General features: G+C 43.8%; 1 protein-coding gene across 1 annotated transcript; it reads right to left on the reverse strand.

The window, feature by feature from the left end:
• Nucleotides 1-10,430: 10,430 nt before the first annotated feature.
• PTGFRN (prostaglandin F2 receptor inhibitor) lies at nucleotides 10,431-115,702 on the reverse strand. The gene is made up of 9 exons (XM_049879987.1): nucleotides 115,379-115,702; nucleotides 69,891-70,259; nucleotides 66,093-66,506; nucleotides 59,593-59,973; nucleotides 33,892-34,317; nucleotides 28,698-29,117; nucleotides 21,417-21,524; nucleotides 14,689-14,994; nucleotides 10,431-13,134 (listed from the first exon to the last, which is right to left on the reverse strand). Exons 1-9 carry the CDS (start codon nucleotides 115,425-115,427, stop codon nucleotides 12,968-12,970), a joined length of 2,640 nt encoding a protein of 879 aa, XP_049735944.1. The 5' UTR covers nucleotides 115,428-115,702; the 3' UTR covers nucleotides 10,431-12,967.
• Between the last annotated feature and the right edge of the window lie 28,477 nt (nucleotides 115,703-144,179).

Consider the following 144,179-nt stretch of genomic DNA (forward strand, 5'->3'; position numbering starts at 1 on the left):
GGTTGTATGAACAATGATGATGGTTTGAATTAGGGCATTTAAAGTAAAGATGGGGAAAGGGATAGATGAAAAAATAATCAAATATTTACTGAGTATCCTCTAACCAATAGGCATGCTGGCAGGTGCTGAAGATCCATAGGTAATTAAAGTATAGCCTCTGATTTTAAGGAGTTTCTATTTGGGATGGTGGAGTGTGATGGAGGTGAACAGGAAAGAAACCAGGAAACAACTGGCTATCACACCAGGTAGGTGAGGTCTCTGAACAGAAATACATCGAAGGGATATGGATGTTTGAAGGAGAAAGAGAGCAAGTTTAATTTGGGGAGAATGAGAGGCCAGGAAAATCTTCAGAGGAAAGGTGGCATTTTAAAGTTGGATTTATTTTCCTGGTGAGAACTGTAGTGGAGCAAGGTAACATTCACAAGGAGCCCTGGTGGCACAGAGATTTTACGTGCTTGGCTGCTAACTGAAAAGTCAGCGGTTTGAACCCATCAGCTGCTCCACGGGAGAAAGATGTGGCAATCTGCTTCTGTAAAGATTTCTGCCTTGGAAACCCTATGGAGCAGTTCTACTCTGTCCTATGGGGTTGCTATGAGTCAGAATCAACTAGATGTCTATGAGTTGAATCAACTCGACAGCAATGGGTTTTTTTTTGGTTAGGGTAACATTCTATAAACTCAGATCTGGAAGCCTCTTAACTTGCATCCTTTTTTATTTTGTTTCTTTTTCTCTGGTTTTGTCCATTAGCAATGATACTTGTTATGGATTGAATTGTGCCTCCCAAAAATATGTGTTGGAATCCTAACCCCTATATATTTGAATGTATTCTAACCTAGCAAAATGTAATCACTGTCCACAATGCAATCTCATGTAATCACCTGTTGAGGTCATACCAGTGTAGGGTGGATCGTAAACCCAATCACTTGTGAGTTATATAAAAAGCCCAGAGACAGAGCAAGTAAGCACATACTGGGGAATACGGGTGTCACATGAAGGTCACCAAGCAACCAACTAATGAGTGCCGGTGCTACTAACAAGGAGGGAATTGACCCGGCCGTGACCCTGCTTTGGGCTTTTAGCCTCCAGACTGTGAGAAAATGAACTTCTGTTCTTCAAAGCCACCCACCTGCGGTGTTTGTGTTAAAGTAGCACTAGCAAATTAAGACAATACTAATCATAAGCACACCAATGTCAATCAACCTACAAATACTAACGCCCCTAGTGAAGGGTCCTCCGCTTCACTTCCCTTTTCTTTTTTTTTTTTTTATTGTGCTTTATGTGAAAGTTTATAGAGCAAATTTGTTTCTCATTAAACAATTAATACATGCATTGTTTTGTGACACTTGTTGCCAGCCCCACGATAGGTCAACACTCTCCCCTTCTTGAACTTGGGTTCCCCATTTCCATTCATCGAGCTTTCCTGCCCCCTCCTGCCTTCTTGTCCTTGCCCCGGGCTGGTATGCCCACTTAGTCTCATACACATGGTTGAACTATGTGTGTTATTGTTTGTTTTATAGGCCTGTCTAATCTTTGGCTGAAGGATGAGCCTCAGAAGTGACTTCAGTACTGAGTTAAAAAGTGTCCAGGGCATCTAGGTCAGTTGACGTAACAAAACGTATTAAAAAAACGTTCTGCATCCCACTTTGGTGAATGGCTTCTCGGGTCTTAAATGCTAGCAATTGGCTATCTAAGATGCGTCAATTGGTCTCAACGCACCTGGAGCAAAGGAGAGTGAAGAACACCAAAGACTCAAGGAAAATAAGAGCCCAAGAGACAGAAAGGGCCACATAAACCAGAGACTCCATCAGCCTGAGACCGAAGAACTAGACGGTACCCCACTACCACCAATAACTGCCCTGAGGGGGAACACAACAGAGATCCCTGATGCAGCAGGAGAACTGCGGAATGCAGACCTCAAATCCTCATAAAAAGACCAGACTTAATGGTCTGAGACTGGAGGGATCCCAGGGGTCATGGTCCCCAGACCCTCTGTTAGCCCAAGATTGGAACCCTTCCTGAAGCCAACTTTTCAGACAGGGATTGGATTGGACTATAAGACAGAAAATGATACTGGTGAGGAGTGAGCTTCTTGGTTCAAGTAGACACATAAGACTATGTGGGCAGCTCCTGTCTGCAGGGGAGATGAGAAGGCAGAGGGGGACAGAAGCTGGCTGAATGGACAAGGGGAATATAGGGTGGAGAGGAGAAGTGTGCTGTCACATTAGGGGGAGAGCAGCCAGGGTTACACAGGAAGGTGTATATAAGTTTTTGTATGAGAGACTGACTTGACTTGTAAACTTTCACTTAAAGTACAATTAAAAAAAAAAAAGTGTCCGGAGGCCACACTCTCGGGATTTCTCCAGTTTCTGTCAGACCAATAAATCTGGTCTTTTTGTGTGTGTGTGAGTTTGAATTTTGTTTCTACTTCCCTTTTCAAGATACTATGCAAGGCTTAGGGGATAAAAGAAGTGGGTTCTGCCCCTTAGGAACTTGGAATCTTGTTTAATAAACAACAGTACATAAGAAACAGTACAGTTAGTCTCCGACTTAGGACATATTCAAGTGACAATGAATTACACTTACAACCATCCTTTTTTTTTTTTTTTTGTACATCTTACTGTTAGTAATGTGTACTACATAGTGTTGCAGCATGTAATTTGGTGATGTTATGATTCTCAGATGTTCACTCACAGCTGTTCAATGTTAGGATTTAGTGATGGAAACGCTGCCATATAGCCTGGTCTACAATGAAGTCTATGTCGGTTTCAGTAGAGGGAGCCATAACGAAAGTTGGGAATGTTCAATTCTAACAACATATGACAATTCAACTGTGTGCATGCCTGACAGCTGTTACAACCCAACTTCGCTGTTACAACACTGACACCAACAAAGATCAGATTTATAAAGATACTGATAAAAAAAAATGCAATAATAATAAAAACTAAAAAAAAAGAGGTTGTCTGGAACAGAACCCCGTCGTAAGACGGGGACTACCTGTAGTCATATATGGCAGCATGTGGCAGGTAGCCAATTCATGGGTCCAGCAGGATATACCCTAAGAACTGACAGGCAGCCACAGAAAATCATACAGAAGAGGCTGGTTTTAAGTAGGTTCTTGAAGATCTGGTATGATTCAAACAGGCAGGGAGGAGAGGGAAGGATCTTCCAATAGGAAGAAAGGAAGTATAAAGGAGAGAGACATAGATGTGTAGGTTGTATTTAGGGAACAATGAAAGGGTCGTTTACCTAAAACGGAGTCTTCAAACTATTTCTCTACCACTGGGGCTTTAAGTACAAGAATTTGTTCACCACTTTCAGTTGCAGAAGTCATGAGTCCCTTCCAAGTATCATTTTAGGCAAGTGCACTGTATCAGACAGCTACTGCTGTGTAACAAACCACCATAAAACTTCAGTGGCTTACAGTAAACATTTCACTCTGCTCACAAATCTGTGGGTCAGCTGGCCAGTTGTATTCATCTGGGTGGGTTTGCTCGTTTATCTGTGGTCATCTGGTGAGAGATAGATGGTCTAAGATGGCTTTGGTTTGGACAGCTCAGCTCTTCTCCATGTGTCTGTCAACCCCGTTAGCAGACTGGCCTGGGCACATTTTCATGGTGAGGTCAGGGGTCCATAGTAACTAGTGGGAACACACCAGTGCTTTTTAAAGCCTCTACTTGCATCATGATTGCTAATATCCCACAGTCCAAAGAAAGTCATATAGCCATGTCCAAATTAAAGAGATGGGGAAATAAACTTCACCACAGTTCTATTTTGGAGCCCTGGTGGCCCAGTGGTTAAGCAAAAGGTCAGCAGTTTGAATCCACCAGCCACTCCTTGGAAACCCTATGGGGTAGTTCTACTTTGTCCTACAGGGTTACTAGAGTCAGAATGGACTCAATGGCAATGAGTTTGGTTTGGTTTTGGTTTTCTTTAGTGAGGGGAACTGCAAAGTGTCAGAGAAAAGGGAGAGGTAAAGAACTGGGGCTAACAATGCAATTGGTCTATCTTGTGCACCAAAAAGAAAACTATTTTAGAGAAAGCATTGACTGCAGAGACAATCATTGTTAGTAATACAGAGTACCCTGTGTTATGGATTGAATTGTGTGCCCCCAAAAATATGTATCAACTTGACTAGTCCATGATTCCCAGTATTGTATGATTCTCCACCATTTTGTCATCTGATGTGATTTTCCTATGTGTTGTAAATCCTACCTCTATGATGTAAATGAGATGGGATTAGCAGCAGTTATATTAATGAGGCAGGACTCAATCTACAAGATTAGGTTTTGACTTAAGTCAATCTCTTTTGAGATATAAGAGAGGAGCAAGCAGACAGACATGGGGACCTCATATCACCAAGAAACAAGAGCCAGGAGAATAGCGGGTTGAAAAGTTCCTCAACCAGGGAAGGTTAATGACAAGGACCTTTCTCCAGAGCTGAAAGAGAGAGAAGGCCTTCCTCTGGAGCAGGCACCCTGAATTCAGACTTCTAGCCTCCTAGACTGTGAGAGAATAAATTTCTCTTTGTTAAAGCCATCTACTTGTAATATTTCTGTTAAAGCAGCACTAGACAACCAAGACACCCTGTATTCATGAAATCCATACAGCCAAGGACACGATATGTAACTTCTCATTCCTGACTATGGCCAATATATATATTTTTCTCTTTCTATTTTAGTGGTGCCATTTCTGCCAGAATTTAGCATTGGCAAAGTGAGTCACTTCTTTTCTGGAGGGAAAAAAGAAGTTCTCTGTTGTCAAGGGAAAAAAAAAGAAAGAAAGAAAAAAACACAGCCAGCAAGAGAGACAGTTATCCTATCACCTTGGGGATCACTGCATTGCAACTGTATCAGTTGAAAGGAATGCAAAAAATGTAGTTCCTGATTCAAATACAAGGAGAGGGCCAGTACTGGACAAAGCAACACAGATATGTACCAAAGGAAAAAATTTTGCTCCAGTGCTTGGAAAATGGATGAAAAGAGATGCATTTTTCCTCCCCAGGTTTGAATCATAGAAATTGCAGGTATCGTGGCCTCCTGTCCTAAGTATTCAGGCTCCAAAAAGATTTAAACAGGGACCCTATACATATCAGGCTCTGTGCAAGGCACTTTCACTTACACAATTTTGTGGAATTACTCATAATGTTATGTAGTAGGTATTATTAATCCCATTTTACTGATGAGAACATTGAGGCCAGGGGCTCAACTAATCTATCCAAGATCAGTTGGCTAGAAAATAGCTGGATTCTGAGCCTGCCTTCTTATTTTTGGTTCAGTGCCATTTCCACTACACCTTCTGGTTTGCCACTCAGGATTTTCAGAAGATAGAGGGTGTGGGGGATAGTGAATAGCTGGAGGGTGAGGAAAGGGGATGCCCCTTTCCTCATTTAAAAATAATGATCTGCTTCTTGCTGACCTCTTTGGGGTCCCCCCCTGCAGCCATTCCCTTACAATAGGGGTCAAACTCATTGATCTCCTGATACTTACTCCATAGCTCCCGGACTAGTCACCATGTAGAAAGCCCCAGGGCTAAGACTCAGATCCAGGGGTACAAAACGCCAGGCAGTCACACCGCAGAAGGGGATCATGGCAGTCTCAGCCAACTCCCTCACATAACACAGGAAGAAACCGAGGCCCGAGTGGGGAAGCAACTTGGCCCCTTTGATGGAGAATGCCACCCAGGTCTCAAACTCATGGTCTGCACTCTCACTTCCCACTGCCTGGCTTCACCAGCTGACAACTGGTTAACCAAGGCTGAAAGTTTTCGAGGTAGGTGACAGTGCCTCTTACTTGTGGGGAAAAGCATGAATGGATTCCTATAGCCAGAGACAAAGGCCAGGGGGGTTCCTAGGCCACCTCCTATTTTACGTGAGTACTCCCTCGGGAAGGGCTATCCCTTAAATTTCCTTATCAGGGATTAGCTGACAACCAACAGGATAGGCCCTGAAGAGGGGGAGGAAGGAGAAGAGGGAACAGGAAGCTTCCTTTACCTGGGCTCTAGATCCCTGCCGTCCCCTTAGAAACAGGTATCCATTCACTGCTTGCTCAGCCCATAGAAGCTCAAAGGTCTCGTGTCCTATTGAAGGAAACCCAAACCAAACCCACTGCTGCCAAGTTGATTCTGAATCATGGTGAGCCCATGTGTTAAAAACAGAGTGAAAATGCTACAACGTTTTCTTGGCTGTACTCTTTACAGAAGCAGATCACCAGGCCTTTCTTCTGCTGCCCTGCTGGGTAGGTTTGAACCACCACTGTGTAGATTAGTAATCAAGGGCAAACCACCTGTGCTACCCAGGGACCTCTATCCTACTAAATAGCCTCTTTTTACCCTAGTTTCCAACCACCTTTCCTTCCCTCCGCTTCTTAAGCACCTGACAGACAGAGTTCCCTGGTGCTCTGTATTCTGTTTGGTTTCGTAACTGCTCACGAACACTTCAGCCCACTGAAATCTGGGTTGGCTCCAATCTACTCAGACTTCCAAGGTCACAAAGAGGACACTGCTCAGTCCTTACTTGACTTGGCCTGCGGCATCCGGTATGGCTGGACTTTGATGAACTTGTTTGGAATTCTTTTCTTCCTCCTCTGACACCACTCCAGGATTTTCTGTTACCCCATCGGAAGTCCCTTCTCACAGAATCCTCTTCCTCAGCTACAAGTATCCTTCTCTAGGATCTAGACATTCAGCCCTTCTCTCTTCACGCTGCTGCCTCTCACTGCCCATCTACATACTGATAATCACAGCCAGGTCTCCAACCCGACTTCTCCCTGAAGTTCCAGGCCAATTCCACTTGAATGCCCCTCAGGAAACTCAAATTCAAGTTGAAAACCGGTCATTTTTTCTCTTTCACTGGTATTGTCCCTTGAGGTAGAATGCACCAATATCCACCTAGCCCCACGACTGGCCTCCGTGCTCCAGTCCACTTATAAAGTGCTGTCAGTTCTTCCTAAAATCTTTTGTGAGTTCAGTCTATCTGTTGCTGTCAAAATTGGGTGCCTCAATTTTTCACCTGGACTCATGCAGTTCCATTCATCTTCCAGCCTTGTCCCCTACCCCCAAATCTCCTGCCAGAACAATCTAAGATGCAAATATATAGCCATTTGCTGTCCTGATTAAAGTTCTTCAACGGTAACCCAATATTTCTAGAGGATCGAGTCTAAGCTCTATGACATGACCTTTGTGAGCTGGCTCTCCCATCACTCTGCCCCTTGACTTTCACCCTCCAGGAGTACAGAACCACTGTATTTCCTGATGGTTTTTTTTACTATTGCTTCCCTCTTTAACTTTGCAAATGCTAGCCTCTCTACTAGAATCTTGCCCCATTTCCCACCTGGTAAATGCCTTGCCATCTTAAAGCCTTAGGACCCAGGTTTGCCTCTCCTGTGTGAAAGCTTTCCAGACTGAGTTCATCACCCCCTCCTCTGTGCCATGGCAGTACGCTTGAACTGACCACTAAAGTTTTACTTTTAAAGGAATTATTTACCTGCCTCTCCTATAAGATCATACATTTCATAAGGGCAGGGTCCAGTTTTTACGAATCTATGCAACAAATGTTTATTGATGTCTAAAATATCCAAGCACTGTGGCTGATGTAGTGATTTAAACCCTGTCTAGGCTTCAAAGTCAGAAAGATCTGGGTTCAAATCTTGAGCAATTTCTTTATGTCTCAACATCTTCCTCTACAAGAATGAGAACAATAATAGTAGAAACCCTCTTATCTGACATAATTAGGGCTGTTAGTTGATCACTTAATAGAAAATGTCAGGTTAAGTAGGGAATCATAAAAAGCCTCACATGCATCTTACACATTTGATTTACGCTTAAGCCGTATATATGCAACTTCACTCACCAATCTCCTCACCTAGACCCAGGTCTTCCCTTGTGCATGGGTCTGCTGCCAGGAGTCTCCTATCACTTTTCTGATGAACACCAAACCTATAATGTCTTCTTTACAGCTCCCAGGTTTATTTAAAAAGGTACAAGAACTTAAAAACATTTGTAAAGTCAACTGAGTGCAGAATCTGTCCATGTTTTTTAAATTTTTTTTTTCTCCCTTAATCTTTACAGTTGGCTTGTCCGCACCTAAATCGATAACATAAAAAAAAAAGGCCATTTGCCCCCACTGAGTCTTTCTAGAGAATTCATGTTAGTTTTCATCAACGCCTCTTTCTTTGGCATTCATATTTCATTTGTTTACATACTATTCAATTAATTTATGTAAGCCTAGGAACAAGTACTGTTGGCATAAACAGAGTGAAAAATAAACAGAAGAGAGAGGACTCAGGTGAGCACCACCTCCATGGGTAGCACAGAGCCACCGCGGTGTACCAGAGCAGTCAATGAGCCCCAAGCAGTGACTGCCACGCACATTGGTCTGTGAGTTCAAGGAAATGGAGTGGTGTTATTTGGATGGCCCAGTTTGAGACAAGTTCTGCTGTGACTACCTCAGGAGGACGTGAAGTTTGAGATAACATGTATGAGGCACTCACTCAGCATCTGGCCCATTGCAAGAATCCCAATGTTAGTCATTGTCACTATCAGGCATGGGGGCCACAGTGGAGAGTGGTCCCTGCCTTTGTGGCCCTTCCAGACTACCAGGGCATCTCTCAGAGGAGCCTTACCTGGCCTAGAGAACAGATAAGGCTTCCTGGGACCTGAAAGATAAGTATGGTAGGTGGAAAGAGGGCTGGGTGTAAAGAGGTTTCTAGGCAAAGAGTGTGTGCCAAGGCCCACAAGTGAGTAAGTGGCAGCTTCCCCCATGCTTGGCACCGATGCCTGGTATACACAGTCAACGTGCAAACAAGTTTTTGTTTTGTTTTCAATTTAAATTGAGGCAGGGAAGGGGACAGCGATCGGTATGACATTGCTAAAAACCAACTCTGACAATATCCGTGCTTTACGTGAGCAAAATCCTCCTGGTTCACTGAGAAGTATGCGAGGATGGGTCATTTCCAACAGTAGAGCACTAACTGTGCATTCATAACTCCAAGTACCTTCTGGGTGCCAGGAACAGTGCCAATCAGTGGAGGGTATCAGTGACTAGGTCCCAGCCCTTGAAGAACCGTCAACATGAAGTGGTCCCTGCCCAGGACCAACAGGAGAGTCAGGGGGAGGCCAACCAAGGCCCTACAGCTGCTCCAACGGCCAGCAGAGTCAGGCTCCCACTGCTCCCTCCTGCTCAGAGCGGCTGACACAGCGGCCTGGGGAAGAAGACTTGTTTAGATATTACAGGGGTTGGCACCTCTTCGGCTGGTTTGGCTCCAGACCGGGTCATGAGCAGAAAAACTGTTCTGTCCCAGTCATAATCCGGTCACAGCGCTGGGTGTTTGTTTCCTCATCTGCAGAGAGAAACACTATCTAGCTTCTCTCCTTCCTGAGAGGGGACCTAAAAGGTCATGAGAATTCAGCAAAAGAACACAAGACCTTCCAGAAGCAACGGGATCCTAAGACCTCACCTTTCTGTTTGGTGGGCATCCTAACATCCATCCCCATTAAATTCATTTCTTCTTTTATCTTTAGTGATTTTATTGTATTCAGAAAGATCAGAAGGTGTTTATGCTGCAACCAAAATTCAGCCACAGACCCTCGTGCAGAAAAGATGAGAGAAGAGAGGCCAATACCATGTTCCTCACACAACTTCAATTTAAATTAAACTTCCTTTAATGAAATAAAAAAAAACAACAACAAAACAAATGGTGCATTGCATAATATTTGTGGTCACAGTATAAAACAATACAATTAGTTCATATAACATTGGCTATGGACAAAAATACACAAGACCCTTTCTTTGTCTGCGTAAAATTCTGCAGACCCATATGTGCCACGCTAAAATAGGAAGAAAGTCAACTTTTTTTCTCCTAGTGATCTGCACGCCATATTCATCTCTGAGAATTTGGTCAAACAGTGGAGGAGAACTTACCCAAATCCCAGTTCCCTTCTTCCTCTGTTGTCATCGGTGAAGCTTAAAAAAAAAAAAAAAGTTTTCTGAAAGTAGCAAGTTGTGGAGTATTGCTTAGTATTCTTGCCAAAAAGGCTCAGTCTTTGGCTCACAGATGTCAGTGACAGAAATCACGGCTGCAGGCAGTCTGCAAAGCAAGAAGCAAGAGCCACAAGGGAAAACAGACAGGGCTCTGGGCAGGAGACCTCCTTTACCAGGATTGTAGCAAAAGCTGTGTGGCTAGGAGGGAGAAAAGCACACGTATTTCCATAAGCTTCTAAATTAAGATTTAAATCCAGTTGGTGAGTCAGAGTCCCACTGTCCTATGAAAAATCTGAAAAGTCATTAAAAAAAAAAAAAGGCAGAGTTTGCATTTTTCTTTTTAGAAAAGTGAAAATTGTATGTAAACATCATAAAGTAAACAATTTAAAGTAATTTTGAGGCTTCTATGTGAACATAGCTTAGGCTTTTTCTGGGGATGTTTTTTATGATTAGGAAAAAAAAAAAAAAAAAAAACCCCAAACGTTTAGTTTCTTTTTGCTGAGAAGTATAATTTCACCCAGGTGAATCATGTCCAGGCCCTTCTTTCCTTCCCACCAGCGCTTCTGGCACAAACATCTTCCAAGAAGAGCTCTGTGGGAAGCCCTATTTGGTACAATAAAAGGGTGTATCTCACACTTTAAAAAGACACACATTCCAGGCAAGTTGATTTCCCTGCAAAGAACCAGACCCTGGTTGCAACCCCCTGGGACATCTCTCTCGTCCTCCAGGTGACTGGCAGTTTGCCCGGTGCCAGGGATGGGGGGGTGGGGTGGAGGTCATTTCCCTAATTCCAGCTTCGAACCGCAACATCAGTTTGAAAGGAAAAGGTAAACTGTGTAAGTACGTCACCTTTGCCACCATCAAATGTCTGGCGTAACCCAGTCCATGGTTTTACCTACAGCTGGGGCCACCTGGTCCCGTCCAAAGCTAAGTACCCTTTTCTTCTACTGTGAAGGACCTGCAGCACAACAATTCTGAATCTTCTAATAAGACGCACTGGTTGTTGCTAAGCCAGCACCTGCTTACATGTGTTCTCCCTTTAACTCCCATTTGTGCAATAATCTGTGACCCACCTCCTCTGAAATAGCACAGTCAGGAAATGACGTGTGGAAAATACCAAAATCCAGTCCTCCTCGGACTTCCTCCTCTGCCTCTATTGACTCACCTTCTGGTGAGGCACATCTGCTGCCCGTCTCCCCATCACAGACTCTGGGCCTGGAATTTATTGGCACTGCTATCGTCAGCACAGAATCTAGAATTTCTACGACGTGGGTGGTCGCCACAGTGGGCAACACCAAAAGAGAAAACCCGGCGGCCATCTGCCTTATGAGGGTGACTCGGTGATATGTGCAGAACTGACTGTGGGCAGCAGAGTGAGGGGAACAGGGATGAGGATGGTGAACCAGGGGCGTGAGGCTCCTCTGGCCAATGTGACAAAGAGCTGCATATGAATGGCCATCATTTTGCATTACTTTATTGCTCAAAACAAACTAATCTTTTTCCCCTTTGGAAGACAGAGCAGTGTTAGATCCTTCACAGCTAGGACCAAAGCACAGAGGACTGAAATGCAAGGGCGTGAGCCACCAGCGAGTCTCAGAAAACCTCACTGGGATGCTTCCCGGGCCAGTGCTGTGCAGTGGGGGACCATTGTTAAAGCTGGGGCCATGGAAGAGATCCTTCTGCCCACCATCCTACTCCTGATATGAGCAGTTGGGTAGAACAGATCGCTCTCAAATCGACTTTGCAGGCTGGTCACGTGACAATAAATTGCTAGGTTTTATTCATGTCCCTAATAGGAAAGCAAACATATCACAAAATACACCCTTTCTCACTAACCCCCTGCAGGGTGTCTTAAAAATACTTGAAGGACTGAAAAGGTCATAGGAAATGAGTGATTCTTCTATGCAATTTCTGATTCCTTGAAGTCAGTCTTGCAAGCAGCAATTTGCCTTCAAGTTAAGGAGCCCAAGCAGCAGAGGAAGGATGTGGGGTTTCTATGGGAGCTCCCGGAAGTCCCTTGATGAGCTATGCCTTTGCCCTCCAGAAAGGGCAAGAGAGGGGAATGGAGGTGGCTTCTTCGCCCTAACATGCTCCCAACACCAGTGCCCCTCCTGGCATAAGCTGCAAAAATCTAACTTCCTAGGATCCCTGGGGGTCCCTGAGGCACAGGAGCCTCAGAAGTATCAGAGTGAATGTCTGTTCCTTTCCTGGTCCCCGCTGCCTCCTCCTTGCAGACCTTGTCACTGCCCTGGACAGAGGTGGCTGTGTATTTTCTTCGTATTCATTCTTAAGGCTAAGGTGGTAAAATAAGGTGCTCGGTGGAGAGCCAGATTCTAGATTCCAGGGCCGCCATTTCAGCACTCTCGCGTAAACAAACACAAAAGAAATGGGAAGGGGGCAGAGGAGCAAAATAAATGCATTTGGGCTCAAGAAGAAACATACTGCGAGTTTAGATTTCAAATATAGTCTAAACCCCTGAAAATAGGGGTGGGGCAGGGTAGCATAAGCCACAAATTAGCTTTCAACATAGGTCTGGGTTGTCTCTAAGCCCGGGTAGAGGGTCGCATCTAGCAGCTCTCTGAGCATGTGGCTCCCCCCATTCTCACTCCAGACCAAGAACTCTGAAGGCCATCACCCCTCCCTCACCACAACCCCTCACAACACAAAGATACAAACACTCAGAAGTCAGAGGATCTATAAACCAGTAGGAGAAAAAAATTAGACAAAGGTTAACCATTAAAAAGCCGCAGCTGGGAAAACACACACTCGATTGTTACATAAGAAAGTGCCGTGGGAAGAAGAGCTGTGTGCTGGTAAACATGTCCGCGCTCAGTACTTGACATGCAGAAAAGAGAGAGCGCCAGGTCCCACCTGAGATTAGAGAGGGCTGGTTTTGAGTGTAACACACTTCACTTTAAAAGATCACTGTCCTCTTCTTGCCCAAACTGCTCCTAGAACGTCCCTCACTCATTCCGGTTCGCAGGCACCGGCCTAGTCCATCTCCATCGACATGAGACGGCGGCGCTCACGCCTCGTCTCCTGGACTTCCTTCTTACAACACCAGTGGGAGCTGCAGTAGCCGATGAGGCAGGACAGGAGCCCGATGACAGTGGACAGACCGATGCCGATCAGCAGGGGGTACTTGAAGGCATTCAACACTGGGAGGGGGAGATCAAAGGGGAAGCCAGGTCAGTGACATTATGGACATGGCCTCCGGGTAGAGACCACAGCCTCCCGCCCCACTGGATGGGATTTTCCCAGGGACTGGGTCTCATTCACCCTTTTTCTGTGCTTAGGATGGCGCTTGAGATAGGAGCGGCTCATCCACATCTGTTGAAAAATGAGCAAATGTTTCCCTATCCAGTTCTCTGGAGGAGAAAAAAAAAAACAGAAAAGAGATCTCATTTGATGCTTCTGAATGTCAACTTGCTTTTTAGGGTTTTGGCTGCAGATTGATTTTTAAAAGTCAGGATAAGGGCACCACACGTTCAGCGGCAGATGCATCCTTAAAAAAAAAACCTGTGCATAAATCAATTATAGGCATCAAATAACTGAAGTGCACTAGGGGAGCTATTTTAAGTAACACTATAGTAAATTATGGAGCAATGTGTATAATCACTCCCTCACTTGTGTGGTAAATCTGGATTTTCATGAGGAGTGGCTTCAAGCAAGGAATTTCTAAGATGCTAAGATGGTGTAAATGATGAAGTTTTAGAAATTCACTGACACCATTTAGATCCCACAAGCCCAAAATCCCATCTCCCATCCTCCATTAGTACCAGTGTCTCTTGGGTTCATGTCCGGCATTGTGCGAGGTATTTTACATTTAATATGGTTTAATTTTCACAACAGCCCCATGAGAGATTATTATGCTCATTTGATAAGAAAGGAAACTAAGACTCAGAAAGTCTCAGTGAAGATGCAGAAGAGCTGGGGTTCCAATCCAGGCCTCCCCAAAACTGACCTATCGTGAGGGAAGCAAACTGAAGAGGCTTCTAATAATCCTTGGAGGCATCCGGAGTTTATTATTTCCACGGAGTTATTTTAGTTAACATTTACTTTCTGAAGCTTTTTTTGAACAAAGAGTTGTTTCTTATTAGCCAAGGAACCTCTGTCTCCACTCTCTGAAATGCTCACAGAGCAGAAGAGTGGGAGGGGTACCCTCAGATTCTAGTTAGGTTGACTTTGATGGTCTGTGTGGGCCAATAAGGCAGGGGGTTCACCCTCCCATTTGGGGTTCTATGAAATATCTACTCCATTAAAGGATGAGCCTCCCTTTTCCAAGAAGAAAAAACAACAGGAGGGTAAGAGAAGTAGGCACTCATTCTATAGCCTCACCTGAAAACCTGAACCCCCTCTCTCAAGTTTGTCCTCCACTTCTGCCTGGCCAAATCCACACCAACCCTAGGATACAGTAAAGTGTGTCTGCAATAAATTCCCAGAAGAGGTGAGGAGGCATCAACAATCTTTCCAGTAAGTCTTGGCAATCATTTCCCAATGGAGCCAAGAGAACACAACACCAAAGCTGTGAGAACAGCAAGAGCTGCTTGTGCTCTTCCTGGGTACAGGCCCAGGACAGGTCTAGAGAGAAAGGAGGACATGTTGTGGCACAATCCTCAAATGGTGGAAACCTGGGTTCTATCAGCTGCACCACAGCATGGAGAGAAGACATTCTGCAAACACCGACAGAAATATTTGTGTACTGTTCTTACCATCCATCTTCACAGTTATAAAGATGGGCTTGGAGTGGATCTCTGCCTCCTTCTGCCAGGAACCTGTTGGTGACTTCACCCACGGAGTCACGGAACAATAGTAGTTGCCAAAGTCCTGGTCCTCGGAGCCATGCACTTGCAGCAGGAATTCCAGCACACCCACACGCTCTAGGCTGAGGTTGCTCTTCCAGTCCCTCTCAGCTGTGTTCACAATCCCCTTCCGGTCCAGGGAAGACAGGAAGACGGGAGCCTTGTCCAGGCCAAAGGAGTGTACCGCAAACCAGGACACATCAAAGGCCATGTCGTCTGTGAACAACCCAACACAAAACCCTGGTGTCAGCGTAATGGGCGGACATAATAATGGCTAATGTGTACATATCTGTCTTGGAAGAAGTGCATCCAGAATGCTCCTTAGAAGCGACGATGGCGAGACTTCATCTTATGTACTTTGGACATGTTATCAAGGGGGACCAGTCCCTGGAGAAGGACATCATGCTTGGTAAAGCAGAGGGTCAGCGAAACAGAGGAAGACCCTCAACAAGATAGGTTGACAAAGTAGCTGCAACAATGGACGCTGCAACAATTGTGAGGATGGTGCAGGACCAGGCAGTGTCTCATTCTGCTGTACACAGGGTCGCTGTGAGTCAGAACTGACATGACAGCACCTAACGACAACACAGGCTGGCACCGTTCTGCCTGCCTTACCAGTCACCACTCTGTTACTAGTTAACATTCTGACTCATGGTGACCGCATGTGTGTCAGAGTAGAACCTTGTTCCATAGGGTTTTCAATGGCTGATTTTTCAGTAGATTGCCAAGCTTTCTTCTGCAGCATCTCTGGATGGATTCGAACCCCCAACCTTTCAGTTAGTAGCCAAGCACTTAACCATTTGCACCACCCAGGGACTCCTCTACCTCCCTTAAAACAAACATAAAAAACCAAACCCACTGCTGTCTAGTTGATTCCAACTTACAGCTACCTGCCTATGGCAACTCTGGTGGCAAAGTGCTTAAGTGCTACAGCTGCTAACTAAAAGGCTGGCAGTTCAAACCCACCAGGTGCTCCTTGGAAACTCTATGGGGCACTTCTACTCTGTCCTATGATGCTATGAGTCAGAATTGACTCTATGGCAATGGGTTTGCTTTTGGTTTGCCATTATTACAGATAATGCAAAATGCAAAGCTAGTATGTGGTGTCGTTCCATATTCTGTCTCTCAAAGAAAGCAGGGTCCTTTGACATTTCAGGCAGAAGAACTCAAGACTGGAAGGACGCTAAAGTCACAAAGAACATAAAACGGATGGCACAAAATTTGGAGCTGTAAATAGTTTAGATTTTAGTGTTCACCATGATTTTTTCCCCCCTGCAGAAGTGCTTAAGTTCAAAACAAGAGGAAAAAAATGTCAAGCTGAGAAAATTGAACACTGTTTTTAACAGTCCCAGAGAGTAATGCTGCCAAATTGTAAAGTACTCTGCAAAATTAAGGTTCTAACAGACTCAGATAAATTAATATGGGCATTAAGAGAAAGAAGACTTTGGCATGAGTGGTATAATTCTCTTGGAATGTGGAAACAGAGCACAGGTCACAAACCCTTGACCTCTCCTCTTCCCTAGTACCAGCTGATATCAGATTTGTCAGCTCTGAGATACAGCTAGCAGTCAAGAGAGTACTATAAGGCCCAAAGCATTGTTTTATCCTCAATTCACCTGACAAAGCTTTTTATATACACATCAAATAACACGATTTTTATTCAACAAAGACTAACATTTATTCATTTAGGAAAAGTACACTAATAACCCCAGACAGCACATTATAAGGCAAATAAATTATTTTCAGATGCTTACATTCATTAAAAAAGAATGTAAGCAAAACTCAAAAGGAAAAGTTTCTATTCTAGCAAAATTACCCAAAAGCTCCTTTTTCAACTCCTTGTAAAAACGGTAAGGGCCACAGGCAAATTTCACCACCACCTACAAGAGGACCAGGTGTTGCAGAGGTTAACAGCTATGGCTGCTAACCAAAAGGTCAGCAGTTTGAATCCACCAGGCGCTCCGTGGAAACTCTATGGGGCAGTTCTACTTTGTCCTACAGAGTCACTATGAGTCGGGAATCGACTCAGCAGCGATGGGTTTAGTTTTTTTTTTTTTTTTTTTTTTTACCAGAGGACTGCTCTCTACTCTGATGCTCAAAACATCTTTGTTTTCTCCCCATCAACCCCCAGCATACAGCATTTGATTTGTACCACTGTGGCACTTGGCCATAACATTTTATCCTTCCCAGCATGTAAGTCAACTCTTGCTGAGAAAACAAACTTGCTTGAGGGCAGAGGGAGTGAGAGGAGGTACCCAGATGACTCTCATGTAGTCGGTGAAAACTAACTTGGTGCTGCTGTCACCTGTAAGCGTGAGAGGTGGTTAGTGAAAAATCTCAACTGTTCTCCATCACTTGTGCCTAGACACTAACCCCTGATCCCTGCTGTGACTTCGGTGCCATAAAACCTGCTGCCATCGAGTCTATCCCCCACTCATGGGGCCCCAATATGTGTCAGCCCTGTCCCATAGGGTTTTCAATGGCTGATGTTTCAGAAGTAGATCACCAGGCCTTTCCTCCAAGGCACCTCTAGGAACGGTGGCCAGGTCTACTGTAAATGAGCCAAAGATGGCCTCGGGGTATTAGCCCTAAGTTGTTTACTTCTTCATAACAGGCTGGGTCCATTAGCCCAAGAAGCCTCCCAGAGTCAAACTCAAATTTTTACACATTCAGTTGTTTTTTAAAATAGCCCAAATAAGCAGATTTTTTAGCACCTGCCTTCTTTACATGGCATTGGGTTTGGCCTTCTTTACATACTCCGAGAAATTGTACCCAATGTCTGCTAGCCCAAGATAGTTAGAAGGACCCGAAGGTGTGCTGCCTTTTGGAGTTCTCTGGCCCAGAGACTCCCCCTTTGCTGCAGAGGAACATCGCCCAGGAACAGGCAAGTCCCCTCCTTCCTTTCCTCTCCCCTGGGGGCTCCCTTCTGGTGGCTCCCTGCATGGCTTGCCTCTGGAGGGCCTCAATCGGCTGGGGACTGTCCCCTGCATGCAAACTGTTGATGCTTCGGCTCTAATAGCCTGTTGTGTGACACTACTATTTCACGGCCCTATCTTTTTCCCTGATCGGTCCCAAACTCCCTCAGACTCACTACACTAGGTTCCAAAGCCACACTGCTGGGCTAGAATCCCGGCACCACCACCTATTTGCCAGGTGCCTGGGTGAGTCACTGAAGTCCACTGTGTCTTAGTTTCTTCACCTGTAAAATGAAAATAACAACAGTACCCATGATTAAATTAACCACGTTTATAAAATGCTTAGAATAGCAGCTGGGATGTAGTGAGTGCTCAATAAATGTTGGCTGCCCCAGACATCATCATTGCCATAGTTCAATATATAGGCCTTCTACAAGAGCAATCCTGCTAGCAGGATCGGCATCACTTCTTGCAGTAATGTTTGGTGCCCCGCTCTCACAGCTGGTGCACAGAGCCCCCACTGCTGCAGGTGCTGGCTGCTAAGGCTCTCACACCTGTACCCTTCCCTAGAGGATTGTCCTCAGCGACAGAAGCCATCTCCTGGAGGGTCTGAAATACCCTCACTCCCCAGACACTCAGCCTACAGGCAATGATTGACTAATGAGGGGATATGAAATCCCGGGCCCCCTGCCTGAAGGTGGGACATACTCTGTGGTATAATTCATGCTCCTGAGCTCCCTGTGGGGAGTCAGAGTTGCTCTGAACTCACATCTCTGCCTGGCTTCTTCCCTTGGCTTCTCCTGGTTCCCTCACGCCTCACAGTTTTCTCCTGAGAGTACTCACTCAATTAATTACATGCCCACTGTCTCTTGGCTTTGCTTTTGGAGAACCTGACCTAAGACACTCCTTAAAAGGGCCATGATCTGCCTCGCCCCCATCCCACCTTGGCACAGAAGTGCTTTGGCACTCAGCCCACTTATTCAACATGTCCTTTCAAAAAGAGAATTCCCTCACAGCCCACAGGAGGCATGAGGAAAAATGAATTTACAATTTGTGTTTAATTATTCAGCATCTTCCACCCACACAGTCCTAGAGGGCAAAGTTCTAGAAAATTGTGACCCACACGCTAACAGCTACCTATAGCTGCTCCAAATACTCTGGAGGAAAAAACTTTTATATCGAGGGCACGACTGGTGACCCCTTAATTTACTGAGAAAGAGCATTTAAAGGATTTATTTTTATATATATCATAAATGAACTTTAAGCATAAAAATGATATTATATCATCCCAACTTTTGAAAGAGATTTCTTTCCCGTCTCCCTGGCTGTCTCCTTTACATTTACCTTATTTTTACTCCTGAATCCAACTTTGTGTCCTTAATCCTCCACATCTCAGGTACAGTAATGGCAGCTCGTTCAAGACCTGGGTCCTCATTTCTTACCCCCATGAATGGAGCTGACCAACTAAGAGTTTTTGGATTTTTTTTTCTTTTCCTTTTCCTATATCTTCCCACACGCTTTTTTCCTTCTTCCCATCCTTAAAGCTTGTCCTTTTTCTTCCTATTCTTCCTAGTCTGTCTTAGTCTGGCAATTCCACTGAAACTTGTCTACCATGGGTGACCCTGCTGGTTGCTATTAGAAATATTGGTGGCATAGCTTCTAGCATCACAGTAACATGCAAGCCACCACAGTGAGACAAACTGACAGGCTAGGAAGAAAGGCCTGGCAATCTACTTCTAAAAATTAGCCAATAAAAACCCTATGGATCACAACAAAATATTATCTGGTCTAGTGCTGGATGATAAGTCCCCTAGGTTGGAAGGCACCAAAATACACAGTGGCTGCAACAATGGGCTGGAGCACACCAAGGGTTGTGAAGATGACACAGGACCAGGCGACATTCCATCTGTCATACGTGGGGTTGTCATGATTTGAAGCCGACTCAACAGCAGCTAACAGCAACTAAAGCTCATCCATGTTCAGCTCTCTAAGAAAGCCAACGTTGGTACGAATCACCTAGTTCAGGGCTTGGCAAACTACAGGCCGCAGGCCATGTCATGCCCATCGCCTGTTTTGGGAAATAAAGTTTTATTGGAATATACTCACCACTATTCAATTATATGTTATCTACAGCTGCTTTCTCCTCACGATGGCAGAGTTGAGTCGCTGCCACAAAGACCTTATGGCCCACAAAACCAAAAATATTTATTACCTTTACAGAAAAGGTTTGCTGACCCCTGAACTAGCTGCCACCTGAACTTCCCTATACTTGTGACCTTCAGTTAGAGGTCCTATGGGAGCCAGACCTCAGGGGGCGGCCATCCAGGCTTCTGGTCGCAGGACACCAGCTATGCTCAGGTCCCTCCTCACACTGCTTGGTTTTACTACAGGTCACCCCACTTTGCTTCAAAACTTACCTCTTAATACAGAATGAACACTGGTTTCAAGTCTCTTCCCCAAGGCCATATTTCAGTAGTCTTCACACGGAACTTTGTTAACCCTGCACAACTTGGGCATTTCAAGGTGCAAATCCGCGAGAAGCCATTGTTTCCCTTGTAATGGGATGGGGTAGTAAGAGGAAAGTCTGGGGTCAAAGCACTCAGAGGAGAGAAGGGCAGCCCCTAGAGGATGAGTTGAGTTCTCCATGTCTCAGTGGTTAAGAGCTCGGCTGCTAACCAAAAGGTCAGCAGTTTGAATCTACCAGCTGCTCCTTGGAAACTCTATGGGACAGTTCTACACTATCCTACAAGGTCACTATATTGACTGGAAGGCAACAGGTTTTTTTTTTTTATGGGGTCTTTAGGAAAGTGCAGAAGAGAGTCCAGTCCTGCCTAACAGAGGCATGCCAAGTGCACTTAATGTTCTTAAGAATGAAAGAGAGAGACATCAACTGGCACTGAAGGAGGCCGAGCAGGAAAGGTGTAAGACTGATGCCCTCTCCACAGCTCTTACATATCCTGTTGGCAGTGCTAATACTTTCTACAAAGAAATGATTTACAAAGATTTTCTAAGAATTCTAACTACAATAGCACCCTCTGGTCACTTGCTACTCCTTTACTCTGTTCTGTACTTCTTCATAGCGTTTATCACTCTCTAATATTATAAAACCCAAACCAAACCCAGTGCCGTCGAGGCGATTCCGACTCATAGCGACCCTATAGGACAGAGTAGAACTGCCCCTTAGAGTTTCCAAGGAGCGCCTGGCAGATTCGAACTGCCAACCCTTTGTTTGGCAGCCGTAGCACTTAAACACTACGCCACCAGGGTTTCCTCTGATATTATAGTACATAGCAATTTATTTCTTGTCTGTTTCCCTAACTAGCTTGCAAACTCCATGAGGGCAGACTTTAACCACCTTTTCAGTCCTCTCTTCCCAGCATCTAGAATGGCATCTGTACATAGAAAGAGCTCAAATAAATGAAAGACACAAGCGAAGGGGCTGGGCTCTGCCAGTGGGTTTCCAAACAGCTTGAATCAGCCCCAAGGTGATCCACTGATCACCTTGACAACTCAGACTCAAATGTTTGGATGTGTTTCCAAATCATCCAAAAGACAGGTGCATCCATTGAACAAGTGTTTATTAAACCCCCGCTGAGTACAAAGCACTGAACCAGGCCATTTGGGAGATAAACAGACAATTCAATCCCTGTCCTCTACATTTGTGTAACACTGTGGAGATGACAAAAAGCAACATGGGGAAAGAAAAGCGATGGAGAGAAGTACCTGGATCCAGAGCTGCTCCTTCGGTGCTGATGATACAGAAGAGTTTGATCAGATCTCCCCGGATGACTGATGGTGTGGCTGAATGCACAGAGGCATTGAATACAGGACCTGAAAGAAAGCCATGCTGGCCTCACTGTTCTCTTTCACACTTTAGTTCAATATTCCATTCTCGGCACTCTAATAGGCATCTAAATGTGGCTCCTTCTCCTTGGGGCAGGTCTGGAAACCCACAGAATAGAAAGTGTTCTATTTTTTCTTTTATTCAGAGGGACTTACATATTAGGCACACCCAAATGAGCTCCATCTTAAGATTATAACCAAAATAATAACTTTTTAAAGTTATTTTTGCTTCTGGCTTTTCCTTTACCTCTTCTCTGATGATGACCACAGTCTCATTTGAAGTTCCCCCCTCCTCCCACTTCGCAGTACATGTGGGTTATTTCTGGTTTAGTGTGGTTCACTTCTAGTTCAGGGTTGGTTGGAGATTCAGAAGGGTTGGGAATGAACCAGGGATGCCTTTGGTTCTGATGGAGAGAATGGGGACAGGGTCCCTGCTGTTAAGAGGCTGAAGTACAGTAAGGACACAGACATGCTAACGATGACAACTGTTTATATAAAGTATGGTGGGAACGCTGAAGGCACAGCTTGTCTGCCAAGAGAGATCCAGGCATCCTAGATATTCCTTTAAAAAACTACCCAGACATGATTTGTCCTGCACGCCCTGAGAATACCCCACACCCCAATAATCAGTTTACTTTTACATAAGACCCCTTTCCTTTTTCCAAAGGCCAGAAGGCCATGCTAAGTTCTCAGTACCCTCTACTCACTGCAAGGTAGAGGTGCTCCCCTCTAAGTTTTCGAGTTGTAAGATAATGAACATACAAGTGAGCAACAAAACACGAGACATGAAGACTGAATGCATAAAGAGAACTTAGTGCTAGAATTTAAGAGCATTTACCATAGTGTCCATCTGATATATTTGACTACAGGCATAAGTATTATTGTGCTATTTGATTACTAGGCACAAAGGAGTGACTTAATAAAAGAAGTATTCTTTCCATGGAAGGAATTCGTAGCTCCCATCTCCCCTCTAGGCAGAGGAAGGGGCTAGGTACTGCATTCTCCTCTTCCCCCCTTTCCCTCCCGCTCCTTGGCTCTAGCAGTTATGCACTTGATTACTAAATGAAAGGTTGGCAGTTGGAACCCACCCAAAGGAACCTTAGAAGACAGGCCTGGAGATCTGTTTTTGGAAGGTCAAAGCCTTGAAAGCTCCATGCAGCAGTTCTACTCTGCATACGTGGGGTTAACCATGAGTGAGAATCTATCCGATGGCAACTAACAGTAACAACATGATTCCCTTTTAGGTGAGAATGTTATACAGTTTTAAGCCAAGCTGATCCCTAAGAGCTCAGTGTTTACCTTAGCCTAATCCCTACTAGCTAGGAAGGGGTGACCTGAAAGAAGGTTCCAGAATATCAGTGCTATGGGATTTGCTTTGGGTTTCCAGGGAAGAAAAGTTAGATGGTCTTAGATACTGATTCTAAAACTCATAAGATGCTGAGAATACAGGTACTACTACCTCCTTAATCAGATTGCCAGTAAAGAAGAAGTACCCCAAAGCACTTTTTTTTTTTTAACCATCCCGAAGAAATGTCTGGGAGAAAGTGAGTAAAAGGCCCTATAATACAACAAGGCAAAGAACTGAAATGTTTATATTTTCATTTCAACACGATTAGTAACAAGACGGATTCCTCAGATTGCTTTCCTAACACCAAGGATATATGAATAATCGGTATTTTTCTGGGAGAAAAGTGAAGGAGAGCAGTAGAATATGGGACACTAGAGGGATCAGGCAGGCCTGGGTGGGTGCTGCTGTGAGTTCTGATTAGCCAAAGAGCAGCAGGAGGGTTCTTAACTCTAGCAGGATAGAGAATATAACAGAGTGGCAGTCCCAGGAAATGGGGAAAGGATGAAAGCAAAGAGGACAAGGAAACTTAACCTACTTCTAGACATCATGCCCTTCAATTAGCTCAGCTCTCCACCACGGCCCCCTCAGGTTCTTACCAGCTCAGATTTGCTTTTGCCTGTAGCAGTGATGGAAACCCTGGTGGCATAGTGGCTAAGAGCTACGGCTGCTAATCAAGAGGTCTGTAGAGTTTGAATCCATGACGTGCTCTTTGGAAACCCTATGGGGCACTTCTACTCTGTCCTATATGGTCGCTATGAGTTGGAATTGATTCGATGGCAATGGGTTTGGTTGTGGTTTTTATAGCAGTGATTGGAGCCCTGGTGGTGTAGTGGTTAAGAGCTACGGCTGCTAACCAAAAGGTCAGCAGTTCAAATCTACCAGCCGCTCCTTGGAAATCCTATGGGGCAGCTTTACTCTGTCCTATAGGGTCGCTAAGAGTTGGAAGCTACTCAATGGCACCTAACAACAACAACAACAGAGCAGTAATTATGCCAGTTGCTCAGAGATGGCTCTGTGATGATGACTGGGGGTGCTTTATGCCATATATAGCCACCTGTGAGTACACGTCGGAAACCCTGGTACCATAGTAGTTAAAGAGTTTGCCTGCTTACTTACCAAAAGGTCAGCAGTTCAAATCCACCAGGCGCTCCTTGGAAACCCTATGGGGCAGTTCTACTTTGTCCTATAGGGTTGCTATGAGTCAGAATCGACTCAACGGCAAAGGGTTTTTAGGGTGAGTAAAGGTTTTTTTTAAAGGTTAGCAGCAACCATGGTGAGGCAATGGGATCTCCCACCCCCTTTTTTTTTCTCTGCCTAGGAATTTCATGGTTAAAGATAGATCTAGACTAAGAGGGCTTTCTTAAATTGTTCAGGCCCCTTTTAAGAGAACTCAAAATGACAATACAGTACGAAATCCTCACAATGGACTTTTGCTTCTATTCACTTAATTTTTGAAATAGCAAAGAAAGACTTACCTAATTTGGACAAATTTTGCTTTCTTTTCTTTGTATTTCCAAACAAAACCCCAAATGCCTCCTAGGTCACAACTTTTGGTTCTCATTTCCCCTGTTGGCCACGGCTGTGGAGATCAACAGAGCATTTGTGCTATGGCTCACAATGAAGACAAGGTCTGGGGAGAAAGACCTTCATTGTGGCAAACTCTTCAAAATGGTACATTTCCTGCTAATGAAATCAACAGCTCACTCTTAATATGGGCCAGTATCCCAGGCTTAGAAATATTTTCATTATAGTCAATTTTGGGGGTAATGATGCTTTTATAAGGGGATCTGTCTGATTAGCTTCACAGATGACTGATGATGGCATGTAGAATCTAAGCGAACAGCCAGTCACTAGGGGTCCCTTGATTCCTAGTCTGCAGAGAGTACACCACGTTCCACTTAGCTTTTAAATACAAACACGGACACAAACCATGTTCCAACTCCAACCGCTAAAAAAGACTGTTAAGTGCAGTGTTTTGTGAAAGCAAAAATTGCAGGTCATCTACACATCCATCAAAAGGGTAATGGTTCACCAAATTCTAGTACATAGAGTCATTAAAGTTGGTATTTACCTAGAATTTGCTATAACATGGAAAACGCTTATAAACATTCAAGGAGGAAAAGTAGGTCATAGCATCATGTATACAGCCTGATCTCAAAGTCATGGAGAAAACATGTAAGGGAAAAATCCTAGGAAGATGAACAACACAAATTAAGAGTCTCTGCATGGTAAGATTATGGGGGATTCTCTTTTCCATCTTTCTACTTGACTATATTTTCATTTTTTCTTTTTTAAGGAGAAAAAAACTTCATTGTTATTCTTTTAAAATCACATTTTATCACATTCACCGTACTTTCTTCTCTGACACTAAGTCAATAAACCATGACTTAGTGGGGCCCCTTGGGAACACGGTCCTCAATACCAAGAGGAAAGAGCCCTGAAGTCAGGGGACAGGAAGACGGACACCTGGGAGGATCTTTTTGTTTTGTGTTGCCTTAAGGTGTGCTGTTGATTTTTAGGAAGCAAAGGCTCTCCAGTTCTGAGTCAGCGTTTACTGGGGCTACTCAGGGCTATAACATTGTGCTGGCCACTAGGTTTGATAGCAGCGTCACCTAATTAAGGAGCCTTGGTGGCACGGTGGTGAAGAGCTCGGCTGCTAACCAAAAGGTAGGCAGTTTGAATCCACCAGCCACTTTTGGAAATCCTATGGGGCAGTTCTACTCTGTCCTGTAGAGTTGCTATGAGTCAGAATTGACTCAACGGCAGTGGGTTTGGTTCTCCTAATTAATTACAATGTGAACTGGCCATAACAACTTTGTGGATTAAATAAAGTAAAAGCCTTAGGCAGTCTATTCAAGCTGGAAGCTACAGTGATTTTATTTGTTATGCTGAGCCTTAAAGAACTGAGAAATAGATTCAATACCCATTCCTCACCGAGAAATACATACAAAAAAATTTATGTGTCCCTCTTCCACATAACAGTTTAAAGGAGGCATCAAACGACAAATGTAAAACAAGATGGAACTGACTCCTACAGACACCAAAACATACACAAATAAAGGACTAAACCCATATGATCATCTCCATCTCAACAAGCAGAAAAAGCATTTGACAAAACCCAGCACCTCCTTCCGATAAAAACAGTAAACTAGGAATGGAAGGAACCTTCCTTAACCAGATAAAGGACATCAATGAAAAACCCAAAGCTGATATCATATTTAAATGTGAGACACTAAGTGTTTTCCCCCAAAGATCCGGAACAAGTCAAAGATGTCCACTTGCACCACTGGAGATTCTAGCTAGGGCAATTAGGCAAGTAAAACTATTCCTATTAGCAAGCAGATCACATAATCTTTAATTTAAAAAAATTCTAGGGATGCCTTGAGCGTTGTGTTCTTTTAAGAACTGTATGGGATCAAAATGACAATAGCAACTCAAAAGATTAGATAGGAAACTTAGGGGACAGTGAGCTTATGTTAAAGTGGAAGGAAAAATTTGGAAAAGGAGGGTGAGAATGGTTGCAGAACTTGAAGGATATAATGTTACTGAAATGTATTGTACATGCAGAAATCATTCAATTGGTATATGTTTTTCTATGTATATTCTCAACAACAAAAAATAAATTGTATAAAAAAAAACCTAAGGAATCCACAAAAAGCTATTAGAACTAATAAACAAATTCAGCGAAGTTGCAAAATACAAGATCAATAAATAAAAATCAAGTATATTTCTATTCACTACCAATGAACAATCCAAAAAATGAAATTAAGAAAACAATTCCACATAGAATAACATTAAAAGAGTAAAATATTTAGGATAAATTTAACAAGAGAAGTTCAAGATTTGTACAGTGAAAATTACAAAATACCTCTGAAAGAAATTAAAGAAGATTGAAATATACGGAAAGATATCACAAGTTTCTGGATTGGAAGACAACAGTATTAAGATGACCAAAAAAAAAAAAAGGCATTTCTGTCGAGTCAATTTTCACTCATAGCCACTCTATAGGACACAGCAGAACTGCCCCAGAGGGTTTCCAAGGCTGTAATCTTTAGGGAAGCAGACTGTCACATGTTTCTCCCAAAGAGTGGCTGTGGGTTTGAACTGCCAACCTTTTCGGTTAGCAGCCAAGTGCTTAAACACAGTACCACCTGGACTCTTCTCCAAATCGATCTACAGAATCAACACAATTCCTATCAAAGTCTCAGGTGTCTTTTTTGCAGAAATTGATAGGCTGATCCTAAAATTCATATGTAAATGCAAGGGATTTAGAGTAGCCAAAACAATCTGGAAAGCAAAATACAAAATTGGAAGACTCACACTTCCTAATTTCAAAACTTACTACAAAGCTACAGTAATCAAGACAATGTGGTATTGGCATAAGGTGAGAGTCTGGAAATAAACCCTTACATTTATGGTCAAATGATTTTTGACAAGGGTGCCAATACAATTCAATGGCAGAGAGGCTTTCCAATAAGTCATTCTGGGACAACTGGATGAAAAAAAAAAAAAATCTATTGCTATCAAATCAATTCTGACTCACAGCAACCCTACAGGACAGAGTAGAACTGCCCCATAGGGTTTCCAAGAAGTAGCTGGTAGATTCAAACTGTCAACTTTTTTGGTTAGCAGCCAAGCTCTTAACCACTGAGCCACCAGGGCTCTGGGACAGCTTTTTGAGTTAATATTTTGAGTTCATTTTTGCGTATAGTAATGTCATTCTTTTGCATGTGGATATCCAGTCATATCCACATGCAAAAGAATGACTTGGATCCCTTCCTCACCCTATACACAAAAATGAACTCAAAATGGAACATGGCCCTAAATACAGGAGCTAAAAACTCTTAGAAGAAAATATAGGCACAAATCTTCGTAACCTTGGATTAAGCAAGATTTGACATTAAAACACAAGTGACACACACACAAAAAAATAGATAAATTGCATTCATCAAGATTTTAAATTTTGTTTCTTCAAAGGATACCAAGAAAGTGAAAAGACAACCCACAGAATGGGAGAAAACATTTTCAAATCATGTATCTGATAAGGGACTTAAATCCAGACCACATGAAGAAACTTACAACTCAACAATAAAAAGATAAATAACTCATTTTAAAAATGGGCAAAGGATCTGAATGGACATCGCTCCAAAGAAGATAATACAAATGATCAATAAGCCACAAGAGAAGATACTCAACATCATCAGAGAAATAATACATGAAGGAAATGCAAATCAAAACCAAAACGACAGGGAACATCACACAGCATCACACCTACTAGTACAGCTATAATCAAAAAGTAAGTATAACCATTAGTGTTGGTGAGCATGTGGAGAAATCAGACCCTCATTCTTTATTAGTAGGAATGTACAATGGCGCTCTCATTTCAGAAAAGAGTTTAGTGGTTCCTTGAAAAGTTAAACGCAGAGTTTCCATATGAGTGATAAGAAGCTACACTCAAAGGCCCACAGATTGTGATTCCATTTATATGAAAAGCCCAGAATAGGTAAATCTAGAGAGACAATAAGTAGATGAGTGGTTGTCAGGGGCTGGGGGGTAGGGCGAGGAAATGGGAGCTTGGCGGGTAACAACTAAGCGGTGTGGGGATTCTTTTGAGGAATGGTGAAAAACTGTTGTGATCATTGCACAACTCTGTGAATATACTAAAAGCCACTAAATTGAACACTTTAAATGGGTAAATTGTATCGTATGTGAATTACATTTCAATAAGGCTGTTAAAACAAAAGAAGACATTAGATCAAAGCCCTAAGGCCTCCTGCAGCTCGGTCTATGATCCAATATGGCTCCCTGCTCACCTGAGGTTTGGAAGTCTATTTCAATAGGATTGGAGAGACTGGTTGCCGCTTCTCGCCATAGGCTGCCCCCGACAGGAGACCAGGCTGTCACCATGCAGCGGTACAGCCCCGCATCTGACACCTGAGTCTGGTACATTCGATAGCGAAACTCGTCTTCCTGCACTTTCTCTAGCACGACACCATCCACTCGCGAAGCATCTGTCCAATTCTCCAGCTTTACCACGGAATCCTGGTCCAGGGAGATGATGTATTTGGTTTCATTGGGGCTGGAAAGGTCTCCCACAGGCTTCTCAGCAGTGATGAGAACAGAGTAGCGTGGTGACTTAATATTCTTGGAAGACACTTTGCAAGTCATCTCAAATGTATTTCCTGCAGCAAAGAAAGGCTTTGGCTGCCTTGCTTTCACCACAAGCACGGAGTCTGGAATGAAAGACCAGAAGGAGATGATTTCCAACAGGATTAATTAAAATATATATACATTTAAAAGCAAAATGTCAAAGAGACAGTAACTGATGTGCAAACTGGCACACAATAGCACTTCCCAAAATCTGGACACTCAGAAGAGAATCTTGTATATCTGTAAACAGGCTGAAAACCACCCCCTGGACGTAGCAGAGTAGCCAGAAATGACTTCATGATGAAAGGGAGGAGGGACTCCATGGGCGAGAGTTTGGTTTTTAGGATTTTTAAAGCCTTGAGTTTTTTACCAAGAGTGAACTCAGAGGATTTGGGAAGCTACTCGTACCCCCGAGGACGTGAGCTAAAGCCTACTCTTGGTGAATTGGGAAGATGATACTTAAATGCAACAGTCAGGTCCGGTTCTTGGTGATGCCATTTGCTTCTTCTCTTCTGAGGTTCTGCTGGGTGCAGGGAAAGCACTCTTAGCTACACTGGCCTGCTTGGAGGAGCAGAGTGAGGGAGAAATAGGCTCGCTATGCTAATCATACCAAGGTAACATTACAGAACAGATTTATTACTAAGATGATTGGAGCATATGCAGTCGTAGATCCAATTATTTCCATTTAGCTTGCACTTTAATTTCAGAGATGCTGTTTTAACATTTTAAGCAAGTATCTACGGCTCCACTAACTTGATGTTTAAATGTGTTACTCCCAACTTCTCTTTAAAAAAAAAATCCCTAAGCATATGCACATTAGAATTCATTTATATCATACTAGCACAATGTCAGGCACTCGGAAGGCACTTGAATATTTGTTGAATGGATGAATAAATGAATTAGGCACGTTCTTCTTATCCTTCAGTAAAACAATTAATCCTGTAATCTGTTCAGTGATGAGATTTTTATGTTGGGTTTTCTTGAACGCTTGGTTCCACATCTATTAGCAGAACATGTATATTATTTTTTTCTCTCCTATTTCTAAGGTTTCACTGAGCCACCCACATTCTTTCTTGATTCTCCTGAGGGTTCCTTCGTCCATTCATTAAGTCAACAAATATTTATTGAGAGCCTTCCATGTGCCAGGCACTGGGAAAACAATGGTGAACAAAACATACAGAAACTCCTACATTTAAATGCTAGTGGAAGAAAACAAATAAAATAAATAAGGAAAACATGGGATATGGCTAGATAGTGATAGATGTTCAAAAGAAAATGAAGGAGGGAAGGAACAGAGCAAGCATGGAGAGTGTGTGTGAGTGAGTGTGTGTGTGTGGAGGGGTGTTATCACAATTCTAAGTAGGGTAGCCAGGGACAGTCTCATGTCACCCCCAAAACAACATCTGAATAAAGACCTGAAAAAAATAAGGGCACAATCCTGTATCTATATGGAGGGAAAGCATTCTAGGTAGGAGATGAGCAAGCGGAAAGCCCCAGGGTTGGTCCATACCTGGTGTATTTGGGGAAAGGTGTCAGGCAGAGTGGTTGAAGTGAAGTGGCTGGGGAGAGTTAAGACATGAGGTCCAAAAGGTAATGGGGGTCAGTTGGTATAAAGCATCTTAGACCAATACAAGGACTTTGGTTTTGTTTTGAGTAAGATGGGGAGCCTTCGAAGGCTTGAAGTAGAGGAGTTTCATGATCTGCCTTTCATTTTCGCAGGACCGCTCTAACTGCTGTATGCAAGGGCAAAAGCAGGGTGACTACCGATACAATCCAGGTAAGTGATGATGGTGGTTTGGAACAGTAGAGTGTGAGAAGTGGTTAGACTCCAAATAAATTGTGAAAAGTGAGGAGTCAAGGGTAACTTTAAAGTTTTTGGTCTGAGCAACTATGGAGCCATTAATGGTGCTTGAGAAAGCTGAGAAAAAAGAGGTTTGGCAGAAAGGAACTGAAGTTTGAGATGCCCATTAGGCAAGCAGAAGTGCCAAGAAGGCAAGAGAATATTGAGTCTGGAGTTCAGGAAAGAGGTGTGAGCTGGAAATGTAAATTTAGGAGTCTCTGAGGTATAGAGAAGACTCTTTGTGTGCTGCCAACAGTTAAGTGTTCTGTCACTAACCAAAAACTTGGCAGTTTGAATCCACCGAGAGGCACCTCAGAAGAAAGGCTTGGTGATCTATTTCCAAAAATGTAGCCACTGAACACCCTATGCAGCACAGTGCTATTCTGACACTCGTGGGGTGTCAGAACCAGTGTATAAATGGTATTTAAATTCATGTGATGTAGAGGAGATCCAAAAGGAGTCCAAAGATTGAGTCTTGAGGCAGCTTAATGTTTGAGGATCAGGAAAATGAAGCGGAACCAGCAAAGGAGGTTGAGAAGGAACAGCTAGTGGGTCTGGAGGAACAGCTGGAAGGGGGTGATGTCCCAAATGCCAAGGAAGCCAAGGGACAAAAGTGCTTCCAGGAGAAAGGAATGATCAACTGTGTTAAATCCTGCTGAGTTAAGTAAGATAACTGAGAATTGGATTTAGCAATGCGTTGATCACTTGCAATCTTAATAGGCGCAGTGGGGTGAAAGCCTGATTAGAGGAGTTATCAGAGAGGATGGAAGGAGAGAAAATGGAGACATCAAGTACAGATAAGTCAAATACTTTGGCTACAAAAGGAAGGAGAGAGTAATGGGTGGTAAGATAAGTGTGGAGAACAGACAGATGGAGATAGATCAAAATCAGTTTAGCTTTTTTTTTTTAAGATAGGCAATCTAACAACATGTTTACATACTGATGGGGAAGAGCCAGTAGAAAGAAACACTGATGATGTAAGAGAGAGGAGAGAATTGCTGGAACTATATGTCTGAGCAGTGGTGGGGACTGGCTTTTGCTAGAGATAAGGCTGAGTAATATGGGTGCCGTGGATGGGGTAGAATGGGAATTCTCTTCTGGCTGCTTCTATTTTCTCAAAAAAATAGAAAGCAGGATCAACACCTGAGTGTGAGGCTGGGAGAGGAGGCATTTGAGACTTGCAGGGAGAGAAGGTCTGAAATCATTATTTCGGAAAGTGGGGAAGTAAACAGATTAAGGAAATGCAGAGGGATTCCCAGGTAGCATTGAGGGCCCACCTGAGTGAGGTAATGGTCATAGATTTAAAGTGAGAACAGTTCAACATGTCTGAATGCTTTCCTCTAACCACACTTAGCTCTGCAGATGCAGGTAGGGAGACGGCAGAGCTGGACAGTACAACGCACGAGAGGGACAAGGAAGTTAAGGCTGTGAGCAAAGCAGTGATTATGGCTGACTTGGGATTTAGGCCAGATGACTACAGGGTGGCTAGATTTCTTATCCCTGTTCCTCTCTGGACATATCTGAAAATGAAAGAAGGTGCTAATAATAATTATACCAGGGCAACAGGTGTAAATTGGACTACCCTGGCCAAATGGTCACTCTAGGTTAAGAGTGAAGTAAAGACACAACACAACGGGAGTAAAGGACAAGGTAAGGTGGTGGGATTAATGGATTGTGGGCCCAAGTAGGGTTGAAGAGTTGTTAAAGTACTAGAGCGATCTCGAAAGACAGAAGGTATACTGAGAGAAGAAAACCAGATGTTGTCAAGTTGACTTTGATTTATGGTGGCCCCATGTGTATCACAGCAGAACTGTGCTCCATAGGGTTTTCACTGATGGATTTTTCAGAAGTAGATCGCCAGGCCTTTCTTCTGAGGTACCTCTGGGGGGACTCAAACCCCCAACCTTTCGGTTAGCAGCTGAGCTTAATTGTTTGCACCACCCAGGGATAAGGGGTGTGAGAGGAAAAATGTCTTCATTTAGGAGGGCTCTAGAGGAAACAATGCCCTCATGTGAGAGTGAAGTCGGTGAAGTTTAATGTAAGAGAAAGAACATGGAGCGATGAGCTTCAGGAAACGGGGTTTTGCTGATGACAGAGTTCTGGAGGGTCTTGCTCGAGGCTTGGGGATGTAGAAGGGATGGTAGTGCGTCAAAGACGGCAAACAGAGGACCATATGGTGATGAATGTTTGGGGCATGAAAAAGGACCTAGGAGGCCTGGGCTTCCTTTGATGATGGACAAGAACAGGATAAAAGACTCGATGAGGACAGCCTAACGTCCCAAGGCAGACAGCGCTCTGAGCATTCAGGAGTAGATGCATCAAACGTAGTGTTTACCATCCTTTAAGTTCTTGTTACCTCACCCTAGAAATCAATTTCTCCAAATGGATGCCTAGTCCCTCAGGGGCAGGAACAACAGCTCTGTGGATACCCACTGGCAATGCGGCACCTCAAAAGTGTCTGCACCCCAGTGGGAACTCATGGACACTGGCACACCAAAGGCCTCCGTGGGTTTTGCCTAAGACACCCAGCTGAGCAATAAAGTATCAATAGTTTGCCCTGTGCAGTCTCGGCCACAGACCCTTAGAACATCTACAAAACAACCCTCCACCACCAATCAGGTCCTTAGCTCACTCTCTAGAACGCAAGAAACTCACACACTGACCTTTCTCCCAGCATCACCATTTTAAAGAGACTCTTACTACAGAAAAGCCCTGGTGGCACAGTGGATAGGAGCTTGGCTACTAACCAAAAGGTCAGCAGTTCATATCTACCAGCTGCTCTTGGAAACCCTGTGGGGCAGTTCTACTCTGTCCTATAGGGTCACTATGAGTCAGAATCAACTTGACTCTATAATCCTATCAAGTGCTTACTATAGATAAAAGCAATAGTTATTATACCTGCTTTTGAGAATGTATTTCCTGGACTCCTAGTGAATGTGATAACCTGCATCTGAAAACATATGCTGGGGTGACTTAAGCCAAAAAAAAAGCGTAATTAACAAGAATGACACTCCTACCTTCTGATGCCCAGAAAATGTTGACGGGTCTGGAGAGAACGTCCTTGCTTTTTACCCAGCTGTTATTCCGCTGTTTGGTCCAGGCAGACACAACACAGTAGTAACTGCCTCTGTCTTCGTCTGTAGTCCTTTGGATTCGGAAACTGAACGTGTCCATATGCTCCTTCGAAAAAATAAGCTCTCCGTTCTGGGCCCGTTGCTTGCTCCTCTCTCCGTACTTCAGCGTCCAGTCCCCATTCATTACCGCGAGAAGCTCACTGGTGACCACACTGTCACTGCGCGGGTTTATCCTGAAGTACCAGGAGACTGTGAAACGGACGTTTGCGTCCGAGCGCTTCACGTCCACGATCCGGCATTCCAGCTCTGTGGGGTCATCTGAAAACTCGGGGACCTTGGAAGCGTTCAGATACACCTGATAGTCTGGCTCTGAACGAGGGAGAGAGGTGAGAAGAAAACAGTCAAACAGAGCAACGAACCAAGAGTTAGCAAAAGGAAAGACAGTTAAATGAAATGAAATGAAATTCTGACAGTTAAATGAAAGTCTTTGCATTGAATGCAAAGGAACCTATAAGGATCCTGTAACAGTTTGTTTTTGCAAAACTTTTAAAACACTCTCCCCGCGAGTCCCTCCACCCCCCGAGAAAACTTCCCAAGACCAAATGCCAAACATCCCCAATCAGGAGTCTCAGGGCCTTGGTCTTTCCATAGAGATGGGGTCTGCTGTCAGTTTCCCCGGGAAGTGAGTCTTCTGAGGATTTCTTAAGGAGCTCAGGGTCCATGTTCTACCGAGATTGTCCTTGGAATGCCAAGCAGTGTCCACAGGCCTCCAAAGACCCCACTGGGGCAGCACTGGGTGGTGCAGTTAATGCACTTGGCTGCTAATCAAAGGGTTGGAGATTTGACAGGTACCTCAGAAGAAAGGCCTGACAATCTACTTCTGAAAAATCACCCATTCAAAACCCTATGGAGGCACTCGCGCCTGGCTGTGCTGGCGGCAGGAGTGGGACACCGACCGCGGTAGTGCTCTGCCAAACTTAATAGAGCTCCAACTTGGCTCATCATCAAATGCCCTTACTGGGAGGTGGGGCCAAGATGGCGTGCTAGGTGGACGCTACCGCGGATCCCTCTTGCAACAAAGACTCGGGAAAACAAGTGAATCGATCACATACATAACAATCTACGAACTCTGAACAACAAACACAGATTTAGAGACAGAGAACAAACAAATACGGGGAGGCAGCGATTGTTTTCAGAGCCTGGAGCCAGCGTACCAGTCAGCGGATTTTCTGGAAAAACTAGTTTCCCAGTGACGGCTCGGAGACAGCAGTCCATATCAAACCACATAAAGAAGCAGACCATGACAGCTTCTCCAACCCCCCAAACAAAAGAATCAAAATCTTTCCCAAATGAAGATACAATCCTGGAGTTATCAGATACAGAACATAAAAAACTAATTTACAGAATGCTTCAAGACATCACAAACGAAATAAGGCAAACTGCAGAAAAAGCCAAGGAACACACTGATAAAACTGTTGAAGAACTCAAAAAGATTATTCAAGAACATAGTGGAAAAATTAATAAGTTGCAAGAATCCATAGAGAGACAGCATGTAGAAATCCAAAAGATTAACAATAAAATTACAGAATTTGACAATGCAATAGGAAGTCAGAGGAGCAGACTCGAGCAATTAGAATGCAGACTGGGACATCTGGAGGACCAGGGAATCAACACCAACATAGCTGAAAAAAAATCAGATAAAAGAATTAAAAAAAATGAAGAAATCCTAAGAATCATGTGGGACTCTATCAAGAAGGATAACTTGCAGGTGATTGGAGTCCCAGAACAGGGAGGGGGGACAGAAAACACAGAGAAAATAGTTGAAGAACTCCTGACACAAAACTTCCCTGACATCATGAAAGGCGAAAGGATATCAATCCAAGATACTCATCGAACCCCATTTAAGATTGATCCAAAAAGAAAAACACCAAGACATATTATCATCAAACTCGCCAAAACCAAACATAAACAGAAAATTTTAAAAGCAGCCAGGGAGAAAAGAAAGGTTTCCTTCAAGGGAGAATCAATAAGACTAAGTTCGGACTACTCAGCAGAAACCATGCAGGCAAGAAGGGAATGGGACGACATATACAGAGCACTGAAGGAGAAAAACTGCTAGCCAAGGATCATATATCCAGCAAAACTCTCTCTGAAATATGAAGGCAAAACTCTCTCTGAAATTAAGATATTTACAGATAAACACAAGTTTAGAGAATTTGCAAAAACCAAACCAAAGCTACAAGAAATACTAAAGGATATTGTTTGGTTAGAAAACCAATAATATCAGATACCAGCACAATACAAGGTCACAAAACAGAACGTCCTGATATCAACTCAAATAGGGAAATCACAAAAACAAACAAATTAAGATTAATTAAAATAAATAAATAAAATAATACACATAACAGGGAATCATGGAAGTCAACAGGTAAAAGATCACAATAATCAAAAAGAGGGACTAAATACAGGAGGCATTGAACTGCCAGATGGAGAGTGATACAAGGCTATATAGAACGATACAAGTTAGGTTTTTACTTAGAAAAATAGGGGTAAATAATAAGGTAACCACAAAAAGGTATAACAACTCCATAACTCAAGATAAAAGCCAAGAAAAACGTAACGACTCAACTAACATAAAGACAAACACTATGAAAATGAGGATCTCACAATTTACTAAGAAAAACGTCTCAGCACAAAAAAGTATGTGGAAAAATGAAATGGCCAACAACACAAATGAAAAGGCATCAAAATGACAGCACTAAAAACTTATTTATCTATAATTACGCTGAATGTAAATGGACTAAATGCACCAATAAAGAGACAGAGAGTCACAGACTGGATAAAGAAACACGATCCATCTATATGCTGCCTACAAGAGACACACCTTAGACTTAGAGACACAAACAAACTAAAACTCAAAGGATGGAAAAAAATATATCAAGCAAACAATAAGCAAAAAAGAAGAGGAGTAGCAATATTAATTTCTGACAAAATAGATTTTAGACTTAAATCCACCACAAAGGATAAAGAAGGACACTATATAATGATAAAAGGGACAATTGATCAGGAAGACATAACCATATTAAATATTTATGCACCCAATGACAGGGCTGCAAGATACATAAATCAAATTTTAACAGAATTGAAAAGCGAGATAGACACCTCCACAATTATAGTAGGAGACTTCAACACACCACTTTCGGAGAAGGACAGGACATCCAGTAAGAAGCTCAATAGAGACACGGAAGACCTACTTACAACAATCAACCAACTTGACCTCATTGACTTATACAGAACTCTCCACCCAACTGCTGCAAAGTATACTTTTTTTTCTAGCGCACATGGAACATTCCCTAGAATAGACCACATATTAGGTCATAAAACAAACCTTTGCAGAGTCCAAAACATCAAAATATTACAAAGCATCTTCTCAGACCACAAGGCAATAAAACTAGAAATCAGTAACAGAAAAACTAGGGAAAAGAAATCAAATACTTGGAAAATGAACAATACCCTCCTGACAAAAGACTGGGTTATAGAAGACATCAAGGAGGGAATAAGGAAATTCATAGAATGCAAAGAGAATGAAAATACTTCCTATCAAAACCTCTGGGACACAGCAAAAGCAGTGCTCAGAGGCCAATTTATATCGATAAATGCACACATACAAAAAGAAGAAAGAGCCAAAATCAGAGAACTGTCCCTACAACTTGAACAAATAGAAAGTGAGCAACAAAAGAACCCATCAGGCACCAGAAGAAAACAAATAATAAAAATTAGAGCTGAACTAAATGAATTAGAGAACAGAAAAACAATTGAAAGAATTAACAAAGCCAAAAGATGGTTCTTTGAAAAAATTAACAAAATTGATAAACCATTGGCTAGACAGACTAAAGAAATACAGGAAATGAAACAAATAACCCGAATAAGAAACGAGAAAGACCACATCACAACAGAACCAAATGAAATTAAAAGAATCATTTCAGATTACTACGAAAAATTGTACTCTAACAAATTTGAAAACCTAGAAGAAATGGATGAATTCTTGGAAAAACACTACCTACCTAAACTAACACATTCAGAAGTAGAACAACTAAATAGACCCATAACAAAAAAAGAGATTGAAACGGTAATCAAAAAACTTCCAATAAAAAAAAAGCCCTGGCCCGGACGGCTTCACTGCAGAGTTCTACCAAACTTTCAGAGAAGACTTAACACCACTACTACTGAAGGTATTTCAAAGCACAGAAAATGACGGAATACTACCCAACTCTTTTTATGAAGCCACCATCTCCCTGATACCAAAACCAGGTAAAGACATTACAAAAAAAGAAAATTATAGACCTATATCCCTCATGAACATAGATGCAAAAATCCTCAACAAAATTCTAGCCGATAGAATCCAACAACACATCAAAAAAATAATTCACCATGATCAAGTGGGATTTATACCAGGTATGCAAGGCTGGTTTAATATCAGAAAAACCATTAATGTAATCCATCACATAAATAAAACAAAAGATAAAAACCACATGATCTTATCAATTGATGCAGAAAAGGCATTTGACAAAGTCCAACACCCATTTATGATAAAAACTCTTACCAAAATAGGAATTGAAGGAAAATTCCTCAACATAATAAAGGGCATCTATGCAAAGCCAACAGCCGATATCACTCTAAATGGAGAGAACCTGAAAGCATTTCCCTTGAAAACGGGAACCTGACAAGGATGCCCTTTATCACCGCTCTTATTCAACATCGTACTTGAAGTCCTAGCCAGGGCAATTAGGCTAGACAAAGAAATAAAGGGTATCCGGATTGGCAAGGAGGAAGTAAAGTTATCACTATTTGCAGATGACATGATCTTATACACAGAAAACCCTAAGGAATCCTCCAGAAAACTACTGAAACTAATAGAAGAGTTTGGCAGAGTCTCAGGTTATAAAATAAACATACAAAAATCACTTGGATTCCTCTACATCAACAAAAAGAACACCGAAGAGGAAATAACCAAATCAATACCATTCACAGTAGCTCCCAAGAAGATAAAATACTTAGGAATAAATCTTACCAAGGATGTAAAAGACCTATACAAAGAAAACTACAAAGCTCTACCACAAGAAATTCAAAAGGACATACTTAAGTGGAAAAACATACCTTGCTCATGGATAGGAAGACTTAACATAGTAAAAATGTCTATTCTACCAAAAGCCATCTATACATATAACGCACTTCCGATCCAAATTCCAATGTCATAGTTTAAGGGGTTAGAGAAACAAATCACCAATTTCATATGGAAGGGAAAGAAGCCCCGGATAAGCAAAGCATTACTGAAAAAGAAGAAGAAAGTGGGAGGCCTCACTCTACCTGATTTCAGAACCTATTATACAGCCACAGTAGTCAAAACAGCCTGGTACTGGTACAACAACAGACACATAGACCAATGGAACAGAATTGAGAACCCAGATATAAATCCATCCACACCATGAGCAGTTGATATTTGACAAAGGACCAGTGTCAGTTAATTGGGGAAAAGATAGTCTTTTTAACAAATGGTGCTGGCATAACTGGATATCCATTTGCAAAAGAATGAAACAGGACCCATACCTCATACCATGCACAAAAACTAACTCCAAGTGGATCAAAGACCTAAACATAAAGACTAAAACGATAAAGATCATGGAAGAAAAAATAGGGTCAGCCCTAGGAGCCCTAATACAAGGCATAAACAGAATACAAAACATTACCAAAAATGATGAAGAGAAACCAGATAACTGGGAGCTCCTAAAAATCAAACACCTATGCTCATCTAAAGACTTCACCAAAAGAGTAAAAAGACCACCTACAGACTGGGAAAGAATTTTCAGCTATGACATCTCAGACCAGCGCCTGATCTCTAAAATCTACATGATTCTGTCAAAACTCAACCACAAAAAGACAAACAACCCAATCAAGAAGTGGGCAAAGGATATGAACACACATTTCACTAAAGAAGATATTCAGGCAGCCAACAGATACATGAGAAAATGCTCTCGATCATTAGCCATTAGAGAAATGCAAATTAAAACTACGATGAGATTCCATCTCACTCCAACAAGGCTGGCATTAATCCAAAAAACACAAAATAATAAATGTTGGAGAGGCTGCGGAGAGATTGGAACTCTTATACATTGCTGGTGGGAATGTAAAATGGTACAACCACTTTGGAAATCTATCTGGCGTTATCTTAAACAGTTAGAAATAGAACTACCATACAACCCAGAAATCCCACTCCTCGGAATATACCCTAGAGATACAAAAGCCTTCACACAAACAGATATATGCACACCCATGCTTATTGCAGCTCTGTTTACAATAGCAAAATGCTGGAAGCAACCAAGGTGTCTGTCAACGGATGAATGGGTAAGTAAATTGTGGTAAATTCACACAATGGAATACTATGCATCGATAAAGAACAGTGACGAATCTGTGAAACATTTCCTAACATGGAGGAACCTGGAAGGCATTATGCTGAGCGAAATTAGTCAGAGGCAAAAGGACAAATATTGTATAAGACCACTATTATAAGATCTTGAGAAAGAGTAAAAACTGAGAAGAACACATACTTTTGTGGTTACGAAGGGGGGAGGGAGGGAGGGAGGAAGAGGGTTTTTTATTGATTAATCAATAGATAAGAACTGCTTTGGGTGAGGGGAAAGACAACACTCAGTACATGGAAGGTCAGCTCAATTGGACTGGACCAAAAGCAAAGAAGTTTCCGGGATAAAATGAATGCTTCAAAGGTCAGCGGAGCAGGGGCGGGGGTTTGGGGACCATGGTTTGCGGGGACTTCTAAGTCAATTGGCAAAATAATTCTATTATGAAAACATTCTGCATCCCCCTTTGAAATGTGGCGTCTGGGGTCTTAAATGCTAACAAGCGGCCATCTAAGATGCATCAATTGGTCTCAACCCACCTGGAGCAAAAGAAAATGAAGAACACCAAGATCACACGACAACTAGGAGCCCAAGAGACAGAAAGGGCCACATGAACCAGAGACCTACATCATCCTGAGACCAGAAGAACTAGTTGGTGCCCGGCCACAATCGATGACTGCCCTGACAGGGAGCACAACAGAGAACTCCTGAGGGAGCAAGAGATCAGTGGGATACAGACCCCGAATTCTCATAAAAAGACCATACTTAATGGTCTGACTGAGACTAGAGGAATCCCGGCGGCCATGCTCCCCAGACCTTCTGTCGGCACAGGACAGGAACCATCCCCGAAGACAACTCATCAGACATGAAAGGGACTGGTCAGCGGGGGGGAGAGAGATGCTGATGAAGAATGAGCTAATTATATCAGGTGGACACTTGAGACTGTGTTGGCATCTTCTGTCTGGAGGGGGGATGGGAGGATAGAGAGAGAGGGAAGCTGGCAAAATTGTCACGAAAGGAGAGACTGAAAGGGCTGACTCAATAAGGGGAGAGCAAGTGGGAGTAGGGAGTAAGATGTATGTGAACTTATATGTGACAGACTGACTTGATTTGTAAACGTTCACTTGAAGCTTAATAAAATTTAATTAAAAAAAAAAAAACCCTATGGAGCACAGTTCTACCCGGAAACACGTAGGGTCACCATGAATCGGGGCTGACTCATTGGCAACTGGTTTTGGTTTTAGAGCCCATTCCAGAATCTGAGCCAATTAATCCCACCATGGCCTGGGTTCCTGTCATTCTTGGCCATGCCCCAAAATGAAAGGTCCTCAGGTCATCACTTCCCCTTGCATTTTCTTATCCTCACTTTATAGTCCCTCTGACTTTTCCGCGGTGCTTTCCAAATCTGCGTTTAGCGATCAATAAACAACCCCCAACCTCAAACTCTCCAGAGGACACCCTTCACCAGGAAATGTGACTCACCCATACAATCCTGCTAACCTTGAAGCCCTCTCTCTGAGAATCTGGCTCTAGTAAGGCCTGCCCACCAGGAGCACCCTGCTTCCTCACCTGCACAAAATCTGACAGTGGTGGAAGGAAAGCTAGTGTCTCCTCTGCCACTGAGACATTCCTGTTATTTTCTGCTTGTATAAGACACCCTCTTTCCTCTGAGGTTTAAAGCATTTCTATAACTCCACTTTTCTGTTCTTACTGCCCCAAGGCCTTCCTCCATATTTGCCAAGGAAATGGTATCAGAACCCCTTGGTAGCCTTGTTTCCTCTCCTTATAACCCCTGCACACAAGTTACACCTAATTACCTGCATTCTCCAGGCACCAGTCTCACAGCTCTGTGAAGACCTGCTTGGAATGGCCCTTCTCTTCTTGATTGCCTTGCAAACCCCCACTCATTCTTTAATGTCACCTCCTTCATGCAGCCTTCCAGGATCCTTGGAGTGACACTCTTTCTTTGTGTTCCTGTAAGCCATGTGTGTATTCTTATATAGCAGTTATCACACTACATTATTACTCTTTGCTTGAGGGTCTCATCTTTGTTCCAAACACATTGCTTTTATTCAGTAGGCACTCAATAAATATGTGCTACATTAATGCAAACTAGGACTTTTAGAAATGGCTACATTTTCTTCTGCAGAAAACTTTGGATTCTAGGAGAAAAATAACCCCACTTAAACAGAACTTCTCATTTGCCAACACTGCCTTTATTCCTATCATCTTGATCAAACCTTTAGTCTTATTTAACATTACTTTTATTTATGACTCATACAGATTATAAACTGCTGAGGTCAAGGCACTGTGCTTTTGTGATTTCTACTTCTAATGAAATTTGTAACATCACGGCTTCTCCAAGAATGATTCAGTGGGCCAGGAAATGGAAAAAACTCAAAATCCTAATTCCCTTAAATGTCATCATCACAAGCATATAATTGCCGGTGAAGTTGGACTCTGTGCTGTGTAAAGTTAAAACACCGTGGCCCTCACCTGCGTCATGGAGCACACCTGGCTGTAAAGCGGACTCTAGAGAAATGCCACAGACTGGCATCAGAGCTGGGAAGTGCCTGAGAGACCACCCAGCCTTGTTGTACAGACACGTGCAAAGGTCACACAGTTGGGAGATTCCCATCTCCTGGGCCAGAGTGCTCACACATCCACAGCTTCTCTAGCAACAACTGAATGAGGAACAGATACAACTGAAATACACTTATACCACAATATGCTTAAGAAAAATTCACAAATTACCCCACATCCACAGATTATTGGTATAACTTGGGTGCAGAAAAGGACAACTAAATTCACTTATATGTGCAAAGGACAGATTGGAACTGGCTGTGGTTACAGCAAGATCTCACCGCTCCCAGTCCTGTCAAGACTTATCTGGACCACCACCACATGGACAATCTGCAAGCTGCAGCAGCTGAGAGCCCCCACTCCATTTCCAGCGCAATGAGTAGGATCCTTCATGTGTGTTACCACATTAACCTGAACGACAAACTGTGTGGCAGGAAAAAGCAGTGGGGAAGAGCCGGGACTCTGGGGCCAGGCTGTGTGCAAATCCTGGCTCTGCCATTGACTGCGTAGCCATGGCAAGATTACTTAACCTCTCTAGTGCCTCATCTGTAAAAATGACGATAATAATACTAACTACTTCATAATGCTACTAGGAGGATTAATAGGTATATGTAAAAACGTTTAGACTGGTGCCTGCATGACTGAGATACACACACATGTGTATCTGCATGTATATATACATATGAACTATTATTTACAATTCCACCTGACATCTGAGGAGACAGGTTTAGAGAGGTTAGCAACTTGCCCACACAGCTCAAAAGTGGCAGATTTGAATCCAAGGCTATATTCTTTTTACCACCTTTCAAGGTACATCCTCATCTCTCAAATGAACCAAATGTAACTGTTTTCTGTATTCTCTGGTGCAGTGGTTAAGAGCTAGCCTGTTAACCAAAAGATCAGCAGTTCGAATCCACCAGCTGCTCCTTGGAAATCCCAAGGGGCAGTTCTACTCTGTCCTATAGGGTTGCTATGAGTTGGAATTGACTCAACAGCAATGGGTTTGTTTTTTGTTTTTGATACTGATGAAAAGGTTGGCAGCTCAAACCCATCCAATGGCTGCACAGAAGAAAGACCTCGTGATCTGCTCCTGTAAAGATTACAGCCTAGAAAACTCTATGGGGAAGTTTAACTCTGTAACACATGGGGTTGCTATGAGTCAAAATTGACTCAACAGCACCTAACAACACTGATGGTAAATTGAATGCCATAGCTAAGTTACTGCCACAGGGAATGTGACCCAAGAAGCCAGCTCCCTGATGGGCCATCTCACCAACCTGACTGACCAGTGCAACTTCAAGCACTATGAGGCTTCCTGTGGTGGTTTCCCTTCTCTCCTAAACCATGATCGACTCTTTAATTATTATTAATCCTTCATTCCTTCATAGCTCAACTCCCAACCTCTGAACAAATTCTTCCAAAGTGGTACTTTTCCAAAAGCTGTTAAAAGTGGTCATGAAATGGTACAGCCACTTTGGAAATCTATCTGGCGTTTTCTTAAAAAGTTAGAAATAGAACTACCATATAACCCAGAAATCTCACTGCTCGTAATATATCCTAGAGAAATAAGAACCTTTACAAGAACAGATATATGCACACCCATGTTTATTGCAGCTCTGTTTACAATAGCAAAAAGCTGGAAGCAACCAAGGTGTCCATCAACGGATGAATGGTTAAATAAATTGTGGTAAATTCACACAATGGAATATTATGCATCGATAAAGAACAGTGACGAATCTGTGAAACATTTCATAACATGGAGGAACCTGGAAGGCATTATGCTGAGTGAAATTAGTCAGAGGCAAAAGGACAAATATTGTATAAGACCACAATTATAAGATCTTGAGAAATAGTATAAACTGAGAAGAACACATACTTTTCTGGTTACAAGGCAGGGAGGGAGGGTGGGAAAGGGTTATTTACTGATTACGTAGTAGATAAGAACTACTTTAGGTGAAGGAAAGGACAATACTCAATACATGGAAGGTCAGCTCAACTGGACTAGACCAAAAGCAAAGAAGTTTCTGGGATAAACTGAATGCTTCAAAGGTCAGTGGAGCAAGGGCGGCGATTTGGGGACTACGGCTTAAGGGGACTTCTAAGTCAATTGGCAAAATAATTCTATCATGAAAACATTCTGCATCCCACTTTGAAATGCGGCGTCTGGGTCTTAAATGCTAACAAGCAGCCATCTAAGATGCATCAATTGGTCTCAACCCACCTGGATCAACGGAGAATGAAGAACGCCAAGGTCACACGATAACTATGAGCCCAAGAGACAGAAAGGGCCACATGAACCAGAGACTTACATCATCCTGAGACCAGAAGAACTAGATGGTGCCTGGCCACAACCAATGACTGCCCTGACAGGGAGCACAACAGAGAACCCCTGAGGGAGCAGGAGATCAGTGGGATGCAGACCCCAAATTCTCATAAAAAGACCAGTCTTAATGGTCTGACTGAAACTAGAGGAATCCCGGCGGTCATGGGCCCCAGACCTTCTGTTGGCCCAGGAGAGGAACCATTCCCGAAGACAACTCATCAGACATGGAAGGGACTGGACAATGGGATGGACAGAGATGCTGACGAAGAGTGAGCTACTTGTATCAGGTGGACACTTGAGACTGTGTTGGCATCTCCTGTCTGGAGGGGAGACAGGAGGGTAGAGAGGGTTAGAAACTGACAAAATTGTCACGAAAGGAGAGACTGGAAGGAGGGAGCGGGATGACTCATTAGGGGGAGAGTAAGTGGGAGTATGGAGTAAGGTGTATATAAGCTTGTATGTGACAGACTGACTTGATTTGTAAACTTTCACTTAAAGCACAATAAAAATTATTTTAAAAAGTTATGAAAAAGAGACACAGTCAGTTGATGGAACTATTCATGGTCAGACTGTTGAACACATGGAAAAGGCAGTCAAACTAGCCAAACACCAACTGTTAGAGCAGCTCTCTACCCCTCTACCTACCTCTTGGCCAGGCCAAACCCCACTCACCAGAGCATCAGAACCCAGCTGCTCTCCTGCCCTGGCCCCAAGTCTTCCTTAGGTTTGTGACCCAAACACTGGCAGAGGGCTATGTTGTAGGCATCTCGACTTGGTGTCTCCATCAGGGTATCTTAACCTAATTTACCCCACTCTCCACCCCCCTCTGCCAATACATATATATACACACACAGCTACAAACCCCACTCCAGTTACTAACTTTCCAGTTACTGTTCCTGTTACCACACATCTACCATTCAGTCTCCCAGTCACCTCAGCTTAAAATGTGTGCTGTCCCCTGCCCTTCCTCTCCCTTACTCCTCTCCACTCTGCCGTGAAGCCGACTCTGACTCATGGTGACCTCATGCGTGTCAGAGTAAGACTATGCTCCACTGGTTTTCGGTGGTTGATTTTTTTAACATACACTGCCAGACCCTTCTTCCGAGGTGCCTCTGGGTGGGTTCAAACCCCCAACCTTTTGGTTAAGAGCTGAGCATGTTAACTGTTTGTACCACCCAAGGGCTCTTCTCCACTCTGAGGGTTCCTAAATCTCATACATTCTCCCTCTTAAGTGTCTCCTCCATTTCCCCTACTCCCAGGCCTCGCACCTAGTAGGTTCTCCATAAATATTTGTGGTTGAATAAAAGCGCAACTCTCATGAACAATACCCTCATTCTGGCCCTCACTGCCTCCAGCCAAGACTATTAAAATAATCTCTCAATCCCAGTCCAGGCTGGTAACAACTAACTACCAGGGAAACCCTCTGATGGTTTGTCTTCTCACCTACTGAACACCTGCCTCTACCTGGCTCCTCCAAATGTGAGACCAACTCATTTGTTCAGCCCCGCCACCCACTGCCTTCCTGTACATATTCTAGACTCTATTCAGACAACAGCTCTCAGGATTCCCTAAACATCCATATGCTTCCGATTCATCTGCTTTTCTTCCCGCTGGTCCCTCTGCCTCAGCACCTGGAGCACCTGCTCGGTAAGTTGTTGAATAAATGACTGAATGGATCCTCCCGTTCTACTCCACTCCCACCTCACATATAGAGACGTGAGAGTACAAGACAGGTATAGCATGCATGCATCTACGTTATAGGAATTCCAGTTTGGCAGGACAGAAAAATCCCTTCATTGACCTGCTCGGTCTCCTCATTCTCCCTTAACACTAACCCTCAGGCCCCAGAAGAGGAAGCCTCTGTCTAAACGCAGAGACAAACAAAAACAATTGGGTTCTTGGCTGGTGAGTTAGAAGATGCAGGTTCTAGTGATTTAAAGGGTGTTCAGAGGGCATCTGAACTACACACCAGCATTGTAGGTTGACTTTAGATCTGAACTCCTAGAAGAAACCCGTTGCCATTGAGTTGATTCCGACTCATAGTGACCCTATAAGACAGAGGAGAACTGTCCCCTCAAGTTCCAAGGAGCACCTGGTGGATTCGAACTGCCAACCTTGTGGTTAGCAGCCATAGCTCTTAACCACTATGCCACCAGGGTTTCCTAGAGAAGGTACAATTCCACTACACTGGAATGGTGGGTTCTTATTTCCTCTTTGCTTTTGGTGCATGTGCAGAAATTTTCCTTGAATGTTGTTTTACGATAAATTTAAAAAAAAATTGTTTACAGAGATGATGCGTGGTCCTCAAAACCTATCCACACATACCTCCCCATGTAGCCTCTCCTTAATAGAGCATCCCTCCTCTGAACTCACCCAGCATGCCACACCTCTACTTCTCATTCAACAAACGTTCATGGGGCCCTTCCCACCTGCCACGCTCCGTGCTCTCTAAGGATTTTATTTGAACGTTGGCTGCCTGTAAATACGTCTTATAGCCCCTTCCATAAGACTCTTCCCAGAGTCAGGGCCTACCTCCCTTACTCATCCATGTGTGCTATGCATACAGTGCCTTGTACATAAAAAGTATTAACATGCTTGCTGAATTGAACTAAATTTAACATTTTGCATAAAAAATGCTCAGATTTGGCATACGCATCCCACTACTGATTACCATTATATTCTACTTGATCTCATCAAGAAACCAGCTAAGAATGCAATGGTGGTTATGTTTAAAAAAAAAAAAAAAAGATCCTGATCAGTTAAAGATGCCTATTAAAGTATTTAATGATGCAATGACATGTCTGAGAAGTGTTTTAAGCCGCTCCAGAAAGAAAAAAATAAAAATGGAAAAAAAATGTGTGTGCGCGTGTGTGTTTATCCAGGGAAGGAAAAAGAAAAGAAACAAGAATTGCAGAGTATCAGCACTGTCGAAGCTGGGTGGTTCTTTCTACTTGTGTGTTTGTTTGAAAATTTGCATTCCAAACAGTTGAAAACATGCGGACCAACAACTCACAGGCTAAACCCTGTGTAAACGCTGAGGCCAGTGTGAATGGGGCATCGTTCACATTCTTGACAAGCAGGGATCCACTCACTCACCTGGCTCCTGGGGTGGTGATGGGATGGTGTGCACTATCTCCTGAGCTACAGGCTCCAAATAGGGTGGCCCTTCCGAACAGAATACTTTGTTCTTTGAATACGGGTCATTAGACGCCTGCGTTATAAGTTCCAAAACAATGAAAAGCTTTCAGAATCGCTGACTAATTTGCAAACACAAATATGTGTGCCTACTGTGTACAGGGACCTGACCTTGAAGTTTTCACACAGGCAACCTCACTTCACTCTCATGACAATTCTATAAGGAAGGTAGGTGTGTTGTTATCGTTATGAAGTGCTGTCGAATCAGCTTCAACTTATGACTATCCCATGTACAAGAGAAAGAAATGATGCCCCACCCTGTACCACCCTCATGATCACCAGCCTGCTGGGGTCCGTTGTTGCCTTCCATCCTAGGGGCCTCATCTTCCAGTACGCTATTACAATATTCTGTTGTGATCCACAGGGTTTTCACTGGCTAATTTTTGAAAGTTGATTGCCAGGCCTTTCTTCCTAGTCCAAGTCTGGAAGCTCCACTGAAACCTGTTTGCCATGGGTGACCCTGCTAGTATTTGAACTATGGATGGCATAGCTTCCAGCATCACAGCAACATGCAAGCCACCACCGTATGACAAACTGACTGCTGGCCAGTAGATAAGGTCTATTACCCCCATTTTACCAACAGTAATAATAACAACTGGAGTTTATTGAGGGCTTTCTATATGCCAGATGCCATGCAACACACTTACCCTGCATTCTCAATTAATCTTCCTAACAACCTTATGAAATAGGTACTATTGTCATGTACGTTTCCTAAATGAAAAACAAACCAACCAACCAACAAATCCCAGAGGAGTAAAATTAGAAGACTAAGGTCCTGTTGCGTGTGAGCAGAATTAAATGAGTGTCTTTGGCTCCACATCCTGGCTCCCAGTACGGACCAAACCGCGCAACCTCATTACACACCCAGATTATTAACGCTTTCTCAAAGACTTCTTCTTCCCAGAAGACGAGAGTGATGACAACAGCTGAGACACTAATCCTGAACTGTGTACAACAAGGCCATGTTCTAATGCCCCCTTTGAAACCAAGTTAACTTGGTACAGCTAGTTAGACGAACAGGCTGCATGCTTGAGTTAGAGGCAACAGGAGAACGAATGCCCTTGTCTCTACTGAAGATGAGGTTTTATTAACCCCAAGTGACAGGGCATGTACCTTAGAGGCAGCTGATCATGTTAACCAATTGTCAAAAAGAGTTGCATGTTGTTGTTGTTGTTCTGCGTTCAAGTCGATTTCGACTGACAGTGACCCCATGTGACAGAGTAGAACTGCCTCATAGGGTTTCCCAGGCTGTAATTTTTACCAGAGCAGATCGTTAGGTCTTTTCTCCCACGGAGCGGCTGGTGGGTTCTAACCGCCACCTTTCAGTTAGCAGCCGAGCACTTAACCACTGTGCCACCAGGGCTCCTTCATCATTTGTATAGCAATTACATATTCTCTAACATTTAAATAGACGAGGCTATATAAGAAGCAATTGTTATTGGGATTTTTTTGGGGGGGAGGCGGCACTTAACCTACCTCAATGGAAGCATCATCATGAAGCTGTATTCAGCATTAGCCATTTCAGAGCAATTAAAATGATATCATTAACTCTTTGATGGTCACGAGGGTGGGGAGGAATGGGGAGGAGAAATCACTAACTAGATAATACACAAGTGTCAACTTTGATGAAGGGACAGATAACAACACACAATATAGGGGAAGTCAGCATAACCTGACCAAGACAAAGGCATAGAAGTTTCCTAGACACAGCCAAACACCTTGAGAGATTGAGTTGGTGGGGCTGGGGGCTGGGGAACAATCTTGGGAGACATCTAGGTCAACTGGTACAACATAGCTCATAAAATGTTCTACATCCTACTTTGGTGAGCAGTGTCTGAGATCTGAAAAACTTGCAAGTGGCCATCTAAGATATATCTATTGGTCCCATCCCATCAACAGGAAAGGAAAATGAAGAAAATCAAAGACAGAAGGAAAATATTAGTCCAAAGGACTAAAGGACCACATGAACCAGAGCCTCCACCAGCCTGAGACCGGAAGCACTAGATGGTACCTGGCTACCACCGCCAACTGCTCTTACGGGGCTCACAAGAGAGAGTCCCAGACAGAGCGGGAGAAAAACATAGAACAAAACTCAAGTTCACAAAAAAAGATGACAGTTACTGGTCTGACAGAGACTGGAGGAACCCCCGAGACTATGGCCCCCAGACACTCTGCTGACCCAGAACTGAAACCACTTCTGGAGCCCACTTTTCAGCCAAAGATTAGACAAGCCTATAAAACAAACAAGTGAGTAACATGCTTCTCAGTTCAAACAAATATAGGAGACTAAATGGGCAACTCCTGCCCAAAAGCAAGACGAGACGACAGGAAGGGACAGGAACTAGACAAACAGACACGGGGAACCCAGGATGGAAAAGAGGAGCATGCTGTCTTATTGAGGGGATTGCAACCAGTGTCACAAAACAGTATGTGTATAAATTTTTGAATGAGAAACTAACTTAAGCTGTAAACTTTGACCTAAATCAAATAAAACCAAATCTAGTGCTGTCGAGTTGATTCTGACTCATCACCTAAAAAAAAAAAAAAAGCACCATACAATTTGAAAGAAAAAAAAAAAAGTTCTACATCCTACTTTGGTGAATACCGTGTGAGGTCTTAAAAACTTACAAGCAGCCATTTAAGATACATCTATTGGTCCCACCCTGTCTGGAGCCATGTAGAATGAAGAAAACCAAAGATAGAAGGAAAATATTAGCCCAAAGGACCAAAGGGCCATATTAACTACAGCCTCCACCAGCCTGAGATCAGAAAAACTAGATGGTGCCCAGTTACCACCACAGACTGCTCTGATAGGGATCTTAATAGAGAATCCAGGACAGGGCAGCAGAAAAATGTAGAACAAAATTCAAATTCACATAGCCCACCAGACTTACTGGTCTGACAGAGACTGGAGGAACCCCCGAGACTATGGCCCCTGGACACCCTGCTAACTCAGAACTGAAGCCACTCCAGAAGTCCACCTTTCAGCCAAAGATTAGTCAGGCCTATAAAACAAACAATAACACACGTGAGGAATGCGCTTCTTAGTTCAATCAAGTATACGAGACCAAATGGGCATCTCCTGTCCAAAAGAAAGATAAGAAGGCAGGAACAGACAAATGGACATGGGGAACCTGGCGTGGAAAAGGGGAACATGCTGTCACACTGTGGGGATGGTAACCAACATCACAAAACAATATGTGTATACATTTTTGAATGAGAAACTCATCTGAACTGTAAACTTCCACCTAAAGCACCACGAAAACAAAATTAAATAAAATGATACCATTAGAATGGAACATCTATAACCCACACCCAATGTCACACTCATGATTTCTCTTGTCATCCCCACTCACTCCCTCCTAAAGAACAAAGAGTGAATTACTAGGAAAGGGACTGGGTGTGGTCAGTTCCCTTTGGGAGCAGCTGCTTCCAGGACACACAGATTCCTAGTTCCTCCATGCCCCAAACAGACTCCAGATCTTAATTGGCTAGGAACTTGGTGGGGAAGAGTATGTTATAAATTGACTGTCCCTCAAACACTAATAAATCATCATTAGTGTTGAGCACTTAAGCGCCAAGCACTGCACTAATGAGCCCCTCATACTCACGATCCGCTCAAACCAAGAAAACCAAAGCTCAGAAACTCCAAGTGACACATCCAACATCGTATACATAGAAGGTGGGGGAGCAGGACTCGAACACTAGCCTCCCTGTCTCCAAAGCTGGTGCTCTCGACCACATGCTCTTTTGGCTGCAGAGATAATTTGGGACCAACAGCTGGTAATAGCTGCCCTTAAAATTTGGCAGATCTAAATCATCTCCCATATATGGCACAGAATTCTGAAGTTTCTACCAAGTACTTAGCAGATTAACAGCTCCTTTTAAAGAAAAATAATTACCTTACTTGCTGGCACACTGCTGGAAGAGGGGACGGTCCTCTGGTGAGGTAGAATGTAAATCAGGTTCTTAAGCCTTAATAGCGGAACTCAGCTCTGCCTCCTCCAGAGCCTTGCATGGCAGCCTGTGGAACCCTCTCCAATTAACACCACAGAAGGCTAGGACTTCAGGCAGAGAGCTCAATCATGAACTGATTAGTACCCAAACCCTGCCAAAGGCTCATTTAAGACAGCTGATAGTGGAGAGAAAGGCTTAATGTGCAGATTAACTAGCCATTTTCTCTAGATTGTCTAAGTTTTAGCCATATACTCAATTGGATCAACACAAAGCACCATTTGTCCCCTCTAGTAATTCAGTTTCTTACAGAAACTCCTTCCTTCACATTGCTTAAGATTTATGCCCTCAGCTTTTATACAGGGTGGATATAAGAGACATCCATTTAAACAATCACTTTAGGTCTTTTGTAAAAGAACAGTTGAAAGCACTGTCCATTATGTTATTCAATGCCCCTTAAATGAAAAAAATACATGATGGATTCAGTGCCAAGACAAAGTTTGTCTCTCTAAAAGGCTTTATTTTTTCTTTCATCAGATGAAAACTGTATAATCAAGTCTCTGCCTCAACTCTTCAAAAATTCAGAGGCAAGTTCAGTGCTCAGATGCAATAACTAATTCATCCCAACCACCTTACAATATCTATTGATTTTTTTTTGTCCCTTTTGAGCTTGATTCTATTTTTATGTCTCCTGCTTTATTTAAATCATGCTTCCTTTTGCAAGCCAACTTAAATATTTTTCTTTTTTCCCTTCAAAGTAGGACATAAATTCTAAGTACAAGAGGCTTTTTCTCACCCTTTAAAACAATCACCATGATCCTTCTGACTGCTACAAGTGCTCTTGGACTCTCCAGACCCGTTCACATCGTTGCCCTGATCTCTGTCTAGTTAATACACTAGAGCACACGAAGGCCCCAGTCAGCTTCAACCCACTCATCCACCTCAGTGCACCAACCCGAAGCATATGAGGACAGAACTCTCCAGCTTTTAGGACTCTTACGCTCTAGAGTTTCAAAAGAGAAGCTTACCAGCAGCTTCCATTTCCTGTCTCTTGGAGTCGTAGCTCTTGGGGCCCTGAGGTACCATGTAAGAAGTCTGACTACTGGAGAGTCAGACTGCTGGAGAGACCCCACTGGAGGCCCAGAGACTACATAGATAAGAGGGGGCTTAGCTAAGCCCAGCCTCCCAGTTATCCTTGCCAAGGTGCCAAACATCAAGACCATCTTAGATGCTCAAGATCAGCTCAGCCACCAGAATACCACCGAGTCATCCTGGTCACTGCCACATGGAACAGAAGAATTGCCCAGTTGAGTCCTGCCCGAATTCTTGACCCACAAAATCTTGAAATACAGTAAAAGAGTTGCTTTAAAAAAAAAAAAAAGGTGAAGCTTATTCAAGAATAGGCAAATGTATGGAGACCAAGGAGCCCTGGTGGCACAGTAGTTCAGAGCTATACAGCATGCTATGGCTGCTAACCAAAAAAAGGTTGACAGTTCGAATCTACCAGCTGCTCCTTGGAAGCCCTATGGGGCAGTTCTACTGAGTCCTATAGGGTTGCTACAAGTCAAAATCAACTTGATGGCAATGGGTTTTTTTTTTTTTTTTTTAAATAACAGAGACCAAAGTTTATTTAGCAGTTACCAGAGGCAGGGAAGGTGGCACTGTGGTTAAGGACACAGTTAATAACTAGAAGGTCAGCAGTTCCAACATGCCAGCCATTCTTTGGAAATCCTATGGGGCAGTTCTACCCTGTCCTATAGGGTCACCATGAGTCGGAATGAACTTGATGGCAGTGGGTTTGGTTTTGGTTTCTCTGGTACCGGGGCAGGAGGGAGGGGGGAAGGAGGAATCATTGTTTAGGAAGTAGTGAGTTTCTGTGCATGGTAATCGGAAATTTGGCAATGATTATGCGTGATGGCTGCACATGATTAAAGTAACTAATATCACTAAACTGTAGATCTAAAAAATGTTGAATTGGCAAATATTGTATTATATATATATGTTAACAAAAAAGGAAGGAAAAAAAAAAGTGAAGCTCATTCCCAAGACCAGCGTGTTTCCACATAAGGAGGTGACAATACTTGGGACCACTGACCCTGGGCCATAATTCTCTCCAAGCCAACCTAAGTATCTTTTGTGAAATAAAAGAAACCAGCATTAATCACTGTGGTAGATTCTATTTTCCAAAAACGGCCACAGCAATATATCCCACCCCACAAGCCTTTCTGCAATATGACCTCTCTATTCTCCCATTAAGAGACCATTTCTCCAGTCCCTTGAATTTGGGTGGCCTCTGTGATGGCTTTGACCAATAGAAAACTGAGGAAATGACCTGTGACGGTTTCAGGGGCATAGCTTTTTTTTTTTTTTTTTTTTGAACATTTTAGTGTGGTTTAGGTGAAAGTTTACAGAGCAAATTAGTTTCCCATTCAATTTATATACAGCTTGTTTCATGATATTAGTTGTAATCTCCTCAATGTGTCAGCACTCCCCCCATCCCCCACCCCTTTTCCTCCTTGGACTCTCTGCTTCCTTTTGCCCAGCTTTCCTGCCCCTTCCTGCCTTCTCAACTTTGCTTTTGGGCAAATGTTGCCCTTTTGGTTTTGTATGGCTGATTGTTCTGAGATGCGCATCCCTCCTGGGTGTTACAGCTCTTACAGGCCTATCTTCTGGCTGAAAGGTGATCTCCAGGACTGGGTTCAGTTCCAAGGCCTAAGGGCCATAGTCTCAGGAGTTCCACTAGTTTCTATGAGATCAGTAAGTCTTGTCTTTTTTAAGAATTGGAATTTTGTTCTACATTTTTCTCCCACTCTGTCAGGGACCTTCTACTGTGATCCCAGTTCCAGGCATAGCTTTTAACCAGCCTGGCAACTCCTACTTCCTTATTCTTAGAAGCCAGCCACTATGTTAGAAGTGTGATTACCCCAAGAAGACCATGCTGTGAGAACCCCAAGCCATGTGGAGAGGCCCTGAAGGATAGGATACCTTGTGGAGAGAGAAGCCCAGAAGCACTGAGTTACATGTGCGAGGAAGCCATCTTAGAAGTGGATCCCCAGCCCCAACTGCCCTAGCTGGCGCCACGTGGATCAGAGATGAACCCCAGTTGAGTCCTTCCCTAATTCCTGACCCTGAAAATGATAAGCAAAACTATTTTTTTTAATTAGTTGTTTTTAGATGGAGATACTGGCAGTACCTGTCTCTCAAAGTTATTGTGGGTATTAAAAGAGATAACGCATGTAAAGCCCTTAGCCCAGTGCTTGGCACACGTGAAGCACTCAATAAGTGGTAATTATTGTTTTTAATCCATAAAGTGGCGAAACTGAGAGTTTTGTGTAATACCTGAACAAGGAATCAGCTTTCTTAAAAACTTTTCTGTGACAACGTTTCACACTCATACAAAATAAGATGACCTACGTAAAAGGAGTATTTGGCATGTCACCTGTCTTCCTCTCTGTCTTGATGACTTCTCAGTTACCTCAAACAAGTCCAGCCCCAAGCTGTATTTGGAATGGCATTCACATATGACTATACACCCATAGCATATATGCAGAGACAACTACATAGTCCAGACCAGGCCCACAGGTTTCTGGGCAGACAATCTACTTGGGGGGGTCCTGAGAAAGATCTGCTGCTATACTGGTGGCCCAACTCACCTCCTGACAACTGTCCAAGCAGTTGTAATGCTTTGAGTCACTGGCACAGGGAAGGACGGGAAGATTTAAGAGAGGAAGAAAGGAGAAGAATGCAGTTGTTTTTGATACCACTTCCACTCCCAGTAGGTTTGGTCATGTGAGAGCACCTGCGAATAATCTATAAGTGGAACATGATTGCACATATTTTAACATAAACCATGTTTTGGTACTCGCTTATTTATCCATTCAACCAGTATTTATTGAGTGCCTATTACATGCAAAGCGCTGTGCAAGGTCGGGGCTGCGTATATGTTAACATCAGTCAGGGATAACTCTCCCGACTCCGCAGAAAAACAAACGACAGGATCCTGGGGATAATAGCTGAACCTTTCCCATAATTTCATCTCTTTCTTTCTTCTCACTCTCTAGAGAGCACACAGCCACCTACAAATCCCTCCCAGTTAAAAGGAGTCCATTCCTTCCCAGGAGCAACCCTCCTGTTTTCTGACAGGGCCTGCATCTCCCCCTGGATATGCCAGGATCAATGCATTAGTACTTCAAAGAGGCCCTCAAATTGGAGTGCAGGCAGACTTTCTAAAAAAAAAAATCCTCAAGCTCGGATTCAGAAGCTGTGGGGGAGGGAACACAAAGAGCCTGCGCTGGGACTTCACAGCCCCGCACAATGCACTGAGGATCAGAGCTGCGAAACAAATTCGGCTCCAGATATGAAAAATCTTCTTTTGGTGCTGACAACATCTGTTTTATTTTGAAGGTTGCTAAGGAGAGTTCTAGCTGGGCCAACATTGTTCCAGTTCAGTACTTCACAGTGAGTCTTTTGCACAGGGTTCAGGCGGCAGAAAGAAAAGCTCGCCAGATAAATCCCGCTCCTTTCACTTTTCAGATAGCAAAGAATGACTTTGCTGACGGGGATGACTAACACCCTGTTGTTGTTGTGTGCCTTCCAGTCAATTCCGACTCATAGTGACCCTATAGGACAGGGTAGAACTGTCCTACAGGGTTTCCAAGGCTGTAATCTTTACAGAAGTAGACTGCCACATCTTTCTCCTGCAGAATGGCTGGTGGGTTTGAACCACCAACCTTTAGGTCAGCAGCCAAGCACTTAACCACTGAGTCACCAGGGCTCCTTGACTCACACCCTGCCTAGTCTCAATGTGATTGGACTGTAAAAAAAAAAAAAAAAACTTTCTGCTTATTCTCTTGTTTATCTTCTTCTCCCTGTCCTCTTCTCTTCTCACTTGCTAACTCCCCATCCTTGTCAAATAAAGGCTTATTAAAAAACCCTTTCGTTGCTAAATTTTTATTAAAAAAAAAATTTTTTTTTTGATGGCATGTGTTTTCAGCATTGGAATGCATGCTTACTAATTGAGTGTGTTTAAATTTTTGGTTGGTAATATGGATTTTGAGAAATATGATCTGGTATTACAAGCCGCCAATAAGGCAAATGGCATTCTGTTACCACTGATCTGTGATGTGACAATATACCAATGAGGACTAAATAGAGAATTTATTCAGGCGCCTTTCCATTAGGTTACATGGGGAACCTCTGGTTTTCCAAATATGACATAGAAAAACCAAAACAAACTCATCAGGGCTCTCTATCACACAGGAAAGCCATAATTAGGCTTGCAAGCCTTCTCTCACAGAAATAAAGGAGAAAAAAGGCAAAAGTTTACAAAACTAACACATTCAGGAAGCACCACCTAATAGAATGCTTAACCTACACAACAATGAGGCTCCAAGTCTGGTCTGTTGAGCTTCACACACTTCAAAAGGGACCCACCTTGATGTTAAATGCATTGTAACTGGAATAACTTACTACCTATGAGGTCCAGAGGCATAAAAAGTGGCCTGGATACCATTAACCCAATAGTAACTAAAGCATTCAAAAGAAACAGTGAGAATGCCGCTAAGGAGAAAGTTTCCATGCAGAGATAAGGATAAACTAAGTATGAGCTGGGGGTCAGGGCAGGAGGCTGTTCAGTATCAGATGAAGGAGTAAATTATTTCCTGGCCTATAAAGACCTGTTTTGTTGTTGTATGCTGTTGAGTCAATGGCGACTCATAGGGACCCTACAGGACAGGGCAGAACAGCCCCCTACGGTTTCCAAGGCTGTAGTCTTTACAGGAGCAGGCTGCCACATCTTTCTCCTGAGAGTGGCTGGTGGGTTCAAACTACCAACGTTTGGGTTAGCAGACAAGCACTTAACCACTGCACCACCAGGGCTCCTTAAGGTTGTTTTACCTCCTAATAATCACAACAATATGAGGCAGTGGTGGTTCAGCGTAGAATTTTCGCTTTCCACATGGGAGACCCGGGTTTGATTCTCAGCCAGCGCACCTCATGCCCGGCCACCATCCACTTGTCAGAAGTGGCTTGCCATGTTGCTATGATGCTGAATAGGTTTCTGCAGAGCTTCCAGATTAAGATGCCCTAGGAAGAAAGGCCTGGTGATCTACTTCTAAATAACCCAGTGCTTCGAAATATCAGCCAGTAAAAACCCTATGGGGTACAACAGTCTAATCCGTGAATGATCATGGGGATGGCACAGGATCAGGCAGTGTTTTCTTCTGCTGTACGTGGGGTTGCCATGAGTCAGGGACCGACTCCAGCAGCTAACAACCACCACAACGGTGCCAACTGCCTTCATCAGGGCTCAAAACCCTCATGGGAAAAGAAAGAGATTAGCTCAAATCAGGGAAGAATTTGACTGGGAGGCCTGTCCTCAGCTTTGTAATAATGGAGGAGGGAAGCAAAGCACTCCACAACCCCCTCAGCCCCAGCCTTCTTAAATTTACTTGCAATTACAAGATAGTAACCAAAATTAGGGAAAGTCAGGGTAACTCTGGCCCAAGAAGAAAACACCTAGGAAAAAAAGAGATGGGGAAGATAAGAATGGTAGAACAGAGCAGGACATGACAATGATCTTCACACAGAGGGCAAGCTGTTATAAAACGGATGGCAAGGTGGTCAACACTGAGAGTCATATTGCTTCTCCACCTGTGAAACGGCCCCTGGGGTGAGAGCGCCCAGCAGAAAAGCAGGAAGCCACCCACATTTAGCCAGTAACTGCAAAAAAAGTCACTTTTGGATTCCAGGGCATTTCAGTGGAAAAACTGCTTTCTGTTAACGGAAGGAATTCTCCTTCTGCATCAGGCTTTGGAAAAGCATCAGCTCCTGGTCGAGAGCACCTAGACATCTAGGAAAAGGAAGGCAAGAGTGGCAGCATTCACGCTGCGACAAAGATCCATTTCACAGAGCCATGTAGCAGGGCTCCTACCCTGTACATCTCTTGGCAACAAAAGAAAACGATATCCTCTCAAATGAGGGTATTGAAACAACTGAGGCCACATTATCTAAACATTTCCTTTGCCTGCCAGATTCTACTTCAGCCAGTTTGCCTTCACCCCCAGCCTGGGATATATCCAGGCTAACGTATGCTGTACTGATATAAAGAATGTCAGAATAATGCAAAAAGGGATTAAGCCAGAGGGGTAAAGAGCCACTCTCCATACCACTCACCTAGCCAGATCACATCCACACCGGCGGGGGCAGACATGGCCTCGGCCACCTTGTGCCAGCTCCTGTTGTGTCCAGGTACCCAGAGCGTCACGTGGCAGAAATAATAGCCGGAGTTTTCTTTGCCAACGTCGCGGACCAGTAAGTGGTAGGAGCGTGCATCCATGTGACTCAAAGCAACGTGAGGAGAGCTGTGCACCAGGGAATCACGGTCCATCCGTGCCAACACATGGGAGCCAGGCAAAGTGCTGTCTGGTGTCCTGCTGAAGTACCACGTCACCTCGGGCCGGATGTCGTCCATTCGGTCCGTCGTGATGTTGCAGGACAGGTCCAGTTCCTTTCCTTCAGCCACAGACACATTCCTGGCTACGGCTGCTCTTAGAACTTAAAAATTAAAAATAAATACGTCTAAATAATCTGGATTATGCTTGCCCCTTCCACGCCCCTCCCTTTAAATCATCTACTTGTCAGTTCTCATTTACGGAATTAAGTCAAAAGGGTCTGAACAGTTGTAAGCATTTGAAAAACATTTATTGACTATATTAATGAAACATACCACATTCTTTTTATTTCATAATAATAATAATACATATCCATCAACAGATATATGTGACGGCACTGGGTTCTGGGTATCTATCAACAGATGCCTGGATAAACAAAATGTGGTATATGCCCCCAGTGGAATATTACTCAGCCATAAAAAGAAATGCAGTTCTCATACATGCTACATGGAAGATCCTTAAAAGCATTATGCTGAGTGAAATAAGCCAGACACAAAGGGACAAATACTACATGATTACACTTATACGGAATATCTAGAATGAGCAAATACAGACAGAAAGGAGATCAGAGGTTTCCAGGGATTGAGAGAAGAGAGGGATGGAGGGTGATTGCTTAATGGTTACAGAGTTTCTGTTTGGGGTGACGAAAAGGTTTTGGAAACAGACAGTGGTGACGGTTGCACAACACTGTGAATATAATTAATGCCACTAAACTGGACACTTAGAAATGGTTAAAATGGCAAATTTTATGTTATATATATCTTTTAACACAATAAAAAAAAATTTTAACGATAATTTAATATTAAAGAAAAGCAGCAAACACATGCATACTTACTATATGTCAGACAGGGTTCTAAGTGCTTTACAAATACTGTGTTTTTATGCAAATAACATGCACCTTCTGTATTTGTTTACCAGCCTCGCCCTACCCCAAAGGTATTTTCTTAAGCACGTTATGCTTTTTTTTTATAGCAACACTTGGAAGATGACTGGCATGGCTGCTCTTATGAGGGTGTTTCACAGGGGGAGGGTACGGCCAACACACACAGAAGACACATGTTATCCGTGTAAAAATACAGTACTAATCTTCAAAACACCCTATGAGGTAGGTACTATTATTATCTTCATTTTGTTGATAAGGAAGCTGAGCACAGGGAAGTTACGTAACTCTCCTAAGGTCACTCAGCTAATACGTGACAGAGTGGGATTCAAATACAGGTTGTTTGCTCCAAGGACTCTGCTCTTCACTGTTACACTACTGTTTGATAAGAAGTCTGCTTACGGAAGCAGACCACCACATCCTTCTCCAAGTGTGTGATATGGTTTGGTGATTTTACAGAGAAAGCACAGCTCAGTAAGGACTGATATATATTGTCAGTGTGGGGTTGGAGGCAGGAGGTTAAGAGGTAGAGGTAAACTGTCTGCCGAGTAGAAGACGAAAAATCCTAAACAGACGGACCAGGCAAGTAAACCCAGATGGTATTCCTTATGAGTCATGTCTTAGAAATATAATGTATTTAGACTATCATTTATTCCATCTGACAGACCCACCTGATGATCCAGCACAAAACATATATTCTAAAACCAAAATACAATGATTTGGGCATTTCCCACGCCACTGCCCTCCCTTGTTAGTGTGGGTAATTAAAAGTCGACTATCTTTAGATGCAACATTGAAGAATCTGACATCACAGTTGCTCGGCAGATCTAGTTTCAGTTTTCTCTTTCCCAAGTTTTTTTTACATAGAAACATTTTGCTCTATTCAGGAAATTAAAAAAACAAAAAAACACACAAAAGCCTGAACGTCTGTAATCAGAACAGAAAGACGTTCAATTTGTGGTAATGCTCTGGGAACAATTACTTAGATGACAAATAGTCAACGTTCCCCAGGGGATTCGCGTGGAGGCACATCTTGGTCTTCTAGCAAGAGCCATTCAGCATCAACCACTGTCTCCAATAAGCTCGATCACAAAAGGCTGGTAACTAGTTTGACAAAGACCCAACACCAAAAGCCCACGCCCTTTGGAGTAAATTACTTTCACATGAATATTTTCAAAGCTCATCAAATTGTCAAGTATTCATTTCAAGCCTTGTTCAAGATCCACCTTGACAAAAGACAGAAAATGAGGTGAGCATAGTACTAGAAAAACGAATTTAAAAGCCCAATTTCTCACCTCCATCTACCCTCCAAATTCCTCCCCCTCTTTCCCTCACTCCTTTGGAGGGGCCAAAAGTCATGTGAGGGTAATCTTTTGAAAGGATTCAGTATGGACACTGCCTGCCTCTGCTGGTTCTACGGTTTGCACCACCCCATCACACTGCTCTCGGTCAGAGCTCCTGGAATACTGCCCCAGCTGCCCTCTGCTAGCCAGTCCTCTGTTGTTAACTGCTGTGGACTCAGCCCTGATTCATGGCAACCCCATGTACAATGGGATCGAACCATTGTACTCCATAGGGTTTATACTGACTGATTTTCACAAGTAGATTGCCAGGCCTTTCTTCCCAGTCTGTCTTAGGGATCGCCACTGAAACCTGTTAAGCATCACAGCAACATGCAAGCCTCCACTGACTTATGGGTGGTAGCTGCACATGAGATACATCAGCCGGGAATCGAACTTGGGGTCTCCCACGTGAAAGGTGAGAATTCCACAACCGAACCACCACTGCCCTCTCTAGCCAGCCATCTATTAGATAAAAGAAGGTTCAGGAAGGATTCAGCTAAGTGAAGAGGTGGTCAATCCACAAAACAGTTGTGGATTGTATGTATGTATGGAGAAAACAAATTCCGAGGTATTAGAAATATTGTCAGGAATGTTCCTTTGACTGTATAGTTCATTTTGTAATTTTCTCTCTGCAAATGGCTCAGTATCTGGTGACATTACTAACCACATTTCCCACATGGCCAACCTCCCTTCTGCTACCATTCTGGGTTACTAGGAGGGGTCATTGCTGGGAGAGGGAAAGCTACTGGGAGCAGGATGAAGGGAAAAAATTAACCAGTTCTAAGGATTTGCTATGCAAGGGGGGACCTCGGACAAAGCCTTTGGTGGTGTACGCTTTCTCCTGCGGGATATAACTGAATCTGCAAATTACACAACCAAGATTTGCAGTAACCAGACCACTCCTATCGTAAGGGAGGAATACTGCCACATAGGTAACACAGTTGTGTTGCTGAAGCAGCCCTGTGCCATTTATCATAACAATGTGATAAGAATAAATAAGAAGGCAGCTACTGGTACTGCAGGTGTGGATAAGAAGAGAAAGACATCACCCTAGTGGTTCTTAAACTGGGATCCACAAAAAGAATTCAGGAAATCTGTCAATTTGGACAGGAAAAAAAAAATTCTTCTTTACTTTTACTAACCTTTACCTAAAATTTAGCATCTTCTTCCACAATGAACGTAAACCACAAACCAATGTAGTATTACCTGTTCCTAGGACTTTGCCCCCAATGGAATTCAGACATTTTTATATCCCATTAGAGTTGTTGCAGATATCTTGAAATATCATTTATTTAGAAATTACAGTAGTTGTTAGGCCTGCTATTAGACTTTATTGTTTAATGCATTAATAAAGAAGCACAGTACAGTCATGCGCGGCATTAACGTCCGTTCGGTCAACATCCGACCACATATATGTCTCGTGGTCCCATAAGACTATACAGGCAGTCCCTGGGTTAAGAACGTCCAATAACCCATAGTTATGAACCAACCACCATAAAGCCTATTATATTAAAAATTCAAGGTACATACAATGGTTCGAATAACAAAAAGGCGCTACTTTGCGATGCACAAAAAAAAAATCATTATTGTTATTGCTGTATTACGTTGAAGATGTTTTAGTGTATCTGGAAGTGTTTCTTTACTGTTGTTTATGCACAGAAGGGTACCAAACCCAAATCATACCCATCACCGTGGAGTCGATTCTGACTCATTGTCATTCTATCGGACAGAGTAGAACTACCCCATAGGGCTTTCAAGGCTTTAAATCTTTACAGAAGTAGGCTGCCACATTTTTCTTCCGCAGAGCCGCAGGGCAGCTGGTAGGTTTGAACTGCCGACCTTTTTGTTAGCAGTTGAGCACTTAACCATTGCTATATCCCCACTGCTGCTGTGTCTATTCTGACTCACAGCGACCCCATAGGACAGAGTAGAACTGCCCCATTGGGTTTCCAAGGAGCAGCTGGTGTATTTGAACTGCCGACCTTTTGGTTAGCAGCTGAGCTCTTAACCACTGTATCACCAAGACTCCCCACCGCTATATTTTCCATACTAAAACATTTGACTAACTGATGTTAGATACGAACTGTACCTAATTTCCGACATATGTATGAATTCAACTTAAAGACATACTTAGGAATGGAACTCGTTCATAATCCAGGACTGTTTGTATATAGCACAGTGTCTGCACAACATCCAAATCACATAATGTCCTATTTCACAGAGCATACCGTGGACTTTAAGCAATGCATGACTGTATTGCTATATAATAAACCTGCTTGAAACATCTTTTGATAGCTATTTCAATACAACTGTTTTTCTTTGCCATTCTACGTATTGTACTTTATGCATTAAAACACATTAATTCTGAGAAGGTCTGTGTGCTTCACCAGACTGTTCACAAGGCCTGCGGCACCAAAAAAAAAAAAAAGATTTTCAACCCCTAGTCTTGGGCAAGAGTCAGATATAATAACCTGCCTAATAGGTTCAAGAGTGTTCAAGTTATACTCGATATGATGGGTTTCGAGGTTTCTTTGAAATAAAAAAGTACCTTTATAACTGAAATTCCTGCAGAAAAAGGTAACGTGGTAGAAATCTGAAACACTTAACCCTTTTGCCCCATTAAAACAATTGTTTGATGCAAGTTGAATATCTGGAGGTTTCTCAAGACAGATTCCAGGCAGATCACTTGTGATAAAAGAGGTGGCCTGAGTTCATCTGGGAAGCGATTTCTGTGGCCAGTGGAACCAGGACTGACTTGAGGGGCCAGCCCTCTCCTCCCTAAGAGCAGCTCCCACCTCATGGATGGCCACAGTCACTCAGGAACCTCCACCCTGCTTTTTGCCACCTACATCCACCAAACCCACCTCCTGTGCAGTGGTGTAAATGCAGAGCAAAGAACTTGGGACAATGCAGCTTATAAAGACAAAATACCCCCCATGTGTCTTCTTCTCTGCTTTCCTTCTAATCTGAGCAACAGAGAGGCCACACACTCACATTTACACTCAGGAAATGAGTCCAGCCAAGGTCTTCCCAGTTTAAAAAACAAGAGGTAGCAGCAACGGCAGCAAGTACTCTGAGAGCTGAAAATGTTAGACTCCCATAAACCCAAGTACATCTCTTCATCCCCAGCAATTACATTACCCCGAAATGGTCTCTTTACACTGTCTCCACCAAAGCTGGAAGCTCCCAGGACCTGGGAACAAGCCTCAAGCACCTCTGACCCCAGGGCCCAGCACAGAGCAGGGCACACAGTAGGTTCTCCACTGGTGCTTGTTGAGCAGTCAGTCAACAATGGCTTGTTTTTGTTTCTTTCTTTTTTTTTTTTTTAATGGGCTTTCTAAAATGCATTTATATTTTCTTAATTGTTTCTATAATTGAAGTAGGAAAATTAAAAAAAAAAAAAAAGGTTAATTCACAGATGATAGACAAAGGGTTTCCTGAGTATCAAACCTAGGCCTGGATGCTCCTGGGGTATATATCATATAGGAAAGCAAGAGAGGGCCAGCCCTAGAGAAGGCCTCACCTAAATGGGAAAGGTGCATCTGAGAGGCCCCGAAAGGCAGGCCTACAGGATCCAAGTTACATAAGAGGTTTTGTAGTGAGCAAGGTACACATTCCCAACAGCTGTGGTGAAAGGCAGATCTAGAGATGCAGGAAACTCCAAACAGATAAAGCTAAGAGAACACTCTGGAACAGGGTGTGGGCAGCTCCACCCAAAGCCCCTCTGACCACCAGGCCAGACCTAATTCTGGCCACATGACTACAGTGCTTAATCCTTTAGTGAAAGAATTGTCTTAATATCTGTTATGCTGCAGCTCCCACGGAAACAAATTCAGATAAACACCAGTTGAAAAACAAAACTATAAGCATATGTAGCCCAAAACAAAGGCACCCCTTGTTATACTACCAATACCACCCTCTCCTTCACCTCCTAATTTTTGTCAGAAAAGGTTTTGACAATAACACTGAGTCTAAAATTAGTACTTTCCAGAAACTTACCTGTTGGCTGGATCACCACGGTGGCGACATCCACCGTTTTTTCTTGAATTTCTTGCCAGGCACCCTGCTCTCCGATCCACTCACTGACGACACACTTGTACAAACCCTGGTCCGCGGACAAAGCCCGGGATACAGAGAGGCGGTAAACGTTGCTGCCCACCGTGTCCAGGCGCACGCCTCCGCTATTGTAGCGCTGCTCATACCCGGGGCCCGGGCGAAACCTGCTCTCGTGGGTCAGGGCGAGGATGCTCCGCCTGGAGGAGGCGCGGTGCACCTCCCACATCACCGACAGGTGCGTGTGCAGCAGCGAGGTGGTGGAGGCTGAACAGCGCAGCTCGAAGGGCTCGCCCTCCCGCAGGCTCAGGGCCGGGGAGGGCTGCGCGCTGGCGCTCACGTGCAGAGCGTCAGCCAGCACTGTGGAGAGAAAATGGAGCTGCTTCAGCCCAACTGTCCACGGTCGGACCCACAGCCGCAAGTACCGGCCCCTTTCTATGACTTCCTGGCCCGAGTCATTACTGTAGCTGTCACCAGAGAATTTTCTCCTTTCTTTCCCTTTTCTAATGCCCAGATGGGTGTATTTTCCCATTTTGATTCACAGATCATCGCAAATGACTTTCTGACTTAACAAAAATAACATATAGTAAAAAAAGAGGTGGCACTAATAAAACCCCTGTGGTGCAAACAGTTACCATGATGGCTGCTAACCGAAAGGCTGGAGGTTCAAGTCCTCCCAGAGACCTCTCAAAAGAAGGGCCTGGTGATCTACTTCTGAAAAATCAGCCATTGAAAATCCTACAGAGCACAATTCTACTCTGACACACATGGGGTCGCCCTGAGTGAGAGGTGACTCCATGGCAACCACTTTATTATTGCTTAGAACCAGATGGTGAAAACTCCCTTATCTATGGCTTGGGGATATACGTCTGCTATCCTTAGGCAAGTTGCTTTGTGCCTCTGTGCCTCAGTTTCCCCACTTCTAAAATTGGGATGACAACTGAACTTACTTCATGGGGTTGATGTGAGGGCTAGGCAAGTTAATAATAACAGAAAATGCCTAGAACAGTGCCTGGCACTTAGAAATCACTGTAAAACAATTGGCAATATTATCAAATGCCCCTTTGGTCAGGGCACAGGGCTAGAGTAGGGAGCCTACAGAATCTGGACATGTTCAGTTCAGCCAGCAAGATCTGCAGTGGGGAAAGGCTGGCATGAGCTGCCTGTGGCTTAAGGCCTGGGAAATGCCCAAGAATGACGATGATGACCAGAGAGGATCCGCGGGATAGGAAAGCACCAGAAAAAGCTGAAACTTGAGCTTGTCAGTGTCTTAGGGCCTATTAGAAGAAGACTCAGGGCTTCTGCAGAGCCTCGAAAAAGAGGGCCGGAGACCAAGGAGTAATGGTGAGTGCTGTTTAGGAACAGAAGCTATATGCAATGGGCACTGGAACTCTGCTAACAAGAGAGAGGCCTCTGCCAAGGGGCAGGGAAAATCTATCAGGCTATTCTGTGGGTCAGAGCCCTGGTGACACAGTGGTTAAGAGCTCGGCTGCTAACCAAAAGGTTGGCAACTCGAATCCACCAGCTGCTCCATGGAAACCTCATGGGGCAGTTCTACTCTGTCCTATAGGATCACAATGAGTCAGAAATCGACTCTAAGGCAACGGATTTGGTTTTTGGTGTTCTATGGGTCATCACTATTCATCATCTCTTTGGACTTTCCCCCAGTTCTCCTCTCAGAAACTAACTCAGTGTTCTTGAGTTAGTTAGGGATGAGTCTGGATAACATAAAAGAGTCTACATCTTTAGAAGGACCAAAGACTCATCTCTTGCAAAATAAATATGACATCCCAGTACATATATCAGTTGTGAGTTTGTCTGACATGGCTCAGTTCCCAAGGCTAGTTCATCCTTCAGGACATGGATAAACAGCTACAACACTGGTGAAGCTGCAGGCCAGGGAGAACCTGGACAACACACGGCCCCCTCCAAAGACTGCCTGAGCAGCCAGCCAGTCTCTCTTGGTCATCCACTTGCTTTCTTGGCCCAAGGAGACCACCTCTTCCTTCTGCCTTCCAAAGGCTGCAGAAGAAACAGAAAGACACTGGGGGAAAATTTCCTGCTGCCCTCCAACTCTTCAAGATGAGAATTATAAGGGAAGACAAGGGTGAATCTGACCTAATGGATATGTAAACCAACCACTTGCCATTGAGCCGATTCCAACTCATGGCCACCCTCTGTTTGTCAGACTAGAACTGCACACCATAGGGTTTTTAATGGCTGATTTTTCTGAAGTAGATCACTAGGCCTTTCTTCCAAGGTGCCTCTAAGTGAACCTGAACCTCCAACCCTTTGGTCAACAACCAGGTGTGTTAACTGTTTGTACCACCCAGGGACTCCAGTGAAGATGAAACACCTCTTTTATAAATACTTTATAACACTTTATTCAACTTAAATGCAAGGATGTCTTATGGGACTTTAAAATATATACCTATGAGTCTAATGAAGGGCCAGTATCTGACATAGGGTATCTACCTCTACAAATCATTACGAATGGAATCAATGCCTGGGTCAACCCCTCTTTTTACATCATCATACACACCTACTTTTCTGATCTTAAAATACATTCTTACTCTGACTTAAATCCTCTTTGGAACAAGGCAGGTTACAAATAAATGTATAATTAAGTAATAATAATAACAATAATGTTTCTATTTTGTTAACCCCAAACTAAAATCTTTTGTTCCGGCTCTCTTCCTAATTAGCTGTATGATTTTAGGCAAGTAATTAACCTACGCTCTTCCATTTTCTCACGTGTAAATTAAGGAAATATCCTGCCCTATCTTCTTCGTTAGATTCAGAGAATTGAATGTCTGAGTAAATCTAAAAGGACTTGGAAAATGAAAAAAAGAAAAATCATTCCAGATATATAAGAAACCAAAAACCAAATCAGTTGTTCTCAAGTTGATTCCAACTCACGGTGACCCCACGGGTGTCAAAGTAGAACTGTGGTCCACAGTGTTTTCAATGGCTATGATCTTTCAAAAGTAGATTACCAGGCCTTTCTTCCAAGGTGCCTCTGGGTGGATTCAAACCTCCGACCTTTTAGTTAGTAGCCCAGCACTTAAGCTTTTGTGCCACAAAAGGTGTGATTATTTGCACAGCCAAGTCAATTCTGTGTTCCGTCATAAGCTAGCAACAACCACATCATTCTTTCTCTACATAAAACCCGTAACAACTTCTTGTACAAATGAAGGGCACAAAGAAAAACATGAGCTATGAAGTGTCTATTATTCCAATAACCCTGAACATCATCATCATGATCATTGACTTCTTGTCGCCAACCTTCTTTGAGTCCTCACTATGGCACTGTTATAAGGCTTTCCACATATTAACTCACTTACTCCTCACTGCCTTGAAGGTAGGTACTATTTTGCAGACAAGAAAGTTGAGGCATAGCGGGGTTATATAACAGGCCCGTGAGCACATGGCTGACAAGTGGAACTCAGGAATTGGACTAATTGAGTGCAGGTAACCTGGCTCCAGAGCTGGGCTCTCCACCACCACACCTGCTGGTTCCAACTAACTAGCCACAGGATGGCTCAGACCATGCTGGCCATGCAGTAGAGAAAGAACCCTCTGAAGCCACCTGGCCCATCCTCCGCCTTTAATCAGGTAAGATGCTGTTAATCCATTGGACAGATAAGGGAACAGAGCCCCAGAGTCCTTGATAAAGTCACCCATAGCCAAGTGGCAGAGGAAGGTCTGACCTCCTGGCATAATAACCCAAGGTGAGGACTGTACCTTTAACCTGCACTGTGTCCTCATAGTTGCCCTGCACGGTGGCATCTGTGCTGGGAGTTGAACACTTATAGTGGCCTTGGTCTGAGGGCTGGACGTTCCTTATGTGGAGCTCCACGGCATCATTGGCCGTCCGCCTCAACAGGATCTCACCCCTCTGAAGCCGCTCCCGGTACAACTGGGCTGGAAAGCCCACCTCCCAGGTGCTCGCAAGCTCCACGAAGCTGCTCCCCGAGGATGAGAAGCTCCAGTCAAAGTTCTGCTCGCTGGGGCCATCGTAGTCACTGACGTTGCAGGGGATGACCAGCTCAGTGCCCACCACCCGGACCAGGCTCCCTGCAGGGACTCTCACCACACGACCTTGACAAAGAGCTGCAACAAGAAGAGATGAAAGGTGGGTGTTTAGTTACAGAAGGACTTCCCAGTATCAAAGTGGTAAGCCCGTGGATACTCCTGCTCATGGGCACATGGCAGAAACGATGACATCTGAACTGCTGGGGGAAATGGCATCCTACCTGAGTAGGAAGCTGGAAGCTATGCCACTGGTATTTCAAATACCACCCATGGTAAACAGGTTTCAGCAGAGCTTGCAGACTAAGACTAGGAAGAAATGCTTGGCCATCAGTGAAAACCCTAAGGTTCACGACAGGATATCATCTGATACAGTGCTGAAAGATAAGCCTTCTAGGTTGGAAGGTATTCAGAATACACAAGGGCCACAAAAATTGACTCAAGCTTATCAATGATCCCAAAGATGGTCCAAAACTGGGCAATATTTCATTTTGTTGTAATGGGGTTGCCATGAGTCAGAGCCAACTGGATGGCAACTAACAACACCACCTGAGTCTATGAAGAAGGAGGTGGAGACTATTTTTAGACTATGAACCAGGTCTGCCCCACTGAAATGAATGCTTCTCACACAACCAGTTCCTGGGGATTGACAGGGAGGAAGAAAAGTATTAAAAGTAGGCTAACCCTAAAACCTACATAGCTTCTTCCCTTCTGTTACTATTTAACATACCATCTCATTCAATGTGATGTAGAAATATTTTAGATTTTGTGTGAAAGGGAGGGACCCAGCTAATCAAGTATTTACATTTCCGCCCATCCTATATCACGCCTCATCCCTAGAGACCATTTCCTGGGGCTCCTGAGACCTGATTTACAGTGATGGATGCCAATTTTTAAATCCTAAAGCAGCCTGCTGATAAAATGATTTAACTCCAGTTATCTGACATTGCCTACAAATTAATTTTAAAATATGAAGACTCTACCGAGTATTAATTTTCTATTTTCTGGCTCATTTCCTTCTCTCTCTCTACCCTTCAACCTGATCTAAATTCAGAATGAGGATAGAGAAGCACAAAGAGAGTGAGCATAGTGTCTGGCAGGATGGTGGGTGTTGTTAGGAATGCAGTGGCTTGTTGCTGAGGAAGAGCCAAAAGTTCCCTGGCACTCCCTTCCCCAGGGGCACACAAGTCACAGGGTGCTTAGGGACTAAAAAACCTGTGAATTCTGCCCTTTAAGAAGTCTTGGGGCAGGAAAACTGGATGAATGGAAATGGGGAACACAAGGGCGAGAAGGGGAGAGTGTTGACACATCACGGGGTTGGCAACCACTGTCACAAAACAATCTGTGTATTGTTTAATGAGAAACTAATCTGCTCTGTAAACTTTCACCTAAAGCATAATTAAAAAAAAAAAAAAAAGAAGCCTTCATTGCAATGAACTTCAACATAATTTTGTAGTGCATTTACTAGCCGTGTTTAGCATTTTAATTCAAATCAAATGAGCTCTTTCATGATGTTCTATGAACGGAAACAATACGATACACAGGAAAACGTGAAACCAAGGAGACCGAAGTTTAAATCTGAGCGCTATATCTTAGCTTTGGCTTCTTTATTTATAGAATGGGGCAGGAAGGATTCAATGTGTTAATTCAATGAAATGCCTCGCTGAGCATCTGCTGTGTAGTAAGGGCTCAATAAAACGGTAACTTCCATTATTTATTTTCAATTTTGTGTTTTTACCATGGTTGTTTTCCACTGGTTTAAGTCATGTTTTTCAAACTCTGGGTGGCCACCCATCAGTGGGTTGTGAAATAAATTTATAGGTTTTTACCCGTTTTTTTTTTTTTTAAATGAAATTAAACCGAATAGAAAATACCACAGTACATTGGACTTAATAAGGGGCAAATACTGTTTCATTATTTGGATTGAATATTGCAAGGTAAACAAAACTATGTGTATACCAGATTATGATGAAAAACTTATGATCTTAATTTGGGTCAGTGTCCAAAAAAAGTTGAGGAACACTTTTTCCCCACCCATTATCATTTACTTTGAAAAGGAAAAAAAGCAGCAGCTATATTAGAGAAATAGTGATGGGACAATGTCGGTTCTGAGCCTTCACTCCCAGCCCAGCTGGGGTCAGCTCCAGAGCTGATCTCCAGTTCCGGGAAAAGCCTCCAAACCCTAAATCACTCTCCTTAAGATAAAGTGGCTGGTGTTGGTCACTCAGAAGAACTAAGTCACATTTCTTCTTAGAATAGTAGAGCCAACTCCAAATACTGCTGAGTAGCGATGCACCATGCTGCTACCTAGTTTCTAAGGCAGCTCAGCGCTTACAGAATGGTGTTCATGACCTCAAACCCACCACTTCCAGCAAACACGAAGCAGACTAACAGCTGCTACCCAGCTTCCTTTCCTTCCCGGTAACTGGCCTCACATGTCGCTGACCCTTCACACCCCACCCCCACCCCCCGCCAAGTGGGGGGTGCCCCAAGTCCTAGGGTGGGCATCAGGACCCAAACGAGGCAATCTTTTTTATTGAAGCTTCTAGGGAGGACACTCTCTCCCTTTGGAATCAGGGTACTCTAAAGACGATTTACTCTGAAGCTGCATGTGGACAGCCCTCCGCACCATGTATGGAAGCCATCAGCTGTGGAAGAGATGACGTGGTCATCACCTGGACCAGAGACATGGAAAGAACATGGGCTGACGGCATCATCTGAGCACCTGGATCCAGCCACACCTTGTAAATCATTCCGCGCATGCGCGCTAGAGAGACACGCCTGTTACTCTGGGCGTGTTTCTTGCAATGACACTCACCCCCCCCGCCCCCCAAGTTTCTTATTAAGCTACTTTCTGTCACTGACAGCTCAAAGGGCATCGACGTAATACCTAACCACTAAGCAGTGATCAATTTTTCTGAAGCCATTATCACCACAGTTTGAAAAGGAAATAGGTGGGGTTTTTTTTGTTTTTTTACATTTAATTTTAGAGACAACCAGATTAATTCTGAATCTCCCAGTGGGGTTTTTCACCCTGGTGGAGACTCTTAGGAGGCTAAAACCTCGTGTTAACCTCTTTGTGTCTGAGTTTCCTCACCTATGAAATGCAGGCAATAGTCACCGGGCTCCCCTTAGGGCTGTGGTAAGGATCAAAGGAGCTAATAGAAGTGTAGTGTTCAAGGCAGTGCCCAGCATGTGTTAAGGGTCTGCTGTTATCTACTATGCAAGCCGCCTCTAGAATAAATCTGATCCATACTCACTCACCTTGCTTCCTCGGCAAGGTTTTCAAAGAATTTTCCTCATATGTAAATCTTTTGAATTCCTGTCCCTTGTCGAGAAGTTGGCCAGGGTTGACAACCTGCCCCATGAGGTCTCTGGGCATTAGACTGTCCCAGCTGTAAGGTCTCCTACATTTGTTCTTAGTAACTAGAGCAATCCAGCTCCCTATCCTGTTTCTCCAATCCTTCTTACACATGGCTGCCAAAATGATATTTTTAACACAGAAATCATGTCACTGCATTGATCAAAAATCTTTAATGGCTCCTGATCACATACCAGATAAAATCTATCCTCCAGAGAGCATTCTTCACCACCCCCACTGTTATTACCCTGGTCCAAGCTCCATTCCCTCACACAGATTATTCCAAAGCTTCCTAACTGGTCTCCTGGCTTCCACTCTTGTCCCCTATACTAAACACACCAGTGATCTTTTAAAACCTTAGGTTTCTCCGCTCAAAACTGTCCTATCACTCCCATCGCACTCAGATTAAAAGCCAAAATACTTACAGTGGGCTCCCAGGCCTCCCAGGGTCAGAGGCCCCTTAATTCCTCAGACCTCATCTCCTGCTCCTCTTTCACTGGGTTCCTCCACTTTACTCCGGCCATGCTCTTCTCCCAGATATTTCCTTGAAAAAGCCAGACCCACTCCAACCTCTGGGCCTTTGCACATGTTCTCAGTCCAGAATACTGACCCCGCTGGCTCCTTTGCCAGCCTCAGATCTTTATTCCAGCGTCACTTTCTCAGTGAGGCCTCTCTCCCCACCCTAAAATTACAAACCCGACATCCTCACCCCTGCCAAATTTTATGATTTATCATTAATAGGCTTATGTGTGTGTGCTTATAGACTTTGAATATTATTTATTATCTGTCTTTTCTCACTAGAATGCAAGTTCCATCTGAGAAGTGATTTTTGTCCATGTGTTCCCTGCTGAACGCCAGTGTCTAGAATGGGATCTGGAACACGGTACCAGGGAAGCTGGTTGCTGTGGAGTCAGTTCTGACTCATGGCGACCCCATGTGTGTCAGAGTACAACTGGGCTCCATAGGGTTTTCAATGGCTAGTTTTCCAGAAGTAGATCAGCAAGCCTTTCTTCCAAGGCATCTTTCGATGGACTCCAACCTCCAGCCTTTCAGTTTTGCAGTTTAGCACGTTAACTGCTTACACCACCCAGGGACTCCCTTGTATATAGTAGTTGTTCAATAAGTATTGGCTGAATGAATGAATCAATGACATACAAGATCATTCATGATCTGGCCTATGGCTACCAGTTCAGCTTCATCTCCTGCCATTCTTCCATCCTACCCCTAATATTTATACTCCAACAAAACAATTCTTAGTTTCTGGGAAATGTCACGCTTCCTTGTGCTCCACTGCTATGTGCTCTGCTACGTGCTTCCTTCCCCTGGAATGCCTTCCCAGCAATCTCCTCATCCTCTTCCAAGGGGCAGCTCCAACACCACCTCCTCAGGGAAGCCTCCCCATCTCCCCTAGGATCACTTAGGCACTCCTTTCTCCATGTTCCAACTCAACCTGCAAAAGTACCTTCCATATCAGCTATGTTATAGTGCCACTGGGAAAAGTAAAGCAGATATGAACAGATGCTTGAAAGATCAAATTTTAATCTGAAAAGATATAAACCCAAGCACTGTCTTGCATGCAGAACTGGGATGTCCCCTCATCCTTGCAAATCAAGATTTAAAAATTTTGGTAACAGAACTGCAACTTGCCACCAGCAATCTGGTATTTAGTGCAGATTTCCTTTAATATTGTTAAATAACAGCTAATGATACTTAAAAATAAATGTAACTTGTAAAAATTAAAACATATGGCTCTTTTCAAATCAAAAAGAGTATCTACATAGCCACACATTGCCAATTTTTGTCAAAACCTCTCATTCCAACAGTTGATAACTGAGGGAAAAAGAGCAAATTTTCCTCTGGTTTTCCAAATTCTACCAGCATTTCAAATTAGCATCCCAAACACTTCTGAGGCTGAACTGTATAAGTTTATATCTCCATAAAAAAAAGTCTTTACTAAGTTACAATTTAAAGTTATGGCTTCATTTGTTTTCAAGTGTCAATATAAGAAATCTTCATATGAAAAACAATTTTATTAGCCTTGAAAGTACTATTAAGGACACTACTGTGTTGTTCAATGACACAAGAATCCATGATAAAATTTCTTAAAATCTAGTATCAGGAGGGGAAAAAAAATGCCTGTTGATGGAGATTGTGTCATCTTTCCCCAAAAAACAAGAACTATATGCATAGTTATCTCTTACATGTCAAACCACAGGCCAAGAGTACCTGAACACTCAAGACAATGTAAGGGCACTTGAGCATCACCTTTGTATGCTGTATTAAGGCTTCTATGCCAAACCATTCGTAATTCCAATTACTATTTGGCCCAACAACATGTTGCAATGTCTGATAGATCAAACACTCTTAGGTAAGTCTCAGAGCCCTCAACCTTTGCTTTCCGACTCAAATTTTTAAAAAATTTGCAAAAGCCTACAAAGAAAAGAAAATCTAGTCAACTGTTATTAACTCCACTTCTCTTTTCTCTTATTCTAATGTCCAAGTCTCTTTTCCCCAAAACATATAAAATTCATGTTTGAGCCATGCCTTTGAGGAAGTTCAGTACTCCATATGACGGCCAACTGTGGCAACCATCCATAGTTTAAGCTTCTAGTAACTACCTCCTCCCTCTATGTCTACGCCTCTCTCTGCCTTCCCTACTACCTTTGTCCTGTTGATCTTTTACCCTTACTTTAATGTTTTATTGCATGTGTACACGTATTTCATTGTAAATTGCCTCAAATAATATTTTTTTGGAAGGGGAGATGAGTAGGATATAAAGTTCTAAAGACCAATAATTGAGATTTCCACTCCCAGGAGATTTTTGCTTTCTGTTATGATAGAGTAGCTTGTATCAGATCAACTTTTCCTCTGAGAACAACTACAAAGGATGGACAAAATTTTTTAAAAAAACAGCTAATTGAAGACATCGGTGAGGAATTAAGGTAGCCAGACTCTAGGGGCCAAGATCACAGAAATACACTGAGAGATGTTCACAGCTTTTTATCTTGAGAACATTGAACAGTGAACATTGTTCACTGCTTTTTATCTTGAGACATTTGCCAGTTTTTAAGAAGTACAGACCAAGTAGAAATTAGTAGCTCAGAGCTTCCAGAAGCTTATAAGGCCAAGACAACAACAAGAGAAGTTTAGAGCCACCAGGAAAGCCAGGGTTTGAGGAACCAAGATCCCAGAAAAAAAGGGAAACAGCAGAGAAGTGAGCTTGGCGTTCTGCATTGCTTTTCTTCTCAAGGTAACTGCCTTTATGATGGTGTGTGGGTGTGTGACTGAGAAGCTAACCAGAAAGTAAACACTAGAGGCTAAAAGGTTAAGAAAATTTTCGATCATCTCACAGTATTGGGGAAACAGAAATTGGACTTCCGAATCCAAGAAGGAAAATGGACGGTAGTAAACATTCAAGATTTCAAGTTACAATCCTGGAAGGGCTATACCTTTGGAGTGAGGACAAAACTGAAAAAAAAAAAAGTAGTCCTCATCAAGACTGAAATCCAGTCCAAAACAACTCAATTCCTCATTGGATTAAGGTGATTTTCTCCTATTCTATTGGCCTGCTATTAAAAAAAAAAGTAAATCTTGGGAAGAAGAAATCATCACACAGAGCCTCTACAAATTTTCAGTATTCAAATATTACCAGACATTGCAGATGGCAGGACTCAAAGGACTGAAAACCAAAGAGAAAACACAGACAATAGAAATAGATCTACAGGGATCAAGGCACATTGCATTCAAAAGAGCAACAATACAACTGAAGACTGACTTTTAACAGAAACAATGCTCATCAGAAGACAATGAAATGACATCTTTAAAGTGCTGAAAGAAAACAACTGCCAACCTAGAATTCTATACACAGAAAAAATAATCTTAAAAAGGAAGGTAAATCGTCTCAGGAAACATCTGTTTCAATTGGCAGAACACATTTATAAAGAAAATGTTCTACATTCTACTTTGGTGAGTAGTATCTGGGGTCTTAAAGCTTGTGAGCAGCCATCTAAGATACTCCGCTGGTATTACCCCACCTAGAGCAAGTGAGATTGAAGGAAACCAAAGACACAAGAGAAAGATTAGTCCGAAGGACTAATGGACCCCAAGTACCACAGCCTCCATCAGACTGAGTCTCGCACAACTAGATGGTGCCCAGCTACCACCAACAACTCTTCTCACAGGGATCACAATAGAAGGTCCCCGACAAGGCTGGAGAAAAATGTAGAATAAAATTCTAACTAAAAAAAAAAAATTTTAAAAGACCAGACTTACTGGTCTGACAGAGACTGGAGAAACCCCAAGAGTATAGCTCCTGGACACCATTTTAGTTCAGTGATGAAGTCACTCCTGAGATTCACCCTTCAGCCAAAGATTAGACAGACCCATAAAACAAAACTAAACCAAATGGACACACCAGCCCAGGGACAAGGATGAGAAGGCAGGGGGGACAAGACAGCTGGTAATGGGGAACTTAAGTATGAGAAGGGGAGAGTGTTGACATGTCATGGGGTTGGCAACCAATGTCACAAAATACTATGTATATTAATTATTTAATGAGAAGCTAGTTTGCTGTAAACCTTCATCTAAAGTACAATTTTTTTTTAAGGAAGGTAAAATAAATCCACTTTCAAGCAACCTCAGCAAAGGAAACAGAATTCATTGCAGAAAAAAGAAGTCCTAAAAGTAATGATTCAGATAAAAGGAAAATGATCTCAGAGGGAATCATGGAAATGTACGAAGGCAAAAAGAACAAAAGAAAGGGTAAATGTGGGTAAATCTAATTGGATATTGGCTATATAATACAATATTAGTATTGCCTTCTGGAGTTTAAAATATATGTTGTTGTTAGGTGCCATTGAGTCGGTTCCGACTCATAGCAACCCTATGCACAACAGAACGAAACATTGCCCGGTCCTGCACCATCCTTACAATCGTTGCTATGCTTCAGCTCATTGTTGCAGCCACTGTGTCAATCTACCTCGTTGAGGGTCTTCCTCTTTTCTGCTGACCCTGTACTCTGCAAAGCATGATGTCCTTCTCCAGGGACTGATCCCTCCTGACAACATGTCCAAAGTATGTAAGACGCAGTATCGCCATCCTTACTTCTAAGGAGCATTCTGGTTGTACTTCTAAGACAGATTTGTTCGTTCTTTTGGTAGTCCATGGTATATTCAATATTCTTCGCCAACACCACAATTCAAAGGCGTCAACTCTTCTTCGGTCTTCCTTATTCATTGTCCAGCTTTCACATGCATATGATGCGATTGAAAATACCATGGCTTGGGTCAGGCGCATCTTAGCCTTCAGGGTGACATCTTTGCTCTTCAACACTTTGAAGAGATCCTTTGCAGCAGATTTGCCTGATGCAATGCGTCTTTTGATTTCTTCACTGCTGCTTCCATGGCTGTTGATTGTGGATCCAAGTTAAATGAAATCCTTGATGACTTCAATCTTTTCTCCGTTTATCATGATGCTGCTCATTGGTCCAGTTGTGAGGATTTTTGTTTTCTTTATGTTGAGGTGTAATCCATACTGAAAGCTGTGGTCTTTGATCTTCATTAGTAAGTGCTTCAAGTCCTCTTCACTTTCAGCAAGCAAGGTTGTGTCATCTGCATAACGCAGGTTGTTAATGAGTCTTCCTCCAATCCTGATGCCCCGTTCTTCATATACTCCAGCTTCTCCAATTATTTGTTCAGCATACAGATTAAATAGGTATGGTGAAAGAATACAACCCTGACACAACACCTTTCCTGACTTTAAACCAATCAATGTCCCCTTGTTTTGTCTGAACAACTGCCTCTTGATCTATGTAAAGGTTCCTCATGAGCACAATTAAGCGTTCTGGAATTCCCATTCTTCTCAGTGTTATCCATAGTTTGTTATGATCCACACAGTCAAATGCCTTTGCATAATCAATAAAACACAGGTAAACATCCTTCTGGTATTCTCTGCTTTCAGCCAGGATCCATCTGACATCAGCAATGATATCCCTGGTTCCATGTCCTCTTCTGAAACCGGCCTGAATTTCTGGCAGTTTACTGTCGATATACTGCTGCAGCCATTTTTGAATGATCTTCTGCAAAATTTTGCTTGTGTGTGATATTAATGATATTGTTCTATAATTTCCACATTCGGTTGGATCACCTTTCTTGGGAATAGGCATCAATATGGATCTCTTCCAGTCAGTTGGCCAGGAAGCTGTCTTCCATATTTCTTGGCATAGACCAGTGAGCACCTCCAGCGCTGCATCTGTTTGTTGAAACATCTCAATTGATATTCCATCAATTCCTGGAACCTTGTTTTTCGCCAATGCCTTCAGAGCAGCTTGGACTTCTTCCTTCAGTACCATCGGTTCCTGATCACATGCCACCTCTTGGAATGTTTGGATATCGACTAATTCTTTTTGGTATAATGACTCTGTGTATTCCTTCCATCTTCTTTTGATGCTTCCTGCATCATTTAATATTTTTCCCCATGGAATCCTTCACTATTGCTACTCAAGGCTTGAATTTTTTCTTCAGTTCTTTCAGCTTGAGAAACGCCGAGCATGTTCTTCCTTTTTGGTTTTCCATCTCCAGCTCTTTGGACATGTCATTATAATACTTTATTTTGTCTTCTCGAGAGGCCCTTTGAAATTTTCTGTTCAGTTCTTTTACTTCATGAATTCTTCCTTTTGCTTTAGCTGCTCAACGCTCAAGAGCAAGTTTCAGAGTCTACTCTGACATCCACGGTGGTCTTTTCTTTCTTTCCTGACTTTTCAATGACCTCTTGCTTTCTTCATGGATGAGGTCCTTGATGTCATTCCACAACTCATCTGGTCTTCGGTCACCAGTGTTCAATGCGTCAAATCTATTCTTGAGATGGTCTCTAAATTCAGGTGGGATATACTCAATGTCATATTTTGGCTCTCGTGGACTTGCTCTGATTTTCTTCAGTTTCAGCTTGAACTTGCATATGAGCAATTGGTCTATTCCACAGTTGGCCCCTGGCCTTGTTCTGACTGATGATATTGAGCTTTTCTATCGTCTCTTTCCACAGATGTAGTCAATTTGATTTCTGTGTGTTCCATCTGGTGAGGTCCATGTGTATAGTCGCCGTTTATGTTGGTGAAAGAAGGTATTTGCAATGAAGAAGTTGTTGGTCTTGAAAAATTCTATCATTCGATCTCCGGCATTGTTTCTATCACCAAGGCCATATTTTCCAACTACTGGTCCTTCTTCTTTGTTTCCAACTTTTGCATTCCAATCGCCAGTAATTATCAATGCGTCTTGATTGCATGTTTGATCAATTTCAGACTGCAGCAGCTGATAAAAATCTTCTATTTCTTCATCTTTGGCCCTAGTGGTTGGTGCTTAAATTTGAATAATAGTTGTATTAACTGGTCTTCCTTGTAGGCGTATGGATATTATTCTATCACTGACAGCATTGTACTTCAGGATAGATCTTGAAAACTTCTTTTTGACGATGAGTGCAATACCATTCCTCTTCGAGCTGTCATTCCCAGCATAGTAGACTATATGATTGTCTGATTCAAAATGGCCAATACCAGTCCATTTCAGCTCACTAATGCCTAGGATATCGATGTTTACGCATTCCATTTCATTTTTGATGATTTGTAGTTTTCCTAGATTCATACTTAGTACATCCAGGTTCCGATTATTAATGGATGTTTGCAGCTGTTTCTTCTCATTTTGAGTCGTGCCACATCAGGAAATAAAGGTCCCGGAAGCTTTACTCCATCCACGTCATTAAGGTTGACTCCACTTTGAGGAGGCAGCTCTTCCCCAGTCATCTTTTGAGTGCCTTCCAACCTGGGGGATTCATCTTCCAGCACTATATGAGACAATGTTCCGCTGCTATTCATAAGGTTTTCACTGGCTAATGCTTTTCAGATGTAAACTGCCAGGTCCTTTTTCCTAGTCTGTCTTAGTCTGGAAGCTCAGCTGAAACCTGTCCTCTATGGGTGACCCTGCTGGTACCTGAATACCGGTGGCATAGCTTCCAGCATCACAGCAACACACAAGCGCCCACAGTACGACAAACTGACAGACACGTGGGTTAAAATATATAAAGAATTAAAATGTATGATATCAACAGCACAAAAGGTGAGGGTGGGGTGGTATAGATGCAACTTAAATTATCCTGGAAGTGGTAAAAGTACCAGTTTTACCTTACAAGGCTTTATAGCTGTTCTTGCTGTTAGTCGAGTCAATTCCGACTCATGGCAACCCCAGGTGTTACAAAGTAGAACTACTCCATAGGGTTTTCTTGGCTGTGATCTTAACGGAAGCAGATCACCAGGCCTTTTCTTCTGTGGTACTGCTGTGTGGGTTCAAACCACAAACCTTTAGATTAGCAGTCGAGCACAAATTCCACCTGTAGGGACCTTCTAGTTTATAAAAACCGAAAACCAAACACGCTGCTGTCGAGTCAATTCTGACTCGTAGTTTATAGCAGACACTAATAAGTCAAGGATACTTGTTCTAATCTTAGATTAACCACAAAAATGAAAGAACGTATAACTAAGAAACAAATGGTAGGGTGGAATAATAAAAAAATACTTGATTAATCAAAGAATCCATAATTTCAACTAAAACTATATAAGCAATTTTCAGATATTTATTTTGCAATGTAGTCACTTTGATTTATTATCAGATCTTCAAATTCCTCTCAACAAGACTTGGATACAGTAAGAGGAAGAATAATAACAATGTGTGTCTACTATATGCCAGGCAATGAGCCAAGTACTATTCATAACATATTATTTAGTCCACAAAATAGAACCATAAGGTAGGTATTACTACCCCTATCATGTTGTCCGAGAAGCTGAACTATATGAAGAAGAATGTGGCATCAGGCTTGGAGGAAGACTCATTAACAACCTGCATTATGCAGATGACACAAACTTGGTTGCTGAAAGTGAAGAGGACTTGAAGCACTTACTGTGAAAATCGAAGACTACAGCCTTCAAACACCTCAACGTAAAGAAAACAAAAATCCTCACAACTTGACCAATAAGCAACATCATGATAAATGGAGAAAAAATTGAAGTTGTCAAGGATTTCATTTTACTTGGATCCACAATCCACGCCCATGAAAGCAGCAGCCAAAAATCAAACCACGTATTGCACTGGGGAAATCTGCTGCAGCAGAGCTTTTTGAAGTGTTAAAAAAGATGTCACCTTGAGGACTAAGGAGCACCTGAGCCAAGCCATGGTATTTTTAATTGCCGCATATGTATGGGACAGCTGGATAATGAATAAGGAAGACTGAAGAATTGATGCATTTGAATTACGGTGTTGGCAAAGAATACTGAACATAGATGGACTGCCAGAAGAACTGTTGGTTCAAAATCTGCCTTGGAAGAAGTACAGCCAGAATGCTCCTTCAAAACAAGGATGGCGAGACTTCCTCTCGTGTACTTTGGGCATGTTATCAGAAGAGACCAGTCCCTAGAGAAAGACATCATGCTTGTTAAGGTAGAGGGTCAGCGAAAAAGAAGAAGACCCTCAACAAGGCAGACTGACACAGTGGCTTCAACAGTGGGCTCAAGCATAACGATTGTGAGGGTGGCACAGGACTGGGCAGAGTTCCGTTCTGTTGTACACAGGGTTGTTATGAGTCAGAAGTGACTCGACAGCTCTTTTTGTGCCATCAAGTGAATTCCGACTCACAGAGATCTTATATGATAGAGTAGAACTGCCCCAGAGGGTTTCCAAGGCTGTAATCTTTACAGGACCAGACTCCCATGAAGCCACTGGTCAGTTTGAACCTCCCACCTTTTGGTTAGCACCTGAGCGCTTAACTATTGCATCCCAGGACTCCTACCCCTATCATAGATATGAAAAATCTAAGTCACAGATAAGTTAAATAACCTGCTGAAGGTCCTAATAGCTATTAAATGAGGAACTCAAACCCAGGTTTATCTGGCCTGCACACTGCACTGTCAAGCCAAAGACGGGCTGGGTTGGTTTGTCTTCAAATGTTTTGTCGATATTCCCACCTCCTGTTGATTTCTTCTTTGCTCTGAGTAGGAAGACGAAACACCTTGAAATCTCCTACAAAATATTCCAAATCCTGCCAGGGCAACATGAACCAGATAGACAGCAAAGTAACACAGACAACAGTCACTAAGAAAATAAATACTATATATTCTCAACATGAATTGGGAATGAGGGAAATAGAGAAACAGGATTGTTAGAAATGATTTCCAGTTTCTCCAAATTTTTTTCTCCTGATATACCACCTTCATGATTTTAAGTGATACCACCTCTAACATCACACACTTATACCCCAAAAGGGTGAGGAGAGCGTTATTCCAAAGTCATACACAGAGGAGTTTTAGAAGACCTCTACCCCAATGTCTCAGTAGTACAGATAATTAACAACTAAGGGTTAATTATTTCCAGGTTCCCATTTCCCCCACCTTCAGAGTACTTGAAGTAATTAAATGCCTTCAACTTTATTCTTTCTCGTGGAATGGGTGGACTAGTAGGCAAGGAAAGTCAGGCAAGTTTTTCAAAATAAACAACTACTCATGCAAAGTTTACTACAGTAAGTGCCATTGGCAACCATGAGAAATCATCTAGAGAAATCAGCCAATGAAGACTAAACTTTATGTATCTACCCTCTTCCACCCCCTCATGATATCCATGGGAAACAGATTTTATTTCTCAGGTTATCATCACCATTATTCAAAATCAAGACCTGCAGAGTACAGTGTATCTGGAAAGGATTTCTGCAACTGTTTCTATTATTGCTCAAATTTTATCATATCACTGAGCTCCCTAGAAGCAAACAACCTGACTTTCCAATCTGAACCATTTGTAAGATGGGTATCTGCAGTTATTGAATCTGGTGGTACAGGTAGAATTGAAATACTGAAACTAAAGAGCTGCTGGTATTTTGGTTTGCCTTGTAAACCGATGACCAAATCCCCCTTCTCGATTCCCCACAAGGCCTTTAAGAGAGGCTGGAGGCCTATGGATTTCCACATGGAGCTCCCAGTCTACATGGGAGCTTGCTCTACAGTGAATGAAACCAACACAAAGGAGGTCAAACTTGTAAACCCTTATAGAATCTTTACTGGAGTACCTGACTCAACAAATGAAAAGCATTTGTCTCCTCAAGTCTGTCACTGAGAGATCTGGCAGGAAGGGATCATGCTAGCTTTCATCTAGTCAGTACCTTAGTGACAAAAAAGCAGCGATATACACATTAAACAAGTCAGAGCCAGCAGAGACTGTGTATGACGTCGCATGTGGCAGTACTTCAAAATCCCATCTGAAAGCAAATAAGATTCTATCAGAGGAGCTCTTATAATTTTTTTTTAAAGTTCAGCTAAGATCTCACTGAGGAGCCCTGGTGGCACAGTGGTTGAAGTGCTTGGCTGCTAACCAAAAGGTCCATGGTTAGAATCCACTGGCTGCTCCAAGGGAGAAAGATGTAAACATTTACAGCCTTCGAAACCCTTGGGACAGTTCTACTCTGTCCTTTAGGGTCACTATGAGTCAGAATCAACTTGATGGCAGTGGGTTTAGTTTGGTTTTAAGGCCTCACTGAGATACACTAGACAAATATAAGATAATATCACTCATTCAACAAACAAGTATTGAGCAAGAAGCCCCTGAGCTAGGTGATATGTGAGGCAGAAAGCTAAAACAGCCTCTGGATCATCTTTGAAGGCATGTATGATGCCTGTAATATAAGGAAGGATATAGGAACCAAATAGAGGTACCGACAAGTGCCACGGGGTTCAAAAGAAAGCAAAGGTGTTTCCATCCAAAGGGATTAGTGAAAAGCTTCATGCCCTGTCAACATCTGAATTGGGCCTTTGAAAGACAGTGGGGTGGGGAGCTGGACAGGAGACTCTGAGGTCAAAGGTAATTAGAGATGAAGGGAGGAGCATAAGCAAAGCCATGGAAGGGGATATGTGGGGACACATGTGGGGTGTGGTGAAGAGGAGGATGATCAAAGCAGTGTATCAAGAGTAAGCTGGAGTGGAGACATAAGAGACCCAGAGATCAATCGGGGGCCCTCTAAAAGATGATGGGGAGAGATAATCAGAATCAAAACAAGGGTAACGTCAGGAATGGAAAGGCGGCGGCTCTGAGAGCTGAGCTAGAGGCAGGATCAACTGACAGACCTGTGAGGTGAGAGAAGTCAAAGGGAGGCTAATGGCTGGCAAGGGAACACAGTGGGGAAACAACAGTAAGATTTAGACAAGTTGAAATGTCCACCAGGTGGTTGGAACAGAAGTGCCCAAAAGATATCTGAGCACCAAATCACTGTGGAGTCACATACATGGAGAAATGCAGGCGAAAAGGAGATATAAGTTAAAGGCGTAGGCTGAGATCACCAAGGGATAGAGTATAGAGAAGAGGGGTAGGAACAAAACCATAGGGAACTCCTATATTTAAGACACAAGAGAAAAGAAAAGCGTTAGCAAGGAAAACAGAAAAGGAAGAGTAGCCAGTGAGAAAGAGAATCAGAAAAGGTTTATGTCCTACCCAGAGGTCAAGGAATTGTATCCCCCAAAATATGTTTTGGAATCCTAACCCCTATACCTGTGGATGCGAACCCATTTGTGAAGAGGATTTTCTTTGTTATGCTAATGAGGCCACATCACTTGTAGGGCGTATCTTAAACCTAATCACTTCTGAGTTACAAAAAGAGCAGACTAGAGCAGAAGAAAGTACAAACGGAGGAAGGCAGATGTCACGTGAGTATTGCCAAGGAACAGAGGAAAGCCCAGGCTACAGAAACTGAAGAGACAAGGATCTTCCCTCAGAGCTGACAGAGAGATCCTTCCCCCTACAGCTGGTACCCTAAATTCGAACTTCTAGCCTTCTGAACTGTGAGAAAATTAATTCCTCTTCTTTAAAGTCACCCACTTGTGTTTCTGTTACAGCAGCACTAAGAAACGAGGGGTCAGAATATTTTAAGAAGGAGTGAATGGGGAGTAACACCTACCGTTTTACCTATGGGCATACACATCTGCTCTCTCCTGGGCTGTAAGGTCCTTCGAGGCAGGGCCTGTTTCCAAATCAGATCCATGCTCTGCACATTAGAGAACACTCCCATTTATCATCTGTTTCTGATTAGAAAAAATGAATCGATGATGCCAACCATGCAGAAAAGTCAAGGAAATAGGTGCTGAGAAAAGACTACTGAATTGATAACTAGGTAATCGCTGGTAACCTTCACTGTTGTTGTTGATTGATTCCGACTTCGCTGATTCCAACTCAAGGCAACTCCGTGTGTAAAGAGAACGGCTCCATAGGGTTCTCAAGGCTGCTCCTAAAGGAGCAAATTGCCAGGCCTATTTTCTGAGGCACCTTGGGGTGAGTTTGAATTGCCAACCAACCTTTTGGATAGTAGTCAAGTATGATGCATTTATGCCACCCAGGGGCTCCAGCAACCTTTGTAGAAGTACATTTTCAGTCAAGTGATGTAGGATTTGAAGAGAAGGAGCTAAAAGAAATGGAGGAATCAAGCATCTGAGGAAGAGAGGGCACGATCATGGAAAAAACTCCAAAGCAGACAAGAGGAGATGAAGGGAAAAAGTGAAAGGTTTACCCTAGAAAGTCAGCCAGTCAGGCCCTCTGAGCACCTTCTAGGCACTGTTCTAGAGGACAGAGTAAACAAATCCAGAGTCCTGACACGTGCTATCAAGAAAAAAACAGGACAATTTGATAGTGACTAGAGGGTAGGGGCCCTGGTGGTACAGTGGTTAAAGAGCTTGACTGCGAACCAAAAGGTCAGCAATGTGAATCCACCAGCTGCTCCTTGGAAACCCTATGGGGGCAGTTCTAACTCTGTCCTATAGGGTTACTATGAGTTGGAATCAACTCCACGACAATGCGTTTTGAGCTAGGAGGATAGGAGTAGGGCTTCTTTAGCCAGCATGGTCAGAAAAGGCCTGTCTGAGAAAAGTCATGTTTGAGTTCACACCCAAATGAGGAGGCAGTGGGGTGAAGCTCTGGGGCAATACTGCTCCAGGCAGAGAGAAAAACAAATGTAAAGACTCTAAGACAGACAAGCTTAGTGTGTTCAAGGAACAGAAAAAAGGTCAGTGTTGTTGTTGGGTGCCACCAAATCGGTTCCAACTCACAGCAACCCTATATACAACAGAATGAACCACTGCCCGGCCCTACACCATTCTCACAATCGTTGTTACACTTGAGCCCATTGTTGCAGCCACTGTGTCAATTCACCTCGTGGAGCATCTTCTGTTTTTTGCTGATCCTCTTCTTTATCAAGCACGATGTCTTTCTCCAGGAACTGATCCACCCTGATAACATGTCCAAAGTATGTGAGACGTAAGTGTCACCATCCTTGTTTCTGTGGAGCGTTCTGGCTGTACTTCTTCCAAGACAGATTTGTGTGGTTGTATCATTTTTTATCATGATGAATGATGAGGGAGAAGGGAAGGAAATGCATTTAGACAGAGAGGCGGGGGCCTTGGGTTTTGGCTGAAATGAGAAGCACATATAACTAGGGAGCGATGGTACCTGAATGATTTTTAGAAAGACCCTCCTGGCTGCTGTGTGAATGATGGACTACAGTGGAGCCAGCTTGGATTCAAGGACACCAGCACGGAAGTTATAGTAGACCATGCAAAAGATGACAAACCCTTGGTCTCTGGTTGTAGTGGTGGCAACTCTCAGAAGTAGTCAGGTTCAAGATATATCTTGTACATAAAATGAAAAGGTTCCCTGCCATTTTGAATGTGGCAGGTGAGAAAGAGAGGAATGAAGGACGGATGACCTGAGCTTCTGGCTTGGGCATGTCGGGGCATGATGATACCATTTACTGAGATGGGGAAGTAAGTCAATTTGTATCAGGCAAAATTAGAGTTCCCTTCTGGCCTTTTTCAGTTTGAGATGCCTATTAAATACCTGAGTGGAGGTACAGTAGAGTAGGCATTTGGATATATAATCTGGAGCTCAGGAGAGAGGCCCAAGCTAGAGATATTCTCTAAAGAGTTGTCAGCACGCAGATGGTATTTAAAGCCACAGGCTGCATGGGATCACACATGGAGAGAATATACATAGGAGAAATGTCAGAACCCTACGCCTCACTCTTTTCAGTGGCTGGACGGAGAAATAGATGGGTAAAATAGAAAAAAGTTTTTGCGTGAAAAGCTTGAGGACCTCATGAAAGTTGGTCTCCCTTGTTTCAGTAAAGTAGTGGAAAGGGTTTCAGATCCTGAGGATCATCAAAAAGGTTTAGAATAAGCAGTAGGGGGATGTAGGAAACCATCACAGAACGACCATAAATGAGTGCCGAGTGGCGGTAAAGATGCCATGACTTTGTTGGAAGCTCAGGTGGGCAGGTTTTGAGATTTTCTCCACCAAGACTGTAAGACTCAGGCCCAGAGACTGTGTGGTGCAGACTACTCAAATACAATATGGTCCTGTTATGTTGTTGTTAGGTGCCATTAATTCGGTTCTGACTCACAGCAAACCTGTTTACAACACAAAGAGACATGGCCCGGTCCTGTGTCATCCTCACAATCGTTATGCGTGAGTCCACTGTTGCAGCCACTGTGTCAATCTATCTCGTTGAGAGTTTTCCTCTTTTTTGCTGACTGTCTACTTTACCAAGCATGATGTCCTTCTCCAGGGACTGATCCCTCCCGATAACATGTTCAAAATATGCGAGACAAAGTCTTGTCATCCTTGCTTCTAAGGAGCATTCTGGCAGTATGTCTTTAAAGACAGATTTGTACAGTATAAGGACTGGAAAACCAAATGTGGCAGAGGCTACTATGATGTCGACAAACTCACTGCCGAAACGCAGATCACCATGCTCTGCACCGGATTAAGAGCCAAATAAAGTGAGAATGGGCGTCCATGGGTGATGCAAATGGTTAAGTGCTTAACTACTAACCGAAAGGTTGGCAGTTCAAATCCACCCAGAGGTACCTCAGAAGAAAAGCCTGGCGATCTACTTCTGAAGGTCACAGCCACTGAAAGCCCTACGGAGCACAATTCTACTCGGAAACACACGGGGTCGCCATGAGTCAGAATCAACTCAGCAGCAACTGGCTTGGCTTGTTTTTTGTTTTTTTTTATCATGAGAGTGGGTTGGTGAACTGGAAAAAAGGGAAGTTCAAGATCAAGGGGATCCCAATGAGAGCGAACAGTGAGTTCAAAACAGACAAGGGAAGAGGTTATGGTCACAGAAGGAAATATCAGAACTGACAATCGAAGAGGTGAAAGAGGTCTGAGTGATGACAGTGTCCAAGGTGTGGCCTTTAAATTTCACATAGTCTGTTATTTCTCCCAGGGGCTAAGATTATCATAGAAAGCACTCCCTGAATCTCTGCAGGCCCAAGGCTGGCTACAGAAGTACAAGGAAGGGACAATGTGACTAACAGGCTGCAGGCTGAAGAAGGGCAGTCCAGTGATTTAAACATTGTTCTCATTGAACATGTAAATGACAGTTTCTGACTCTAATGTTATCTGTAGACATTTATATCTTGCAATCTTCTTTTGGCTGTCATACGGGGTTAGAAGGAGGGGTAAGTATCTATGTTCCCCAAGTCAAACGAGAACTTGGTGACAGAAAGGAGTCTTTGTGTTTCAAGGGAATTGACAGGCTCTTCGTGGTCAATGCAACTTGACTTTGATTTTGCTGCCATGATAACCATCACCTCCAGCACTCCAGCTAGGAAGGGCAAGGAAGACAGGAGGAGATGTGGTGCCACCGGCAACAAAAGAATAAAATGTCAAGTCACTTCTTAAAGACCTGATCATTGTCTAACTGAACTCCTGCTTACTAATGTTTCATTAGATCGTATAACCAAGGCATCATTTCCAATTCTGTGACTCTGGAGAAATCCTGGGAGGCCAGAGACATGCCAGATCATGAATCCCAGATTCTGAAATTGTGGGGTTTTGTACTGTATCAAAAGGGAGCCCTGGTGGCACAGTGGTTAAGCACTCGGTGGCTAAGAGAAAGGTCAGTGCTTCGAATGTGTCAGCCGTTCGCTGGCAGAAAGATGTGGCAGTCTGTTTCCATAAAGATTTATAGCCTTGGAAACCCTATGTTGTAGTTCTACTCTGTCCTATAGGGTCACTGGAAGGCAGTGGGTGGATATCCTTGGCTAAGCAGGAACTACATTCCCAGAATGCTGTTCCCTGTGTAGTTGCAGGTTAGAATTAGAATAAAAATTCACGTGAGATTTGAAAGGCAGGAGTAAAGCAGCAGCCATCATGTTGTGGAGGTCTTCATGGTTAAAGGTGGCAGGACACAGGGCTGGTGGGGACCAGTTTGTCCTTACTCTTTGTTCCTCTGATTCCTTCCCAACTGCTATCCTTACTGACCAACGTGATGCCAAGACCACCAGATGCTTGGCTGCAAACTCAGGGGTGGTCACTAGGAAGAGGCAACTACTTCTCCAAAGATTCTCACACCACCCTCTCCTCCTTCACAGTTCAACTCTAACTTCCAGACTCTGCAAGCTTCAACTTGTCCACTCCGCCGGTGCTTCAGGAGGGCTGATTCATGATCTTTCCCTGATCTCTAACTCCCCTTCTCAGACCTTCCCTTCCCCAGCTCCTCCCACAACTGCGTGAAGTCTAATTCCTCATTCCATAATATTTATAGTGCTTCTGCTTCCCTGGTGGAACCCTAACTGATACAGTAAACGAAGTATCAAGTAGACAGCTGTGCCCTTAAAGATTCACTAATTGACAAAAACCACCTTACATTTCTAGCACTGCTTTACCATTTGACAGTCATGTTCGTATAATTTAACACTCAACCTTAAGAGGATTAAATAAGGAAACTGAGGTTTCGAGAAGTTATGTGGCTAAACAACAACAAAAAAGATGCAAAACCACTTTGAGACAATCTGTACTGATGAGTGACCAAAATAACTCAATAAGGATGAAATGATTTAAACAGTTCTCTGTCCAAGGACCAGAGGCAGAAAAAGCTGAGGCAAGGTCTATCCACAAGGATTACTTAGAGCATTCTATAAAATTAAACAGCTGCTAGAGGCCCGAGTACTGCCCAGCATCCCACATTACTCAGCCATTTTCGATCCTCTCCCTGCTCATATTGGCCAACACAGTCTGCCAAGTTTTGGGTGAACACCTGGTCTTCCTTTTAGCCTCCTGTTTAAACAGAATGGGGCTTGGGTAAAACTTGGGAAATGGGGGCTTCAAATTGGGTTTAAACTTGCAAAAGACACCTGAGATAAGTTTTGGTGAAATTCTCTCCCACTTCCCACCTTGGGCAGCTTTCTCCCCTTATTTTACTGTTTCTGGGGCCTTGGTAGCACAGTGGTTAAGAGTTCAGGCTGTTAACCAAAGGGCCACCAGCTGGAATCTACCAGCCACTCCTTGAAAACCCTATGGGGCAGTTCTACTCTGTCCTATAGGGTCACTATGAGTTGGAATCGACTCGACAGCAAGGGGTTTGGTTTTTTTAATACCCATTTTCTGCTCTTCCTTTTCCTTGGTCATCCCTCCCTCCCAACAACACCTTGGACATTAACATAGGTTGCCATATGCCATGGTGTAGGTTCGTGTCCAACTTCCCTGATGGGGGCAAAAGCGCACAAGGAATTGAATAAAAAAAGACTCTGAGTCCACACGCCCTTTAAGTATATGATTTTAATTACATCAACCTGACCTTTCATTTCTTCATTCAGCAACTCTTTCTTAAGCACCTACTGTGTGCACACCATCAGGTGAAGGTGATGAGCCAACACTTAGCCAAGTACCCAACAATGAGAATGGAATAGCATGGTAGCTTCATAGAAAAACTGGGAGGAAACGAGTCCTTCAAAGATACAAGAATCTTCGAAAATACCACGTAAATAAAGAAGTGAGGGACTTAGAGCATTTTAGGAAAAGCAGAACAGAAAGAAAAAAAAAAACCCCAGACAAATTGACCTACAATGTTGAGCTTACACTCCTTCAGGTAATACGCAAGGTCATCACAGTCTTACAACTTTCTCTCCAGTCTCAACCTTTTCCCTCTAAAGACCATACAACTCAATCCTCCACTCCAACCACGAAAAAAGATCTCCTCATTCATTAAAGACCACTATACTCTTATAAGTGTTCCAGTGGTGACGCAAATGGGTAAGTGTTCAGCTACTAACCAAAAGGTTGGAGGTTCAAATCCACCCAGAAGAAAGGCTTGGCAATCTACTTCCAAAAAAAAATCTGCCATTGAAAACCCTATGGAGCATAGCTCTACTCTGACATACCTGGGGTTGCCGTGAGTTGGAATGAACTCAGCAACTGTTTTTCTTTTTTTTTTATTCTCTCATAACTGGGTTTATTATTTGATCCATGCTGTTCTCTCTGACTGAGACAAATTCCCTGACCTCCTATTCCGCCAGAGAAAAGCCTCCTTTATCGTCACGTTGTTGTTGTTAGGTGCCATCGAGTCGGTTCTGACTCATAGGGACCCTATGCACAACAGAAGAAACACTGCCTGGTCCTGCACCACCCTCACAATCGATGTTATGCTTAAGCCCGCTGTTGCAGCCACTGTGTCAGTCCATCTCATTGAGGATCTTCCTCTTTTTTGCTGACCCTCTCTCTACTTTACCAAACATGATGTCCTTCTCCAGGGACTGATCCCTCCTGACAACATGTCGCAAGTATGTGAGACATAGTCTCGTCCTTCTTGCTTCTAAGGAGCATCCTGGTTGTACGTATCATCATGGCCCTGGTCAAAGGAGTCTTCTTTCCTGATTCTACCCCAGTCTTAACCCCCAACTCCCAGGCAGAGTTCACAACGTGCGCCTGCTGGGGGGTCCACATCCCCTGCCATGATCACGCCACGCTTTAGTGTTTATCTACCGCCCTTGCTGGACTGTGAGCCCCTGGAAGGCAGACCGCTCCTGCTCCTCACCACACCCCAGCTCTGGACCTTGACTGCTGACTTAATGACTACGGTCACTACTATCTCAACAGGCTTTTGAGAACTGGAACTTTTGAGCCAGAACGGGCTTTCAGATGATCATCTAGGAGCTACTTAATCTCATGTATTTCAGAAACAAGGAGCTATGATGGGGCAATAGTTAAGCATTCGGCTGGTAACTGAAAGGTCGGTGGTTCGAAGCCACCAGCCGCTCTTCAGGAGAAGGATGTGGCAGTCTGCTTCTGTAAAAATTAAACCCTAGAAAATGCTAGGGGGCAGTTATACTCTGTCCTACAGGGTTGCTATGAGTCAGAATTGACTCCATGGCAACCAGTTTTGGTATTTCAGAAACACCCTGTCATCAATGAATTTTCAAAAAAGTCCTTTGCCAGGTTCACCACAGAAAGTGAAGAGTGTATGGTTGAAGCAACCACAATATACAGCATCAGTCAAGAGACCAGTACTCAGCACTTCAGGAAGTGATACCATTTCAATATTCCACACCCCAAATTTTGCCACATTAATTTTATTAATGCTCTTTATGTCAGAGTAGAACTGTGCTCCACAGGGTTTTCAATGGCTGATTTCTCAAAAGTAAATCATCACGCTTGTCTTCTGAGGCGATCTGGGTAGACTTCAACCGCCAACCTTTTGGTTAGCAATCCGGCGCATTTACCGTTTGTGCCACCCAGGGACTCTACTAAAGCCCTTTAGGAAAACATAAACAGGCACAGAGAACATATAGGCAGAGGCACAAACAGGAATAGGGGATCATGTCAGTTGTCTTACTTTTTCAGCAAAAGCACCTCTGCATAAACTAGACCAGAATGCTCTCCTTTGTCTCTAAACTCTCAGCAATTTTTACTTCTAACAATTCTGGGGCACTTCTCCTCTGCTATGTCTCTTCCTGTGTATATGTCCTGCCTCCACATATAGACTGCCAGCCACAGGAGATGAGGGCTGTGTGTACATCTTTATGTGGCCAGGGCTCCAGCATAATGCCTGGCACAAGGTAGATCATAAATAGTAGCTATGAACTAGGCAGAGAGCGAGGTGAGGCATGTGCTCAGGCAACAGCACCACTGCCCCTTCCCTCAGACTGGGTCAAGCTGGCTGCTTGTTGGAACAGTGATGACAAGCAGACAGCCTGTGGTTTGGACTAAACCAGTCACCAGGTGCTCAAACATGCATTAGAACTAAGAAGTCTGCTTCTCTATAATGTGAACAACCAAGACGAATCTAAGGAAGGGAGCAGACACCAGTTTGGGATGGGAGAGGTTGTGACCACCACACAGAGGGAGGAAGGGGTAGAGGGAATTGAGAGACAGTCATGAGAACCAAGAAGTCGTTTGTCTTCCACTCAACTTACCAAGAAAAAAATGAGAAAGTTCACAGGAGGAAGAACGGAGACTTTCTCCTCACTTCTTTTTCATGTACTGACTCCGTTTTCTCTGACCTTACCTAACAAGGATCTGTCTTAGAAATGAAATCACAAGCAGTTCTTTCTGACATACTATGATGGTAACAAAAAAAAAGATAATAATCTCACATACTCTCACGGGTCGGAGGACACAAAAATAATCTCTGCCCTCTGCCCATTCTATGATTTAAGGTCCATAATATACATTTTACATAAGCATTGCATATATTACAGGCAGTCCCTGGGTTACGAACAGCTGACTTAGGGATAACTAGTACTTAAGAACGGATAAAGCCTATTATATTAAAATTCTGAGTTACATACATACAATGGTTTGTAATAACGAACGCAGGTACTACTTTGTGACACTCATGAAAACACTGCATGGTTTGGAAGTGTTTAAGTGTTTATATGCATAGAAAGGTAAAATATAGATACTATATGCCAAGACAAACATTTGACTGCCTAACGCTAAATAAGAACTGTATGCACCTGTTCTGACTTACCTACAAATCTGACTTAAAGACAGACTTAGGAATGGATCTCATTCGTAACCTGGAGACTGCCTGTATATACTGTATATGTATGAAATTTAAGACTATATATATACATACACACACATATGTCTCGTACAATGTACCATACGTATATAGGTTCACAAGTGGTGTTTTCTAAACATGTAAACTAATTTAATCATTCAAAGACTTGAGTTCCTATACAATGGAATAACCAAAAATGGACATGGTTCTGCTTTCATGATGCTTACAGTCTGGGACAAACAGAAATCAAACGATCATCCTAATAAGCTTGTTGTTAGTTGCTGTCAAGCTGGCTCTGACCCATGGCGACCCAATGTAAAACAGAATAAAATGTTACCCAGTCCTGTGCCATCTTCATAACTGTTGGTAGCTCAAGTCCTCTGTTGGTGGCCACTGTGTATTTTGAGTCCTTCCAACCAAGGGGGCTCATCTTTCAGCACTATATTAAACAGCATTCTGCTGGATCAATAAGGTTTTTATTGGCTAATTTTCAGAAGCAGATTGCCACTCATTTCTTCCTAATTCGTCTTAGTCTGGAAGCTTGACTGAAACCCTGTTCACCACGGGTGACCTTGGTATTTGAAATATCAGTGACATATCTTCCAGCATCCTAGCAACATGTGAGCCACCACTGTACGACAAATGGATGGATGGTGGATCCTAATAAGCAGAGCAGTATGAACTGATAGCTGTGCTCTCAGGTAAAAGGATGTGGCTCCATGAGAGCTGACAACGAAGGAATGGACCCAGCACAGCAGCAGCCTGGGTCAGAATACATCCTCATATCCCTGGGGAAGTGAAGCTCGACTTGAGAATGAAAAAATCAAACGTAGAAAAAACTCCGAGGCAGCTGTGATCATTAAGGTTGTGTGTCAACTTTGCTGGTCCATGATTCTCAGTGGTTTGGCTGTTTAGATGTAGTTTGGCAGTCATATGATGATATGATCACTTCCATGACAGGATCTGCTGTGAGTAGCCAATCAGTTGAAAGGTAGTCTCCTTGGGGGTGCTGACTGTATTGAACATAAGCGGACTTTCTGGCAACGTTTGTGGGCTTTTGCTAGCTCTGGATCCTGCAGCTGGCTCCTGTTCATCTGACTTCCGGATCTTGGGACTTGATTTAGCAGCTTACCTGCTGTCTTATCTGACTACCTTGGGATTCATTAGTCTTTGCAGCCTGTGAGCAAGAGCCCTGCTTTCTGACTTGCCAGTCTTGGGTTCGTCAGCCCCTGTGGCTACATGAATCAACAGAAGCCTCCAGCCTAACCCATGCCCCAGCCTCTACAACCTCATAAGCCATTTCCTTGATATAAATCCCTCTCTATATATTTATTGGAAACCCTGGTGGCATAGTGGTTAAGTGCTACAGCTGCTAACCAAGAGGTCGGCAGTTCAAATCCGCCAGGCGCTCCTTGGAAACTCTATGGGGGCAGTTCTACTCTGTCCTATAGGGTCGCTATGAGTCGGAACCGACTCAACGGCACTGGGTTTATTATGTTTGTTTACATATTTATGTGCTTCACTGGTTTTGCTTCTTTAGAGAACCCAGCCTAAGACATTTGGTATTGAGAGTGGTTCTAGGGAAACAAAATTGTAAAGATGAGTTTTCTAAATTGGTTCTCGAGTCTGGTTAGTCTTAAAGATGTTGATGACTCTTCTGCCAGTAGTAAAGAGGACACTGTTAATCCATGGCATGAGGTAGCAATACAAATACACAAAATATCACCACCAATAGATCAGGTATTGGTGAAAGGTGAAGCTCTGGGTGACTGCATATTTGATACTTTTCTGTAATTTTGTCGTAATGAGAAGCATAGGGAAGCTGGTTGGTTAGCCTTACTTTCACTAGACAAAGTGGTGAAAGAAAGAGATGAGCTCAGGGCTTCAGAGTCAAAGCTCATGTGCCATGTAAACAAGCTAAAATTTTCCACTTGTGCCTTGAAAGAAAGCCTTATTTCTTGTAGTAACAGAGCTGATATTGCCAAAAACCAAACCCAGAGTATTACTGTAAGAGTGGCTGAATTACACCACCAACTCAATTTCCAACCTCGAGTGGTGTTTGAAGTTAAAGTGAGGGCACTGATTGGAAAGAAATAGGATCTTGAAACCTGGGATAGGGACATATGGGCACATCATCAGGAAGCTAGGGATACTGAGCCCCTAAATTCCATTCAATCACTCCTGCCAACAGAACCAGCCCTCTCACTCCCATCTGAAGAGATTACTCCATGTTTGTCTGCTAAGTCACCCTCCCCAGTAAAACCGTTAGCTCCTCCACCCCCATCTGATGAGATTAACACAGCTGTGTCTGAAGGGCCTTGTCTGAGTCATTGACTGGGGCAGAGATTCTTCATTCAATGTTTCAGTTCGAGAAGTTAGGAAAGGATCTAATAGGTTATTTGGCTGGGTCACCTAAGCATGGATTATGCGGTGGTCTGTGCTAAATCAAGCTGAAGTACCAGACCTGTCTTGGTGTACTATAGAAGAAGGAATCCAAAGGCTCAGGGAAAATGGCATGTTGGAGAGGATTTATCAGGTTAGATCAACACACGGAGTGCCCAGAGGACATACCTTTTACCACAAAGTTGAGGCAAATTTGTGAAGGAAGCCCGAGCATCCTTGAAGACTCTTGTGATTGCTATCTTATGTAAGTCAGATTTGACAGTGGGAACTGCCCTAACTGAATTAAGACACCTAACTAAGATGGGATTGACTGGACCCCATTGTAGTAGGGGCCAAGTGGCGGCACTCAGTTGAAAAAGACAAGGTGGGTGTGGTTACCATAATGGACAGTGGAGTGAAACCAGTAATCAGAATAGTCTGACTTGTATGGACTTAACGGTGTTGGCTACTTAGTCATGGTGTCCCTAGGAGTGAAACAGATAGGAAATCTACTAAGTATTTACCTGGTCTGTACAAGAGGAAGAATTCTAGGTCAAGTGAACAGCAGTCTAACTTGAACTGCCAGAACAGATGGTCATGGCCCCTTAATCAATTTCCAGACTTGAGAGAGTTTAAAGACCCACAACCCCCTGAATGAACTGGAGGCCAGGTCCCCTTGAGGAAGGAACTTACCATGCTGCTAAAAATTTATAGCATTACTCTTTCTCCCAGCCTTCCCCCAACAGGATCTACAGCCTTTTAAGAGATTGTTCATTGGGGAAAAGGAAATAATCAGACTTTGGGAGGATTACTGGATACTGGCTCTAAACTGACACTAATTCCAGGAGACCCAACACACCACTGTGGCCCACAAATCAGAGTGGGGGCATATGGAGGTCAAGTTATTAATGGTGTCTTAGCTCTTGTCTGTCTCACAGTAGGTCCAATGGGTCCCTGCACCCATTCTGTAGTGATTTCTCCCGTTCCAGAATGCATAACTGCAATAGATACATACACCAACTGGCAGAACACCACACTGGATCCCTGCCAAATGGAGTAAAGGCTATTATGGTAGGAAAAACCAAGTGGAAGCCATTAGAACTGCTCCTACCTAAGAAGATAGTAAACCAAAAGCAATACCACATTCCTGGAGGGATTGCAGAGCTTACTGCCACCATCAAGGACTTGAAGGATGCAGGGGTGGTGACTCTTACCACATCCCTATTCAACTTGCCTATTTGGCCTGTGCAAAAACAGATGGATCTTGGAGAATGATAGTGGATTATCGAAAACTTAACCAGGTGGTGATCCCAACTGCACCTACTGTTCCAGGTGTAATTTCATTGCTTGTGCAAATTAATACACCTTCTGGTACCTGTATGCAGGTGTCAATCTGGCTAATGCCTTTTTCTCCACACCGGTTTCAATGGACCACCAGAAGCAGTTTGCCGTCAGCTGACAAGGCCAACAATACATCTTCGTTGTCCTACCTGAGGCCTATATCCATACTCCAGCCCTATGTAATAGTTTAGCCCACAGGGACCTTGACTGCCTTACCCTTCCACAAGATGTCAGACTAGTCCATTAACATTGATGATATTATGCTGATCGAACCTAGTAAAGAAGAAATGCCACTGGTTTTGGATACTGGTAAAACACTTGCGTGCTAAACGGCAGGAAATTAATCCCACAAAAATTCAGGTGTCTTCCACCTCAGTAAAATTTCTAGAAGTCCAGTGATGTGAGGCATGTAGAGATATTCCTTCTAAAGTGAAAGGATAAGTTGTTACATCTGGCCTCTCCCACAATTAAAAAGGAGGCACACACCCAGTGACCCTCTTTGGATTCTAGAGGCAATATATCCCTCATTTGGGTGTGCTACTCTGGCCTATTTACCAAGTGACTGGAAAAGCTGCTAGTTTTGAGTGGGGCCCAGAACAAGAGAAGGTTCTGCAATAGATTCAGGTTGCCATGCAAGCCACTCTGCCACCTGGGCCATATGATCCAGCTGATCCCACGATGCTTGAAGTGGCTTTGGCAGATAGAGATGCTGTTTGGAGTCTTAGCAGACCCCTATGGGTGAGTCATGGTTCAGATCCTTAGGATTTTGGAGCAAAGCCCTGCCATCCTCTGCAGATAACTATTCTCCTTTTGAGAAACAGCCTTAGTAGAGACTGAATGCTTAACTGTGAGCCAGCAAGTCACCATGCAGCCTGAGCTGCCCATCATGAACTGGGTGTCGTCTGACCCAGATTCATAAAGTTGGATGTGCACAGCAGCACTCTATCATTAAATGGAAATGGTATATTCAAGATAAGACCTGAGCAGGACCTGAAGGCACAAGTAAGTTGCATAAGGAAGTGGCCCAAACGCCCATGGTCTCCACTCCTGTCACATTACCTCCCATCTCTCAGTCTGCACCTATGGCCTCATGGGGAGTTCCTTATGACCAGCTGACTGAAGAAGAGAAAACTAGAGGCAGGTTTACAGATGGTTCTGTGCGATATGCAGGCACCACTAGAAAGTGGACAGTGGCAGCACTATAGCCCCTTTCTGGACAGTGGTGAAGGTAAATCCTCCCAATGGGCAGAACTTCGAGCAGTGCACCCGGTTCCAATGGGCAGAACTTCGAGCAGTGCACCCGGTTGTTCACTTTGCTTAGAAGGAGAAACCGCCAGATGTGCAACTGTATACTGATTCATGGGCTGTGGCCAATGGTTCAGCTGCATGGTCAGGGACTTGAAAGGAGCATGTCTGGAAAATTGCTAGACAAGGAAGTATGGGGAAGAGATATATGGATAGACCTCTCTGGATGGGCCGAAGAAGCGAAGATATTTGTGTCTCATATGAATGCTCACCAAAGGGTGACCTCAGCAGAGGATGATTTTAACAAAATCAGGTGGATAGGACGATGCTTTCTGTGGAAACCAGTCAAACACTTCCGCCACTACCCAATGGTTCATGAACAAAGTAGCCACAGTGGCAGAGATGGAGGTTATGCATGGTCTCAGCAACATGGACTTCCACTCAGCAAGGCCGATTTGGCTACAGCCACTGCTGAGTGCCCAATCTGCCAGCAGCAGAGACCAACACTGAGCCCTCAATATGGCACCATTCCTCGAGATGATCAACCAGCAACTTGGTGGCAGGTTGATTACACTGGACAGCTTCCATCATGGAAAGGGCAGCGTTTTGTTCTTACTGGGATAGACGCTTCCTCTGAATACAGATTTGTCTTCCCTGCCTACAATGCTTCTGTCAAAATGACCATCCTTGGACTTACAGAATGCCTTATCCTCCATCATGGTGTCCCACACAGCATCACTTCAGATCAAAGGACTCACTTCACAGCAAATGGAGCATGGCAATGGGCCCATGCTCATGGAATTCACTGGTCTTACCATGTTCCCCACCATCCTGAAACACCTGGCTTGACAGAACAATGGAATGGCCTCTGAAGACATAATTATGGTGCCAGATAGGTGGCAATATCTGGCAGGGTTGGGGCAGTGTTCTCCAGTAGGCTGTACATGCTCTAAACCAGCATCCAATATATGGTGCCGTTTCTCCCACAGCCAGGATTCATGGATCCAGGAATCAAGGGGTGGAAATGGGAGTGGCACCACTCACTATTACCCCTAGTGACTCATTTACAAAATTTGTGCTTCCTGTCCCTGTGACCTTATGCTTTCCGGATCTAGAGATCTTAGTTCCAAAGGGAGAAATGCTCCCACTGGGAACACACAGCTAACTCCATTGAACTGAAAGCTAAGAATGCCACCTGGCCTCTTTGGGCTCCTTATACCTCTGTATCAACAGGCAAAGAAGGAATTTAGCATATTGGCTGGTGTGACTGATCACACCAATCATCACCTGATTACCAAGAAGAAATGGGATTGATATTACATAAAGGAGGTAAAGAAGAGAATGTCTGGAATGCAGGACATCCCTTAGGGCATCTCTTAGTACTGCCACGCCCTGTGATTAAAGTCAATGGAAAACTACAACAACCCAATTCCGATGTGACAAATAAATGGCCCAGGCCCTTTAGGAATGACAGTTTGGGTCACACAACCAGGCGAAGAACCATGATCAGCTGAGGTGCTTGCTGAGGGCAAGGGAGAACAAAATGGGTGGTGAAAGAAGGTAGTTCTAAATACCAGTTATGACTCCGTGACCAGTTGCAGAAACAAGGACTGTAATTGTTACAAGTATTGCTGCTTTGTACGTGTGCATCAAATATTTTTGTTTTTTCACTTATAAAATATATGATGTAAACAGAGCTTGTGCATATTCAGTTGTATGTGTGTTCGTTATATCACGTTAGGCACAATTATGAGTTTATAATTGTCTTTATTCAGAGATTATGTACGGTTTAAGGAGATGTGTACGGGTGCCAGGCTGACAAAGGGTGAACTGTGATCGTTAAGGTTGTTTGCCAGCTTGGCTGCTCCATGATTCTCAGTGGTTTGGCAGTTATGAGGCAGTTTGGCAGTTGTGTGATGATGTGATCACTTCCATGATGAGATCTGATATAATGTGATCACCTCTATGACAGGATCTGCTGTGAGTAGCCAATCAGTTGAAAGGGAGTTTCCTTGGGGGTGTTGCCCACATCCAACATGAGTGGATTTTCTGGCAAGGCTTGTGGGCTTTTACTAGCTCTGGATCCTGTAGGTGGCTCCTGTTCATCTGACTTCCGGTTCTTGGGACTTGAGTTAGCAGCTTGCCTACAATGTTGCCTGCTGATCTTGGGATTCATTGATCTTTGCAGCCTGTGAGCAAGAGCCCTGCTGCCTGACTTGCCAATCCTGGGTTTGCCAGTCCCTGCAGCTTTGTGAATCAGCAGAAGCCTCTAGCCTGACCCACATTCTAGTCTCTACAACCTTGTGAACCATTTCCTTGATAGAAATCTCTTTATATATATATATTTATGCATCTTACTAGTTTTGCTTCTCTAAAGAACCCAGCTTAAAACAGTAGTATATAAATAAAAGTGAGTCTTATGTGCGTAGATTATCTTGTTTCTAAGGGAATAGAGTGAGGGACAAGGGGAAAACTTCATGAAAGCGGAGTCACCAAAACTTGATTCTGTGCTCAGTTTCCACCTGTCTTTGTTTTGAGGCCTGAATGCCTTAAATGAACACATTTACCAGAACACAGAGCTTGCCTCATTATTGTTGTTTTTTTAGGACCAAACTCGCATCTGCTGAGTGATAACTACCTTTTTGCTTGTGGTGTAAACTGACTCAGTGTTAGCACATGGGCTCCCTGAGGGAAGAAAGGGGCAGTGCATTCCACCTTTCTACCTGCAAGGATGCAGATAACAGAGGTACCTTCATCCTGTTACTGTAAGTCAGGATAACACTCAGCTTTCGAGGACTCTTCCTTATGGTTCAGATGGTGCTTGTTTGTGGAATAAATTGTTATTAAAGTGGGACTCTGATGAACAGACCACATGACTGCATAAACCTTGTTTCCATAGAAAGCCAACTAAAAATCCCCATTCCTCCTCTAAAACTGATCTGTGATGGTCCTTTTAAGAAATGCTCTGATAAACTACCTAAGGGAAACATCAGTAATTGTGTGGTGAGCTGTTTTCCTTGTAAGAAACGAGCAAAAATAGGATTATGGCCTGACTTATCACCTCAATTTAGCAGGCTGGCTTCCTGTAAGCCCGGCAGACCACCCCAGCCATCCATGTGGGCTCTTAGCAGCTCTGTGGGCTCTACAGAAGCTGCCAGCACCTTTCAGGGTGACTTTGCTCACATTCGTCCTCTCCAGCAACCTCCCCTCCTCAGAGCTTGGTATCTATAACTCCTGAGGTGTCTTTTATTCTACTGCTTAAACCGGCTAATCCCCAAATGGGACACCAACCCACATACACTGATCTACTCCTACCACTGGGAAATGCCTTCCTGCTCAAACCACTCTCCAGTCCCGTCTACTCCATGGAGCTTTTCCATAATAACAGCTCCTGTCCTCAGCTTCATCCCCGTAATTCCAGTAGGCACCAGCTGCCCAGCTATCTCATGATTCATCCACTCAGGCACCTACAATCCATTCTGCTGTTCACTTAAAATTGGTTCTGTTTCCACTTTGGACTCCATTTCTTAATTCCTTTGTAACCTCTCAGAGTGCCAGGCTTTGTCCGCTGCAGTCAAGTCAGCCCCCTGACTCACGGTGACCGCATGCACAACAGAACAGAACACTGCCCAGTCTAGCGTCATCCCCATGATTGGTTGCAGATCAGACTGCTGTGATCCATAGTGTTTTCATTGGCTGATTTTTGGAAGTAGATCACCAGGCTTTTCTTCCTAGACTGTCTTAGTTTGGAAGCTCTGCGGAAACCTGTTCTGCATCATGGCAACATGCAAACTTCTGCTGACAGGCAGGATGAAGTATGTTGCATGAGGTGCATCGGCCTGGAATCAAACCTGAGTCTCCCACGTGGAAGGCAAGAATTCTACCACGGAACCACCAATGCCCCTGAGTGCAAGGCACATGGTAAAGATTCCCTCAATGCGGATGCTATGATACCAAAGAATAAAACCACAAGGAAAAGTAGTAATGTCTTGTTTGCAGGGTAGGGTAATAACACCGTCCAAAAAAACAGACCCATTGCCTTCGAGTCAATTCCGACTCATAGCAACCTATAGGACAGAGTAGAACTGCCCCATAGGGTAATAGTTGGGCAGAACTATTTACTCCTTCAGGGGTCACAACCACGTCCCCTCTAACTAATATCACTACGCTCCCACCACATGCCAGACTCTGTGCTAGGTGCTGTGTTCTTGGAACTGACTGTATGGATTTCTCAATCAAAGATGATGAACTATAATGTCTTCTAATAAATAAGAAAACATTCAGATATGTCAGCCTTCAGAAAATGGAAAAATGAACATCTGTGCCAAAAAAATTTTTTAACTCTCACTGTAACATAAGCAAAGTGACAGCACACTAGACAGCCACCAAGTCAGCTAAGATTCTGTACATCCTAGAGGGCAATACATTTATAAAGCACTACCCACCCCTTAGCCTCCAGAATATCACAAGACAGCAGGCTATTTCAAACACAGCCCAGAATTACCCTTGAGGATTCTCGGTAAACCTCAAAGATATCGGCATCCAAAATGAGTGAGATAACATCACTGGGCTGAGCAGTAGAAGCAATAGCAGCACCTTAAGGAAGCCAGGAAGGGCTGGGCAGCAGCCAGCATGCAGTGAGGACAGAGGCCGTAAACACAGGTTCCTGCAACAATATGTGGGTTTTCCAGGATGTGTCTTTTTAGTTGGCATTGTATCCAGCATCATTTAGAACCTTCCCTTTCAGACCAGTGGAAATGATAAGGCCCTCAAACACTAGGAACACATACCTTAGTGTATTAAGGCTACCGATTGGAGATGTCTGAATTTCAAGTCTCCTATCCTTCAGGAAAAATGGTTAACACACTCAGCTGCTAACTGAAAGGTTGGTGGTTTGCATCCACCCAGAGGTGTCTTGGAAAAAAAGACCTGGCAATCCACCCACGGGGGGTGGGAGGGGTGGATATGAGCCACTGAAAACCCTATGGAACACAGTTCTTCTCTGACACACATGGGGTCGCCATGAGTCAGGGCTGACTTGGCAACTGAAAGACCCTTCAGGAAGGGCGTAAAATCCAAAGTAGTGTCAGTATTTGCACACATCTATGAGTTGGAATCGACTCGACGCAATGGGTTTGGTTTTTGGTTTTAAAGATGTCTATGTCTGCTTGGAAACTCTGTGGGGCAGCTCTACCCTGTCCTACAGGGTCGCTATGAGTTGGCATCGACTCGATGGCACTGGGTCTATGTCTGCTTGCTGTGGTCTGGGGAGTATTAGGAAAAGGAGAATCTGTACAGCATAACCATCTACCAGGCTCTTCTCTGGACTTGAAGCCTGAATGTGGAAGAAAACACAAGTCACATTTCTGAAGGTAGAGCCTTGATTATTCCACCCCAACCCCAACTTACTGAAAGCTGATATCCTCAATCAAAACTGGCAAAAAAAAAAAAAAAAACAGTAAGAATGAAAGATAGCCTGTCATCTAGAAATGCCTTATCGGTTTTACTATGTTCTTGGAGCTACAGCTTTTCCCAGAAGTCTGAAAGCCCAGCTAACCTGGTGGTGGGGACACCTCCATAACCTAGAGAAACGATGGAAAGAAGGCCCAGGAGGCAGCAGGCTTCACAGCACAGGAAAAGGCGTGAGGTGAGGAAGTTGTTGCTGATACAATGACAGAACAACAAGCAATTCCCAGAGCCCTCTAAGGCATGAACCACGCTGTGAAAGACAGATGCCAGGTGAGAGCTAACAGAGGCACGGGCTGTAGACAGGAGGAGTGTTCAGGAAGATGGGCGAGGAGCCAGGGAAGCCAGGACTAGACCAAGCAGCCCATATGGCCAATGGCAGGGGTCAGCCCTGATTCAAAGACTTCTGATGGAAGGGGGGCCTTTGGGATCAGCTAGTCCAACCCCTTATTTTACCAGGGCTAAGAGAGCTATTCAGCAATTTGTCCAAGGTCATAAAACTAGTGAGTGGAAGAACTAGGGCTAGAATCCAAGCCTCCTGCCTTATTAAAAGGCAACGAAACCAACATTATCACATTTTAGCAAACTATATCAATTCCTTGCTTCTGAATGATCTGGACCAACACAGTGAGGCAGAACAGTGCGTTAATCTTATCTGCCCAAGCTCTGAAGCCAGACCATCCCGGTCTGAAACTTAGCAGCTCTGCCACTTACTACGTGTCCTTGAGCAAGTTACTTAGCTTCTCTGTGATTTGGTTTCCTGAGTAATGGGGGTAATAATAGTACCTACATCATGGTATTATGAGGTCTATAAATGAGTCAATACACAGAAAGTGCAATGCCTGGCACAAAATAAGTGCTGTATGTTGTTATTAACTTAGCCTTTGAGTCGATTTTGACTCATAGCGACCCCATATGATACAGCAGAACTGCCCCATAGTGTTTTCTAGGCTGTAATCTTTACGAAAGCAGATTGCCAGGTCTTTCTCCCACAGAGCTGCTGGGTGGGTTAAAACCGCCAGCCACTGAGCCACCAAAAGAAACCCATCGCCGTGGAGTAGAGGACTGAGCAGAACTGCCCCATAGGGTTTCCAGGGCTGTAATATTTACGGAAGCTGACTGCCACGTCTTTTTCCTGCATTGTACCACCTGAACCTGTAACTAACTCGTAGCCATCGAGTTGATTCCAACCCATAGCAACCGTACAGGACAGAGTGGAACCTGCCATAGGGTTTCCAAGGCTGTAAATCTTTACAGATGCAGACTGCCATATCTTTCTCCTGCGGAGCAGCTGGTGGGTTTGAACTGCCGACCTTTGGGTTAGCAACCGAGTGTTTAACCACTTCGCCACCAGGGCTCATGAAGAGTACCAAAACCAAACCCAACCCAGTGATGTCGAGTCGATTCCAACTCACAGTGACCCTATCGGAAAGAGTAGAACTGCCCCATAGAGTTTCCAAGGAGCGCCTGGTGGATTCGAACTGCTGACCTTTTGGTTAGCAGCCATAGCTCTAACCGTTACGCCACCAGGGTTTCCATGAAGAGCACAGATAGTTTAAAAACAAATACATAATAGTTTATTTGCAATACAAACTATTGAACTCTTTTTAGCTAATGGGAATGGGAAAAAGGTGGGTTATAAAATGGCCACAAAGTCCCTATGCTGGAGATTCCACCTAACAGCTGAAGACCTACCAACAGCTGTCAGGGTGTCGGCTAACTCCACCAATCAACACGGAGGAAGATACCCAGAGGGACAGGGGGGTAAAGTTTAAATGTGTGCGGAGAACGAAAGGGAAGATAGAGATAACCTCTACCTGGCATGTGTGAGGACTTTGTGGCCAGTCTTAGGGAAAAAGTGGAGAACTCTGCAGAGAAGGCATTCCCCCTCCACAGGGCTCACTCCATAACCCTCTTCCCCCTCTCCCTCCTCTCCTCTCTCAAGAGAAAGTTAAACACTGCTACTCTCCAAGGTCAGGGCCTCTATTTGAGCCCCAACACCACTGTCCCAGCCTCTCTGGAGTCCAGGTCCAGAAGTTGTACTTGCTTGCCCCTCGTCAGCCTGTCCTCCTCCACGGGAGCCTCCCAGCTGGCCTGTAGGCTTGCTGGAGTCTCTCCTGGATCCTGTTCAAGTTGGTCTGGCCTGGTCATTCCCCCGACCTCCTCCCAGCACCACCTGCAAGAGTAGACTCTACTCCGCCTCAGTGTTCCTTACCCACCCCACCCACCCCTGTACTCCTGTGCTTCAGCTTCCCTTAACTGCTTGGTCAGATTTCACAGTCTGCAAATCCAAGGGCTCCTCTCAGTCTTTATCTTTCTGGTTCTTCTAAGCAGCTTTTGACAAGCCATCTTTTTAACAGGCCCACTACATCCATCCTCCTGGGCTTTGCTGACAGGACGCTCTCCTGGTTCTTCTCTCGCCCCTCTGATTACTCCTTCTAGAACTGTCCCTTCCATTCCTGTCCCCTAATGCAGGTATTCCCAAGGACCAGCTCTTGACCCTCCCCGCAGTCATCCAGGTGGCGCTGCACTTCCTGGGTGGGACTACCAACCACAGCTTCTAGTGCACTGTGCCCGACCATTAGAGGGTAGGCCTGCACCTGCTTTGTTCACTGTTGAATCCCTAGCGCTGTGAACAATGGCTGCTGTGTAGTAGTAGGCACTCACTCAGTATTTGCTGAATGAATAAATGAGCCGCTCGCCCTGTCAACCAAGCGTCTCAGCTTCCGTCTTCAAACAGCATCCCCAAGCTGGGGCTAAAGGGCTGTGGTTCACCAGGTGAAAGACATAACTGCCAACCCTTGTCAAATCAGGGCACACACAGGAAATGATAATACCTGTGCGGCTCTCTGGGTGAACAGGGCTTCAGGTTGAGAGGCAGCCACTGGCCTTCGGGCTCCAGATAGATGCCTGGGGGCTGAGGGCACCAATATCATGACACACCTACAATGCCACCTGAAACCCATGTGGGTCCCTTGCCATGGTCCAGCGGCTGGAAAGTTCTGGCCTAGTCCATTTCCAAATAAGAACAAGGAAAAGCCATTAGTAGGGCATATTTGGCTTGGTTTCACTTTTAACATCCGAGAAGTCACCTATCTGCCTGCACACTACTTCTAGTTCATTAGGATTCAAAGGCAGCACCCACTCTGAAATGTGCCCTGAACCCTTAAGCACAATTCTGTTCTTCACGGTTCTAAGCCAAATTTCATTCCCAACAGACAACACTAGCCACACACAGTGCTTCTCCCCTTGCCTGAAATATTCTGAGTGATGCAAATGCTTTCACGTTCCAGCTGCTTATAAAGGTATGAAACAGGATGCAATTAAACCCCCAGAACATCGTACTTCAGCTTGAATCATGCTGCTTAGTGACTCCATAATCTAGCACAAACACTTAGGGAGTAGTGTGGAAAAATCAGCATTCAAAGGACACAAACGTACACACAGTGCCATCATCGCTAGTCTGCTGGAAACGACATTGCCCATACACGACAGAGTTAACTACCAGGTATAATTCTGTTGCTTCCCAAACACTCCAGTTGGTGATGGAGAAAAAACAAATTCCAAGATCTGAAAATCACTAGCCGTGCCAACTGCAGCACTTCGCCTTTTCCATAAGATAAATGACAAAGAATTTTTGCCCGTTCCAGTTATTTCCCCCAAAGCAGAGTCAAGTGGCCTTGTTACCCTACCTTTAAGGAACCAATGCAATTAAAACTGAATAGCTATGAACTGCACTGACAGCTTCCCCCCAACTTCACTTGATGCAGTGAGACACAGACACACACTGACAGATAAGCACACACCTTATTTAACTACCAGATATAGCCCCAGTATGAAAATGTACGTCAGTCCGCGGGGTAAGGAATCAGCTCTGCAGTTCATCACTAAAACAAAGTCGCCATATAAATGCCGACTAGCCCTATTGCCTTGTAAGGAATGATCACTGACAACTAGAGTTCCTATTCAGCAGGCTAATAAGAATAATTATAGCCAGGGCAGGCATTAATCAGCTTGGCAGATACAGGAATTCTGTTAACAAGGCTAAAATGAGTGCCAAGGAATCTCTGAAGGCCACAGCACTTCAAAGACCGTTAAGCTGGAGAGATTCACGAGCTCCAGCTTTCTGGAGAAGGCTGCATTTTGGCCCCTTTCCTCAGAACAGGCGTGGGGACCTGCCAGGTGTAGCAGAGCTGTTGCCTCTCCGCGATGCTTTGGGCACCAGCTCCTCCCTTTAGGAACTGTGCCTGTGCTGTGCTCAACCCAGGCCCTTCTTTTTAAACACACTTGCGCTTTCAAACCACTGTCATCCCTTTTCTCCTGAGCTAATCTCAAGCAGGAGTTGCTGGTGGTGCAAACAGTTAACCCATCTGGTTGTTAACCGTTGAGGTTTGAGTCTACCTAGAGGCACCTCAGAAGAAAGGCCTGGCAACCTACTTCTGAAAAACAACCATTGAAAACCCTGTGATGCATGGTTCTACTCTGAAACACATGCGGTTGTTCGTCATGAGTCAGAATCCACTAGATGACAATTGTTTGTAGGGGCAGCGGTGGTTCAGTGGTAGAATTCTCTCCTTCCATCCAGGGGACCTGGGTTCAGTTCCCAGCCAATGAATCAACTCGACAGCAACGGATTTGGTTTCACTTTTTTGGCACCTCAAGCACAGCTATCACCCGTCTGTCAGCAGAGGCTTACTTGTTGTTATGATGCTGAACAATTTTCAGCAGAGCTTCCAGACTAAGACAGACTAGGAAGAAGGGCCTGGCAATATACTTCTGAAACTCTGCCAATGAAAACCCTATGGATCACAATGGTCCAACTGGCAACCAATCACGAGAAAGGCACGAACTAGGCAGCATTTCATTCCATTGTGCATGGGGACATCATGAGTTGGGGACGGACTTAACGGCAGCTAACAACAACAACAATCTCAAGCAACACATAGCATAAAGTTATGGCAAACATCGACCAACTTTTCCTCAACAGAGGCAGAATGGAGTTCTGGGATCAAGTCCTAGCTCTGCATGGAGTAATTGTATGACTCTGGACAAGTTATTACACTTTTCTGGGCATCAGTTTTCTTATGTGTAATATAGAGAGCAGAACAGTACCTTTTGCAAAGTGGCGTTGTGAGCATTAAATAAGAGAATGTATGTAAGAATCTGATGCTTGACATGCACTCTATAAATAGTAGCTATTGTTACTCTGTGCCTCTGAGGTGCAAAGCCCTGTGTAGAAGCTATGAGAAAAGAACAAACAAAATATCCAGCTACACATACATTATACATTCTATACGAGTGGCTCTGCCTGGGATGTAGTCAGTTACATCCTTTATAACTGACACAGAAGCTGCTATCTGTCCACTCAAGTCCATTTCTCCCTTCTTCCAGAGTAGCTGGCACCTGACTGCCTGGCTACTCCACATTACCCAGCTTCCTTTACGTGGCAGCACCTGACTGAATTTTATCCAAAGGAGTATGCATAGAAATGATGTGTGCCACTTCCAAGCTTGGCCCCCCAAGTCTCCACATATTCTCCTTCCTGCTCATTCTCCCTTCCTGGAGCTGGAGTGATGATGATGCCAGTCATGGATGTGATGATCTGGGAAGCCACCGATTGCAGACAGCAGAGCTGCCATCGCCCGGGTGCCTGAATGTCTGTGTGGAGCAGGGTTCCCACCCCGAACTTTTCTCTGAAGCATCCCCTCAGGACTGTTATGAAAGACACATCTATTGTTTGAACCACTATGCTTTCAGTCTATTTGTTAGAGCAGTTCCGCCTACCTAATTAATACAATATCCTTCTATATTATTTGAATTTTTAAATATAGATGTATTACTTTTGTTATTTAAAAACTATTTCAATGGACTTGCAAAAAAAAAAAGACACGAACTAAGAGAACATCTTAATCCCACTGCACATTTTCCACACCTTCCATTCTTCAATTCATGCCATACACTAGCATGAGTTACCCTCCTCAGACCCAAACCACTGTGTTACACTAATCTCCCCTGCAAACTTCCAATGGCTAAAAGATATATACATTTATTCACTTAGTCGGCCGATATTAATCAAACACCTGCTATGTGCCAAGCATCCCGTTAGTAGTGAGGATGTGGCAATAAGTCCAACGTGGCCCCTACCCCTAGGAGATATTATCTAGATGAGGATTTAAACAAGAGATAATTCTAATACATTGAGATAAATAAGTGCTATGATGTGAGATGCTTAAGCTGTCCGGCAGTACCCAGGCAGGGTGTCAGACCCACCCCTCACGGTCCAGATTTCTCAGCACACCATGCAAAGCCTCCAGGACCTACTTCAAGCTCACCTTCCCGGTTTGTTCTCCCATTATATCCTCCTCCTCCCACCACCAACCAAAAAAAAAAAAAAAAAAAACTCACTGCCATTGAGTAGATTCCAATTCATAACAACCCTATATAGTACAGAGTAAACCGCCACAGAGGGTTTCCAAGGCTATAAATCTCTAAGGAAGCAGACTACCGCATCTTTCTCCTGCAGAGCAGCTGGTGGGTTCGAACCACCAACCTTTTGGTTAGCAGCCAAATGCTTTAACCACTGCTCCACCAGGGCTCCTCTCCTACCTCCTGTTACATGGAACTTACATACCATGTCTGAATGAGTCATGTACTCTCACTCATTCAGACTTTATGTTTTTCCCCAGTGCCTGGAATGTTCTTCTACCCTTTCTTTCAAAATTCTAATTATCCTCAAGGTCCAGCTCAAATGTCACCTCTTCAACAAAACCAACTCCAGATCTCAAGTCAAAATGAATCATCCTCTTCCCCGCTTCCCACCAGAACTTGGTTTCCACGTCAGGTATTTCATTCTGTCTTGTAGTTAGCCATTTTGTTATCTGTCCACCCTTCCCTCTGTCCACTCAGTAAGATGCCAAACATGCTCTAATGTGTGTTTTGGGCACTCAAGAAATACTGTATTGAATGAATGACAAGGCAGGTCAGACACAGGCAACAGAAGTTAAAACCTGCTCTATGAAGCTGAGCAGGTTCTGGCATGACTGTGGTAGTGGAAGTGGTTAGGAAAGACTCATGGAGGACATGAATTGCAGGGAAAAAAAGGAAATACAGAGCCAAAAGGAGAAAAGCAGGAGGGCCCATTCCAAGATTAAAAGAAAGGGGAAAGCTAGAAGGTTCAAATATGTCCTGTGTAAAGGACAGAAAAAGGTAACCTAGGATGAAGTTTCTCAGCGAGAGGGAAGACCAGGGGGAGAACATGGGGGGCAACACTTCCTTGGAAGAAAAACATAAGGAACCAATGAGCAAAGGTGGGATTCCCCAAACATGATCCTAAAGGACAATGATGAACTTAGAAAAACGGCTGGAGGAAAAAGCCAAGCAGGAAGATAACAGAAGTTATCTGTGTCAGGATCTGTCAGGATCTGGGCTAGGACAGTAACTGCAGCAACAGGAAGACAAGAGGGCACGTCGAGTCTGTCCGGTAGGAAAACCCATAGTACTGAGGGACTATGTGACCGTGAAGGCCAAAGAGAACAGTGATACCAAGATTCCGCTCAGGTTGCAATACAGGAGGAAAGATGATATTGCTTATCCTCATATTAAGTTTCAGGAATCAGTACAGTGCTAGAGTGGTGTAAAACAGGGAGTCTTTCCCAGAGGTCAGGCTGCAGGCACACCGGGCACACCGAGTGAGCTCCTGTGGGGCAGTTATTGTGTGGAACATCAAGTTCAGAGAACTGTTAGGGGAAAAGGTGTTGGCTGGTGACATCACAGAAATTCTCTCTGTGCAGCTAACATGAGACACACAGCCAGGGCGGAATTCACTGTGTACAACCAAGACATCCCAAGCTGTGCCTTCCCCACTTTTACTTTGTTTTTGCCGACCCCTCTTTGCCTCTTCTCCCTTTTTCTTCCTTCCCACAGTTACTCAGGGGCATTCTTTTCAAACTTCTACCTCCCCCCACCCTCTTAGCTAATGCACAGGCTGTAAACTGCCCAGCTCTAGGGGGAGTTGTCACATAAACCATGGAATGAATGGCAGCTCCTAGAGTTGTGCAGTGCACAATCTCACAACCACGGGCCATGGCCTACTTGACCTAGACACGGAAACCAAATGGGTGGGTGTGGAATCCATGTGCACCATGCTGAGAATATACATGTGTCCGTGGTGAAAGGGAAAGGCTAAAAGCACTAGGATCAGAGACCACAGACATGTCACAAAATTAAGCGAGAGATGTGGGAGCTTTCTGCACACAGGTTGCAGCTGAAGCAGTGGGGCTAGATGAGCTCTCCTAGGGAGTCAGCTTGAAAAATCCCCTCAGAGGTGAAGGAAGAAAACACAGCAGCAGCTAGACAGGCAGGGGTCACAGGGATTGGGACACGTGGGCCCTGGTGCCAGCAGGAGGGGAGTGGCTGTGAGAGGCCTCCACTGGGACCCTCTGGCCATAAGTGCAGAACATTTACCCTATGTGCAGCTGGGGCCTGGCTGGGGCGGCCGCCATACTCCATGCAGTCTGTGAAAGATTCAGATCTGTCTCCCCTAGAGATTGGAAGAGAACCTGTGGTCACTTCGGAGGATTCATTGACCAAAAGGATCCAGGATTATCCAAGCAGTTAAGGACCAGCCCTCATAAAAAAAAAAAAAAATAGTGGGCACTTAATAAATGCATGTATGTCTGTGGCAGGTTAAGATAACCATGTGTATCTATTATGAAGAGGTTTTTGTGTGTATGGAGTGTAAAATGGGGGGGGGGGAACCATGAAAGATCCCTTGGGTTGGTGACAGGGCGCTAGGCCAAATGGTCAAGAGGCACCAAGGGTTTCCGGGAAGGTGGAAGACAAGGGACAGAGAGAAAGGGAAAGTAACAGGTAAAAAAAAGTTGGGAAAGGCTCTTAGGTCTTTGTGTATAAATATGCTGCTTCAAGAAAAGCTAAGAAGAAATGACTGAAGCAGATTTAGTCATCACTAAAACGATGGAAAGACTCGCACCCCGCTTTTTATTGTAACACTCTGGGGCCCTGTGACCTTTGGAGAAAGAAGTTGGTGGATTCTCTCTCTTCTCTAGAAAGACACCTCGGCGTGGGTTTGTGTGAAGAGCAATTCTGTCCGTGGCGGCTATGGCGGGGCATATCAAAGATTCATATTTCCGCCCTTCAGCTGCGGACGCGGGCCGGATCGCAGGCACCTTCCGGGCCGGGAGTTCAAGGTGAGCCGGGCTCCCGGCGGCCAACAGGTAGGGAGGGCCGGGGGGGAAGCCAGCCACCGGCCACTCCCCACCCCGGCACATGTCGGGGAGAGGCTCGGCCTGGAGGCGCGGCGACCTGCCCACCGAGCGCGGGGCCGGGCGGATCTGCGCTTGGCTCCGGGCAGCCCCGCGGCCGCTGCCGCCCCCACCCCCCGGCCGCCCGCCCGCCGCAAGCCGGCCGGGCCTCCCGGGAGCGGCCCAGGGACCCCCGGCGGCCCAGGCCGCGCGTGGCAGCCGCGCCCCACCGATCCCCTCCCCCCGGGGCCCGGCAAGCCCCCGGCGCCACGCGGATCCCCGCGCGCACTCACCCAGTGCCAGGAGCGCCAGCAGCAGCGGCCTCGGCGGCAGGCGCCCCATGCTCGCCGGGCGGGAGCTACTCTCCCCCTCCTCCGCCTTCCCCGCCGCCTCTCCTCCTCGTCCTCCTCCAGCTCCGACTGCTCCAGAGTCAGCGCTCCTCCGCCTGGGCCGCGCGCCTGCTCCGCTCGCCTCTCGAGCCGATAAATCCCAGCGCTGGGGCGTACGTGCGCCCCTTTCTCCGCTCCCTCCCTCCCTCCTCCTTCCTTCTCTCCCCGGGCCGCCTGGGGACCGGGATCGCGGCACCCGAGCCGGCCCCGCCGATCCGAATGTGCAGCCCCGACCGCTTCCCGAAAGCAGAAGGGAAGAACCGCAGCGCCCGCCCGCCCGCGCCTCCCATCCGGCGCTTTGCCAGCAACAAACACAAACTTTCCCAAGCCCCTCCCCGCTCCAGGTAACGGAGGAAGCTCCGGGGCCACCAGCTTAAAGGGGAGGAAGCGTCGGATCCCACCCAGCTCTCCCCTCAGGGTCCCCACTCCACGATAAACTTTCCTCCGACCTTTAAAAGTTGGCCATGGCAAGACTTGTCTGGGAATCTCATCCCTTTTGCCCTATCCCGGGACACCCCGTCGTTGCACCACACTGGAGTAAGCCACGGAAGTCTACAAAGCCCTTAGGCTAACTCCTCACCCGGCTAACCCTCTCGTCCAAGCTAAGCACCCCACTATCCAGCCACATGGCCCTTACTGAGAATTTTCAGAAAGGATCCTGACACCACCGATGACTGCCCTGACAGGGAACACAACAAAGAACCCCTGAGGGAGCAGGAGAGCAGTGGGATGCAGACCCCAGATTTCGTAAAAAGACCAGACTTTATGGTCTGACTGAGACTAGACTGACCCCAGAGATTATGTTAGCCCAAGACAGGAATCATTCCTAAAGCTAACTCTTCAGACAGGGATTGGGCTGGACTATGGGATAGACAATGATACTGGTGAAGAGTGAGCATCGCGGATCAATTAGACACATGAGACTGTGTCGGCATCTCCTGTCTGGAGGGGAGATGAGAGGGCAGAGGGGGTCAGAAGGTGGCAGAATGGACAAGAAAAGAGAGAGTGGAGGGAAGGAGTGTGCTGTCTCATTAGGGGGAGAGCAATTAGGAGTGTATAGCAAGGTGTTAATAGTGGTTAAGTGCTACGCTGCTAACCAAAGGGTCGGCAGTTCGAATCCGCCAGGCGCTCCTTGGAAACTCTACGGGGCAGTTCTACCACATCCTTATAGGGTCGCTATGAGTCGGAATTGACCTGAGGGCACTGGGTTGGTTTGGAGCAAGGTGTTTATAAATTTTTGTACTAGAGTCTGACTTGACCTGTAAACTTTCACTTGAAGTACAATAAAAACTAAAAAAAAAAAAAAAGGATCTTGAAAGAGCTGAAAGGAGTTTAATGGCCATGGATTCCAACCCCCTTTATTTTAGAAGGAAGCACAGAAGCCTAAAGTGGTTAGGAGACAAGGATTCACAGCAAAGTGGCGAGACCAGAACCGACTCACCACTACCCTGTGTCTGGATGAGCCTTGCTGCCCTTGCTGCCTACTTCCCTCCCTCTCCAGGACAGTTATGGCACTCATTAGAGCAGCTTCCCACAAATACACTCGTTTTTTTCAAAACCCCAAGTATATTAATAGCCACAGTACTTCATATGGAATGCACTCTTAAGACTTTACATTTATTTCTTTAAATGGACAAAGTTGGTTGCCAATAGAGACTTCTTTTTCTCCTACAGTAGGGTTTTGTGCTTTTGATTTGAATACAAACAGCCCCAGAGTACTGGGAAATTAGTTAATGTGCATTGTTTAAAACTTCACAAGGATGATTCAAACTTACAGGGAGTTATACCCATGCCCCCTCCCACCCCCACAGCCTTTCATTAATATATGCAAATCCAAGCACAGATGTTAATGGGAAAACTGCCCAGTTTGGGGGAGGAGGGCACTGCTTTTATTCTGATGCATCGTTATTGCCATTAACAAGTACAGGGTTAGCTGGGTATGAACCCTCCTGAAAGAAGCTCCTAGAAACTCATTCCTGCTACCGAACCTTTGCTGAAGCTGTCCCCCCACCCTGTAATTTCTTTCCCCTTTCTATCCCAAGCTTTTCCCAGAATTTTTCTGGAAAGTTTTGAAATTTAATTGATTCAAACCTACCTAATGCTAGGTCTTGGAAGATGCTGAAGCTACAGAGAAGGGTAAGACCTGGTCCTCCCGAAGTTCAAGTGCCGGCTCATTCCTGTTCTTAACCACTCAGTGCTCAATGTCTGAGCCACACATTTTGGCACTTGGTTGCATTCAGTGCAGCACCGCATATAATCTACTACTCCCTTTTTGGGTTTCCCTAACCTAACCTAATCCGTTGCCGTCGAGTCGATTCCGACTCATAGTGACACTATAGGACAGAGTAGAACTGCCCCATAGAGTTTCCAAGGAGCACCTTTCGGATTCAAACTGCCTACCTTTTGGTTAGCAGCCCTAGCTCGTAACCACTAAGCCACCAGGGTTTGCACACTACTCCCATCTCTGTCTAATAACGGAAGGGCCTGGAGACTGTCAGACTCTCACCTTGTTACTGCAGAGTAGATGTTTGCTAAAATTCTTGTTTAACAAACAAGTGCAACTCTGGGAATGTGCCTGACACACAGTAGGTCTCCAACAAATTTTAACAGAGTGAATTAATGCCAGGCATTGGGCTAGACCCTAGGGATGCAGAGATGACTAATGTGCTTACAATCTGAGGGGAGATGTGTAAATAAAGAAGGGCATCATGACTTAGTGTGATAGAATGTACAAGGTAGAGCAGAGACACAAGGGAGTGATCGGTCCTGGGAAAGGTTGTCAGAAGAACTTTCAAAGAGGGGATGACTTTGAAATGAGTCCTCAAAGATCAGTACGTCTTTGCTGTGAGGTAGAGGGATGAGCTTGCAATGTTGTTCTTAGTTGCCATGGAGTCAGCTCTGACTCATGGTGAACCCACGTACAACAGAAGTAAGTGCTGCCTGGTCCCGCATCATCCTCATAATCGCCAGCATGCTCGAGTTCACTGTTGCCTTTCAGCCTAGTGGGCTCATCTTCCAGCACTATATCAGATAATATTCTGTTGTGAGCCATAGGGTTTTCATTGGTAATTATAGGAGATTGATTGCCAGGCCTTCCTTTCTACTCTGTCTTAGCCTGGAAACTCCACTGAAAGCTGCCCACCATGGGTGACCCTGATAGTATTTGAAATACCAGTGGCATAGCTGCCAGCATCATAGCAACAACACACAAGCCACCACAGTACAACCAACTGACAGACGGGTGGTGGGAGCTTACAGTGGATGCATATATTTCATATGACAGACTTTTTCCTCCTCCTCCAAGTTTTATAAAATTAATTGTGTGTTTCACAATCGTGAAATAACAGCAGTTAATAGTTGAAATGGGAGTCCCTGGGTTGTGCAAACAGTTAACATGCTTGGCTGCTAACCAAAAGGTTGGAGGGACCAGTCTACCCTTACGTGCTTCAGAAGAAAATCCTGGCTATCTACTTCCAAAAAATCAGCCATTGAAAACCCTATGGAGCAACCAAAGACACAAGGAAAACATTAGCCCAGAGACTAAAGGACCACATGAACTAGAGACTTTGTCAGCCCCTGACCAGAAGAACTGGCTACCACCAAAGGCTGCCCTGACAGGGAACACAACCGAGAGTCCTGGATGGAGTGGGAGAGAAGTGTGGAGCAAAACTCAAATTCACATAAAAAAAAAGCCAGCTTAATGGTCTGACAGAGACTGGAGGAACCCCTACAACTATGGCCACCGGATGCGCTGTTAACCCAGAACTGAAACTATTCCCAAAAGCCCACTCTTCAGGAAAACATTAGACAAGTCTGCAAAACAAAAAATAATACATGTGAGGAATGTGCTTCTTAGTTCAATCAGATACACGAGACCAAATGGGCAGCTCCTGTCCAGAGGCAGGATGAGAAGGCAGGAAGGGACAGGAACTGGTCAAATGGACACAGTGAACCCAGGGTAGAAAGGGAAGTATGCTGTCACATTGCGGGGTTTGCAACTAATGTCACAAAACAATATATGTATAAATTTTTGTATGAGAAATTAATTTGAACTGTAAACTTTCACCTAAAGTGCACACGCATACACATAAAACCTATGGGGCGCAGTTCTCCTGGACACATATGGGGTCACCATGAGTCAGAATCAACTCATTGGCAATTGGCATTAATTGAAGTAGTAAGAATAAATAAAAGTGTCCAGGGAGGGTGTTGGGATTGAATTATGTTCCCCAAAAATTATGTGTTGTGAATTCTAACTTTTATGGCTGTAGTTATAATCCCATTTGGGAATAGATTGACTTTGTAATGTTAACAGGAAAGAATTAGTATAGGGCGTGTCTTGAGTTGATCTCTTACAAAATATAAAAGGAGTAGATTAAGGTGGCAGATATGGGTGAAGATACATGACAAGCCACATGAAGATTGCCCAGGAGCAGAAGTTCAGAAGAGACAGGGACCTTCCTCCAGAGCCAACATAGAACCAGCACCATGAATTGGGACTTCTGACCTCTTAACTGTGAGAAAATAAATTTCTATTTGTTAAAGCCACCCACTTGTGGTATTTCTGTTATAACAGCACTAGATAACTAAGACAAAATTTGGTGCCAAGAGTGGGGTGCTGCTCTAACACATACCTAAAATGTGGAAGCGGTTTTGAAATTGGGTAATGGGTGGGGGCTGGAAGTTTAAAGTTCCTAATAGTAAATGCCTAGATTGCCTTGAAGAGACTATTGGTAGAATTATGGATATCAAAGGCGGTTCTGGTGAGAGCTCAGAAGGAAGTGAGAAGAGCTATAAAGAAAGTCTCTGTTGTCTTAGAGAAAACATATGGCACCAGCAAGAGCATGTCGCTAGAAATGTGGATGTTAAATGTGCTTCCGGTGAGGCTTTAAAAAAAAATCATGAACATATGGTTGAACAATGGAGGAAGGGTGACGCTTTTTAGGCAGCGGCAAAGAACTTGTCTGAATTATGTTCAAATGTTTGGTGGAAAGTAGAACTTGTAAGTGATGAACTTGAATATCTAGCTGATGAGATTTCTAAGTAAGATCTTAAAGGGGCCATGTAGTTTCTCCTTGGTGCTTACAGTAATATGCAAGAAGAAACAGACTGAAAAATAAAAATAGAACTTAAAGATTTGGAAAATTCTGTGGTACAAACTAAGGGCACGTGTCCTAGAATGTTCACCAAGGACGTGGCTATGCAATTTTTTGTTAAAGAGATTAAGCCTGTGACTAATGGATCTAACCAACTACTACAGCAGAAAATCCATCAGTTGAGACTGAAGGGGACAGAGAAAGAATGAAAGGAGTGAACACTGTCTGACTCTTGAAATTCTATAGGCAGGAAACAGACCAAAGGAGCTACATCTGTTGCCCTCCAAGAAAAGAAAAGGACCATCTCTGGAGCAGCTCAGAGATCACCAGAACTGTTGGAGGGAGCATGGGAAGAAGGGACTTCCCAGTTTCAAAGGGTGGGGCTGTGATCTCCCAGATCTCTAAGGGTGGGGCCATAGCATCCTAGGTATCAAAGAGTCATATCTTTGCCAGCTTAGTTCTGGAGCTTGGGGCTGCCATTAAGGTGGCGGGGTGGATGAGGCCCGACTCAAAGCTGAGGCAGCAGGACTGCCATGCCCAAGGGGCAGAAGAATGAGACCTGCCAGGGCCAAAGGTGTGAAGTTGGCACTCAGACGGACTAGGAGAATAGGGCCACCCAAAGCTGAGGAAGCAGAGTTGCCCTCCCAGTGGGCCTGGAAGGTAGAGCTGAAGCCCAGGGCTGAGGGACCTCCACCCAGAACCCAGAGGACATGGCCAACACCCAGAGTCTGGAGGAGGGGGTCATTGTCCAGATGGTCTCAGAGAAGAGAGGATTATTTTCAAGCCTTGAGATCTAACATAAATTGTTCTTTTGGGTTTTGGTGCCCATTATCCCTTCTTTCCCTCCAATTTCTCCCATTTGTAATGGAAATATCTACCTTGTGCCTATTCCAACATTGTAATTTGGAAACAGATAACTTGTAGTCTAGATTTCACAGGTTCACAGATAAAAAGGTTGGAACAGGCCTAAAAAAAAAAAAAAGTCTTGCCCATATTTGATTTAGATGATTTATAAGATGAAATTAGGATTTGGAGTTGATTTAAGACTTTTGCAATGATGTAGCAGGATGAATGTGTTTTGCGTATGGCAAGGACATGAATTTGGGGGAGGGCCAAAGGGTGGGTGGAAAGTTATAGATTGAATTATGGCCCGCAAAAATATGTGTTGTAAATCCTAACCCCTAAGGCTGTGATTATAATCCCTTTTGGGAATATGTTCTCTTTTGTTATGTTAAAGAGACAGAATTAGTGTAATGCGTGCCTTGAGTCAAACTCTTACAAAGTGTAAAAGGAAGCAGAGATGGGCAAAGACACATGCCCAGGAGCAGAAGCTCAAAGAGACAAGGACGTTCCTCCAGAGCTGACAGAGAGACAAAGCCTTCCCCTAGAGCTGGAACCTTCTAGCCTCCTAACTGTAAGAAAATAAATTTCCGTTTGTTAAAGCCATCCATTTATGCTATTTCTGTTATAGCCGCACTAGATAGTTAAAACATAGGACAAGTAGATTGAGGACTGAAGTAGATAGCTTGGTGGTGGGAGACAGTCCATTTTGTCATTAGAGCTGACCAAGGACAGCCATTTATGTGGTAGAAAATAAACAAAAATTAATAACTCCAGATAGTTGGTCATCACCACCACACCCTTTGCATGGCCCTGACTACAAAAGGATAGAATATGTTTCTAACTAAAGAAACACAGCACCCTCAGCAGACCAGCACAATATGTTAGTCATGAGTTCTAAAGGTGCTTTCATTATGAAAGATATTTGCCAGAGTGAGTAACCTCCTGTATGGTAAGGCTTTTGTTTGGAACCAATTGTTCTTAGTTTGGTTAATCTGTGAGCTTGCCCAGGGCAGGAAGACTCACTTTCCCGCCACTCTAAACTACACCCACCTTCACTTCCAAGAAAATGAATCTGCTATGAGTTTCCTATGCCCAATCACAGTGACCCTCAGCAGCTCTGGTCACAACAACCAGCCCTTATTGTCTCTTGATTCTTGTGTCAGACTGGAGGCGTTGTCGCTGAAAACCCTGTGAGAGTCCTCACACTCTCAATCCAAACAGGCTTTCCTGCTGAGGTCAGGCAAAAACACCTTATTATTTAACGTTGAGAATGAAAATATTAAAAGGCTCCCAGTGACTGAATTTGCTGATTTTTCTTATATTCACTCAGACTTGGTGTGTTAGTCAAGCCACCTCCAGCAGCCCATAGACATAGACACGAAGGCATGAAACTCCCGGGGCTCCTACTTCAGCAGAGGCAAAGGAGTGTATCTGAAGGCAATCTTTCATTCAGCTCATTGTTTTCATTCAAAATATTCTCCATTTTGTTTCCAGGTATATATCCCCTCGTTGAAGTTAAACAAAGCGTTATTAATCAAAAAGAAACTTATGATTTAATAATAGAATCAGAGAGTGGAATTAAGAGTTTAAAAGAGGGGAGCGGAAAAAGGAAGCCTTCGTTCATTTCCTGACGAGTAAGGGTCGTTCAATACTGGTGGGCCAAGTGGAAGTTCTGGAATGCCTGTTTGACAGATTTCAAAAACAGATGAGCCTCATCTGTTTGGAATGGGTTAAGCATGGCTCTGCCTGGGGGCAGGTCGTGCTCTGTGACTTCCTTCTGATCCTTGAGCCCTAAAAGACTAAAACGGGAGACAGTGGAGAAAGTGTTCTCAGATGATGTAGAACTGCCCGTGTTCCACTTCCGCCTCGTCTCGTCCACACCGTTTGGAGTGTTTACTCCTGCGGGGACAGTAGGGTGGAAGAAAATAAGAAAATGGGACGAGACGAGGCTTCTGCAAAAAAAGCTCTCCACAGGAGTGAGGCATTATTATTATGTTAAGGGTATACATGGCCCTTGCCCTAGAGAAGTTTATAATTTAATTTAATTTATCAAAAGACTCCAAATGCTCCAAAGGATGAGAAGAAGGCTGATGCCAAAAGAGCAAAAGGAAATGAAAAGGAAGGCAAGTAGATGAGAGCGGCATAAGACATTGTGTGTAGTGTTCTGCAAATATGCTATCATCTGGGCTGAAAATGTCTCGGAAAATGAGTAGAGACAGCAGCTTCAATTGTTAAAAAAAAAAAAAAAGTACTTCCATATCAGGGGGATTGGAAATAGCCGGAGGGAGCTTTGAGACATTGAAGGAAATTTTTTACTTAGGGCCAGAGCTGCTGATGTGGTGGTACCAGGAGGTACCCAGTCCCACCAACCTTCACTCACCAAGCCTTATGCTCTGGCACAGAGCTAAGTGTGCCAGGGAAGAGGGCTTTGTCTCCTTACAGAAAGAAACTTTACCCCACTCTCCACACATAGATTTGATGCATTTGAACTATGGTGTTGGCAAAGAATATTGAATATACATGGGCTGCCAAAAGAACAAACAAATCAATTTTAGAAGAAATACAACCAGAATGTTCCATAAAATCGAAGATGGCGAGACTTCAACTTGCTTACTTTGGACACGTCATCAGGAAAGACTAATCTCTAGAAAAGGACATCATGTTTGGTAAAGTAGAGGGTCAAGGAAACCCTCAATGAGATGGATTGACAAGATAGCAGTAACAATGGGCTCAAACATACCAATGATAGTAAAGATGCTGCAGGACCAGGCAACTCTTCTGTTTTAGGTAAGGTTGCCATGAATTGGAGCTAGCTCCACGCCAACGAACAACAACCACACATACCTGCTGGGGTTTCTCCTCCTCTTCCCCCTACCATTTTCCCACTAGACTTAATCAGCTCACTTGAGCTCTACTTCTGAGTCCACCTGGAATAATATCTTAATTTCTATGCACTACGTTGTTAAAGGAACATTTACAAACTAAAATGCATCCAGAATTGGGTTGCTAGCTAAAATACAGGAAACCCAACTGAATTTGAATTTCAAATAAATAATGAATAATATTTTATTATATGTCCCAAATATTATTACATGAAACGTATTTGTTGTTTATCTGAAATTCAGATTTAACTGAGGATCCTGTATTTTTATTTGCTAAATCTAGCAATTCTCATCCAGAGAGGCGTTACCTTATATGGAAGTAGGTTCTTCTAGAACAGTTGGAGAAGACAACAGAAAGATATGAGTAGTTATTTTCAGCTAATTTTGAAATTTTTTGTTTTAAAAGAACAATAGGCTTGCTTTTACATTAAGCCAGTGGCAGAATAGGCCTGTTGTTGTTGTTGTTAGGTGCTGTCGAGTCAGTTCCGACTCATAGTGACCCTGTGTACAACAGAACGAAACACTGCCCAGTCTTGTGCCATCCTCACAATCATTGCTCTGTTTGAGCCCATTGTTGCAGCTACTGTGTCAATCCATCTCTTTGAGGGTCTCTTTTTCTCCAACCTTCTACTTTACCAAGTATAATATCCTTGTCCAGGCACTGGTCCCCTCTGATAACATGTCCAAAGTATGTGAGACAAAGTTTCCTTATAAGCCATCCTTGCTTCTAAGAAGCACTCTGGCTGTACTTCTTGCAAGACAGAGTTGTTCATTCTCCTGGTAGTCTATTCAGTATTCTTCACCTAGTTCGAATAGGCCTTGTTGGTGATAAGCGGCGTTAGTGCAATAATACATTATATGATGGTATCCTCTCCTCCCTAAGCATTCAGTCAGAGGTTGGATGTCTACCTGTAAGGGGGACGGTAGCAGGTTGTCATGGATTGAATTGTGTCCCCCCAAAATATCTGTCAACTTGGCTAGGTCATGATTCCCAGTATTGTATGATTGTCTACCGTTTTGTCATCTGATGTGATTTCCCTGTGTGCTGTAAATCCTGTAGCTATGATGTAATGAGATGGATTAGTGGCAGTTATATTGATGAGGTCTATAAGATTAGATAATGTCCTAAGCCAATCTCTTTTGAGATATAAAAGAGAAAAGCAAGCAGAGAGACATGAGCACCTCATACCACCAAGAATGAAGAGCAGGAGTGTGCATCCTTTGGACCCCGGGTTCCTGCACTGAGAAGCTCCTAGACCAGGGGAAAATTGATGAGCCAACAAGAGAAAGCCTCCCCCTGGAGCCGATGCCCTGAATTTGGACTTGTAGCCTACCAGACTATGAGAGAATAAATTTGCCTTTGTTGAAGCCACCCACTTGTGGTATTTCTGTTATAGCAGCACTAGATGACTGAGACACAGGTTTACTGTATTATGTGTGGTCTTGAGCAAGCTGACCCATGAGGGAAGTCCATTCCAACCTCAGGAAGGTGTGATTTAGCCAAATCCCACCCAGTCTCTTCACTAGTCCCTTTCCAAAGTCAAGTCTTGTCCATTCTGCTCCTTCCTCTTGTCTAGCTTCTGTTCAGTGAGTTGAGATCCCGTTGGGCTGGGCTGGAGGTGCCCCATTGGTAAACACAGCACTCTCATGAGCAGATGGCATGGTTTGTGGGAAAACGAGAACAGCTACTTCTGCTACCTACCTCCTCTCTGCTGGAGAGAAGGACTCACAGATGAATTATTCTAAAATCAAAGTCATCATTTTCAGATAATTTTTAACTGCTTTGTAGCTCATAACCCCCTCAGCAAGTCACTTAGCCAGGGATACATTTTGCAGCTTTGTATGTCTTGCAGGGTACATGGGGTGCTATTTTGCCCAGTCATCCACTTTATGGGTACTTTGTTGCTGTTAGCGGCTGTCTGTCAACCCTGGACTCATGTGGACCCCGTGCACAATGAAATGAAATGCTGCCCAGTCCTGTGCCATCCCCATAAATGGTGGCAGATCTGACTGTTGCAGTCCATAGGGTTTTCATTGGCTGATTTTCAGAAGTAGATCACCAGGCCTTTCTTCCTGGCCTGTATTCGTCTGAAAGTTCTGCTGAAACCTATTCAGCACCATAACAAGCAAGTCTCCACTGACAGGAGAGTGCTAGTGCACATGAGGTGCATTGGCCAGGAATTGAACCCAGGTCTCTGGCATGGAAGGAAAGAATTCTACCACTGACCCACTATTGCCCTCTTCACGAGTCCCATACTGAATGGTTTTTCTACCCCTATGGCAGAAGCAGGTCTGCCACATCTGCTTTAATTTTTTTTCCAGGCTAAAATGATTGTGTCCATGTTTTATGACATAAACCTTGTGGTCCTGTGCCACCAGGGCTCCCATTTACCTCTGAGTTAGAGAGAATTCAAAATTACTTTCTGAGGAGAATTTTCAGTGCCTTGCCCGTGAAAACACCACAGCCCCACTTCTGAGCAGCGGTGGGCTGTCGATGTGGCTCCGGCATCTTCCCAAGAGGCTCTGAGACCTGCCCCCGTTGGGCTGATTGATCGCTAGAGCAGGTGATTTTGTGCTTAACTAGCCACCTAGAACAGCCGCCCACCAGACAATAATTTCAAATTCACTGCACCTCAATCTTTTTTAAAAGCTCAGCTGAGGGAAATAATATTTATGGAAGATTACCTGACGTAAACGCAGTCTGTACATTCTAGACATCCTAAAATCGACCCCTGGATTCTGAATTAAGCGGCCCATCAGTGAGCTGGATACCTGAATATATCGTAACGGTCGCTCCATAAAGTTGCTTTTACTCAATTCCATTTTATTAGGACGCCATCAGCCTACACTGAGGGACGGCCTAAGAAACAGCTCCGTGCATTTTGTCTTTGGGTTTCCTGGAAGGACAGGTTTACAGGTGCTCTTCATTACATCAGGCAGCATCCTGTCCATGTAGGACCCAGGGAGAAATTTCACTCTGGTCTCAGTACTGAGAATAGTTGTGCTTTTCCTTAGCAACTGGTTTGTTATTACCTTATGGACTCTGTAAATATTGTAACTGGTGGTGTTTTCATTTCAATGTTAGCAGTTAGAAAGCTTCTAGTCAAACCCGTGGCCTCCCCCTAGCAAATGAATCGGACTTAATAGGCTGAGTTCTGTGTAACCTTGCTTGCAGTTCCTCCTTGCCTTGCTACCATTATTTTCCTTTACCTTGTGCCACTATTTTTTTTTTTTTTTCATTTCTTTTACTATGTTCATGTGGTTTTACAATGTTGGAACCATTTTCTTATACTCGTTACTGTAAAATTCTCCTGCATACCTCCTGCCCTTCAAGAGACATTGTAAATTCTCACTCCTCATTTGCAGATTAGATACAATGAGGTAGCGATAATCAGAGTGAGCTCTAATCTGCTTCCAGGGGAAGGCTGGAATGGGATGAGGCTCTGTTAGCCGCCCTGGAATTCGGAGCCTAGTGTGATGAGAGAGGGCACTGCCACCCACCAGTCACAGCAGCTCCCGCAAAAAGATGTCGTCTCCAAGAGCAGCAGGCAGCTGTCTCTCCTCCACTACCCTTTGAAAAGCGCACTGCTCATCAGTCCGCACTGGGTCGGCAAATATTAGAATTAGTTTGCTTTCTCTAAGCACACAGTGGCGGAGGGGTTAGAGTGGTCTGGAGAGTCCTGGGCAGTGTGGAAATCTGAGATGCCTGGTGACCAACCCCAGATCCTATGCAGTCAACAGGCTCAAATGTCACAGCCCAGCCAGCACTGAACTGGTGAGCGTTCTGATGCCCTCTGTGCTGCCTCTCACCTTTAAGCCTTTGCTCCCTCCATCCCCTCCCTCCGAAACGTCTTTCACACTTCAGATGGCCTCTTCCTTTCTTCCTCCTCCCCTCCTTTCCTTCCTCCCTTCCTTTCTTTCTTTTTTGTCTTAAAGCAAAAACTATTTATTCTTTTTCACAATTCTGCGGGCCCAGCTAGGCAGTTCTGCTGCTCGTGGTGTTGGCCGGAGTCACTCATGTGCCTGCCTCCAGCTGTGCTGGAACTTCCAAGATGGCCTCACACATATGTCTGCCTAAGTCTGCCGCTTCAGTTGGGGTGGCTGGAGTGGGTGGGGGCTGGCTGGACCTCTTTTGCCAGCAGTATAGACTTCTCACCTGGTGGTCCATGGCTCCAAGGGAGTCCTGGCAGAAGCACACGTGGCCACTTTTTTAGTTTAGGTTCCTTTGAAAGCAAAGCCTGAGAGGCAGACTTGGGTGTGAGAAGTTTATTCAGGAAGTGATCTCAGGAAGTGATGAGAAGGGAGCAGGCAGAGCAAGTCACAGAACGAGAGAAAACCAATAAAGTGTGTGTTATTGAGGTGGGTATACTGAGGGGGGTACCGCTGTGGGCAAACTGTGTAGAATATACCTTAGAACTGTCCCTCAGGGGTCAGGAGGCTCAAACATTTATTCTCTGACTCTCCTACCTCAGGAGGCCCTGGGTGGTGCAAACAGTTAAGGTTAATGTGCACAGCTGCTAACCGAAAGGTTGACCATTTAAATTCATCCAGAGGTAACTCAGAAGAAAGGCCTGGCAATCTACTTCCAGAAAATCAGCCTTTGAAAACCCTATGGAGCAGAGTCTACTCAGACACACACGGGATTGCCAGGAATAAGAGTCCACTCAATGGCAACTAGTTTTTCTCCTACCTCAATCGTTGAGGTTGGCCCCCAAACCAAAAACCCTAACCCACTGCCATCGAATCGATTCTGACTCATAGCGACGCTGTAGGTCAGAATAGAATGGCCCCAAAGGGTTTCCAAGACTGTGATCTTTACTGAAGTAGACTGCATCTTTCTCCCACAGGAGGTTGGCCGTGGGGGCATTAAATCCCCACACCTCTGGTCTGCACTTGCCGGATCCCAGAGCCCTGATACAGACAAGTGGAGAGACACAGGTGTGCTGACGAGGGCCACTGGCAACAGGAGCTGAACTGCCAGCATGGCTGCCCAGAAACCAGAGGAGGGCCTGGGCATGTGAAGGGGGTGTCTGCTGCAGCACTCTTCACTCCTTTGGGAGCCTTGCCTGTGTCCCCACCATTTCCTGAGCATGTCTCCAGCGCTTCATCTACTGCATGCGTCCTACAGTTACGTGTCTGTCCTGCATTTACATGTCTCTCCCCCGCTAGGATGTGAGCAGAGGCTGTATCCTACTCAGCTTTATATCCCCAGGCCCAGCACAGTGCCTGGCGCATAGTAGGTCTGCTCAATAAGTGCTTCAGCAACACCTAGAGTAGTTCTGCCTTTTTTTTTCTTTCGAACATTAGAGTGCCATATAAGATTTTATTTGGGAAAGAAGAGCCTAAAACCATTAATCTAGTCTAACCCCTGATCTTACACCTGAGGCCCAGAGAGCCTAAGTCACTTGCTCATGATTACACAGTATATTAAAATGATTATGGAATATTAAAATGATTCCACAAAGTATGCCAAATGCAGATCAGGGACCAGACTGGAGTAACAATGTGAATGATTAGCGCTTCAGTTGGAGGGTATGGCCACCCTGAGCTGGATTTCCTGCAAGAAATAGCTTAAAATAAATTAACTTGGAAAGTTCCTGAGCTATGATTAAAGAGGTGAATGGCCAGAGTGAGGCTCTCTCTTCTAGAGGAAGACGTTCACCCACTGTAAACACATTTTCAGAGTCTCTGAGTGGTATCAACAGTTAATGCACTGAACTGCTATCCAACAGATTGGAGGTTCGAGTCCACCCTGGTGCCTGGGAACAAAGCCCTGGTGATCTAATTCCAAAAAATCAGCTGCTGAAAACCCTACAGAGGGAGCACAGTTATTCTGACACACATGGGGTCTCCATGAGTCGGAATGATTCGACGGCAACTGGTTTTGATTAAACACATTTTTGGGTAATAGACCAAGGACTTTGAATCAGAATGAATTCCTTTAGATTCCTCTTCCTCCAACCTACCATGCCAACAATGGCAGCTATAGGTGATAGTGGTGTTTTATTTTTAATAAAAAGTGAGGTGTGGATCGTCCCACTATCTTAAATAAATTGGAAAAGCCCTCTTCCAGCCCTCCCTTTTTCCTGCTTTCCCTTCCTACCTCTATGCCATCCTTTCGAGACACCCTTCTGTGCTGTGTGATATTTGGAATGCCACGACTGGTCAAAGACAGATAATACAAACCAAGGAAAATAACAACTTTACGACTTCTCACAGCATGCTAGTGTGAAGAAACAGTGAAACACTTGATTTTTTTGCGGGGCGGTCATGTGAGTCATGGGAACCAGTCTTTCCTGCTGAATGAGAGTTAGGATTTATTTGAGCAGACATACTAACTTTTCTTATTTGCCCAGACATGGGTCAACATTACCCTGAAGAGAGGGGCTGGGAGAGCATCTCCACGGTCCATGATTCTGTGCCAAAAAGCACTTGATGTGTGTAAGGCGGGCACCTGTTCCTCACCAGCATGGCCCCATTCTCAAAAGTGCTCCTTCTGGCAGTTACCTAAGCCAGAAACTCAAAACATCAAATGAGGAAGAAAGAAGCTTTTCCTCAAGCAATATAGAATAATGGTCGAGAGGACCAGATATGGACTCAAAACGTCTGGGTGAGCACCCTGGCTCTGCAACTTACAAAAGCTATCCTGACTTTGGGCAAGTTATTTAACTTCTCTGGGTCTTAGTTTCCACATCTGTAAAATGGGCCGAAGTCCCTAGGTGGTACAAATGGTTAACGCATTCAGCTGCTAACCAAAAGCTTAGAGATTCTTGTACATCCAGAGATGCCGCAGAAGAAAGGCTTGGGATCTACTTCTGAAAAATCAGCCTTTGACAACCCTGTGGAGCACAATACTACTCTGACACACATGGGGTCACCATGAGTTGGAATCAACTCAATGGCAACTGGTTTTAAAATGGGGACAATAAGAATATTTATGGCAAAGCATTGCTTTGGGGATATCTGAGAAAGGATAAATAAAGCATTTATATAATAGAAGCTGTTGGTTTGTCACCCAGCATTCAGTGGTCCCACCTCCACCCTGACCCATGGCGGACAGTCAGCTGTCTACCAAAATGTGTGTCTCATTCCACAGCGCAGAGTTTTCACTTGGGAATCAGCTCTCCTGCTAGGCACTGAATTCCAGCTCTATCCTTCTATCCATTGCCGTTGAGTTGAGCCTGATTCACAGTGACCCTATGACCTTTCCATCTAGATGTAGCTAAATGACTAGCTCTTGTCAGTGAGTATGAGCAAAAATGATATGCATAACTTCAAGAGAGGGGGGCAGGTTAAGAAGTAGTTGTGTGGCTTGTTCATACTGTCTTCCCCCAGCTGTCTATTGGAAGAAAAGACCTAAGGTTGTAGTGATGACAGAGCTACAAGATGGAGAGGATGCCCCCAACCAGGCACACCCACACTGTTCTGTTATGGGAGAAGAAGTAAACTTTGATGGTGTTAAGTCACTGAAATTTGGGGGCTCATTTGCTAGAGCTGCTACAGTTACTTTGAATAATACACCTCCCGTTCTCTTTTCTAGCAGAACCTCAATGTCACCGAGAGGTCCACCCACCTCTATTGGGCCATATATCTCAAGGGATGCCGGTCATATCCCCAGTCTCAGTGGATGATCCCTGATTTCTTAAAGCATGAACACTTTAAAGCTTTCAACTCTAATTCTCATAAATTTCAATTTCTTGTCAGTGATCGATTTAGGCAAGAACATGTGAGGAAATTCTGGTAATGAGATGTGAGGGTAAGTTTGCTGGGAGGAGTTCTTGGAAATGTTTCCTTTTTCTTAATATACCAAAATCAAACCTATTGCCGTGGAGTCTATTCTGACTCATAGTGACCCTGTAGGACAGAGTAGAACTGCCCCACAGGGTTTCCAAGGCTATAAATCTCAACAGAAGCACACTGCCACATCTTCCTCCTGTGGAGTGGCTGGTGGGCTCGAACCACAAACCTTTTGGTTAGCAGTCAAGTGCTTAACCATTGCAGCACCAAGGCTCCTTTTTTTTTAATATAGCCTTTCTTTTTTATGATTAGTGTTTTTACCTTTGTTTTTTTTTCTTCTTCTTCTTTATTTCCTTCCTTCTTTCTAGTTTTTAAGCTTTGTTGAGGTATAGCTTGTTACTGGGTGCTGTCAACTCATAGGACCCCATTTGACAGAGTAGTGCTGTCCCATTAGGGTTTTCTTGGCTGTAGTCTTTACAGGAGCAGATCATTAGGTTTTTCTCTCGTGGAGCTGCTGGTGGGTTCGAACTGCCAACCTTTCAGATAGGAGCCAAGCGCTTAACCCACTGTACCACCAGGTCTGAGGTACAACTTACATGTAATAAAATTCACCAATTTTAAGTGTTGTGTTTGATGAGTTTTGACAAATGTAGAGAGTTACGTGACCACTATCACAATCATGACTGAGAAAATTTCCATCTCCCCTAAAACTTCCCTCATATCCCTTTGCTGTCAATCCCTTCCCTCCACACCTAGACCTGGCCACCACTGATCTGCTTTCTATCACTATAGTTTTGCCTTTTCTAGATTTTATATAAATGGACTCATACAAATAAACTTCTTTTGTCTGGCTTCTTTCACTAGGCACAATGCTTTTGAGATTAATCCATGTTGTTGCATGTATCGGCAGTCCATTCCTTTTTATTGCTGAGCAGTATTCCAGGAGCCCTGATCGTGCAACAGTTAAGCACTAGGCTGCTAACCAGCTGCTCTGCAGGAGAACGATCTGGCGACCCGCTCCCGTAAAGATGACAGCCTAGAAAACCCTATGGGGAAGTTTTACTCTGTCATATGCGGTCGTTATGAGTTAAAATGGACTTGATGGCACCCAACAACAACAAAATATACCATAATTTGTCTAACCATTCACCAGTTGATGGACATTTGGGTTCTTCCCTTTTTTGTCTACTATAAATTTTTATAAATTAAGGTACTACAAACACTTGCAAGCAAGTTTTTGTGTGGACATGTGTTTTTATTTTTCTTGGGAAAATACCTGGAGTGGAATTGTTGAATCATTTGGTAGGTTTCTGTTAGTTTGATGTACTGTGGTGGCTTGCGTGTTGTTATGATACTGGAAGCTATGACACCAGTATTTTAAATACTAGCGGAACACCCATGGTGGACAGGTTTCAGCATAGCTTCCAGACTAAAACAGACTAGGAATAAAGGCCCAGTGATATACTTCTGAAAGTTAGCCAATGAAAATCCTATGGATCACAACAGTATATTGTCTGATATAGTGCTGGAAGATGAACCTCCTAGGTTGGAAGTTACTTAAAATATATAGTGCATGCAACAACGAACTCAAGCATACCAATGATTGTGAAGATGGCACAGGACTGGATGTTTTCATTCTGTTGTTCATGGGGTTGCCATGAAGCAGAACCAATTGAATGGCAACTTAACAACATAAATCAAAACCAAAGCCATTGCCGTCGAGTCAATTTTGACTCATAGCAACCCTATAGGACAGAGTAGAACTGTCCCATAGTTTCCAAGGAGTGGCTGGTGGATTCAAAATGCCAACATTTTGGTTAGCAGCCGTAATTCTTAACCACTGCACTGTCAGGGCTCCTAACCACAACATAGTAGGTTTATATTTAAATTTATAAGAATCTATCAAATGGTTCTCCAAAGTAATATATTGGAATATATTATTTTACATTCCCACCAGAAACGTATGAGAGTTATGATTCCTCCACATCCTTGTCAACATTTGGTGATGTCACGTCTTAATTTTAGCTATTCTAGTGGATGTGTAATGGTATCTCATTGTGGTTTTAATTTTCATTTCCCTGATACAGGCCATCTTTTCATGTGCTTATTTGCCATCTGTATGTTCTGTATATCTTCTTTGGTGAACTGTCTATTCAAATATTTTGCCCATTTTTAATTGAATTGCTTATTATTAATGAGTTTTAAAGCTCATTATATATTTTGAATACAAGGCCTATCAGATACATATTTTGCAGACCTTTTTCCCAGTGTTATGATTAGTGTTTGTATAGTATATCTTTTCACATCCTTTTACTTTTTTGTATCTGTGACTTTATATTTAAAGTGCGATTTTAGTAGACAGCATATAGTTGGGTTTTGCTTTTTTATCCATTCTGACAATCTCTGCCCTGTAATTGGGGTATTCAAAACATTTACATTTAATGACATTTCAATATGGTTGTATTTAATTCTATCACCCTGCTGTTTTCTGTTTGTCTCATCTGTTATTTTCTTTTTTCTTTTTTAAGATAGAGTTTTGTTTTACTTTGTTTTTTCATATTGCATTTTATCCCTTCTTTTGGCTTTTAGCTATACCTCTTTGCTATTCTTTTTTAAAAGTAGTTTCTCTACGTTTGCAATCTGCATCTCTAACTTGACATGGTCTACCTTCACATCATATCAGGTGGTACAAATGATTAGCGCTCAACTACTGGCTGAAATGTTAACAAGTTCAAATCCACCCAGAGGTGCCTGGGAAGACAGGCCTGGCAATCCGCTTCTGAAAGATCACAACATTGAAAACCCTATGGAGCAGATCCACTCTACATGCATGAGTTGGAATGGACTTGACCACAACTAACAACAACAACAATGTGAATATAAGAACCTTACAATACTCTTTCCCTCCTTTGTGCTATTGTTTTCATATATTTTTCTTCTATATATGTTATGAATCTTAGATTACATTAATCTTATTTTTGCTTTAAACAGTCAATTCTCTTGTGAAGAAATTTTAAATAAGAAAAGATGTCTTTTTTATCTTCGTTTAGTTTCTAATTTCCATCTGGTATTATTTTCTTCTCGATTGAACTTCCTGAACATTTCTTGTAGTGTACCTCTACTGGTGATAAATTCTCTCAACTTTACTTTGCCTGAAAATGTCTTTTGTTTGCCTTCATTTTTGAAGGATAATGTTTTCCCTGGATATAGAATTCTAGAATGTGAATTTTTTTTTTTTCCTTTCAGCACTTTAAAGATGTCATTTTATTGTCTTTTGACTTACAATGTTTTTGACAAGCTGTCAGCCTCTGTCTGTGTTCTCCTGTATGCTATGTGTTTCTTTCTCTGGTTACTTTTAAGATTTCCTCTTTATCACTGGTTTTCAGCAATTTTATTATGTGTTTTGCTCTGGTTTTCTTTGTGTTTATCTTGTCTTGGGCTTGTTAAGATTTTAAGATCTGTGGCTTACAGTTTTCATCAAATTTTGGCCATTATTTCTTCAAATATTTTTCATCCCCTAGCTCCCTTTTTCTCATTCTGGGACTCCAATTCCATGTATGTTAGTCCACTTGATATTATTCCACAGGTTACTGTGGCTCTACCCATTGTTTTTCAGACTTTTTTCTCCCTTTGCTTTAATTTGGACAATTTTTATTGCTGCGTCTTCAAGTTCGTTGATCTTTTCATCTGCAGTACTGAATATGCCATTAAGCCCATCTAGTGAATTTTTAATTTCAGATATTATACTGTTCATCTCTAGAAGTTCTATTTCATTTTTTATAGTTTCAATTTATTGTTTCATGATCTTCATGCTTTACTTTGAATTCTTGAACAGATTATTTATAACAGCTGGTTAAATTCCTTATTTGATAATTCCCCCATGACTCAATTTTAAGTCTGTTTCCTATTGACAAATTTTTCTACTGGGGTGACATTTTCTTTATTTTTTGCATGCTTGGTAATTTTTTAATGGATGCTATGAATGTTACATTGCTGAGTATCTGGTTTTTGTTTTCTTTTAAAAAGTGGTGGGCATTGTATGGACAAGCAGTTAACTTACCTGCAGATCAGCTTGATTCTTTTCAGGATTATTTTTTAAGCTTTGTGAAGGCGGGTAGCCTTTATTCCGAGGTTAGTTTACCCTTACTACTAAGGCATGATTCTTCTGAGGTCTCTATTGAATGCCTAGGTGTTCTGGGAAGACTATCCACTCTGGCTGGTTGGAATACAAACAGCTCTCATTCCTGTGTGAACACTGGGAATTGCTCAGCTTGCAGATCTTCAAGAGTTAGTTTCTTGTCCAACTTGTGGAGTTTTAACCTGAGCCTACACAGCTTGGTATTCAGCCAAAGGTTCAAAAGTTCCCCTTATGGAGATTTCTGGGGGTTCTTTCTCTGTGCAGTTTTCCCCTCTTTGGTACCCTGCTCCACAAATCCCAACCTTTGCCTCACTGAACTCTGATCTCTGTCTCCTAAACTCAGAGAGGCTGCTCTGCTTGGGTGCCCCCTTACCCTGCGATTCCAGAAAGTGCCTCCAGGAATAAAGCCTGTGCAATCTTAGAGATTGCCTCTTTTGTTTCCATTTTCTCAGTGATTACCCAGTGCTACCTGTGTACAACATTGGAAAAAAGTTGTTTCATGTATTGTGTCCAGTTTTCTAGTTGTTTATGGCAGGAGGATGTGTCCAACACCAGCTACTGTTTCATGGCCTGAAATAGAAGGTCTTTTTTCTTTAAAAGATACATAAAGATGGTCTCCTCTTGCTTAGATGCTGTCATGACTATTTGTGATGCTGGTTGTGTATAAGCCATGTTATAGACATGAGAGCAACTGGCCTGCAGACAAAGCCAATGTGACAAGAATGGCAGTGAACAAAGACGGAAGTAACCCAGGTCCTTAGTGGCATTGTTGATAGAGCAAGTTAACCAACCCTGGGGGAACCCTATCTTGAGGACTTATTGTTATGTGAGATTAAAAAAAAAAAAAAAATCTTTTTCGTATTTTTTAAGCTGGTTGAGTTGGAGTTTTTGTTATTTGCAGTCAAAAACTTCCTAATTAATACAAACTAGTATTCTAATGCAAAAGTTAGTGCCCAGGAATTGTTAGTAAGCAACTTCTAAATACAATTGTAGAGCACTGTGTACGACATAGATAGTGTGCTGAGTCTTATATACATTTTCTCATTTAACGTCATAGCAAACCTAGGAGATAGGCAGTATCTTAGTTATCTAGTGTGCTATAACAGAAATACCACAAGTGGATGGCTTTAACAAAGAAAATTTATTCTCCCACAGTTTAGTAGGCTACAAGTCCAAATTCAAGACATCAGCTCCAGGGGAAGCCTTTCTCTCTTTGTTGGCTCTGGAGGAAGGTCCATGTCATCAATCCTTCCTTGGCATAGGAGCTTCTTCACGCAGGAACCTCAGGGCCAAAGGACACGCTCTGCTCCTGGAACTACTTTCTTGGTTGTTTGAGGTCCCCTTGTGTCTCTGCTCACTTCTCTCTTTTATATCTCAGGAGAGATTGGTTTAAGACACTGTCTAATCTTGTAGATCTCATCAATATGACTGCCACTAATTCATTTCATTACATCATAGTGATAGGATTTACAAAACATAGGGAAATCACATCAGATGACAAAACGGTAGACAATCATACAATACTGGGAATCAAGACCTAGCCAAGTTGACAGATATTTTGGAGGACACAATTCAATCCATGACAGGTAGTAGTAGCCCCATTTTACAGATGTAGAACTTGAGGCCGAGAGAACAGTACACTTCTCAAGTTTACAAAATTTAATCCATGGCACAACCAGGATTCAATCTAGGCTTATCTGACTTCAAAGTTATACTATTACTTAGTCTTCATAATACCAGTTTTCAAGACCTCAATTTAATCTAAACCATAGTTATTTTTCACTGAAAAGCAGAAACTTATCAATGAAAATAAAAAACCAAAACCAAACCAAATCCGTTGCCATCAAGTCAATTCCGACTCATGGCAACCCTATAGGGCAGAGTAGAACTGCTCCATAGAGTTTCCAAGGAGCACCTGGTAGAGTCGAATGCTGACCTTTTGATTAGCAGCCATAGCACTTAACCACTAATGATGCCTTACAAAATGGGGACCCAGGAGACCTGAATGTTAGCCCAGACTTTGTAGGGAGAGAAAGTTCTAATTTCCGTTCTGCATCCTAACTTCCCCTGCCTACCGTTTTCTAAGGAAAAAGGTTTGTGCACTTTTTAGTAAGTCACGAGGATTAGCCTAGTCATAATAAAGAATACTTCTACAGAAAACCTAAGCAAGTGAGCAAAGGGAATTAGAGTGAAGTCTCCAGAAACAAGAGATCTGGATGTGGGGCAAGGTTGAAACAGCAGCCAGGAAGTATCATCAGGACCACCTGAGCCGAAGGACTTTTTCAAGTCTGTGCCAGGGACAAAGGAGATGGGAAACAAAAGGAGCTGGGGAAAAGCCCCATGTTATAGTCCTGCTAGGGGCAAAAACCTAACTGACACTATCATAGTGGTGCTTCTTGTCTCAAAGCCCCCAGAAGGAATGGACACAGTCGAGACCCTGTTTGAACTTCTGGCCTCCAGACCTGTAAGAAAATAAATGTCTTTTCCTTAAAGCCATTCAATTTGTGGTATTTTGTTACAGCAGCCCTTGGAAACTAAGACACTGAGGTTGGGCAAAACACACAGAGCTGGGGCTCTAGGCGGTAAACATCACCTATTCATAGGGGGCCAGAGAAAAAGAGGAAGACCCTCAACGAGATGGATTGACACAGTGGCTGCAACAATGGGCTCAAGCATAACAACAATTGTGTGGATGGTGCAGGATTGGGCGGTGTTGCGTTCTGTTGTACATAGGGCCACTATGAATTGGAACCGGCTTGACAGCACCTAACAACATTCATCCTTTTATAATGATCAACTCTAGTTCAACTCAAGATGGGAAGAGGCATAAGGCTAAAAAACCACATTTATCTTCCTAGTTGGTGCCTTTCCAAAAGAGGTTGGACAATAAACCTGTAGTCCCTGGGTGGTACAAATGATTAACATGCTCGGTTGTTACCTGAAAGATTGGAGGTTCGAGTCTACCTGGATGTACCTCGGAAGAAAGTCCTGGTGACCTACTTTTAAAAAATCAGCTACCGAAAGCCCTATGGAGCATAGCTCTACTCTGACACATGGGGTCACCAAACGTCAGAATCGACTTCGTGGCAACTTATTTTTTGAGTGAGTGAGTGAAACACATCCCAACCAAGAAGGGGGCATCTGGAGGGAGCAGTGGCATGTGTTGGGGGTAATGGTGAGCGAAGAAACATAGGGAAGGGAGGAGACTCCCCCTTTTAATCACACAAACCTAAAAATGGCAGTAATTAATGGGTAGAAGCAGCTTCAGAAGTGGGGAGGGGCAAGAAGAGACAATCTAGGCATGACTCATTGGTAAAAAGAGCAATAAAAATTGCATTTGATATGGACGAGAACATGGCAAAATGAAAACAGGGAATTTGCTGGGGTGGGGTGTGGGATTGTGGATATTAAAAAAGAGTCTGTTATTTCAATAAATAGCTTTTTAAAAACGACATCCTATTTTTGAAAGTTAGGATTTTGTCTGGATATTCCTGAGTCCTCCCCTTCCTGGAATTTAACTCCCTGCCCTAGGGGCTGGTAGCACTTTAAATTGATCCTAAGAACAAAGAAGTGAGCCTTTGCCACAGTTTAATGGCATCCAGCTGCCGGGCCAGCCCTTCCCAGGCCCCAGCCGCACCCTCAGACCCCTCTGCTTTTGGGCAGCCCTTGCTACGCTACTCGAGGTTTGGCTCCTTCGAGTTAAAGCAGCCCTCTGGAAAATCTTATTGCCAGTGTTACCGTTAGCAGAAACCCTTTGGCATGAGGAGCGCTGCTGGCTTTGCTTTCCTGGGTTCACCAGGGCGGGAGAGACCATGCAGATTGACATGGGGCCATCTCTCCTTTGCAGCTGCAGGGTCAGCAGGGACTTTGCTGAGAGACCTAGGCTGGGCAGTCAAGAACTGCAAAGGCCTGACAGTCCCCTTGCCAAATGGTCCTTCCAGCGTGCATGAAATGACAGACACACAGCCCACCCTCCAGCTTTACCCTCACAGCATTCCACAGGGTGGGTGGGGAGGACAGCACAGGCAAGGATGACCCGTTTGATAAATCACCTGGTTGAAGGTCGTTCCCCGTTACACGCAGCAAGGAGAACCCAGATGCTTAAATGGCTTATCTTTTATACTTCTTAATTAATTTAAATTTTAAATTAAGTGGAACATGGTAAGTCATTAATTCATTCAGCCAACAAATATTTATGGAGAATTTATATGCTAGCACTGTGCTAGGCAGGGAGTCCCTGGGTGGTGCAAACAGGTAATACACCGGCTACTAATCAAAAGGTTGGGAGTTGGAGTCCACCCGGAGGTTCCTCGTAAGAAAGGGCTGGTGATCTACTTCCAAAAAATTAGCCATTGAAAAATCCTATGGAGCACAGTTCTACTCAGACACTCATGGGGTTGCCATGAGTCAGAATCAACTTGGAAACTGGTACTGGTACTAGGCAGAATACAGAACAAAAAGAAAAACCAAACCCTTTGCTGTCGAGTCGATTCTGACTCATAGAGACCCTAGAGGACAGAGTAGAACTGCCACACAGGGCTTCCAGGGAGTGCCTGGTAGATTCGAACTGCCCACATTTTTGGTTAGCAGCTGAGCTCTTAACCACTGTGCCACCAGGGCTCTAAAAACACAGCTGTCATCAAATCCTACTCATGGCAATCCTATGTGTTGCAGAGCAGAACTGTGCTCCATAGCATTTTCATGGTTGCAACCAAAAGGTTGGCAGTTCACAAAGATACAAGGGCAAGATTAATCCAGAGGACTAATGGACCACAACTACCACAGCCTCCGCTAGCCAGTCCAGCACAACTAGGTAATGCCTAGCTACCACTGCCGACTACTCTGACAAGGATCACAATAGGGGGTCCAGAACAGAGCTGGAAAAAAATGTAGAACAAAATTCTAACTCACAAAAAAAAAAGACCAGACTCATTGGTCTGACAGAGACTGGAGAAACCCCAAAAGCATGGCCCCCAGGCACCCTTTTAACTCAGCACTGAAGTCACTTCCTTCAGCCAAAGGTTAGTAGACAGACCCATAAAACAAAATGAGACAAAATGGGCACACTAGCCCAGGGGCAAGGAAGAGAAGGCAGGAAGGGACGGGAAAGCTGGTAACAAGGAACCCAAGATTGAGGAGTGTTAACATTTGTTGTGGGTTTGGCAACCAATGTCACAAAACAATGTGTATTAATTGTTTATTGAGAAACTAATTGCTCTGCAAACCTTCATTTAATGTACAAGAAAGAAAAAAATAGTAATAATGAGAATTTCTCAAACTCACAAAAAAGACCAGACTTACTGGTCTGACAGAGACAGGAGAAACCCTGAGAATATGGCCCCTGGACACCCTTTTCGCTCAGTAATGAAGTCACTCCTGAGGTTCACCCTTCAGCCAAAGATTAGACAGGCCCATAAAACAAAATGAGACTAAATGGGCACATCAGCCCAGGGACAAGGACAAGAAGGCAGGAGGGGACAGGAAACTGGTAACAGGGAACCCAAGGTTGAGAACGGGAGAGTGTTGACATGCCATGGGGTTGGCAACCAATGTCACAAAACAAGATGTGTGTTGTTTAATGAGAAACTGATTTTCTCTGTAAACCTTCATCCAAAGTACAATAAAAAAATAAAGGATATTACCCGTTAGATAGGTGCTCTACTAAAAAACATCTGTATGAGACCAAAATGTCAACATTTATTCCAAAGCAAAGGTAAGAAGATAAGAGAGCAGGGAAATTAGGGAACTGGAAATGGAAGAACCAGAACACAGTTAATGAGAAAGTTGACAGAAAGTGAAAAATGTAAAGAATATCATCGATCTATTTATGTGGAAATTGTCAAAGCGGAACCTAACTTGCTGTGTAAACTGTCACCAAAAACACAATAAAATATTATTAAAAAAAAAAGTTTGGCAGTTCAAACCCACCCAACAGCGCCACAGGAGAAAGACCTGGCAATCTACTCCTGTAACGATTACAGGCTAAGAACCCTATGGGGCAATTGCACTCTGTCACATGAGGTTGCTATGAGTTGACAATCAACTGGGTGGCACCAAACCACCACCACAACAACTTGGTGGAAGCAGGTTGCCAGGGCTTCCTTCCAAGGAGCCTCTGAGTGGGTTCTACCTGCCAACCTTTGGGTTAGCAGCCAAAGGAGTTAACCATGTCCACTACCCAGGGACTCCTACAAAGGTAAGTTAAAAATATTACTGTGCCCAGGGAAGTGACCATCTAAGGTGTTAAATACAGCCTTGCCAAACTGATCTCATTTCTTTCCTAGACCCCGTCAAGAGAATCCACAGATGGAAGTCCATCGATTTCTGCCGGACTTTTTTTTTTTTTAAGTCTTGGACCCCTCTACTGAGTCTCTTTTCCTCTATGCTTATGCACATCTATACGTACCCTTACTAGCACTTACATTAGAATGTCCCCACTGGCCCATATATTTATCTCTTCTTTTGGATTCTGACCTCCCTGATTCGCCCTGATCCCTAGCCCGTAACACAGTGAATGCAGTTTGTGTGCCAAAGTGTGGCCTTAGGACCAGGAGATCAGCATCACCTGGAAGCTTATTAGCAATGTGCATTCTCAGGCCCCATCCCAGACATATTCAATTGAAATCTGCATTTTTAACAGGATAAAGCCTGATGGCATAGTGGTTAAGTGCTATGGTTGCCAACCAAAGGGTCGGCAGTTCAAATCTTTTACCAGTGCTTCTATGCCTTTAATTAATAAGGTGCTTATCTCTTACTGGTCAAGAATGAGAAGATAAGGCACGGTTATTGAAGAGGATTGCAAGCGGAGATGAGGAGGGCCTAAGCAACACTTACCCTTGTCTCACAGAACAAAGTACTTGCATGGGTTTTTAAAAATTCTTGAGCAGAGTTGCGGGGAAAGATGCATGTTTATTCATAGGTATAAGCAGGGTTTTCTGGCAAGCGGCCCATCTGGACAGGGATGTGTTAACTAAGGGGGATATGTTAACTAAGGTGCACATGCAGTAGCTTTCTAAGATGGCTCCTGTCCTAGAGGCCTCTGGGATTCATAGCAGGACTTATTATGGGGTATTGCTCTTGCGCAGTCTCTTGCTCCCCAGGTTTGATTCCCTGGCTGCGTTTGCAGTCCCTCACTGCCCCTGGTGGAAGGTCATACAGCGGTCACAGGTGGATGTTCTGTGCATGTCCCTGGGGCTGCTTTCATTCTGCTGCTTCTGAAAGACAACTTTAAGGAAGTTTCCAGGCTGTTTTCTGATATGCTCCCCCATTGCTCTGGGGAATGGCTTTGTTTCTGCACCCTGGCCCATTTCCTGTTATTTTGTTACTTTAATTTGTTTGTGAATTGCAGATTTGGGGACCCCTCTGTTCCCTGTCTTAAATCTACCAGGTGCTCCTTGGAAACTCTATGGGGCAGTTCTACCCTGTCCTATAGGGTTGCTGTGAGTCAGACTTGACTTAACGGGTTTGGTTTTTTGGTTTTCTCAGGTGGCTTGTATGCATATTCAAATTTGAGAAGACCTGGGTTAGACAGAGACTGGAGTCTCTGGGTAGTGCAAACAGTTAAAGTGCATCGCTGCTAACTGAAATATTGGAGGTTTGAGTCCACCCAAAGGTGATGCAGAAGGAAGAAAGACCTGGCAATCTTTTCCCCCAAAATTAGCCATTGGAAACATTACAGAGCCCAGTTCTACTCTGACACACGTGGGGTCGCCATGAGTTGGAATCGACTCCAGTTTGGGTTTTTTTGGTTTGGGTGAGAGGCTAGTACAGGTGAGTGATGAGTATGTGTTTGTGTGTGTTCACACGCACATTTTACAGGTTCTGACCCTCCCCCCGCCAAGTGGAGGCCCTAAATGGTAGCCTCTGGAAACATCCTTTCTCATCATTCATTCTGGCTCTAGTTTCGCCCACAACTTTTCTCCAGAACGGTGACTGAACCGGGCTTATATAAGCAGCAGAGAAAAATGAGCTGTAAGAAAGGATTCCAGCCTGCCTGGGTGGGGCAATGA

Source organism: Elephas maximus, chromosome 3 (genome assembly GCF_024166365.1).
Source record: "Elephas maximus indicus isolate mEleMax1 chromosome 3, mEleMax1 primary haplotype, whole genome shotgun sequence".
NCBI classification, from domain to species: Eukaryota; Metazoa; Chordata; class Mammalia; order Proboscidea; family Elephantidae; genus Elephas; species Elephas maximus.

Excerpts from the sequence above, each read along its gene's own strand:
- PTGFRN (XM_049879987.1), bottom strand. The coding sequence starts at position 115,427 with ATGGGGCGCCTGCCGCCGAGGCCGCTGCTGCTGGCGCTCCTGGCACTG. Across the intron at positions 70,260-115,378 it reads GCTGGCGCTCCTGGCACTGG|CTCTTTGTCAAGGTCGTGTG; the intron begins GTGAGTGCGCGC and ends TTCTTGTTGCAG. Across the intron at positions 14,995-21,416 it reads AGGAGCAGCTCTGGATCCAG|ACGACATGGCCTTTGATGTG; the intron begins GTACTTCTCTCC and ends GGTTGTTCACAG.